The sequence below is a fragment of the Crinia signifera genome, chromosome 2 (genome assembly GCF_055691185.1).
Source record: "Crinia signifera chromosome 2, ASM5569118v1, whole genome shotgun sequence".
Classification (NCBI taxonomy): domain Eukaryota; kingdom Metazoa; phylum Chordata; class Amphibia; order Anura; family Myobatrachidae; genus Crinia; species Crinia signifera.
In genome coordinates this window covers 358,691,911-358,808,468 of record NC_139218.1, presented here as the reverse complement: position 1 = coordinate 358,808,468, position 116,558 = coordinate 358,691,911, and the positions used below count along the sequence as shown (strand labels likewise).

Here is a 116,558-nt window from a genome sequence, read left to right as displayed (position 1 = left end):
TATCCAGGTTTTGGTAAATCTCCCCCCTTGACTCACATCAAGGGTGCATATGACTGGCACTTCTGGGGAACGCAGTTGCAAAGCCAGTGAACCTTCACTGTTAAAAATGTACTATCCTCCCTGATACCAGCATTTCTCTGCACATGTGTCTCAGCCTCAAGTGAAGTCTGTATAGCTGATTGCAAGAAATCATTTAAATTGGTGTTAAGGTTCAGTAGCAGATCTTAAACTTTTACTGAAACTTAAATAGCAAAGTCCTGTTAATTAGTAATAGAATATACAGACAATATCTTTTTTGAGATTGAACATCAAGCAATGTTAATTATGGTATTAAGTCAAGCATACATACAAGCAATCTTACTTAAAAGTTATGTTGTGATTGGTATTTAATCTTTAATCTTTTGTTTGGAACTAATGGTTTATACATTAAAAAAACGAAAAAAGAAGATAAAATGTTATGTTTAAAGAGAACGAAAGATAAAAAAGATCTGGGTGTTATCTTTTCACTTTATCACTGTAATTAAAGTAGGTCATTATTCAAATTTTTTTAAAGTGTAATGTCATGCGTCTTTCTTGCATCGGCCTGTCTTGACATAGCGTGTCACTGTGACTCAAATGACAAGTGGATACAGATTTCATTTACCGACATGAGGACTAATGGAATTTGATACAATGTGACAGCAGGTGGAGTGATACAGTGCCCCTGTGTATCGTCTAATACAGAAGAGAGGGGTGGAGTGATACAGCTCTTTGTGATTTGTCAGAGAAAGAGTGCGCAGATGCCCCTCGTACCTGGAGAAACTTGGGTGGTATGTCACATGACGAAGAAGTTGAGAGTCTCCTCATGCAGAATCAGTAAAGGCTAGGTCAGTGCAGAGCCAACATGGCTAAACCATACTTGGCTACCCTCCCGGAATGGCCGGGAGGGTCCCTCAAATCTGGTCCCCCTCCCGACCCCCCGGGAAGGTGGGCAAGTCTCCCGCATTGTGGGCACAGCCCCTGCTCCCCCCTTCCCTGCGGTATAAATTTCTGAATTTCACGGGTCCGCAGGGAGGGGGCGGGGCTAAATGATGCGATCGCGTAATTTTGCTTCATCATTTTGCCCCTCCCCACATCCACGGACCAGCAAACTAATGTGGCTGGGGGCGGGGCTTAGTGACATCAGCCTCGCCCGCCCCCAAAACGGAGCCTCGCCCAGCCCCCCTTTCACTCCTCTCCGGGCTCCTCCTGGAGAGGAGTTTTCAAAAGTAGGCAGGTATGGGCTGAACTAAATAGGACACTGGATGCCCTGTAACAGAGGAAAGAGGGGGGAAGCCCTAAGGAGGACATTTATCAAATAGTGGAGAAAGATCAAGTAGGGGTAGGGTCGGATAAAGTACAAAACCAATCGTCTATGATTTTTCTAGCACCGCCTATAAAATAGCACAAGCTAATTGGTTGGTACTTTTATCTATCTATACAGTGTAGGAGGCACCATAAAAGACCCACATGTCTGAAGTGAAGTGCTGCAGTGCTGTCATATAGATGCACAGAAGAAATCCGAGTCAAATCAAGCAAAATTTCGTAGCTTCATCTGTGTCGGAACTCGGATTAAAATCGAAATTGGGTTTTGGATTGCTTCTAAGGCCCTCCCTTGTGGCTTCAGGTGCTATTTCACACAGGAGAGAATGGTCAAAATTGACTGGTAATTAATGTTAATGACTGTAGGAACACAATAGGTCAGTGGTTTTAATACTGTTTTTCAACCATGGAGCCCTAGAGTATCTGCATAGTCATCAATGCACATCTATGATAAAAGTTTTTCATTGATACATTTTGGGGGAAAAAAATATTAAATAAATTGTGGCTACCCGTAGCACTTAGGTCCAGTTTTGCTGCTTGTCCACATGTTTTATGGTTGGCAGCTACTAGCACTGGTTTTGCCTATCATTTTGAACATAAATAATTTCATGTGGTCTTGGAGCACCAACCGGAGGCATCCCTGCAAGACCCTCACTGCACTCCAAGATACCCAGGCAAACAATTTGGGAACCAATGCAATAGGCTCAAATTACATGATTTTAGCAGGGTTTAGCAGGGTTGTTTTTATCAATTTTAAATAAATCCAAAACCAAATCCGACGAAAACACTTGAGAGTGATTTTGCCAAAAACAAAACATAAAATAAAGCACTGAATGCAGTTTTGGCAAATCCAAAATCAAACCACAAGGGTCTGTGTACAGCTCTACAGGCAAGATTAGATAACCAAGTTACACAAGAAGAGAAAACTAGCTATTATATCAGTATTTATCAGTGTCAATGCAACTTTTTTTTTTACAGAGGTTGGAAATTCCTTACAGAGGTTGAAAGTTCTGCTTAATGCCCTATTCCACAAAATGACAATTTTAGCCTGCATTTGTGAATTAGCATTTTTTTTGTCATTTATAGCAATTAGTTAGAGTTTGGTTCACAATATTCAGATTGTTCTGTTGTGCAGTGTGATTCTAGGAGGAATACTTCAGGACAAACTGCATTATTACATTTTCTGTTGTCTATTTCCAACGTCACTCTTTGTTACTAAATATTTAATTTAAAAAAAAAAAAAAAATTTTGTTGCAACACCTGTCACCTGTCCTACAACCACACACTTTTTTTTAATTCTGCAGGTATGTGGATGGCGAAGGTTGCATCATTACCTTCCGACTATTAGTGGAAGTGTTTGCTATACAGAAAGTGCTTCTGCAGCCATTGTTCACCATGGCTGCATTTAGCAAAGACACACTTCTGCAGTTCTCCAGAATCCTGTGGTGATTTTTAAAAAGACCACTTTACATGTACATTTTATAAAACAAATAATGTACTCCTTGGATGTTTTGACCTACCTTTGAATATATGGTACGAATATAACAATGAAATTGATGGGAAAAGGACCTTCATGTCCTCACCACTTCTACCAAATTTGATAAATTTCTGGTCAAATATACTTGCTGCCGTTAAGTGGAGAGTGATAAACAACCAGCAAATCAGCTCTTATCTGTCATTTTTCAAACTCAGCCTGTAACATGGAAGGTAGGAGCTGATTGGCTGACTGTTTATCACTCTCTATTTTATTGCTGTTTGAAACTTAATACATCTGGCCCTCAGTCCCAGCTCCTTCCTCAGCAGCACCGGCAGTGTGTGACTGGCTGGCAGTAAGGTTTGAGCTGTGTAGTGCCGGATATATCAGTTATTGTGAATTATTCCTAAACAACAGCACTATATACTATATTAGATTAGGTAACTTATACCCCTTTTACACCAAAAATCCCGGATCCGACCCGGCATTTGGAAGAAGGATCTAAGCCAGGTCGGATCTGGGATTTACTCCATTTACACTGCGGTGCCCACCCACAGTGTAGACGGAGGCGGCGTTTGGAGATGACATAATCTCCAAGTGCCGGGACCGCGGTGATCCCTGCCGGATACACCGATCGCCATGCTGGGGGCAGCCCAGCACCAAGGTAGGCTGCTGGGCTACCCCCAGCCCCCATGCACCCCCCCAGCCGTCGTCCGGGAGATGAATGGATGCCGCACATTGGCATCCATTCACCTCCTCCGCAGAGTATAGCAGACAGCAGTGCAGGCTGTGTGTGCCCCCCCCCCCCCCGTCCAACCTGCGGACGCTGCGGTCCACAGGTCGTACGTCCCCCATTGATGTAAATGGTCTGATGACCCGGCGTACCCATTTACACCGCCCTCTACCCAGGTCCTAGCCATGTTCTACCCAGGTCAGGACCTGGGTAGAAGTCCCGTGTAAAGGGACACTGCGTGACACATTTACACCGCCTCTGACCCGCCGAAGTCCCGGGGTTTTGAGGCGTTGTAAAAGGGGTATAACTTTATTTAACTTCTAATATTTTGTGAGCTACCTTTCATATTCTTATGTCTGTTCATTTTTATGTATATGTTCTTTTATTTTCTTCTGTTTTTTTAAAAATCTATTACTTTTATTTGTATTTTCTTAGAATTAATGCAAAAAGATTCAATGGTGCATTCAAACAAAATACTTGTAACAAAGGTAATGGATTAATAGATAAAAGGATTCCAGCCTTGCGATGATTCTGATTTATCCCCATAAATAGGTAATTATTGTATTTCCCTATATATTTTATCTGCACTATCATACCAACTGAATACTTGATACAATTTATATATAGAAGCAGTCCACCTCATCACTGCTTCATTTAGAGAGTGCACTTAATAAAAACTCCTCAAAGCTGATTGGTGGTAATGAGCAGCTTGTCCACTTCTCCACTTTTTATATAGTTTCATACACATCCTCTTTATTAATAATGGAGGGCTGTATTGGCTTAATAATGGTATCCCTCAAAATATTATTTATCATAATGCCCTGAAGTGTTTACCTTATATAGGAAAAATTGGGTGAAATTTAATAGGATGAGAAATTAAGAAAATGAGAGATTTGGTAAGACATCTCCAGTTTTTTAAAAGCATCAATCATTTACACTGCAAAATCAAACTGGTTTTGCAGTGTAAATGATTGCCGCTTTAAAAAAACTGGAGATGTCTTACCAAATCTATCGCTTTCTGAATCTCTCATCCTATTACATTTCACCCTGTATTTGAATTTGCATAACAAATGTGAGCGGCGGCGGCATTTTTTTGCGGATATTTGGAAAATCTCACACAGAGATGTTGGCACTCGAAGGGTTAATATACATTGAGTTTGTACCAAACGGACTGACCTGACTGACTAGCGGCCGCATCAGGATTATCCTAAATGCTATATGTGTGACTGGCTCCCAATTAAGCGGAAATTCACAGAACTAAAAGAATTTGATTACCGCTATACGTAAAATGTTATTTTTCTAGATCAATGAATAGTTGAAAAAAAAATCTTAAAACATTCCATTCCGTTACTTCCAAGAACTATTTAATAATAGACAGGCCTAGAAGCTCCCCAATAGTGATAACGTCGGTTCTTGCTGAATAGCCAAGAGTGAGTGGAACAGCAGAATGCTGCAACATCATCACAGTGTAAGATTAATAGGAGAGTGACTTATAAAGAAAGTATTTGTATAAGAATGCCAGGACAATATTCCTTCACATGGTAATAATTATTGTCATCTGTAAAAACCCACCGACGATATACACAGGGCTATACTAGGAAAAGTGGGAGACAATCTCTTGAGGATCATCAAAGCATCCAAGTTTATGTCTAGACATTCTCATGTATGTTTCATGCTGAGTGACTAATTCATTAGCAATTCCTCTGTTGACAATGCAACTGCCGAGACCTGACACAATGACAGAAAATGCTGGAATATTTGCAATTGTACATAATTCACTTACACAATAGTCATTTTATTGAGGCATTTTACATATACCAAAGTTAGTGCTTAGAACCGCCTCAAGGCTGATCATAGAAAAATAATCAATTAGAAATGTGCTGTACAAGCCAACAGAGAATTGTGATAAAGTTCATGTTAATTTATAGACCAAGGCTTTTATGTATCATACAACCATCAGGATGACATTACTGTTAGATATCGGGTGTGACCCCGCAGCCGGGACTGCTGTTTAGAACAGCCACGGCAGAACCCTACACTGCCTCTGTTGTACCCCCAGGCTGGGTGACCGACTCCTGCAGATATTCTAGGCTTCGCCTGTAGCCGCCACGTTTGAATGGGCGAGTTAAGCCCACCCAAGCTCCGGTGCAGCCAGGAGTTAAGGAAGGACAAGGAGCCAGGGACCCCCCTAGGCTACGGCCAAGCTGGCTAAGGGTCCTAACTAAAATTAACAAACGGCAGCTTGCCGAACCCTGGCTAACGCAGCTATGCGCCAGCGACCTGGTCGCCACAACCCGCGACACCAGTCGCCCAGGGAACCAAAAGAATAAGATACAATATCGCACAATAGAACAAATGGAACAAGGAATCCCAGATGGGCTGGGAAACGGAGAGGAAGAACCAAGTGGGAGCACAACAGGTACTCCAACCTAAAAGACCTGCCTAACCGGCAGACAAAAAATGGGGAACAAAGCAATAAATAACAACTGAAAAAGACCAGGGGAAACTACCCCAAGTGGGGCAACTGAAGGTACCCGGAGAGCCCGAAGAAACGGTGTCCACGAGGGTAACACTGGGAACAGCTAGGAACAGACCGGTCAGGAGCTGGCAGATAGAACCCAAAGGAAGCTATCACCGGCGAGGACTGCTGGGCTGACTCCCTTGATATGGTAAGCAGGAGCCAATGGAAATGGAGCCCAGTCCCGCCTACACTAATTGCCCCCTCGGACACCTGCGGTCCGTCTCCTATTCAGCCTATTAGAGGCTGTCCTGTCTCTCTGCCCGGCGGCGTCTGCCGTTGCTAAGCAACGGCGCCGCCGCGGGCAGGAAGTCCCCCCGGCGTCCTGCAGCTTCCCAGGTTGCTGTGAGACGCTGGGTTAAAGGGCGGGCGTTGCGTCCTGACGCCGCATCCTCTGGCGTCCCTGGTTGCCTAGCAACCAGACGTCAGACCCGGAAGGACAGGCGGCTGGACGGACGCGCCGCTCTGTCCTTCCCGGAGCGCTCCTGCAGCGCACAACAATTACAGGTTGAGTATCCCTTATCCAAAATGCTCGGGACCAGAAGAATTTTGGATAATGGATTATTCCGTATTTTTAATTTTTTTTATATTTCAATGAGGTATCTGGCATTTATGTTGTACAAACACATCAAACACATGAAATACACACAAATATATTTGAGTTATGCATGAAACAAGGTTTCAAAACATGAAACAAAGTATGTGTATTATCAGGAACTGATCTTGAATGTAAAGCAATAATTTTCTTGCACTGGCATTACTGGGGACATGATATGTAACTGCCACTAAATACAGTATGTATTTAGTGGCAGTTACATATCATGTCCCCAGTAATGCCAGTTACATATCATGTCCCCAGTAGTGCCAGTTACATATCATGTCCCCAGTAGTGCCAGTTACATATCATGTCCCCAGTAGCGCCAGTTACATATCATGTCCCCAGTAGTGCCAGTTACATATCATGTCCCCAGTAGTGCCAGTTACATATCATATCCCCAGTAGTGCCAGTTACATATCATATCCCCAGTAGTGCCAGTTACATATCATGTCCCCAGTAGCGCCAGTTACATATCATTTCCCCAATAGTGCCAGTTACATATCATGTCCCCAGTAGCGCCAGTTACATATCATGTCCCCAATGGTGCCAGTTACATATCATGTCCCCAGTAGTGCCAGTTACATATCATGTCCCCAGTAGTGCCAGTTACATATCATGTCCCAAGTAGTGCCAGTTACATATCATGTCCCCAGTAGTGCCAGTTACATATCATGTCCCCAGAAGTGCCAGTTACATATCATGTCCCCAGTAGTGCCAGTTACATATCATGTCCCCAGTGGTGCCAGTTACATATCATGTCCCCAATGGTGCCAGTTACATATCATGTCCCCAGTAGTGCCAGTTACATATCATGTCCCCAGTAGTGCCAGTTACATATCATGTCCCAAGTAGTGCCAGTTACATATCATGTCCCCAGTAGTGCCAGTTACATATCATGTCCCCAGAAGTGCCAGTTACATATCATGTCCCCAGTAGTGCCAGTTACACATCATGTCCCCAGTAGTGCCAGTTACATATCATGTCCCCAGTAGTGCCTGTTACATATCATGTCCCCAGTAGTGCCAGTTACATATCATGTCCCCAGTAGTGCCAGTTACATATCATGTCCCCAGTAGTGCCAGTTACATATCATGTCCCCAGTAGTGCCAGTTACATATCATGTCCCCATAAGTACCAGTTACATATCATGTCCCCAGTAGTGCCAGTTACATATCATGTCCCCAGTAGTGCCAGTTACATATCATGTCCCCAGTAGTGCCAGTTACATATCATGTCCCCAGTAGTGCCAGTTACATATCATGTCCCCAGTAGTGCCAGTTACATATCATGTCCCCAGTAGTGCCAGTTACATATCATGTCCCCAGTAGTGCCAGTTACATATCATGTCCCCAGTAGTGCCAGTTACATATCATGTCCCCAGTAGTGCCAGTTACATATCATGTCCCCAATATTGCCAGTTATATATCATGTCCCCAGTAGTGCCAGTTACATATCATGTCCCCAGTGGTGCCAGTTACATATCATGTCCCCAATGGTGCCAGTTACATATCATGTCCCCAGTAGTGCCAGTTACATATCATGTCCCCAGTAGTGCCAGTTACATATCATGTCCCAAGTAGTGGCAGTTACATATCATGTCCCCAGTAGTGCCAGTTACATATCATGTCCCCAGAAGTGCCAGTTACATATTATGTCCACAGTAGTGCCAGTTACATATCATGTCCCCAGTAGTGCCAGTTACATATCATGTCTCCTGTAGTGCCAGTTACATATCATGTCCCCAGTAGTGCCAGTTACATATCATGTCTCCTGTAGTGCCAGTTACATATCATGTCCCCAGTAGTGCCAGTTATAGATGTCCCCAATAGTGCCAGTTGCATATCATGTCCCCAGTAGTGCCAGTTATATATCATGTCCCCAGTAGTGGCAGTTACATATTGTGTCCCCAGTAGTGCCAGTTACATATCATGTCCCCAATATTGCCAGTTACATATCATGTCCCCAGTAGTGCCAGTTACATATCATGTCCCCAGTAGTGCCAGTTACATATCATGTCCCCAATATTTCCAGTTATATATCATGTCCCCAGTAGTGCCAGTTACATATCATGTCCCCAGTAGTGCCAGTTACATATCATGTCCCCAATATTGCCAGTTATATATCATGTCCCCAGTAGTGCTGGTACAGATGTACCCAGTTTTGCTTTTAGCAAAAAAAAAATATATTTTTTTCACATTCTGGATACTATGGTTTTCGGAATAATTTGAATAACGGATATTTAGATAAGGGATACTCAACCTGTAGTTCAAAGCTGATTGCATGTAAATTTCAAATGGTCAGTTTTTAACTAAATCGTTCTCGGGGCCCAGATACTTAGATGCACGCATTGCTTATATATATGGTCCAATGGTTGATATTTTTCAATAGGTATGTGTCTAAGTAGCTAAAATGTAGCATAGTGAATGCGTCCAATGGTGCACGCACACGCACACACACACACAGTTGCACTTGCCATTGAAACACACGGTCGCAGGAATGTATTGGAAATGTCTTGGTCATCCCTTTCACCTGACAAGGAGGTGGCTATTCCGGCAAGCAATGATGTATCAACTTGTGGGTTTGTTATGGCAGTGATGTGGGCATACGCAGAACTGTCTGCAAACTTTGGCACTTAGGGCCTGATTCAGATTTGTAAGCAAAGCAGCAACTGGGAAAAGTCTAGAGCAGTGATGGCTAATCTTGACACTCCAGCTGTTGTTGAACTACACATCCCAGCATGCCTTGCTACAGTTTTACTATTTTGCCATGGTAAAACTGATGCTGGGATGTGTAGTTCAACAACAACTGGAGTGTCAAGGTTAGCCATCACTGCTCTAGAGGGTAAAGACCTTAAAAAATTTGCCTGGTCCCCATTGGCCATCTGGATAATCTCATGCTAACACTTTCTTTTTTTAAATAATCATTTTATTTGGATGTCTGGAGTTACAATTGTAGAGGACATTGTAACTTTAATAACAACTTTGTATAATTTGTAGACATAGCATCAATTATAGCAGGGTTGCCGACTTTTACAATCTCCTCTCCGGGAGAACCCCGGAGAGGAGACTGTCTACATCACTTCTGGGGGCGGGGCCTGATGGAGCATCATCAGTCCCTGCCCCCAGTAATGCAAATACCGCAATACGCGGGTCTCCGATGAGGGGGCGGGACCAAAAATGCACAATTTGCATATTTAGCCCCGCCCCCTTCCGACGAAAATGCCGCGGATCGCGGCAATTTAACGCTATGGGCTACGGCCACCACAAGGTAAATGAGGGGGGGGGGAAGGGGACAGCCGGAATCCGGGAGGGTTGCCCCCCTTTCCGGGGGACCGGGAGGGGGACCCGATTTTCGGGATCCTCCCGGCCATTCCGGGAGGGTTGGCAACCCTGAATTATAGGCATGTGGACCCTGGGTCAACAATGTCTAGGTCAGGCATGTCCATACTATGGCCCTCCAGCTGTTGTGAAACTACACATCCCATCATGCCTTGCCATAGTTTTAACATTCCCTAATAGCAAAACTGTGCAAGGCATGATGGGACTGGTAGTTTCACAACAGCTGGAGGGCCATAGTTTGGACATGCCTGGTCTAGGTGGACAGTCCCATCGGACCATTCATAGGTGGGTTGGCACCTATGAATGGTCAACATACCCTAGGTCGACATTGACAGAAGGTGGACACAAGCTTAAGGTCAACATGGACAACCTGAATTAGGTCGACGTGAGTTTTTTTTTTTTTAAATGGTTTTTCATACTTTACTATCCAAGTGGTTATAGAGTGAGAGTAGAATAGATTGCCGAGGGCAGCGAGGCGCCGTGTCTGAACCATGGTGAGCGGACACAGTATACTTAATTGGTGTCAATGTCGACGTAGCATGTCCATGTTGACCTAAAGCATGTGTCGACTGTCTGTAATTGTTGACCTATTCACTGTAGATCGATCGACCTAGTGACTGTTGACGTAGACATGGTCTATTATATATATACTGGAACCAAATTCTATTTGTGGCACTTAAAGTGAAGTCCGGAAGATGAGCAGTTCCAGTCTTCTAACATGATATAGATATCAGAAGACGATGTAAGAACATGAGTTTAAGCCAATGCATATATTCCTGGTAGATAAGTTTGAGGTTGTCGGCTGCAGCCATGCCATTATTCGACACAATAATGTAGTGTCTATGAATGAGTAAAGGTCCATACACACTGGGCGACTATGCCCGGCGTGTATGGACAGCGATGATCGCTATCATCGCTGGGTGGGGGGAAGCGGCTCAGTGCATACACACTGAGCGGCTTTCCCCCCTGCCCGGCACCGTTGGCGTGGGGAGGACTGCTTTGCATGGCGCAGTGCAAAGCCAAACTAGGCTTGGGCCTCTGCAAAGTGCTTGGCAGGAGGTTTGTCCACATTCTTACCATTGATGGCTGCCCTTATTGCCGACCTGTGTAATATCATGCATTCTTTAAAAGAAAGAATGGCCTTGCCCACATAATTCAGTCCGAAAGGGCATTTTGCCAAATATACAGCATAAGAGTTAGATTATGATGACAAAACGCCCTTGTGGACTGAATTATGCTTACACTCGCACGGGTGCCCCTGCCCTGCTGTCCGCTCAGGTGAGATTGGGAATTTGCCCTCCTGGCGTGGCATGTCTGTGCAGCCGCAGCTCCCAATGCTCCTAGTAATGCTCTGCGTGGGAAGGGTGGTGGGCACTGGCGGCTATCAGGGTGCGCCGTGGCTGCCGATGGGGGTGGAATGCTTGGATTGTGGGGCCCTTGGGCAACTGCCCATTTATCCAATGTATTAATATGGCCCTGCATTTACTGCTATTTTGGGTTGCTGCTGTCACCTGGTAGTTTTGGTATTTTGCAAATTAGAGATGATGTAAAACATGTATTAATACAATACAAATAGTCAGACATAACACTGCAGCCATCATAAGGTGACAGTCTGTACACTCCTCGCTTCCGCTCTCATCATGCTCTCTGTGGATTCCTGGTGCATATTTCCGCTGCAGAGCATACAGCAGAGTGGGGTTCCTGCAATAGAATCCACATGTACTGTCTGCTAAACAATTGCCATCTGACAAACTCTGTGACCCTGCCGGAATATCAGATGTATGTGAAGAAACAGACAGGAAGCTGATGAATGTTACAAATGTTTTTTCTTTTCTTTTCTTTTCCTTAAAACCTCCACTTACCGCAGGCTGTGCGGTGTGGGCCCCCCCGGGGGCCCGTGTGCACTCTACACAGTGCCCCCATTTTAAATAGGCCAGTAGCTGTATGTACAGTATGAACAGTATGAACATAGGCAAAATTTACTCCTTTTATACCTACAAGCCAGGTCACAACCGGGATTTTAGACCCGGTGTGCGACCCGGCTTGTGTACCCTTTTACCACCCCTCCCACCCGGCATAATGCTGGGACGGGGCCTAAGAGCATCTGGCATTTCCATTGTGGTGAACAGGACCTGGGTCGCATCGACCCGGGTTACACATTTACACAGCACCACTACGCGGGTCCTTCCCGTGTTCAACCCTGGTCAGGACCCAGGTAGGACACTCCCAGGAATATGGACCCGGGGGGGGGGGGGTTGCATCATTTACCATGACCGCTGATTAGGGTCGACACAGCAATTAAACAGTGTAAAAGGGGTATTATACAAGACATCTGGTCTGGTAATGTGTAATCTCTCTTGTGCTACCCTTTATTGTAGTAGGAAGTGGGGACACGGACTGGATCAAAAAGAATACATTTTCCTAAATTATAGTGGTCCCTGGGGCGGGGCTGTAACCGGCTCCTGCTCCCCCATCTCCTCTTCCACTGAGCTGCAGCCCAGAGGTCCCGGAGCGCATGCTTCTTAAACTCAGGATGACGGCAGCCAATTAAAATGCAGCATCGGCTCAGAGCTCACGTACCAGCAGCCACTCTGATTGGCTGCAGGTATGCGAGCATGATGGCTCAAAAGCTGGATCAGCATTTTAATTGGCTGCCGGCGGCCTGGGTTGAATAAACCTGCGCTCCGGGACCTGCTTTGTTCAGCGCACTGAGAACAGTGTAGCAGAGGCAGTCAGGAGGGGCGGGGGCAAAATGAGCTGCCCGGGCCCTTCCAGAGGCCAGGGCCTGGTACAGCTGTACCCATACCTCCCAACTGTCACGATTACAGCGGGACAGTCCCGATTTTCGGGTCCTGTCCCGCTGTCCCACCCGCGGCAGGCATTGTCCCGCTGCGGGGGGTGGCATTTGGGAGACCCCCCAATCTAATAGAATAGACGCTGTGTGCATGCGCACAGCGTCTATTCTCGTATGAAAATGAGGTCGCGGCTAATTAGCATAAGCCGCATCCTCATTTGCATACGCCCTGCCCCTTTTCGGGCGCTCGCGTGTCCCTATTTCTTCAGCACACAAGTTGGGAGGTATGTGTACCCACAGCACCCCCCTATTGGCGGCCCTGTGTATAGGACACCAGAAAGATAGAGCAGAAGGGTCGTCTCCCAGTGAAGCGCTGCAGTTTTGCAGTTCAAGGTAAGATTCCCCCAGACCTTCCCTGTGTTCCTCACTGTGATTTCTTAGAAGAAATGTGTTCTAAGGCATGTAACCCCATATGTGCAAATATAAATGGCTATCATTTACAGATAATACACAAAACACACATTTATAGAATTGTGAGAATTAATATTTATAGAATTGTAAAGAGGTAAACGGTAATGGCGCCCTTTAAAAGCAATTACAAATTGCTCATGTAATCAAATGGGTAAAATTAAATACACACAATCAAAAGAGTAAGAATTGGGCGACAACCGCTGTGCAGTGGGAAATTCCTGCTGCAGTGGGATATGTACATTACCATCCCTCTTTTATCAAAAATGCTGGTGGCTGCAGGGTGTTTTCACTGGCCACTGCCGATCGCGTGTGCGCACCATGTGTTCAGCATCTACAGTGACATATACATGTGTTTGAGTGTATATACAAATTAACAGACAATCATGGGCATTCCTTTATTGATTGATATCTCTATGAGCTAATGGAGGTGCTATGTTGTACAGTGGTGTAAGTTTGTCCATGTCACCCCGAGGCAAGATAAAAGTTGGTGCCCCCCATAGATAGCTAGCTAGAGAGAGGGAGAATGATAAAATGAGAAGGGTGTCAGAGAGAAAGAAAGAATGTCAGGGGGAGAGGGGTGCATCAGGGAAAGTGAGGAAATTAGAGGAGAGAGCAAGAGTGTCAGGAATAGAGAGGGTGTCAGGGATAGAGAGAAGGGGGTGAGAGGATTTAAGGGTAAGAGAGAGAGGTGTCATGTACAAAGAGAGAGGGGAGGTCATGCAGAGAGTGAGAGTGGTGTCAGGTCGAGCGAGGGATGGGGTGAGAGGGGAGTTAGGCAGAGAGAGAGAGGGGGGGTCAGGCAAAGAGATGGGTGACAGTGGGGTCAGGCAGAGAAAGAGGGGGGTCAGGCAGAGAGAGATGGGTGACAGTGGGGCCTGGCAAAGAGGGATTGGGTGGGAGGGGGGTTAGGCAGTGAGATAGAGAGGGGGGTCATGCAAAGAGAGATGGGTGACAGTGGGGCCTGGCAGAGGGGGATTGGGTGGGTTAGGCAGAGAGAGAGAGAGGGGGCATGCAAAGAGAGATGGGTGACAGTGGGGTCAATCAGAGAGAGAGAGGGGTCAGACAAATGGATGGGTGACAGTGAGGTCAAGCAGTGAGAGAGAGAGGGGATTCGGGCAAAGAGAAATGGGTGACAGTGGGGCCTGGAAGAGAGGGATTAGGTTGGAGGGGGGTTAGGGAGAGAGAGGGGGGGGGGCAGACAAAGAGAGATGGGTGACAGTGGGGCCTGGGGTGGAGGAGAGAGACAGAGAGAGACAAACAGACAGAGAGAGTCAGGTAAAGGTACCTTCTCCATTCTCCTGACGGTGGTGCATGTTTCTGGGTTCAGCCCTCAGGTCCTAAATCAGTCCTGCTTAGATCTGGGCTGCGATAGTGGCCTCAGCAGGCCTTGAGCAGCGGCTGCAGCATGGCGCTTTCCGGTGGTAGCAGATTAGCTGCTGCGGAGGGGGGGGGGGGGGGGCGGCACGGATATTTGCACACATTGGATGGCAGTGTTGGGGGAAGGCATCGTGGGGATGCTTCTCCCTGGGGGCCCTCAATCGCTGCAGGTGATGGGAGGCGGGGCTGACACCCGGCAGCTGACGCACACGCACACACGGCACGGTTGCTGGACCTGTCTGCTGCTCAGTGCTGAGCAGAATCTGCTGCGCTGAGGCCAGGACGGATTTATATTTCTTTGGGGAGGAGGACGGGGGACGCCGCTACATGTGCCAGGGAGCACCTCTAAAATAGGAACACCGGAGGCAATGGAGCCAGTGCCCCCTTTAAGGCTGGCGCCCGGCGGCAGATGACTCCATTGCCTCCGGGAGTTCCCGCCACTGATGTTGTAGATAAATGTTAAAATTCAGCACCTGTGCTCCAGGTGCTGTTCGTGTTTCATTGGTTGCATGAGAGTTTGCTAACTTAAGCTTTCAGTAATAAATGTATGCAAAGAGTAGTAATGAGAGTCCATGGCTGAGTATCATCCGCATACAGATGATACTGAAATCCAAAAGAGTTGATTAGTTTGCCAAGAGATGAGGTATAGATTGAGAAAAGCAAAGGACCTAAACCTGAACCCTGAGGTACTCCAACTGAAAGAGGTAGCGAAGAGGAGGTGGAATCAGAGAAACAAACACTAAAGGAGCGGTTAGATAGGTAGGATGAGAACCAAGAGAGGGCTGTGTCTTTAAGAACTAGAGATTGCAGTGTTTGTATGAGAAGTGTGTGATCCACAGTGTCAAATGCAGCAGAAAGATCTAGAAGAATAAGTAGTGAGTAATGGACTTTAGACTTAGCAGTTACCAGATCATTCCCCACTTTAGTCAGTGCTGTCTTAGTGGAGTGTTGGGCGCGAAAGCCTGACTGAAGCGGGTCCAAAAAGTTATTTATGTACAGTTTCTTATATAGCGCAGCAGATTCCGTTGCGCTTTACAATAGTAGACAGTGATAAAACAAACTGGGGGGTAGATTTATTAATGGACGATAAGGGGCATATGCGCTATCTCCATGCGCTAAAGCAGGGGATAGCGCTTCCCCTAATCTATGACACCTGCCGAGCGGGTGTCTTTCGTGCGGCGGTGCGGGGCAGGAGGCATAGCGCAGCTACGATATTTCGTGCTGCGCGCCTGCCTCCTGCCCAATTTATGAACGGTCAGCATCGCCTACAGCAGGGACAGCGCTGTCCCTGCTGCTGGCTCTGAGCTGCGCTGGGATCTCGCGTGAGTAGCGAGATCCCGCGCATGCGCAGTGAGCCAGCCGGGGGAGAAGCAGGCAGCGCGTCAGTGTTAACTGACGCGCTGTCAGCTGGAGGGGACATCGCCGGAGGGGGGAGTTAGCGCTCCCCCGCTTCGGCCGGCAAGATGTTGATACATCTTGTCGGTGTCCCCTCCTGCTTCGCTTAGCCCCCGGCAAGGGGGCTGGTTGGTGCTGGCTGGTGACAGGTGCGATCCTCGGCCATCCCCCTGCACATCCCGCAGGAAGAAGGAGAGTGGGCAGTGAGAGAGGGAGCAGCGAGAGGAAGCAGGGAGAGAGGGAGCAGGGAGAGGAAGCAGTGAGAGAGGGAGCAGGGAGAGGGAGCAGTGAGAGGGAGCAGGGAGAGAGGGAGCAGGGAGAGAGGGAGCAGGGAGAGGGAGCAGTGAGAGAGGGAGAAGGGAGAGGGAGCAGTGAGAGAGGGAGCAGTGAGAGAGGGAGCAGTTGGAGAGGGAGCAGTGAGAGAGGGAGCAGAGAGAGGGAGCAGTGGGAGAGGGAGCAGTGATAGGGAGCAGAGAGAGGGAGCAGTGAGAGAGGGAGCAGTGAAAGAGGGAGCAGTGAGAGAGGGATCAGTGAAAGGAAGCAAGGATAGGGAGCAGAGAGAGGGAGCAGTGAGAGAGGGAGAGGGAGCAGTGAGAGAGGGAGAGGGAGCAGTGAGAGAGGGAGAGGGAGCAGTGAGAGAGGGAGCAGTGACTGCTTCTGCAGCTGCCTCTCTCCCCTACCTCCAAATCCATCTTGCTGCAGATTTTGGGGCAACATTGCAGACACAGATCAGGGTGGATTCTGCTCATGTGTGGATCTTAAAACATTGGAGAAGTGCTTAAAGATGAATTAATATACATCTCTGAATCACGTCCAGAGTGATATTGCTTAAAGATGAATTAATATACATCTCTGAATCACGTCCAGAGTGATATTGTACATTTTACAGTTTCCCTCCAGCAGCACAATCATGTTTTTTTACAATCACAGATTTGGTCTGAGAAGCTGGATTTCCCCCTTGCTCTGTATCACCACCATAGGGAACGGGTCAAACATAGGTGTTCGCAAGTAACCCATGACAATTCATAATTGTGTTGTTTTCCACAAAATATTTTCTTTTAATGATGTTAGAGAACACGAACATAGATCGCCAGTCTTATCAGGAAGCCTCTAATAGTTTTCCCATTAAAAACTGTCATTACTCTACCAACTTGAGTAAATGAGGAGAGATTAGGAAAACTTCAAACTGCAAAGGGCTTTGTGTTGGTGCCAAGTGTCTGATGATTACATGCGAGTGTGCCAAATGAATGTATACAGTGTAATTTACACTGATTGTGGATACGTGTGCTTGAAATGCACTCCAAGACAAAGTGCCAAGGTTTATATCAGACACATTTTGTTTCTGGGCTACAGTGTATCAGTAAAATAAAAAGAAATATGGCTGCCCTCAGTATTACTTAAAGCAGGCATGTCCAAAGTCAGGCCCGAGGGCCAAATGCGTGCTGTCATTTCAAGCGGCCCGCAGCCTCCAACTGGAAGCGGGCAGAGCATCAGATGTGGGAAGCACAGCACAGGACACTAGAGGTGGGGCCCCGGCGAGCGCATCTTTACCTTGCTGTCTGCTGCAGTGAGGAGGTGCCGGCAACCACAGTCAGATGTGTTTGGCGTCCTACCGCTGCTGCAATCATATATCAGCCTAATCCACAATCATAGTGACAGCAGAGTTTGGGGAGGGGGCAGCAAGGGGGAAGCTTGCCCCCGTAACATGCAGAGCGGAGGAGGGCAGCAGTGGGAGCCCAACCATCTCCTGTCTTTGCAGTGCCTGCTTTGCCTCTCCGTCCTCTGGCTCACACAAGGGGCAGGGAAAAATACAGAGAAAGGAGGGGGCAGGCAGGGGGACATATAGTCATTGGGAGCAGAGTGGGGGACATACAGTAAAGGAGGCAGTGATGGCCATTCAGAGAAGGGGGAGCAGGGCTGGGGACATAGAGTGAATGGGGGCAGAGTGGGGTACATAGTGAATGGGGGTCATACAGTGAAGGAGGGTTAGGCTTGGGGACATACAATGAATGGAGGCAATGATGGACATTAAGAGAAGAAGGGCAGGCTGGGGGGACAGAGTGAATGGGTGCAGAGTGGGGAACATACAGTGAATGGGGGACATACAGTAAAGGAGGGGCAGGCTGGGGGGGCATACAGTGAATGGGGGCAGGCTGGGGGACATAGAGTGAATGGGGGCAGAGTGGAGGACCATTCTGATGTGATTAATGATTCAAAGAATGTCAGGCTGAATGGTGGGCCCCCACACATTTACACTTCACCAAATCTGGCCCTTGTCGCAAAAAGTTTGGACACCCCTGACTTAAAGTATACAGGGGGATATTAAGAAGGGAGACAGGCTTGTATGCAGTCTTCATCTGCAAACCCCCCCCCTCCCAAACTTAGATATATCTCAGTTATTTTGCAATCATGGGGTGGGACTCTGCCTGCTGGGTAGCCTTGGGCTGCCAGTACACATTATGACACACCGTGTCCCCAGTTCACATTATGCCACATTACAGTGCACTCTTTTCAAAGTAATGTCCTGTGACAACCGGTTTGACCTAAGTTCCTGAAGGTACGCACTAGCAAAAAGGAGTATATTCTTGTGTGAAGGGGAGTGGTCTCAAAGCAAGGGGTGCGGCTTCCATTTTCATCACTGAGGGTCTGGGGATACTCACATGCCCACAGAGATTGACTGGCTGCACTGGTGCCTCCATGACTGTTACAGTAGCAGAATGCTTAAAGTAATGTTAAAGTGCAACACCCGGCTATTGTCCCTTAGGAGAAGGTGGTATTTGGGTGTTAACCTTTGGAAGGTGACACCTGGGAATATCCCGCACCCCCTAATGATGCCACTGCCTTATCATACTGTGCCAAATTAGAGTGCCCTCCAGTTCAAATTATGCCACAATACAGAGCCCATTTACCATATCACATATCCCACAACTCTCACTGAAAAATGTAATATTACATAATTCAGCCTGGGCAATGGAACAGATCCATTTAATGTTAATTAGTGGGCACATAAGGGAAATTGGTATGCAACCTTATAACCTGGGTCCAGGCCCTGCTAACGCTCTGCGCCCTATAACAATGGCATCCCTTGCACCCACTTTAGTTAAGCCCATGGTTCAGACTAAATAACACTGCTGCACCAAGTCTTAGAGACATACAGTAGTTATTAAACTAAGCATGATTGTGGTATATCCTTGGAAAATACCCATTTCCTGGGCAAATATTGAATATCCTCGGGATTTAAGAAGGGTGGATCGCAGCCATTATTATGACAGAACATTGAGCCTGTTGGATGAATGCCACAACTCTGGTAATTAAAAGTGTGTATTTAAGCTTAACAAATTCAGTACTGAGTTGTCAATCATGGTTAGTATTTTCTCTTTGAAGTAGTCCCCAACTGTTCTACTACCCATGGTGTGCTCAGCGTTATGTAATCTTTTGTGGAAACCTGTTTTCATTTTGATTTTGGAATATATACAGGTTGTCAGTTGTGAATATGCCACCAATCTGTATGTGAATGGGACAATATTGATGCCATTATTCTGACATGATTGCAATGATACAGTAGTTAAAGCAATTAATAATCTCTTATATATTTGGCTACATCTGTCACTCAAAGTGTGTCTGAAGCCATACCTCCCAACTGTCCCGATTACCGTGGGAAAGTCCCGATATTTGGGGACGTTCCCGCGTCCCGCCCGGGGCCGCCATTGTCCCGCGGTAGGGGGGGACAGTTGGGAGCCCCCCCAGCTTGCCGAGAATAGACGCTGTGCGCACGCGCATAGCGTCTATTCAGCGACGACGAGCGGCGAAAACGGGGGCGTGGCCGGATTTTGCGTCACCCCGTGAGGCCACGCCCCCTTTTCTCGAACGTCCCGACCGCGCGAACGTCCCGACCTCCCAACTTCAAAAGTTGGGAGGTATGCTGAAGCTGTAACGCTGGGTGGAGCCTCTGACTCACATGACTGACTCACATGACAGAGAACCAGCCCAGTGAGCCCACAGTGCCAGAGCAGACACCCTCTGCCTCTCCATGTCCACAGCAAAGACACAGCTACTCACCAGACACACCAGGTGAGCGCCCCACACCTCCATACCTCCCAACATGACCCTCTCCAGGAGGGACAGAATGCTTTGTTTGTGGACTTCCATCTTAATATATGATTGTCATCACCTGTTTTAAACAGGGTAATTGATAAGAAAGGTGTTTAAGCACAGGTGATGGTAATCCATAAATTAAGAAGAAAGTCCAGAAACAGAGCAATGTATCCCTCCTGGAGAGGGTCATGTTGGGAGGTATGCACCACCCCCCCCCCCCCCCATTCACGGCAACCCCACGATTAAATGGCACATGTAAAACACTGACATGGCTATGGTCGACAATGAAAATGGTTGACATGAGTTTTTGAAGATTTATTTTTCACTTTTTCAATGTTTTCATATTCATTCTCATGTGTCGACATGAACACCAATGAAGTGCCACACTTATGTCAACATTTACATGTGTTGACCTTTCTATGTTGATTTTTTTCTTGTGGCGATTCGCGGCACCCCCCGGCGACCCCCCTCCCGCGATTCGCAGCACACCCCCTGCAATTCGCGGCCACTCCCGCGATTTGTGGCCCCACCCCGCGACCCCCCCTCCCACGATTTGCGCCAACCCCCCGGGCCCCCCCTCCCGCGGTTCGCGGTACCCCCCACCCCCCGCGACTGCCCCTACCGCGATTCCCCCCCTGACCCCCCCTCCTGTCATTGCGGCAAACCCCCCCACGACTCACCCTCCCACGATTCACTGCAACCCCCCGCGTCCCCCCTCCCACGATTCGCGCCACCCACACCCCCCCGCGACCCCCCCTCCCGCAATTCACGGCATCCACCCACGACTCCTCCTCCCTTGATTCGCGGACACCCCTCACCTCCTCCCTCCCCCCACCCCCGCTCGCGATTTACGGCAACCCCAGGATTAAATGTTGACATGGACACCAATGAAGTGCCACACTTATGTCAACATTTACATGTGTTGACCTTTCTGTGTTGATTTTTTCTTGTAGCAATTTTTTTCCAGTGACAATTATGTGCACGTCAACCTACACATCATCAACCAATTCTTTGTATAATATATAACACCTGTTCTGTTTTACTGTAGGTGTTTTAAGTCAGATCTTTTACTGCTACTATTACTGTTTATGTAAATGCATTCTGAATGACAGCAACATCCTACCATCCTTCTACAAGAATATATAACCAACTAGGTGATTCATCGCGCCCCGTGCCCCCCTCTCCCGCAATTCACGGACCCCCGCGCACCCCCCTCCCACGATTCACGCCCCCTCCCACGATTCACGTCATCCCCCGCACACCCCCCCTCCCGCAATTTGCAACCCCCCCTCCCGCAATTCACGCCCCCTCCCACGCTTTGCAGACCCCCGCCCTCTCCCGCGATTCGCGGACACCTGCGCCCCCTCCCTCCCTTGATTCACTGTACCCCCCGCGCCCCTCCCACAATTCACGGCACCCCTAAGCCCCTCTTTAGTCCCCCGTATACTCACACACCCCTATCACTACCCAGCTTCCTGCTCTCCTGAACCGTAACTTCCATCACTGGGGAGTCGCTGACGCTGTTTTGCCCACATGCCCCTATCATGCCTCATAGCCCAGCCTCCTGCTCTCATGTACCCTAACTCCCACCCAGTAGGAGGAGACACTGACTCAGGGCCACCATCCTGTACTGCCACGCTGGACCCTCACCCACTGGCAGAAGCTGCACAGTATCTCCCACCCTCCTCTTTAGTCCCCCTTATGCCCACACACCCCTATCACTACCCAGCCTCCTGTTTTCCTGTGTTGTGACCTCCGCCAGTGGGGAGCCGCTGACTCAAAAACACCCTACTATACTATTGCACACACACACCTAAACAACATGCACACACAGTCCCCCCCCCACACCCACAAATGTCACTGTACCTTCCACACTATCAATGTACATCTTACTCTGTAACCGCTTTTTAATTAAACAAAACAATACACACCTCTCCCACATCATATGCTCTCTATTTAACACATTTCACCTATAACTCAAGTTACTTGCAATACAGGCATCTTTCATACAATTCTAACCATCTTTCTCATATACAAATGTTCACAAATTAAGGGGCGCAGCCCCTTACGACGGTGTGAAGAGCGCCCGTAGGCTGCGATGAATCACCTAGTATAGCTATAAACATGCTCATCCTGCTTAAAATTAAAGAGAGATATAGTGGCCGGAGATACAGTAAAAGCCAATCAGCTCTTAATTACCACTTAACAGCTGGTTGGTACTTTGGGTCCAAAAGTCTGAATTCGGACGTTGGCCGATGTTTGGCTACTGTACATGTGCATTGGCTTCAATGCACATGCACGATGCCCGGCTGCAATTGGCTTCGGCATGTATCTTTATTTGCAAGCTGATCTCAGGGTGAGTGACATGGGGTGGGGGTTCTTATGTAGTATCTGGGCGTCCGAGTTAGAAATCGGATCGGATCGGATCGCATCGCATGCGACCAAATCGTATGCGATGCGATGGTCAAGATTTTTCCATAGGATTCAATGTTAAAATGGTCTGAGTCCATTTTAACATAGAATTCAATGGGAAAAAGGGGTCCTTTTCCTTTCCCCACTATCCAAGTGGGCATGGAGTTGGATATAAACCTGTGGCGAGCGTAGCGAGCCACCGAGCCCGAAGCGTGGCGAGCGGACACAGAATACTTTTTAAGAAATATGCGGCCCCTCGCCACGCTTCGGGCTCGGTGGCTCGCTGCGCTCGCCACACTATATAAAATCAACTCTATGCCCACTTGGATAGTGGGGAAATGAACAGGACCTTCTTAACATTGAATCCTATGCAAAATCGCATCGCATCGCATCGCATCTGATTGTATGCCTTAAGGTAAGGCATACAATCACAAAATCGGCAGCCCAGATACTACATAAGTACCGGGGTGGGCGTGCGGGGGTGACATGGGGTGCCCGCAGTGGCGTAACTATTAAATTTTCACACCCCCCCCGCCGCAAATTCGGGCAGCGCTCTTCCCCCCTTTAGATCTGCACTATATAGTCTATGCAGCCAAGACTTTCTGCTTGCGATAAATAAATGTGCATCGGGATTGCATCGGGATTGCATCGGGATCGCAAGGGAAAAAACCTGTGCGATCTGCATGCGATCCCGATGATATTTTGACTATCTAGTCAAAACTCATGCAGATTGTACGCGTGTGTACACACCAGTATTAAGGTTGCCAGGTTCAAAAGGTCGAAATGACAATGGTCAAAGTAACAGGACTTTGTGGGGTTTTCACTTTTTTCCCAACTGTTGCTTTATTTACTATCCCCATAAACTATTATTGGGAATAGTAACCTATGGTGGGTGCAGCGGTAGGTGAGTGAGCCACCTTGCCTAAAGTGTAGTGAGCGAAGCGAGCCTGCAGGAGTGCACGTTGGCACTAATTGTGCTCATATATGAAGAAACATAAAATAATTACACCCTAAAAAACCTTTAAAAAACCTGTCGACCATTTTCATGTTCCACGCTATTGACTTACTTACCTCTCATCACTGTCTACCTTTTACCTGTTTTGACCCTGTCGATCTAGTGCATGTCGACTATAAGGGGTCAGAAGAATGACTAGACATGAACCTGGGGACAGGAACAAGAGGGTTATGGAAATCTACAAAGTACGTTAATGGAGAATAATATGAAAAATGGGTACCGGATGATATCCTGACAGTCAGGATTCCGATGGTTGGAACACCGACATCAGAATCCCGACTGTTAAATGCCCGCCAGCTGGGATCCTGACTTACAGGGGCTATTCTCCCTTGTAGGGGTCCACAACCCCCATGGAGGGAGAATAGAACCTATGACGAGTGCAGTGAGCCACCGAGCCAGCAGCCTGGTGAGCGCAGCGCCACCTGCAAGGGGCCCTGATCTATCTATCTATCTATCACGTGTGTGTCAATTATTCTTGAAGTAATACTGTATGCAGAGCTCATATTTACCATACCCAAAGATATATATAGATATATATATATATATATGTGTGTGTGTGTGTGAAGGGGACACAACCTCTCCCATGGGGAAACACACAGCTGCAGAGCTAATTGCAGGAGCCCAGCCTCCAGTCACTTCAGAAATGCCAGAACAGTGAGTGCCTTATTCCAAAATCCAGAACAACCGAGTGGGTTGAACTTGAAACTTGGTCCTATGCCCTACCTCCTCTGGGCCATCAGCACCTCATCATCGTCATCAGCAGTCCTCATCACCTTCCTCAGTCTCTCAACACTATCGTTGTTCACAAATTTCCTTCTTCAGTCCCTCATCTCAGCCCTCAATATCCTGAGTCACAGCCACCATCACCATACTCAACCATAACTTTACTCAATCACAGCACCTTCCTCAGCCACAACCCAATCGCCTTATTTACCACAGCCTCCATAACCAACCTCAGCCACATTATCCACCACCATCCTCAGCCACAGCACCTTCCTCTGCCACAGCCCCCATTATCTTCCTCAGCCACAGCTCTTATCAGCTTCCTCAGCTACAGCCCCATCACCATCCTCAGCCAAAGTCCACATGAACCTTTCTCAGACCCCAGCCCCATCACTCTCCTCAGCCCCCAGTCTCATAACTTTCCATCACAGCCTGCCTCAACACAGATGAGACAATGTGTTTGGCGATGTGACCTGTGACATCACTCCACCATGCCACCAAATGTAGGTGCACGCTCAGTCCGGGCTGCATCTGGGGCTCAGTGCTGTCTGGGCCAGGCAACAAGGGAGCTGTGCCACAGGTAAGGGTCCTAGCAGCAGACCATGGTGCCATCTGAAGTTTTCACCACCACCATAACTGTGTTTTCACCACCTGGAGCTCCTGCTCCACCATAACTGTGTTTTATGTGGAGCTTGTGCTCCACCATAAATGTGTAGTTATGGTGGAGCACAAGCTCCAGGCTGTGGCCCGGAGCTCGTGCTCCACCATAACTGAACCCCTGCCCATGTTATAGGAATAGTTGTTTATTTTCCTTATATTGTTTCATAAGTTTTACTGTTCTATTAACATTTGTCACATATCGACAGAAACCCCTGTTTTCAGTTGCGTATAAAGGAGATGAAGCTGTGCCAGCTGTTTCCAATTTTCTGGTATTTAATACCAAGCAGCAAGAGAGGGGAATCCAATCTTCCATAACGTAATGCAGTAAAGCTGCTTCTTGTGCCGCGATGATTCGGCTTCTGCTCAGTGGGATGAATGGAAGCTGCTTTCCCATCAATAAGAAGATAAGTTTGGAGAATGTTAATAGAGTCCATGTTATGGCTTGCAATGGAGTGTTTGCATGAAAGGAAATAAATAGCCTCTCACAATGCAGACATAAAGCAGAGCTGATTCATGATGACAGCACTGAGGAAACCCCATAGCAGCCAGGATAAGCAGGAACCAAAGCCTGTGGATGCTTTAGGAAGTAGCCAGGGAGTCATTAGATAGATGTGGCCTCTACCTATGGGTAAGATACACGCAAGGGCGTAACTACCATAGGTGCAAGGGGTGCAGCTGCTATGGGGCCCAGAGCTGAAGGGGGCCCATCTTTGCTGTCTAAGTAATATGTTTTACATACATTTATCACTATCAGTTGCTAAATAGGGGGCCCTTACAAACTTTTGCTATGGGGCCCACGAATATCTAGGTACGCCTCTGGATACACGTGTAACAAGCATATTTTCCAACTTTTAACTTCTATGCTCCAGGAGAAGCCCGGAGAGGAGACAAGATACCAGCAGGTCAGGGGGACGGGGCGGACATCACCAGGGGGGGGGGGGGGGGGGGGCGTTCCAGGAGGGTAGGCATGCCTGAACAAGTAACATTCAATTCTAATAGGCATTGGTCTATTCAGGGGCGTTTAAGAGAGGATAGGACCGGCGTGCAGCCTCCGCTGTGGGCCCCCTGCTCTATGACAGGGAGTAGACTCTGGCATTAAGCCAGAGGGGAGGAGTGAGACAGTGGGGGGAGGGAGCGAGAAAGTGGCCCTTATTCTGGTCCGTTCGCAAGGACCAGAATCTTGGTCATCGATGGTGGGCGTATGCGCATACGCAGGATTATTTATGTGCATGTGCATAGGCTAGATGTGTGCGTCCATGACGTACAGAATGTTTTGCACCCCATATGCGGAGCGGGGGACGGGGAGGGGCATGGGAACACCCAGCACTTCATGGGTGTTCCCATGACAATGATGGGAGTTCTCATGCTAATGGGTCAATGATGCGGATGTGGGGGGCGGGAGACAGTGTACCTGAGCTATGTGTGCTGGGGGAGGGAGGAAATGTACCTGTGCAATGTGTGCTGAGGAGAGAGACACTGTACCTGTGCAATGTGTGCTGGGGGAGGGGAAAGACAGTGCACCTGTGCCAGAGCTGGATTAAGCCTTTGGGGGGCCCGGGGCACTTTAGAAAGGGGGGCCCCCTCCTACTGTCATTACTGGCCGTAAAATGCACGGGAGAATATTACACTGGTCAAAACTCAGAGTAAAAGCAGAATAAACTTGGTCAATGGTCAACTGCAGGGGGGGGGGGATTAATATAGGTATATATATATATCTATATATATAATATATATAGATATATATACTGCATGAAAAGCCTGTGTTTGTCCCTCTGTACCTTACTCTGTAGGAGCCCTGACAGGCTCAGCGCTGCTTTTGATTAAAAACCCTCCCATGACAAGGCAGCTGCTGCTGCTATCCTTCATGGGCCTGAGAAGCATATGATGAGCCACACCAAGCAGAGCTCAGCACAAGCCTCTCAGCCTCTGACCTCTTGTGCAAAGTCTTATGGGACTTAGTCAACTCCCAGTAATGCATTGCACACTTGTGCAGGCAGTGTGCCTTGACTCCTGATGCTCAGCACCATTAATCATTGTCACATTGGCAGATAGGTGAAGCTGCTGCACTACTCAACTCCCATGTACAAAACCATTAGCTAAAAAAAAAATGCATGCCAACCACAGGGGGCCCCTAGATAGAGGAGGGCCCAGGGGTACTGACCCCCTGTGCCCCCATTATAATCCAGCCCTGACCTGTGCAATGTGTGCTGAGGGAGGGGAAAGACAGTGCACCTGACCAATGTGTGCTGGGAGGAGACAGTGTACCTGAGTAATGTGTGCTGGGGGAGGGAGACAATGTACCTGTGCAATGTTTGCTGAGGAGAGAGACACTGTACCTGTGCAATGTGTGCTGGGGGAGGGGAAAGACAATGCACCTGACCAATGTGTGCTGGGGGGAGACAGTGTACCTGAGTAATGTGTGCTGGGGGAGGGAGACAATGTACCTGTGCAATGTGTGCTGGGGGAGGGGAAAGACAATGCACCTGACCAATGTGTGCTGGGGGGAGACAGTGTACCTGAGTAATGTGTACTGGGGAGGAGACAGTGTACCTGTGCAATGTGTGCTGGGGGAGGGAGACAATGTACCTGTGCAATGTGTGCTGGGGGAGACAGTGTACCTGTGCAATCTGTGTTGGGGGAGCCCGGGGAGGGAGACAATGTTCCTGTGCAATGTGTGCTGGGGTAGGGGATAGACAGTGCACCTGAACAATGTGTGCTGGGGGGGGAGGCAGTGTACCATACTTGCTTACCCTCCCAGAATGGGAGGCTCACGAAAATTGGGTCCTCATCCTGCTCCCCTGACATGTACTATCTGGTCTCCTGTTTGGGCTTCCCTTACCCTAGCACCGGCCCTGGCTGGAAAAAAACTGGATTAGGCAGGATTGCTGGCAATTTACTTCTTCCTCTGTAACCTTAGCTGTGACCATGTGGGGTGAAGGTGGCACTGCCATTTATTTAGCCTCTGGGCATCTGGTATTAACTTATGCCCCTGAATCAGAGTCTGCATATTGCGTGCTATGGCCTACATAAACCATTACTATGATATAATCTCTAACTGAGTTTTTGTATTAGCTACTGTATTGTACATGAAATGAGTTCCTAATATTAACAGATTGCTCGCAAATCTAAGTCTGGACTCCACACAAATCTAAGTCGTGACTGTCCTAGACTTTCGGTGTCCAGGTCCAAGAATGGGGCATACTGTGACATCAGCCGCTGGTCCCTGGAAGGCAGATGCCCCTCCTGCATTTGCATAGGGATGTCCAGCGTTTTCCGGGGCACACACACCCTTTCTGTGTGTACACCCATGTGAACGTCCCCTGCACGCCTCCATCCCACCCCTGTGCGAGCACCACGGCAACAGCAGCCCTGCACATGCACATATGTGAATATGCACATGCGCAGCGCAAAAACATTGGTCCCCAATGCAAACAGGCCAGGGGAACAAGTGAATCAGAATGACCCCCTAAGAGCAATCACATGCTATGGCCTGAAATTCTGCGGTCACAGGGCCAGATGTATCAAACTCAAATAGTGATAAAATGGAGAGTGATCAATAGCTATCCAATCAGCTCCTATCTGCCATGCCACAGGCAGGGTTTGAAAAATGACAGGTAAGAGCTGATTGGCTGATTGTTAATCACTCTCCACTTTATCATTTTTGAAGCTTGATACATCTGGCCCACAGGGCTTCTTATTCTGGTTCACTCGCAAAGGCAAAATCCTTCTCAAATGGACAAAACCATGTGCACTGCAGGTGGGGCAGATATAACATGTGCAGAGAGAATTAGATGTGGGTGGGGTTTTATTTCAAAGTGAGATCTATAGTGCAGTGTAAAAATAAAGTAGTCAGTATTTCCCCTGCACAGAAACAAAATAACCTACCCAAATCTAATTCTCTCTGCACAAGTTACATCTGCCCCACCTGCAGTGCACATGGTTTTGTCCATTTGAGAAAGAATGTGCCTTTGCGAGTGAACCAGAATAAGGGCCACAGTCCACTACAAGCTGCAAAAACGGAGTTTAAATTTCTATTAGTGTTCTATTAAAATTCCTTGGATGCTTTAACAAAAATAACATACTTTCGGTCCGGTTCTCATGATGCAAACTTCTGCGGCTTGAGACGTGACCAGATGCATTTACTTAACATTTTTCCTGCTCCTAAAAATAGGGGAGAATGTACAGTAGACCGAAATCACTAAACAAGTCTAAAACCTATTTATAAATGCAAAAAACATTCCCTATTTTTAAATGTATCTCTTACAAATCCATGTATGAGACACCGATCTATAAATGTTCTAGGGATGAATAAGTATTTTACACTGACTGAAAAATCATTCGATGATCGCTCACCATCAAATGATTCCCCCCCCCCCCCTTCGCTAGTAAATTCAGTCTAGAATGACTTTTATTATGGCCGCAATTAATTGAAGTCTAGTTAAATATTGCAACCTAAAAAAAAAAGATCAGTCGCTGTGAGCGGTGCTGGCATATTTAACGGATCTCTCACAGCAAGGTTGGCACTCAAAGGATTAAAATCCAAATTTCAGGATTTAGATTCCAAAATTGAATTACATGATTTTAGCTGATTTTATCAATGATTATCGCTTTTTTTTAAAATAAATTTTTAACCAAACCAAAACACTTGAGTAGTTTTGCCAAGACCAAAACACGATGATGAATTAGAAACCAAACCAAAAAATGGGGGTCCGCTCGCTACTCCAGAGATGCTGCAAACTGTAGGTTCGCTGATTGTTCTGAATTGTCTGAATCATCCGCAATCTCAAATTTTCTAAGTTCTAGTGTAGACTATTTTGAATAACTGCAGTTTCTATTTAAACGCTAGACACCAAATGCAATAGGGTATGAGAATCAGAAAGTGAGAGATTTTGGGAGAGTTTCCCATTTATTTATTTTTTAAAGCTGCAAATGTTTCCAAAGCTAGTCTTCTACCTTGTGATTTCCTCTGTGTTTGTGTGAGAGAGAAAGAGATGTAGTTTCACTTGCTGCCAACAGATGGCAGTATTTTGGAGACCTATAAATGGACACTATACATATATAGATGATGGTAAGCACCTTTGCCCATTGTTTTATGAACGACTAGAAAATAAATAAAATGGGATCAAATACATTAAAGGTGTTATTTTCAAAGATATAATTCATATAATCTAACAACATTATCACTGGCCTATTTTAATGGGTGCAGTGTGTGAGTTGCACACGGGCCCCTGTGGTGAAGGGCGGCTCACCCTGCATCCTCTGCACCAATTTTTTTTGAGCGGCTTTCAGCTCAATGCCACCCAGTGTGTATGGCCCGGCGAAGAGTGGTGAGCACTGCTGCGTGCTCTCGCAACATCGCCGGGAAAGCCGCTCATCTGCTGGTAATACCAGCAGATGAGCGGCTTTGAGGACGGCTTTGCATAGCTCTGTGTCGGCGCTGGGCAGGTGGAAAGCCGTTCAGTGTGTATGCACTGAGCGGCTTTCCCCGGCGGTGATTGTCATCATCGCTGTCCATACACGCAGGGCATAGTCGCCCAGTGTGTATGGACCTTTACTCTCCAGAGTCCAACGTCGGCAACAACAGTGCTACAGAAATCACCAGGAAAATGGCGCAACAGACATTTGACCAGCGTTCACAGTAGATTCTGGGACAGCACTAGGGTCCACTAGTTACCCTAGTGCCCAGAGTCTACCGCGCTGCCCGCTAAAGAGGAGGGGACCAGACAGAGTCTGTACACGAGCAACCTATTTATGCAACATGAAACTAGAATTAGGAGGAAATGCCATTGTCTACTCATTAAACTGACAACGGTGATTCCCACGTGAAAAAAAAATCTATTCGTGGGACCTTAGTCTAAAATCATAAAGGAGGAAACTGCTTTGCGGGTTCCCAACCAGAAGTTTTTTGGTGTCATATTGTTGTCTCTCTGTATGTTGTGTTGTTACTATTCCTGTTGTTTTGTTTAAGAAACCTATTGTATAAAGAATAATGGAAAATACAAGAGTACAGCAGGAAAGCGGTTCACAACTTTTAATAACAATCATCACAATTTAATCTTTCAAAGAAATCCAAGTTACACAACCAAGTAATATATCAAAACCAGACACGTGCAAAAATAGGAATATTCTATAAACCGTTAATACAATTTTCAATATTTATTAAAATATGAAAATATATACAATATATATATATATATAGAATATGTTATCACAGAATAACAATAAATTGTTACATATGTTGTATTGCAATAAGAAGACCCTGAAATAAGTACACTCAACAAATAACAATGTTAATGTATATATCTTTAGACTGTTATCACTATAAATAAGCATTTTCTGACATTTGACATTAAATAAGTTATATATTGTTTTATGAGTTGATGTGGAATGAATATAAACAACTGCATTAACTTAATAGATAATTTCCTTCCAGTTCACAGTGTAAGGTTCACGGGTCATTCATGATGCATTGGATTTTTTTTTTTTTTTTTCATTTTTGGTATTTTATGTGAATTGAATCCACTTCTGCAAAATATACTTAATTTCAAGTATTTAGAGCACACTGGGCCAATATTAGGCAATATAAATATAGCTGAAATCTGATTGATTCATTTGAATAGCTCTTTATGGCTTCAACTTTTTTATTTTTTTATTTTGTGAATTAGGCCCATGCACAGATTTTTGATGTCTTCAATTATAATTGAAATACAAAAATATTGAACTACTAGTGGCATTTTTAGGCTTTAATTTGTGTATCAAACCAACATCCAAATTACAAAAAGCGACGTGACATAGGGCCAGATTCGGTAAACCAAAAACCACGTAATTCACGGAATAAACAATGTTGTCATGCAAGTGGCACAAATACATTTATATTTTTTCTCTGCAGGGTAAATACTGTCAGCTTTTGCATCTAGCCAACTGATGCTAAACAGCTTTATTTTTATACTGCAACTTATATTTCATTTTGAACACACCCCACCCAAATCTAAGTCTCTCTGCGTATGTTGCCCCACATGTAGTGTAACATAGTTATGCCCATTTGTGTGCTTTTTTGCTTTGCTATTATCAGAATCTCTAACATGCTTTAGCATCCATCCATCATGTCATCGTGCTGACATTTTTGGATTTCTAAAACAGCTCTATGTTGTGTTATTTACAATAAGGCACTTCCATTTATTTCACAAAAACTTTTTATATTTTCTCACGTACTGTTAATCCCATACTCCTTACCGTATCCATATATTTTATTATAGTGAATAAAACATAATGCGTTTCCAGAAAACTTTTTACACAATTTCTGGACGTCCCCTTTTTTTTATACAAAAAAATCCTTTGATGTTAGTGGTAGAAGCTTTGTAAACCGGTGAACTGATTGGCTATACAACAGGGTCTTTCTGTTACAACACAAAGCAAGGTTACACGTGCACCATATTCATGTTTGTAGCATATTCTTCATGTTTCTAGACCTTGATAAGTAGTTTAGTTTATTAAATTGGAAAAACCTTAAAGTCATCACCTCACGAGTCTACAGCTTTCAGTAGAATTCCATCTTGTGTGTCTACACAGTTTCTGTTTTTTGTCAATCCCTTTCTTCCTGTCCCCTTTCCACAGATATTCTATTTAAGGACTTGTTTACTTTGGATCACTGCCTTAACTAAATCAATCTGAAAACAAGCTACGTATGGTGTATTTATAGATTTCCCCATGGTTCAGTCAGCCTAAAAGTCATAGCACACTGGAAGGAGATGCCTCACATTACAAAATCACTTCATGGTATACTGGTATCAGTATACTGTTATCACCATCCCTCCCAATCATCTAGACATCATTAATGCATCAATACAAATATAATATGGAGTTGGGGGTAATGGGCTACACTAACACGCATGGACCGAAGTTCAGGCCAGTGCATTTTGATGCTGATTCTCTTCTTGCCAGAAAGTTTCTTATTGGCCATGCAAAGTTTATCCTGATTTGATTATAATGGTCTGATTGGCCATGTACAGGTCCTGATAATCTGATTGATATTGTGAAGGTTCGGATTGTCCATGTGAAGGTTCTTATTGTCTGATTGGTAGTATGAACATTCTAAGAGAATGATAGGCCACTGGAATGGACGAATGGCCTGTTTGAAATGGTCTTTGAAGCCATATGAATGGTTTTATTTTGATTGGTTGTGTGAACATTGTAAAATCATCTGATTTGCTGTGGGAAGGTTCTACTGCTCTAAATAAGCCCCGATGGCAGATTTTTAAAACTGCTTGACTATAGTTGGGATTGCATCCTGGCCACTTAGACTGAGGATTTGTGCCAATGTAGACCTAGAAAGGCTACATTGGTTCTAGGACTGCTTCAAAAAGCAAGCAACCAGGTAAAACAAGACTTATTTGTTGATCTTATGTGACAAATCCCATTTAAATACTGTATGTAGGAGGTATGCTGAAAGGTGACCGGGTCTTGTATTGTACCAGTGGAGTTATACTATAAATGAAATATTAAAGTCAGAGATAAAACTCCCTGATATTAAATTCTGGGCAATCAGCAGCACCAGTGACAGAGAATCCTAGCGCCCATGCAGCAGTAGAGGCTATATACCCATAGCCTAGAATATGAAAAAAATGAGCAAATGTTGCAGTATCCATCGTTCAAGCCAAGGTGAACTAGAGATGCTAGATCTGGCTTAATGACTTCACTGGGGTCCTTTTTGGGTTTATTTCACACATAGGGGGGTATTCAATCCTGGATTACGACTGTCTGAACATTGCTACAGTTGGAATCCTGGCCCATTTTTGCCTCCTCAATAGTATATCAACAGGCTGAATTCAACGTTCCGCCTGTCCACTGTCAAAAAGGGGGGCGTGTCAGCAAAAACGGACATTTTCGACAAAACAGATCCGTTTTGTCGAATTCCGCCTTCAATGCTATCGGAAATGACAGCATTAAATAGTTGTCCACCGCTATTTCCCCTGTCGGAAATAGCGACGAGGACTGAATACTGCCCATTGTCTTCAGTGCGTTTGTCACTACATTCCTTTAAATTATTTATTTTTCACTCAAATTTATATTAACACATTAGAAGATAAAGTATGTACAATTGTTCAACAATTACAAAAGTATATATATTTTAAATATTCGTTGGCTTTTTACAGTATAATAATAATGCAAGCTTTTAGTAATTGACGCAAAAAAAACGTTTTATGTACATATATAAACAATCTTACCTATCTAAAACTACATGCTTTATGGGGACGTTTGTTTATAAAAACTGTTTAAAAGATAATTTCATATGATCGCCAATGTAATCCAAAACTACCTTGCAACATCACCATTTATAATTTTTTAAGAAGCTTTAGTAAACAGACCTCCTCCCACTTCACTTTGGAAAGGGGACAGGATATGGAAGAGTTCCCTGCATTCCCAAGAGTCAGGAAGGGCTCCCTAAAATATAGGATGCACATTCTGGCAGAGTAAGCAAGTAACAGCCAGCAATTTTGTGGGCTGAGACTAACCAGTCACCATGCTCCAGGCAGTGATGTCACTATTTTCTAGCATACTGATAGGCTGATGACTGGTTCGGCCTACAAAATGGCTGTCTCCTCCATTTTGACAGTTCCACCTTCTTTATGAATCTTTTCCATCTAGAGTCTTCAAAATATTTTTCAAACTTTTCAGACAAATTATTTCTAGAAAAAATTGCAAATATTTTATTGTAAAATACATAGCTTAGTCTACTAAATATACATTATACCCATTACAGAGGATGGGTGAGAAATAAGATGCATATTTTATATCCCAAGACTAAATATAGAAAATGTTACCTGCTAATTACTAGTTATAATGAACATGTTTTCAGAATTGAATGAATGACTTGCACTATTGAAAGGTTTTCACATTTTTAGTTGGAAAATCTCAGTGGATAAGGACTACTCGGTAAGACTGAAGACATGTTCATTTTAACTAACCAGACCACAAAACAAAAAATTCTAGAGCACCTCAAAAGGCTCTGGAAAACAACCAGAAGCACTGCACCATCTATTGTCCTCATTCATGACAGAGTAACTCAGGTGCAGCGCAAAAAAAATTTCTGTGATGTTATGCGCCTCAGTTTTTTCTGCATCTAGATTTGGCATCAATTTGCAGAACAAGATGGCAGCATTCCAGGAGCAGCAGAAGTTTGCACCAGCCAATGAGAAGAGTAGATTTGTGAATCAGTTCAAAAATTTGATTGTATTTTACAAAAGGAGAAAGTGGTGGTAAAGTTGCATTGCGCCAGATTAGAGCAGGTTGATTGGGTGTCGTCTTGCATGTATAAAAGCACTCCAAACATTGCAAAGAAAAAAAGCTTTGTATCCCCCCCTGTATTTATTGGTGAATGAAAGTCCATTTATCAATGCATGTATTCCCAATATCAGATCTGGATGGAGGTTTATGCAATCAACCCGGTGCCCTACTACGCAATATCCTATTTCTAATTGTAAAGATCTATTTTTGAAATAGATTTGATAGTGAAAGCACTTACATCTCAAACAGCTAGCAGGGTACTTAGTATATGCGTCATATTAATTTAATAGGAACTTGCATTAAAAAGAAAGATGAAAAAAGCCTTCATTAAACCCCAATCATTTAAAGTCCACAGTCAATGTTCGACAGGGGTTTGCCTAGCTCGGCGCCCCTCCTGTATACAAGTTGCCGCAAAGATTTCTATGTGATCTGTGAGCACTAAATAGAGACACTGTCATGTGTAAGCTCTAATACAGGGGTGGCCAAACCTGTCCTCAAGATCTACCAACGGTGCATGTTTTCCAGGCAACCTGTGGATCTATAGTAGGAATGACTACAGCTGTGCACCAGCTAGGTAACCTGGAAAATGTGGACCGTTGGTAGATCTCGAGGACCGGTTTAGCCACCCCTGCTCTAATAGATATATTACTGACGAAAGTATCACTCATTTATACACTCGCATCAAGAAAATGCTTTTTTATTTTTGAAATGAATGAATGCAGCCTGGACTGCACGTCATAGACCAACACCTGCTGCCTGATATTGCTGTTGCTGGTTAGAAATACCAAAACACCAATGAATAATAGATATACTCTACACCATCCTAACTGTATTTATAATCATCCCCTGAACAAAGGGTTCCAAGTGTCCAAAAATCCTGCAATGGTTTCTATTCATTCACTTTCCCGTCCCTCACCCTACAGAAAAAATCCTGGCGCATGCCATAGCTGGATGCCAGGCAGTCCCTGGCGGGTCCTCTCTGCCCTAACACTAAGTATAGCAGCTCAATTTATAAGGTGCGTTATAGCTGCCAAGGAAAAGAATAAATGTTAACTCGCATGGAAACCAAGTTTATCTTTTTTTTTTTAAGTTAATCTTATTTAAAAATTTTATATTTAATATCGGTTCAACATTCATCTTTCATTAGTTTTGTACTTCACCTTAACTTTGCTCATTCTTAGTTAAGAGTTTAAAGCAAATATTGCGATTTTTTACAAACCTGATAGTTGGACCCCAAACCTGAGCGTTGGACTCCAAGTTGTCCAAATAGGGCTTTAGATTTCGTCTTATCTTGTATAAATTATGTGTGTGTCCAGACATGACACATACTTTATCATAAAAAAAATAGCTTTACCCTTTAAACAAATGTCCCGAAAGGTCTGATCTAAACTAGACGCAAAGTACTAGATTCATTAAAACACTACGTTTCTCTCAGTGCTAGATTAATGTTGGAGCACATGTGTAGATCAATCTTTGTAATGTTATCTTCCATCTTTGGACTGGTTTATCTTGGGAAGATTAGCGGCTTCCATAAGAGCAGAGAAGTGTTCGAATGTAGCTCGCACTGGCTGATCGCCACTACTTCATCCGCAGCCAACCCTCCAATCCTTCAAGGAAGTGTATTCAGTACCTTTGATTTTGAATTACAATCTCTGATAATGCTGGAGTCAATTTATTGTGTTACGCTACTTTCTGTTGCACAATTTCTTCTTCTCTGTTTAGAGGTCCGTGAAAGATCTGATTTTGTACTGCAGCGCTCCCGGTTGAACGTAATTTCTTTGCTTTTAGAAACGATGTCTCCAGTGTAGGTGTTCGTCGCTCTACACTCGTAGATCCCGGAATCGGCCCGTGTGGCATTCTGGATAACCGCTGTCAGGATGGTGGAGTAGTCTGTCGTGATTGCATTTCTCTGTTTGCTGATGCTGTGGTTAATTGTTCGATTTACGACTCTCCTGCGTAGAATCCAGCTAATGTTTGTGTAAAGGAATTTGTTAACGGAACAAGTTAATGTCATGTTTTCACCTTCCTTTGGCACCTTGTCCATGTCTATGTGAAATCCATTTGGTACATCTGTAAGGAGCACAAAGCAAGTTGACATTTCAATGTTTTTTCACATTTCCATCTTCATTTTACGTACATTGTAAAAGAAACGATAAGATCAAATGATAAAGCATTTTTTGTTTCAATGATTATACTTTAAAGAGCATAACATAATGGCGAAGAATGGGTACAATAATAGTCCACTGTAATTTATCTTTAACTTGTTGGCTTGTTCATACTCTCCTGCAATATTTAATAAATGTATTTATTTCCCAGCAGTACTGGCTGGTAGCGGACAGGGCACTGTTGCGGCCTTCTGCACAGATGGCAAGTGCTTGCACAATGGAACTTTGACCCTGGATTTGGGCTACCACTTCCTCTATCGTGCAAATATTTGAATACTAAAGTAAAATTGTTTTTGCAACAATTATATTTTTTTAATATTATTATTCAAATGATCATTTTAGGTCTCTTTGCTAAGCTTTGAAGAGAGATAAAGTGGACAGAGATAACGTACCAGCCAACCAGCTTCTGTTATTTTTCAAGTACAGCCTGTAATATGACAGTTTCATGACTGGTACTCCATCCACTTCATCTCTCTCCAGTGGCGTAGCTACATATGTGGCAGACATCGCTGCGACTTGGGGAGTGGCGTCAGCGGTTCTGTGGTGGACACCGCTCGCTGAACTGAAAGGCAACCCAGGCAGCAGTGAGCGCTGAGCTGGTCCCGCCCTATACATATCTAATGAGCGGGGACCCAGTGCAGTGCGGGTCCCCTTCCCATGCATACGTAAAAAGTGGGTCTTGCTCATTACATATGCATGGGGCGGGGACACGCTCATTCAATATGCACTGCACTGGGTCACCACTCATTAGATATGCACGGAGCAGGACAAGCTCTGTGCTCACTGCTGCCTGGGTCAACTGTCAGCTCAGCCAATGGCGCCCGTAGTCCATCACCTCACCCCTTTTTGGGCAGGAGGTAGAAAAATTTCTAGCTACGTCACTGTCTCTCTCCAAGGCTTAATTCATAGACCCCAAAAGCTTACTGCTCTCACCACCACCCACACACCTCTGGTGAAAGTGTGGTGGTGGCATCTTGGTGATCAGGATCCTCTTCAGGAGCATCTTTGGTCCCAGGGGTGCATTGCAGTCACTTGCGCTATGCATCCCTGGTACCGGAGATGCTGCTGAATAGGATCCTGAAGGCGAGGAAGTCGGGGGATGAGGTAAGTATGAAAAAAGGGGCGGGGAGACCCCTACCCCCAAAAGAAATGATGAAAAACCACGGTTTTCGGAATATTTAAGTTTTTGGAATACACAGATAAGGGAGACACAACCTATACCCTCGAGATTTTGGATTTTATTAAGATGGAAGTTTGATTAAATATGTGATGTTACCCATAGAAACCAATCAGATCCTATCTATTATCTTAAGACAACACGAAGGAAGCAACTGGGAATGAATAAGACATAACATATTCTGGTATAGTAAGAGTATTAATTGTACATGGCCTTTCATCTGCTGGAACTGAGGTAGAAGTTTTTCTGGATTCAAAGTCAAAGAACGTTTTTTTTTTTTTTTAAACCCCATTGCTCTGGCTTATTACACCTAAAGCCAGACATCAATGTGATGCTTAGCTGCACGGCTGCAATGATGCATAATAGTTTTATTTACTTAAGTGATTTGAAACTTCCTGTGGAAATAGCTCCCAGGTTTCCTGATGGAAGATGCTGTTTAATCTTTGCCAAGCACCACCAGGAATCTCAAAATAAAATGTAGTCTAGTGACATTGGGAAGCCAAGGAGATAAGGGCGTGCTGTTCCTGTTTCACTCTAGGTAATTGCAAACACACCCGCAACCCTGCTGTGTGCCAGCACATACACAAGAATGGAGATCTTGCAGGTTACTTTAGTTTGATGTACTTGGACGGCCGTTCCTTCTGAAAGACTTTAGACAGTGAACAATTCAGGCGTGTTTTAAATGCCTATCCTATTGTGAGTCTTGACTTGTTCTACAGTCTAACTCTAAATAGACGCCTTCACGGCCACCTACAAAGACACGTCCTGGAGCACACGCTGGGGTAGAGCGAGGCAGTCAAAACATCAATATCCAGCGGAAAGCAGCGATTTTAAGTCAAAAGAACGACCCTCCACTACTGGAATTAAGTAGAAAAACAGCAATGTGCGAGACGTGATGATTAACTCTTCCATTGCCGAAATGCATTGCCCCACACCGCACATTTGAAAACCATTTTGAACATTTCAAGTTCTCCATAAGCGGTAAAGTGTTACATGACTAGGAGGACAGATAAATTTTCAGAATTTTGAACATTTTAGTTTTGAAAAAACATAAACTCTATATAGAAAATCTAAAAAATTCCAAAGATGAAACACAGGGGGTTCATGGTAAACCAGCGTTGTGCCCTTAGCATTTTGTGATCCTATGACTGATGGAAGGCAATCTTACCAGTTACATAGAAGCGTATTTCCCTTCTCTCGCTTCCTATTCTATTGGAGGCAACACAAGTATAAATGCCGGATGTTGAGGAATCTTCTATAACAAGTATCCCCACAGTCTGAAACAGAAAATGTTTATTAGTCCCCAAAAGTGTACCCCAATATGAAACATTATAGTATAACATTTTTAGGGTGTTTTTTTTTTTACTGGGTTTAGAAGTGGGTAAGGATGGAAGAGTTGTATCTAGTCATCAGAATGCTTACAGCAGTACAGAGTATTTCATGAGATGAATGCATAATTAACTTTCTTTTTATTATGTTTAAGCATACTATATTAATAATATTAATAATAAAAATAAACAGTGGTAGTAATAATAATAATAATATATACAAATATAACCATAATTTTCATTAACAGCTATTCATATAGCGCACACATATTCCACTGTGCTTTACAGTGAATACTTCAGTCTTTCACATCATACTGGTATCATATTCTTTGTTATATGGATACACAGGACACCAGGGTTCATTTATACTGTCAGAAGACAATTACAGTAACCGACCAATATATTTTTGGAAAACTCAAAGGAAAACCTGGGACCGGAGATGCCGCTGAACAGGATCCCAGAGCAGGGGCGTAACTATAGCACCGCAGCCCCCGCCACCGCGGGGGGGCGCTGTGCATGTGGGGGCGCCGGGGGCTGCGGTGCTATAGTTACCCCCCCCCCCAATCCCCCGCAGACTTACGTATCTTGCTGGTCCCGGCGGCTCCGTTCTTCTGATGAGGACCACAACAAAATGGCCGCCCCCATATAGCAAACAGTTCTCTGAAACTGTCTGCTGTACGGGGGCGGCCATTTTGTGGTGGTCCTCAGCAGAAGAAAGGAGCCGCCGGGACCAGCGCGATAGGTAAGACTGCGGGGGAGGGGGTTAGCATAGGCGGCAGGGCGACGGGGTGGGGGTGCTTGACGGGGCGGCGGCGGGGGGTGGGTATGGGCGCCCCCCCCCCCTAACGGCGGGGGGGCGCCCAAAACGTAGCTACGCCACTGTCCCAGAGGTCGCCATGGACATCAAGGAACGAGGTAAGTATGAAACAATGGGCGGGTGGGAACAAACCAAAAAACCCAAAATATTCTGAAAAACCACGGTTTGGGGGATATTTCGGTTTTTGGAATACACGGATAAGGGAGATCCGACCTGTATCTTAATTATAATAAGAAGAAGAACAAAAACTGGCCTTCTGCCTGTATATGGCCCAATACAATAATACTATGTGGCATTTAGTGTATTTCCAAACATTTTAACATGAATATCATTTATAGCTTCACATTTTGACCCTTAAGACCTGTAAACTTTGCAGATGTGGAAGTGGAAACACATATGTTCATCCTATGAATTGCAGACAATTCACTTCTCGTCACGTATACACCAGGCACAAAAATAGCTTGTGTTATAAGTAAGACGATTAATACAAGTTTGAGACGTGACAATAAAAATGTTTTGGGTCAGGGAAGTGAGTCATTAAAGAAAAGTGGAAGTTGATATTTTATGAGTGCGCACCAGCCCTTATGTCATTGACTGTTTCAATTATGCAAATGTGCATCACTGCGCACCCAGAAACTGCGCAGCGGATATCTTGCTGGGACACGATATTTGCTATTACTGTATGGGCTCCACTGGTTATAACAGAACACACTTCCTGTGCTTTAACGTACACCAATGCAACATTGAAGGTTCCACAGTAAACAACAAAAAGGTCAAAAATTCAAAGTGCAAACTAATAAATAAATAAACCTTCTGTTATCAACATCCACAAGGAAAACACTTTAACATAGAGGATGTTACACTTAACTGATAATGTACGTGAAGGTTTGAAGTGTCTCCTTCACAAATATCCACTGCAGGTTAAACTTAAGGCTTCTTTAGAAAATAAGCACATTGCAGTATTAACCGCTTGAGTGGTATGCCCGGAAATTTCTCGGGCCCAGCTGCGCTGCCGCAGCGGACTGTCCCAGAAAATTTCTGGGCATACCACAAATATGAAATAGGTGCGCGCCAGTGGTGTCCAGGTGTGCACCACTGGCGCAGCACCTCTAGAGCCCCCCCTCCCCAATCACCCCCCCAACGCTCCATCACCTGTGCTCCGGTGATCACACGCCGGAGCTCTTCTAACACCGCTCCCCCCGCCACTTCTGCCTGCCGCCATACTTTTAGTAGCAGTGACGTCGGCGGCAGGCTCGGGGATGTTCGGGGCGGCTCGGGGGAACTCGGGAGCGCTCAGGCACCCGAGTCCTCCAGAGCCGCCGCGAACATCCCCCAGCCTGCCGCCGCTGTCACTGCTCAATGTGACAGAGGCAGCGGGGACACTAGCGGTGGCAGGGAAGCTCCGGCGTACTAACACCGGAGCAGAGGTGAGGGAGGGGGGGCTTCCCACTGTGATTGGTTTTGCTGGGGCAGGAAAAACCTGCCCTGATAGGTTTGTCCTGCCCCATCAAAACCTACCACTCAAGGGGTTAAAGCAGAGGTTCCCAATCTTTTTCGAATCACCGCACCGTAGAGTATCAGAATTTTTTCACGGCGCCCCTACAGCAATTTTTTTTTAAATTAGATTGGGTTTATATGTGATTCTTAGGGTCAGTTATGTGGTAAAGGTCAGAAATTGCTTCTGTTTGTACACATGTTGTGATTTGCAGCCACCAGCACTGGTTTTTCTCATAAATAATGAACTATTAATGATGTGAGTTGGTCCTGGACCACCAACCCAGGGCACCCCTGCATGTGTCCCGAGGCACCCCAGGGAGCCACGGCACACAGTTTGGGAACCACTGGGTTAAAGGATGAAACCACAATATTGCAATGCAGAGATAAGTATAGGGATCTACTTCTCTGAGGTCAACTTATACCAAGCATTTCCAAACTATGGCCCCCCCAGCTGTTGAGAAACTACAAGTCCCATCATGCCTTGCTACAGTTTTTCTATTAGGGAATGCTAAAACTATGGCAAGGCATGCTGGGATGTGTAGTTTCACCACAGCTGGAGGGCCACAGTTTGGACATCCCTGACTTATACCCTTATAGCAAGAAAGAGAAAGTTACTGTCCTGGACAGCTTTATTCTTACACTGCAATGGAGCATCTATGCGCACAGCATCTATTTACTGAAGAGAAGGACACGGGGCATGTCCAGCAGCACCTAGTGTGCTGGCCATGCCCCACAATGGGGAAAACAGAGGTGTGGCCGCACAGGAAGTGCCGTGATCATGAGCCAAGCCCCCTAGCTATGAGGCCACACCTCTAATTTCAGGTGCATGCATTTGTCTCAAGAGAACAAGTTGGGAGGTATGCAGACACCTTCTTGCTGCACTCGTGATGCCAGCACTGTGTCTGAGCTCGCAGCCTGGGATCAACATATAGAAAACATTAGTGATGTTTCCCGCAGATAGCCAGCTGAGTAAGCCTCAGCTTATTAAGACTGTCCGTCGCCGGATGCCTTGTCAGGCCAGGAAGTATGCAGTGAATGATTAACCAATAGGCTGATTAGACTACAGTCTAGGGTGTCAGGGCTGCGGGGGTGGGGGCTTGCAGGTGACAGTAAAGGAATAAAATGAAGGCCTAATTTATTCCATACTTGTTAGCTATCACCCATCCTGATGTACTGAGGGGGGATAAAGTTCTTAAGGTGACTGCCAGATGGCTGTGCCAATGTAACTTACTGATGGAACCATTACTTTATGTACATTGGCCCTTATTCAGATCTGATCGCAGTAAAAAGTTGTTCTCTAAATGGGCAAAACCATGTGCACCGCAGGTGGGGCAGATGTAACATGTTCAGAGAGAGTTAGATTTGGGTGGAGTGTGTTGAAACTGAAATCTAAATTGCAGTGTAAAAATAATGCAACCAGTATTTACCCTGCACAAAAACAAAATAACTCACCCTAATCTAACTCTATCTATACATGTTACATCTGCCCCACCCGCAGTGCACATGGTTTTGCCCATTTTGAGAACAAACTTGTACTGCAATCAGATCTGAATAAGGGCCATTGTGCTACAACTCCAGCTTGGCAGCCTAAAGCTGAGGTCTATTTCACATGCTACAAGCATTAGATCCTACATGCCAGTTGTATAACCTTCGTTACATGCATATGGGCAGTAAGACTGGCGAGTCCCTGAGTGCACATACACGTTTGTTTAGTAGCATTACATGTGTATTAGCCTGGGCACCTGAAACCTTTTATCAGGCCCTGGAAGTACGCACCCAAAGACTCAGAACCTCTCCTGGAAGACCGGGTGACATGCTCCGTTGCCACCCCTGCAACCACACTGCCCCCTGCGAACACCTTTGCTTGTCAATCAGACAGCGACAGAAGGGGGACTGCATGTGATCATTTAGGGTGACATTCAGGAATCTGCGCAGTCATGTCAGTCAGCGGGTACTGCTGAATCAGGCCCTAAACATGCATTTGTTACATATGCCTGGTAATATATTACAAAATCTATATGACATGCCAAAAGTCTGATGGACAGTGGTGGCACAGATGGGCTATATTAGGCGTCAGAAGAGCACAAGACTTTGGGCTGGTCCCTGCTGAAAACCTTGGAGCCAGGCCCATGTAAGGCAATTCTTGGGTTCACAGGTTGTTGTTTTTTTTATGTGGGCATCATGAGTTTCATGCAAGGATGGTCAGCCCCCTCAGGTGGCCATGCTTGCCAACCTCATATCATTAGGTACCACCCCCATCGAGGCTAAATGCTGCAAATTGTGGGTCAATGGGGAAAGGAAGGGGCTTATTCAATGCAATTTGGTTCATTTTTGCCCCATCAATTACATATTGACCTATGATTGCTGGCATTATTTCCTCATCTTTCCCACTCCACTAAGAAGTCTTAGTGTCTCCCGAACCTTCCATGAGAGTAGCTAAGTATGCCTCCAGCTCTCATGGTAGGTGTCTTCAGATTGAACTTAGTCCTCAAACAAAGCATCAACAGAGTAAAACCGTTTCAGGAGCACGTAATCCAGTAAAACTTTGCGGGCTGATTTTAACACCCAATGCCAATGTTCACGTAAATTGGCCTGTTTAGTGCAACTGCACATACTGTATGTCTAAACCCTAAAAAGTCCCAAAGTGCATTTGTCCCATGGTGTCCTTGTAAAGGAGGACTCTCACCATTTATACTGAACTTGCTTAGTTTCAACCTCTATAGTCAGTGAGTCTCTGTGCCACTCATGTGCATTTGTTGTAATATTCCGACCAATTAGGAAATGATTCAATACACACAATTCTGCCAATGACAATGACAATTAGCGCCTACACAGCGTTGGTCTGAGTAGTATGTCTGTGATTATTGATGGCATACACAAACATAAGTAGACTTTATTGTTTACACATAATATTTAAGCATTGTTACCTTGTTTTTTCCTCAATGATATGAGTTACGTTCTGTGATACTGTAAATCCTATTACTGTGGCTGCTACTATTTTTCCCCACGATTACTGGAACAGAATGGGCTGGGTGGAAATCACATCTGTGCAAGACAAAGGAGGCAATATATTACGTATACAGTGAAATGATGACTGCATGCAAGAAATACGTACAAGACGGGGCGGCACTATGGTATGATCTGTGAGCACTTTGGTAAGTAGCAGATCCCATCCCTGCGGTACGTAGAGTACTACTAGATCCGCTTATTGCTCCTGCAGTTGGGTTTCATTATTTTGCCCCTTGTGCGGGTTCCTTTTGGTTATGTCCATGCAAATCAAGCCTATAATGTCAGTGCTATGGAGGTCTGATTTATGACTTTGGTAGCCTTGGTACTCAGATAGATGAATTCATGTACAGATGGATCCAATGTGATCTCGTTCACCAGCACACCAGCAATACATTCGTGGAGGCTGGTGTGCAGCAAACGATGATGCATGAGCATATTATAAGCTCCGGCGTCCATTGCTGTGAATGGGGCGCGGCGAGAGCTGGATTTATTAGAGTGGCTCCATCTGAAAGCAAGTTGCCAAAATGTATGCATACGGACAATTATCATTTAAATAAATTGGTCATTAACCAACAGTTAATAACTACAACGAACTCAGTGGCCCTTGGTTAATAATGAAAGAGAACTCAGTGGCCCCTTGCTTGCACAAAAGCCATCAGTAGGAAGTAATGGAATTAGTAGAAGTGGAAGCTATGGAAATTCCCATATTGATTCCACTGGTATTCAGGTGGAAACACAATGAAGTTACTAGGAAGGGCTAGGTTGAGTCTACTTTCACGTAATAATGGAACTACTGTCCTTTCCAACATTGGCACATCAAATCATTCTACAGTCTATTTTTTATAAGTCTTCTGCAGATCTCACCAGTATCCCATAAAAGGTTGGGTACAAAATCCCAGCAGTCGGGACCAGATGGCTAGAATCCCGAAGGATCCTGGAAACTCTCTGTACCTACCTCCTGGATCCGTCTGGATTCTGACTGTCAGGATCCTACTGTTGACACCCCCCCCCCCCCACACCCCCTGTAATATGTACAACGTTCGGCCTCTAAAACCTTTATTAATCACCATGCCAGATGCCTTCTACAATGAAGTATAGCATGAATCCAGATAAATTGTCGGAACTGATGGACTGTTCACAGGAAATGGAGTAATTGAGTAATTGCTTAGTCCATTTCGTGTGAACAGATTGTAAGTGCCACCAATTTCTCTCTCTCTCTCTCTCTCTCTCTCTCTCTCTCTCTCTCTCTCTCTCTCTCTCTCTCTCTCTCTCTCTCTCTCTCTCTCTCTCTCTCTCTCTCTCTCCATATACATATATATACATATACATATATATATCTATATATGTTATATATATATATATATATACACACTATTTCACTTTATTAAGTAAGAAGTTGCAGCCGCGACTACGTGCAGCCCTGAATCTGACATTCTAGTCTAGCGAAATGTAGACTACTTTCATGAGAGTGATAAAATCACTTCCATAATTACATTCCCCCCACGATTGTAGGACGCAGGGAGAACCAAGCCAATTCCTTCCGTGACTGAAACTCTATTTTGGTTTTAGTACTTTCAAGTAGGAAGGGGGGTGTTGGGTTTTTAGACTATTTATCCTTGACTTCACAACAGCCTGGCCTTGACCATACTCTTGTGTTTTTCTTTCTGTTTGCTATGAATGGGGAGACCTAGACTTTAGCAGAAGTCATCATGTCTATTTTAATACCATAGCTAGAAGAGGAGGTGAGGAGGAGGAGACGGACATAAATCTGGCAGCGCACAGTAGCAGGAAGCCGAAAACCCCTGCAATTATTTTTTTTTTTCAAAGTTCTTAGAGCAATTCTCCACTTCCACCAGGAATTCACATGTTAACTCTTTGATGCCGGACTCCACTGACTCTTGAACCTTTGCGTTTCACCCTGAACATTATAACTATTAATTAGCGGTTTAGTTGCTAGACTGTGCTAGGCATGCACACATCTGAATCACCTGGGCCGGCGCTAAAGGCCCTTTTTCCTGGTTTCTTCCTCGCTGCAGGGGTTAAGGCGAGAGTGCAGGAGATGGGGGGACACAGCGCGACCCCTTAAGAATACATAGAGGTTTTAAGGAAGTAAATTGTGCCATGTTTGAAGATGTAAAGATAACAGCAGTGCTGGGAACGGTCTTGTATAGGGGAGGAAGCCAAACAAGAAGAGGAAAGCAGCGTACGCTCCTGATTTCGCACAGGAAGCTGAGAACACCTCCTGCCAAAGGGAGATAAGACGGCTCCCATGGCCTATTCTGGACTGGGCCACGGTTATCAACCTTAAATGCTGTAAACCTGTCTTCAAGCTCTCAAAGTTCTCAGCCATTTTTTTTTCTTAAAAATCCTCACTCAGCTGCCATTTCTAGACAGCAAGCCAAGCACAATAGATGGGTATAATTATAACAGCTGAAGGGAAAACGTTTTCCGGGGACAAGCGTGTTCTACATGACATTTGTATACAGTACTCGTGCAGTGTTATGAATGAGCCTCCCGACCCGGCTATGGGGAGTCATAAACACTCACACAGTACTGAGCACGCTCATTGTGTTTCCTTCCATGCCTCTGCTCTGTTACTAGACCGGGTTTGCAGCCTTTTCACTTAGATTTGGGGGAAGAATGCGATATTAAAAAAGCAACACATACGCCATTTAAAATAAATTTGTGCTCACAGATCTTTAAAGGGATTAGATTGGTGCGACTTGCTTGGTCAAGCAGGTACTAGCGGCCGTATACCACGGCCAAGGAGGCAGGTTCTGTCTGTGAACCTTCAGAGGACATTGGCAAGTATTCAATGCGGCCGGCGAGGGGGTTAAACAGCAAGGATTGCAGAAAACCAGAGATCCTCTCTGTTTAACCCCCTCGCCAGCCGCTCGCCCTATTCAACATTCTGGGGAATCCTCGCCGTCACAGGATGACGAGGATTCCCCAAAACAGCGAGACCCGCGGCTAATGCAGAAAACTAGCTGTATTTAGCCGCGAGTCTCGCTGCTTCTGGAGCCGCATACACCAATTTCCCCTCGCTCAAAAAACGGAGCGAGGGGGAATTGGCGTATGAGGGGGGGTGCGTTGAATACTGACAGGGTGAGTGGTGACAGCAAGCAGGAAGCCCTGCTCGCTGTCGCCGTTCGCCCACAGCATTAAATACCTGCCATTGTGTGAACAATTAATGTATATGTTCTGAGTCTCTGAAGACAGCATAGATATTCCCAAAAATATATTTTTTTAAATGATAAAATATGGAAAACTTTGAACAGGTCGTTTACTGCTTAGTTATTGCATTAGATGTATCCAACTCATAAGTGGTTTAACTATAGAAAAAGTTTGGTGCCGTGTGAACACGTCATTTATACAAAATACAGCAACTTACGAGCTAAGAAAAAAATGACCGTGAAAAAACAAAATCAGGCTTCTCCTAATTAGAGTTGAGTAAGTAATAGTTAGATGAAGCCTGATGATGTTTATGGTAGAAATACTTTCCTAGCTCACGCGGAATGTTTTCCCTGTAGATGTGCTAGAGAGAAGTTTCAGCACCTTAGACAGCCACCTGCCTGCACTGACGTGCAATAGCCCATTTCCTAACACACCACATCCCAGGCAGAATAGTCTCCCTGCCTTGCGCAATAGCTGGTTCGCTTACAGAACAGTTGAAATTGTGGAATTAATAAAATATGCAGTAGACAGTGAAGGCACACGTTACACTGAGAGGGTTGTCCTGATTAATTTGCAGCAAGGCTGCGTTCGCATGGGGACCAAAGTTTTTGTACTGCACATGTGCATACACAGGGTGCATGCACCCACGGGGAACAGACTGCACCCAGGACAGTGGGTCGGGGCGGAGAGGGCGGGCTCATTAGCATATGGGAACACCCAGCGTTTCATGGGCATTCCCATGAGAACGCTGGCCATTCTAATGCTAATGAGGCTATGACACGGGGGGCGGCAGCTGACATCACCGGATGTCAGCTGCCCACTCATTTCCTTCCCAGCGTGCAGGCATATGTAAGTGATTTGAGAGTCACTTTTATATTACACCTTCCACAACTACTACTACTACTACTGGGCATTTGCGGTCTGCTGACCACAGACATGCGTGTATGGAGAGTGCCAGAGAGGGATCCTATGGAACCCTATCCTGGTACATTTTGTGATCTAGATCCTTTGGCTACAATGGGAAGCGCCATATTTAGAAGGTTATCTACCAGGGCCAAGCTCTGAAATTCATCACGTTCTGGCACTTGGTAAATTTGGCTAGGAAGCCTATGGGGGCCTGTTTTCGTGAGTGCAAGCACGAGACCCCCCCCCCCCCCCAAAAAATAAAAAATAAAAAATAATGTGGGTTAGGTGAAATCAGGGAGAAACTCTTCAGGGAGTCAGGGAGATTGCTGCTATTTCAGGGAGTCTCCTACAGAATGCACTATGAAGTATGAACAACTGTCTTTCCTACAGAGCTTGATAGTCCTTTGAAAGACTTTAAGACACAGAATAATGTATTGCATTATTTAGACAATAAATAAGAATCTGGGCTTTTGATTTAATAAAAAAGCTTTTTTGTGTGTTCCATGCAGAGCCAGAAGAAGGGAGCCAGAAAAAGAGCCACATTTGGGCAAGACTACTGCACATTCAAGAGCTCTCACACATGGGGATATTCAATGAACATACCTATTCAATGTGGCTGTTTCCTTCCATTGTTTTTTGCCTATGCAGGTTCGACTTTGTTAAAAAGTTGAATCTGCATCGGCCGACAATAGATAAAAACGGCTGCACTTTTGACTAAAACATGTGGCTCGGCAAGTATTTAGCCAAGCCACGTGTTTTCTGACCGCAATGATTTTTCCGACAGTCGGAAAATTGGCAATAGGATTGAATAGGTCAAATGTAAATTCGACCAAAAATCTGCAAATACTGTCCCAAAAATCATTCAATGCCATTGTAACTATTGGAAAATTGCATTACAGAGATTGTAGTGCAGACGATGACTGCCATGTAAAGAGGTCATTGCTTTTTAGATGTTGTTATCGATTAATATTTAGATGTAAGCTAAAAGTTTACAGCAGATAGCAAATTTAACAGCATTCAAACTGAATTATGGGATTTCCCCCGTCATCTTTTTATATTTTTATTACTTGCGGACAATAGCTTTGAGTCTCAAAATACTTTTAGTGCTGTTCTAATAACAAATTCAACCAAAGGTGGTTTAAGAGAGCAGCAGGCAGGCTCTGTGCACGCCCCCTTTTCTATGGCAACACAGCAAATCCCAGATGAATGCAAGAGTCTACCTCGCATGTCCAGATCTCCGGTAAAATGGAATCCAATGATCTTTCTATTGCACATGCACAAATCACTTTTTAAATGCCCACCGTGCCACTTTTCCTGTCAATTCTGCTGTTCTGCTGCACTGACTGATGTGGGAATCCAGAGAGGTAAGTATAATTACAGATAGAGCCATCCTCATCTAGGGGGAGATTCTCTAAGCTAAAAATGCGGTAAAAACCCCGTTATCGGGGTTCTTACCACATTTTGGGATGCTGTAAGCATCCCCCTCCGGGTTACCGTGGCGGGGGGCATCGCCAGAAAAATCTGGCGATGCCCCATAGAAGCCAATGGGCTTCTACCGCATCCCACCGCCGCCCCGCAACGACCCCCCGCCGCCCCGCATGGACCCCCGCCACCCCGCATCTCCCCCTCACCTGTGTCCGGGCAGCACAGAGCTGTGCTGCCCGGACCTGTGACCTCCTCCCTGCCCTGATCCTCTTCCGGGTGCAGGGAGGAGGAGAGCCCGGCGCAGCAGCGCCGGGTGTGTGAGGGAGGGGGGAGCCGCCGGGACCTGCTGGGACCCGGCGACTCTCACCGCAAAGGACAGCTCTTAACGCAAGAGCTGTCCTTTGCTATAATTATAGCATATGTTAGAACATATGCGATAATTATAAATGCGAAGAGAGGCGAAGGGGGGCGGAGATTCTTAGAGAATCTCCCCCCTAGCCCTTTAGTAGGATTAAGTGAGCCCGAGCTGTCAAACTTAATCCTATGCTAATCCCCTACTGTATTGTTCTACGTATTGTATTACAGCTGAGAACAATAGGCCTTGGCTCAACATGGCTATCCAGAGAAGGCTAGCTGAAGAAGACTCCATCTGTAAATACCCTGCACTCGTTATAGGCACGACAATGAGACAAGTGCATGTGGTGGGTGACAGTAAGTGGTTTGCAGTGGTAATAGACACAATAGTTTAAAAGTAGCATATACTGTAGGCATAGTATACTTACTTTGCTTTGGAGTGCATACATGGCTGCCAGTTCCAGGTTATGTTAGGTGATGGAACACCATAGATTGTACAGGTAAGAGTTTGCCTGCTGCCCACTGGATATGGCTGTGGTTCTTGGATTAATATTGATTTCTCATAAATCTTGGGCTTTACTGTAAAACAGAGGTAGCAATAGATTCATCAACAGATCAATGGCAACTCTGAGTACAGTAATTGTATAGCAAACAGTACATAGAACGTGGGAATAACAGTACACACACCATTAACTATTAGAGTCATTGATAGATTTGCCTTGAGCTTCCATTGTTTTAGTCGCAAAACCACTGTGTATGTTCCTGCATCTTCTTCTGCAACATCCTTAATAGTAAGGATATTGTTGTGTATTATGTACCGTGCACATTTGTCTGCTGCCAACAAGTTATTCTTCCACCTGCGACAAGAAGAGAACACATTATGAATACACATTCCTTATCATCGCCTCGTTTTAGTTACACTGGGGCAGATGTATTAAGCCTTAACAAGAGATAAATGCATGGGTGATAAAGAGAGATAAACGTCCAGCCAATCACCTGCTAACTGCCATGTTACAGGCTGTGTTTGAAAAAAGTCAGTAAGGAGCTGATTGGCTGGACGTTTATCTCTCTTTATCACCCTTGCATTTATCTCTTGTTAAGGCTTAATACATCTGCCCCTATATGTGTTATCTTGCCAAAGGTGCTTAAGTATCTTGCACAAATTAAACTATTTTGACATACAGTAAGGTTAGGTTCAATAACGTGGTAAATTTCAGCACAGGGAAAAGGGAGCTAGCCTTGGGCTGGTAAATTACATCCTTGCGCAATAATAATAATAATAAATGCTGCTATGCATTAACCCATATGATCTGGAATTACTGCCTCACAGCACTGAGGTCATGGGTTCAATTCCCACCATGGTTCTAACTGTGCGGAGTTTGTATATTCTCCCCGTACTTGCGTGGGTTTACTAAGGGTTCTCCAGTTTCCTCCCACAATAAAAAATATACTGGTAGGCTAATTGGCTCCTAACAAATGAACTCTAGAATGTCTGTGTGTGCATGTACATGTGGTAGGCAATATAGATTGTAAGCTCCACTCGGGCAGGGACTGATGTGAATGTTCAACTAGTCTCTGTAAAGCACCGAGGAATATGTGTGCGCTATAGAATGACTGGCAATAAAAAAATAATAATTGAATTGCCCCCCTGATCAATTAGGGCGGGTTAATTAATTGTGACTAATTGAATTTGGCCTATTGAGTCCTTATCTTTTCATGAGTCCAAAGTGCTCAAAACCTGTTCAAAATAACAGCAAACCGTCTCTGAGTCTATTCAGTGAAATGCAAGCACCCACATTGCCCACAATAGTGTTCACTCTTTATAGAAAATGAAAAGTTTAAATTCGCAAAATATGTTTCACTTTCGGACATACATTCGTCTCTTGTTGCACAAAAGTCACCTGTCTGAGTACAGCTAAGGCCCATGGCAATCTTCCCCATGTCCAGCCAAATGGCAGTAGACCTGCAAAAGTGACTGTGGGTGGCATGCATGGTACTGTATGCGCATATCACAAGTTCACGTCAGTTGTTTAAAAAACACATATCGCATTTTTCTCTACTGAATTGTGAAAAATACTTTGCTTAATTAAAAAAAAAAAAAGTTAATCCAGAAAGGCATCTTTCATTCTTCGCATTGAACTCTTAGTATGTATATAAAAATAACCAGGGATATTTTTAGAGCATGGAATTCAGAACATTTGTAAAATAAATCCCTTTCCTTATTAACATGACCCTTACATTCGTTGCATGGGAAATATCTCATGGCTATAAATATGGGAATAAAAGTTAAGAAGTCTATTTTCTTTTGTGACATCTATAAATAACACATCGTACCCCTCTGGAGACGCAGCGTGAAGTCTTATTTACTAGCACAAAGTGAACTGTTCTACAAAGAATTTTCTATGTAGTTACTTGAAACATGCACTGTCCCAGTCCCTAAAATAAAAGTGAATTGGCAGCCATTTTCTTTCTGATTGCTGACTTCAGTTGATGTATGACGTTCTTGCCTGTATTACATAACGAGGTAGAAATACACAAACATCTATCAAATTCAACAATTTCTCAATTCTAGATTTGTTGATATAGCAAATCTAGTCAACTGCCACATTAGTCTCAGAGTGGAAGCCCTTCATGTTGCCTAAAATGTTTAATGGTTTTTATTATTTTTATGTTATATTATACATGTCGGACATTATCTGCTATCTAGTTTACTTAAAGGGTTGTACAATTTTAGTGACCATTACCCAAGTTTAGGTGTGGGGGAAGATTTATCAATATTTGGAGATAGATGCAGTGGGTAAGAGATAAAGGGTGTGATGCCGACATGTTCGCACAGAGAGGGGCATGGCACATGGAGATGCCCAGTGTTTCCTGGGTGTGTACACAAAAACAGTGGGTGCACCCAGAAAAACGCTGGGTGTCCCCATGCAAATGCAGACAGGTCGAAGCATTTACTGGACGGCTGGCTAACGTCACATGATGTCCACTGCCGTCCCCTATTCGGCCATATCCGCGGCAGATAAATGTCAGATCAGACTGTTGGTGACTATCAAATGATTTTTTTTGCCATCCATTCGCATGCCAGAGCAGACATTAACACGGCGGTGGGGGCGGGTGTTCGTTCACCCAGCGGGCGTTGAATTTCACTGCTTACCGAGCCAAGCTGAATCACCCCGAAAGTACTGCCCAATCAGCACCTAAATTACATTTTACAGACTGTGTTTGAAAAATGACAGGAGCTAATTGATTGGTACATAATTTCTCTCCAAGCTCTGATAAATCTGCCTCCCAATCAGGTTTCGCTTTGGCAGTTGGTTTTCTAAAGATTCCAACTATTAGCAGGAAATCAGAGCAGTGTAGAGCACAGTCATCCTATCATGAGCTGCACATGGTTGAGAAGTAATAATGGCAATGGTTGAAATTCCAGGAGACCACCAAAATAATGTGACCATGGGGGTATGGCATTCGCACAATGGGGGAAAAAGTTCAGTTAAAGCCCACATTCACCTTAAAAAGACCAATGACCTACCAAACGGTCTGTAGATTGCAATGTATGCCTATGAGGTAAGGTAAGACAACCCAACATGGCTCATAGAGGCTCAATAATCAAAGAGATGATTTCCAGTAGAACAAAGGTAGACAGTGTTTCTGGAAGAAGATTTAAGCATATGGTCCAGCAAGGAACCAGGGGGGAGGTCTACGAAGCAGGGAAAAGAGTTGAGAAGTGAGCCAGCGGTGAAGCTCCCTATGGCAACCAATCAGCTGCTACCTATAATTTTATAGAATGCACTTGATAGATGTTGCCTCAATGCTGATTGGCTAAATCATGAAACAGTGGTTAGTAGCTAGTTATCCTACAATAGACATCAGGCTGGTCACGAGAAAGACCTTGATATAAAGCCATCAGCATCCCTTGTATTTCAATTATGTAAAAGACAGGAAAACCACCATTAATAGTTTAGAACAAATACTACCATGTGAACTGAAATACCTTCACTGCTACAGAACCTTGTGGGAAATAGGGTCCATGACCTTACAGTGAGATCAACAATTAATTGTCTTCCCATACTATTTTGGGAACTGAAAGTATGGCTGCTATTCCCCTTTACTTTTCCTAATTAGCACTGTCACGCAAACCTTTGTTTCAGGTTTAATACATTAAACTGGCTGCAACGCTGTTATACTTCAGATCAGGTTCTTTGATAGCATTGTTTATTATAGGTGTTTTGCGTCTGAATATTTAATCTTAGAATATTATATGCTCTTGCCAAGAACTGACTACAATAGTTAATTTAGGTAAATCAGAATCGCTGCACAATGCTGGTGACGAAGATGACAAGGAACAGAGTGATCTAAAAATAAATGCTAATTATCACTAGTCCTTTATTTAATGGCCAGTAGCCGACTCTTTATATAATATTATGGTGCTATTTAGTAACATGTACCTACCTGAAATACACTCGCAATGACAGAGGTATACAATATCATTGAAGGCGTTTTTGAAGCCATCTAGACAGGTTCCCACAAAACCTTGCCAGAACCTTCTTTGGTATAGTGGAGGTCAAATTTTTTCATTTAACCATCCTTCTGGCCAGTCATTTGCAGGGATTGTTGGGATATGCTGGATTTCTTATAATAAGGTAAGCTAATACAACAGCATTCTATAGAATAATAACATGTGATACCTTATACCCGTTATCACTCCAAGCTGCTCTACCTGAACCATGTCTGGCCAGAAGAATAGTTAGATGAGGGCACATCTGTACTGCTGCACTCCTGGATGAGATTCATCTTGGAATATATGCACAAGATAAGACCCAGATTGAGTAAACGCCTCCTCTTCCTCTTCACTTTATGTAGTGGTAAAAGTAACGAAACAACTAAACACTGTAAATTAAGTTTTCCAGTCTGGCTTTATCCTTCTTGCCTGCATGGACATTTCAAGCGCTCTTATATCTCAATGTTACACTGTAATGTTCTATATGTTTGAGGAAAACAGTCTTAGGTTGGGAAACCTTTTTTATAATTATATAAGACGCAATACATGGTCTTGCTAAGGACAGATAGAACTTGTATGCTGTATTAACTGCACATATGGCCAGGACATGTGTAAGGCTTCTCAGCACCCTAGGCAAAACTTCAATCTACTGCAGGCCCCCCCCCCCCCTCACCACCACCACCACCATCATCCCCACCACCACCACCACCAAAACCCACTTTTCAGCCCCTCAAGTGAAAGTGTGGAATTAGTGACTTAGAAGTTCCACAGCCAACACATACATTCAGTCTTCCTCATAGACATACTTCATTTTGTAATAGGCAGACTTGGTCCCCCCCCCCCCCCTCCAGATCCCAGTACCCTAGGCAGCTCTCTAATGGTAGTTCAGTACTTTAACCACTAGGACTATCCTAACAACTGTCACCTCAGGGTACACTATATGCATTACTTTTGTTGTCTGACCAAGGCCTCCTATGCCTGGGCTGAGTGTCTGTGAACGTGCCTTTCTGTAGACACTATGTGTAACGCAGGTGCCACATCATATTTCTTAAAAAACTTGACAGATGTATCAACTTTACAGGTGCCCTAGGCTAATACACATGTACCGTAGTTGCCAAAATTGTGGAAACCTTTTTGAAAAGGTGTTTTGAGGTTTGATGGCTCATAACACCACTTTTTTTAAAAAGTAATACCATACAAATATATATGAATAGAACGATAACTTCAAATCAACAAAGTTGCAGCAAGCATGGAATAAATTAGGCCTTCATTTTATTTCTTGGCTGTCACCTGCAAGGCTTCCAGTCCAATCCCGGTGCCCTAGGCCACAGCCTAATTATCCTATCTGTTAATCAGTCGGCCCAATGTCTTATATAGAAGATCACAGGTGGATATACTGTTGTCTATGCACTCAATGTCAATGTCTTTGTCTCTCGGTACAAATAAAGCTATGCTTAAAAGTAGTAAATAAAAAAGTAGATCCAATTCACAAGAACGTCTAGAAAAAATGTCATTGTGTCAACAGAAATAAGTGACTTGGCAAAGCAACCATAAAAAATAGTTGAATCAGCAGGTTGTAGAGAAAAAATAACGTCTGGCAATGCCTGCGAAAGGACATGACTCACTGGAGGAATGGAAGGAGGAAAGCCTAGTCTCTTACTAGTACAGGGAAATGCTAGTGATATTTCACACCACACGGTCCTATGAAAAGATTTCTAAGAAAATCCCTCCTCACTACTTGACCTATGTGCTAAGTGCAGCAATATAATTGAATGTTAATGAAAGAGGTACAAAACTGGAAGATGGGCAGCAACGATCGTAAGGAGGGAAAAAAACAACACACAACATAACAGGTGTAATAAAATACATGTAATATAACACGTATAATGTCACATTAAGCTCACCACGTAATCTCCGGAGTAGGAAATGCTCTCACTTTTACTGCAATCCGATAAGACTTCTGGCCGACTACAGCTTCTAATACACCCGTCTTCCGAGGTTTAACAATAATGAATGGCTGAGCTATATATGAAAAGAGAGAAAAGGGGTCATTGACATTTCAGGAAATGTTAAATACACTGATAGAGAACGCATGTACATACACAAACACACCATACTTGCCTACCCTCCTGGAATGGCCGGGAGTCTCCCAAAATCGGGTCCCCCTCCTGGCCCCCAGGGAAGGTGGGCAAGTCTCCTGCATTCCCCCCAGAGCCCCGCTCCCACCCGGAGCTGGTGAAAGAAGTGCTGGAAATCGCAGGTCCGGGGCGGTACTAAAATGACACAAGTTGCGTCATTTTGTGTTATTTTAGCCCCGCCCACTACTCGCAGACCCACAAATCGCGGCATTTGTGTGGATTGGGGGCGGGGCCTTGAGACGTCATCCTTGTCCCCGCCCCCCGACCTGCACATTTAGTTGTCCTCTCTTCTCCCGGAGAGGCACTTTAAAAGTCGGCAAGTATGAAACACACATACACACGCACACATAAAAGGCCATCAAGATTGGCCTACAGTAGATCAGGGGTTACCAATCTTTTTTGAATCACGGCACCCTAGGGTATCAAAATTTTTTCATGGCACCCTAGGCCAAAAGAAAAATGTAGAAAAAATATAAAATTAAGTAGATTGCGGATATATGTTATACTTAAGTTCAGTTATGCGGTAAAGGACAGGATTTGCTTCTGTTTGTACACTACACATCTTTTAAAATTGGCAGCCACCAGTACTGGTTGTGTCCATAAATAATTGACCATAAATAATGTGAGTTGGTCCTGGACTACCAACCCGTGGCACCCCTGCAAGTGTCCCAAGGCACCCCAGGGAGCCATGGCACACAGTTTTGGAAGCACTGGCCTAGATACTAAAATAGTAAGTGTTTGGTCCCCTACAACACTCACTTCACCAGCGGGGACGATATTTCCATAACCGTTGACCTTGGTAACCTGATTGGCCCCTACAACGAGCCTGAGCAATTAGTACCCAACCCCTCCCCAGCCCGGCACCTCTAAATACCGACTTATTTAATCTTTACCAAAAAGTAAGATACAATCCCTGAGCAGTGCTAATGTTTTACTAAGATGAATTCAAAAAGTCAATGGAAAGTGTGGTCTAGTTATACAAGTAGTATAGATAGTGACTAGCTGACTCTGGGAGAGATGTAGTAAGCCTTGGAGAGTGATAAAGTGGAGCGAGATAAATGACAGGACAATCAACTCCTAACTATCACGTTTGATGCTGTATTTGAAAAATGGCATGTAGGAGCTGATTGGTTGGTACTTTAGCTCTCTTTACTTTATCACTCTACAAGTTCATCAGCCACCCAGCTACAAAAGGGATACGGTCGTATTGTCAACCAGACTTAGGTCGACAGTCTTTAGGTCTACATCGTTGGGTCGACAGGCAACTAGGTCGACAGGGTTCTAGGTCAACAGGTGTCTAGGTCAACATGGGACTAGGTCAACATGGTTTTAGGTCGACAAATGCGTTAATTCGACATGGGTTAGGTCGACAGGTCGTGAGGACGACATGGGTATTTTCACTGTTTTTTGAGCCGACAGGCGGTATTTCATGCCCTACCATCCACTAGGGCGTTGTGGGAAAATAAAATAGTGTGCCGAGCACAGCGAGGCACCGTGCCCAAAGCATAGCGAGCGAAGCGAGGGGCTGCGGTTGACTTCCAACTGTGTCCATGTCAACTGTGTCGACATTCGGGTCAAAAAACCCATGTCGACCTTGTGACCTGTCGACCTAGACACCTGTTGACCTTCACCCACGTCGACCTAGAATCCCGTCGACCGTGCTGCCTGTCGCCCCAACAATGTCGGCCTACAGCGGTGGACCCAATGCATATCGACCTAAACGGTGTCAACCTAATGATAGTATAACTTTGAAACATCGGGAGGCCGCCGTTGTCAGTTTGACCATGGTGATGGTGACTGATGGGATATCCTGTAAAATAGTATAGGGAAAATACATAACAAGCCTTACCGTGAATACGAAGTGTAGTAGTGTTTGTTAAGTTTGATGGGCCGTTCCTGGCCGTGCAGGTGTACAACCCTTGGTCGATATTCTGTAGCTCTTGGATCACCAGCGTACTGTGCACCACAGCCCTCGAGTTGGTAATAAATATTCGTTTCATTATGGAAGCAATTTTGCCAAATTTCTAGAGCAAAAAGTATTTTACGGTTATCAAAGGGTGCACAAAATGGCCGTCTGTTATACCATAGCTTATTATACTACAAGTGGGCAAAGAGACACTTTCATTTTGTCATAACCCTAAGTAATTCATTCATGTATTAAAAACCACACATATCCTTAGCCGCAATTTCAATGCAAATGACCAAAAACTTAAAGCATGGCATAGGGAGGTCAATCCCAGGTCATTTTTTCAATCCAGGTTATTGAAAGACTGACATTCCCGGGATCCTGGGATTGGCCTCCTGATAGGCCCAATCCTGCATTTTTTACCTCTCTGGCCAAGTGAGTGAGCAGGAGTATGGAGACACTGCCAGCAGCAGGGCTCTGTACATGGCAGCGGGTGGGTGAAGAGGCGGGGAATCAAGCAAAGTGATTAAGGCAGGCACGCTCGGCGGGCTGGGAAAGAGGCGGGGAGCCAGCGAGGTGACTGCCGCGTGCCGGGGAGTAGGTGGGGGAGCAGTCGAGGTGACTGCGGTGTGCCAGGGAGGAGGTGGGGGAGCAGGCGAGGTGACTGCGGCGGGCACGCTCGTTGGGCTGGGTAGGAGGCGGGGGAGCAGGTGAGGTGACTGCAGCAGGCTGGGGAGGAGGCTGCTTACTCCAGAGTCCGGGCAGACGTGGCAGCATGGAACCCCAGTGTGGCTGCGCAGCGTGATCTCTAACATCACTCTGCACAGCCACAACCTTGTTGCCAGGAAACGCCTGAGCTGAGCACTGCTTGCGCTTAGTGCTGCATCGGAGAAGGGGACGAAATGCACATGCGCATTTTGAACCCATAATCCTGATATTGGAGCCTCCAATCCTGGGATTCAAATCCTGGCCAAAAATGTCTTAAATCACAGGATCCCACCGATCCCAATGCCGGGATTGGCATCCCTAATGGCATATTATATTCTAGAGTCTGAACTACAACCATTGTGAGGAATGCGCTTACTACAGGGGCCTGTAACAGCATTCCATCCTTCTGAGGTGCCTCAATTCTGGGCATGCACAGGAGTCAGTGCATTCCCAGGACAGCATTGCAGATACCATGAGAGTGTGAATATGGGATATTACAATGATTAATGGCCAACCATGTGGCCAGCTGGTGTCTGTCTGGTGATCATCATTCCGTCATGATTGTGGGCCTATTTTTCTGTGAAGGCCTGGATCTGCAGCTCCGCCCCATTGTTAATCCGGCCCGTATATCGTGTGCAACCGAGGGAGAGCGCAGATTGAGCATACGCACTGCCTGATCCTCCCAAATCGGAATGACATGTCAGGCTTTGAACACTCCAGTGTGTACTCGGCTTAACCCCCAAAAGGGCTACTCAAGTGCACATTACCATTTCAACAATACATTTAAAAGAGTCACATCCAGTATCCGTAATGAATTGTCATTATTTGCTGTATACAAGTGTAACACACTGCAACAAACACATCTCACAATAAAGCAGGGGAGATGGGAGCGACAGGTTATACAGTACATGCAAAATCATTATTTTATTATACTACTGTGATTGTTATTGTATATCTGTTCTTTATTTTACACCTATACCAATAGCACTTGCTTTACACAGAATGCTAGATGTTTGTTCACTGTGTAAGAGAAATGATGTGGACTAACCTGTCCGGTGCAGAGCTGATGGATCACGTCACCCATGAGGCACTGGCTAATAGGATTAGGTGACTGCTCTGCACGCACTGGCAAGGGGTGCCTTACTGTCTGGCAAGCTTGGACTAACTGCTGAGAGGGAATGTTCCATGAAAGGCCCTTAATGTCCCTAGACTGGTCATGGCTGCTCTACAAGGCTCCTATCACATCATTAAATTCAATCACATTGTTAACCCCAGTGACAACAGCCATATAATACACCAGGAACCTTTATACAAAGGGCAGTATTCAATGACCATAATCGCGGTGTGCAACAAATCCTGTTTAGGATTCACTGCACAGTCGCGGTGTTCTGAAAGGCTGGAGCCCTCGCTGCCACATTATTCAATGCCGCAGGGGCTCGCTGCCCCTGATGGCGAATGTTAACCCCTGCGGCGGACACCGCAGGGAGCCGGGGGATGGCGGCAGGCAGGGAGATGGAAGTCTCCCTGCCTGCCCCAGAATGTATGTGGGGGGTAGGAGAGCTCCCCGGGACCCAGACAGCACAAGCTGCCCCCCGGGAGAGCCAGCAGGGGACCAGGTATGCACTGCTTCCGATCGTGCATATGTAATGATCGGGAGCAGTGAATATATGAATATGTAATGAGCGCTCTCAGCTCCCGGCCCCCTGCTGGCTGGGTCTGATTTTTTTACACCAAATTTAAAACACTGTTTTAAAAGCTCACATTCCACTTCACCATGAAAAGATGGCGATTACTACACGGTGCCACACGGCGAAAATCACTTAGAAAGCAATTCGCCATCTTCTCATTGAATACACTCACGGCGAATCACATGGAAAAACCCATTGAAAAACCACAGCGAGTTGCGGAGAGTATCAGACAGCGAATTGTCCGTCATTCACTGTTCGCCGTCGGCGAAAAGTGCACGTTGAATAGGGTGATTCACTTTCTGACACAAAAAAAATCACCTTCCAAAGTGAAAATAGCACAAATTTGCCATGGAACATGGCGAATTGGCCTCATTGAATACTGCCCAAACAGTGGCTATAATTATGCTGCATTATGGAGCATAGGAATAAGGATCTCCTTACCAGTCCAGGGTAGGTCCATTGTACCTCAGCTCTTGAATTCAGGGCAGTCTTAACAGTGCAATTAATGGACAACATACTCCCACGCAGCTGGCTGATGGTGCTGGAAACATTAAGCTGGACACTGTGGATTGTGTTGACTGGAGACAATGATCTGCGCATTAGTGGTATATAACGGTGGGGACAATAACACCATAACAATGCAATATCACAGCATCCGCTGCACATGGTTACTCACTGTGTTTGATGATTAAATATCTGGTAGAATGCACAATTCCATTCAGCGTAGCCTCGCAGCTTAACAGCCCAATGAACTTGTTGGTTGGTTTTCGGACTGTGAAACCTTTTTTACTATTCCACACAACGTTCTTGTCACCAGGTTTGGAAAGTACGTTTTTGATCTAACGGAGGAAAAGGAGAACGGGTTATAGGAACAAGAATGTGCATAAGATATCGGAAGAATGTTGGAATAAAAAATATAGACGTTAACTTCCATGGATGGGGCATACTAGTTACCAATGTCTAATTTGGCCATTTCTGGGTCAAAACCAAACGGTCAACATGCACGAAGTTGACTCTGGAAAAAGGCAGACACAAAAGGTGAAGAGGTCAACCCCCCAAAAATCATGTGGACCTTTTTTATGTGATGACTATAGCCATGTCAAGCTTCTGCATATGTCAACCTATTGATTGTAATTCCTAGACATTGTATTAAGCAACAGGATACCAACTTGCATTATCTACATCTGCAGAGGGCCGTATTCAATGCCGAAAACAAGTGACCCTCGCTGTTTAACCCCTGCACCAGCCGTATTCAACATTCCGGGGGAACCCTCGCTGTCAGAGGATGGCGAGGATTCCCCCACACAGCGAGGCTTGCGGCTAATGCAGGGGGACTGCTGCATTTAGCCGCGACGCTGTTTTAGCACACACATACCTCCCAACTGTACCGTTTACGGCGGGAACGTCCAGTTTTTATGGGACGTTCCCACGGCACCCACCGGGGCCATCAGTGTCCCGAGGCAGGGTGGGCAGTTGGGAGTCCCCTCTGTCAACCGCTGGTCAGTGGGGAATGGACGCTGTGCGCATGCCCGCAGGCAGAGGGGCAGCAGCGGCACAAGTGATGCGTTTTAAAGGTCACGTCCCCTTGCTGCGAGGTCACGTCCCCAAAATTTCGGCCCCGCTGGACCACCAATGAAAGTTAGAGGGTATGCACACGCCGTTTCCCTAACACTACAAAAACCTAGCGAGGGGGAAAAGGTGTGTGCAGGGGGTCAGTTGAATACTAATATAATACAAAAGTCATTGAATACACCCCAGAGTGTTGTCTTTAGCAACAAAGGTGAACAGGAACCTTGACCAATCACTGTCAGCCGATTCCACGTAGGAAAATGAAGAGTGACCCACTTTTATTTTAAACTCAAAGCAGCTTTCTATGGTGCCTAAAAGTTCAGCAGACACGGAGAAATGACATTTCTTTAACGTCAAGTATGTAGAAAGCACTAGACTTCCTATACCTATAAATACACACAGCAGTACTATGGGAACCAAGGGTTGTCTCGGTATCCAATCTTTATAACAATTAGGTTCTCCATGCAAACAATGACTTGTATACTACTAATGGAATAACAAATACTATACTTAGAGCTACTGGTTATATATAGAATCTTGCATTTCTACATTCTGGATCAGCTTTAATCATCTGCAAATCAAGGACACTGTGGGGAAATGGGTATCCAGACTTTAGGTTGATAGTCATTAGGTCAATAGGTCAACATTTATGGCCAACATGCATTAAGTTGACATGGTCCAAAGGTTGAGATGATAACTGCTGACACACATATGGTCGACATGAGTTTATCACCATTTATCTGTAACTTTTTCATTCTTTACCATCCACGTTTACTACAATTACAAATGGAACGGGTGAAGCAAGTCATGTGATGGGACACGGTACACTAATTGGGAGTCCATGTGGTACAAGATAAAAATTCACACCCCAAAAACTTTTAATAAAACTCATGTCCACCTTTTCATGTGTTAACCATTTTCATGGGGACTTTTTTCTTGTGTGAGGCTTTTTTTCCCCATGTGAACCATGTGCATGGTGACCTTGGTCAGCCTAGACACTGTCAACCGAAGGAACCAAACCCGAAGAAATGCGGTAGGGCTCTACATAAACGTCTATGTGACTAGAACGAAATAACGATGTATAAAACTTATTTTAAATCCGATTACCGTGGAAGCAAATCTAGGGCAATGTCAATCAAATTGGAGTAGCAGTTAATACTCAACTATATCTTGTTCTGCAGATGAAGGAAGACTCTATTTGGCAATAGACTGTGAGGTACAGTAAATATAAAATTGCACTATTCAATAACATCACTTCATATGAAAATATTGGTCTCCAAATCGTAGATTTCATTTACCAAATGGTAAATATAACACTGAGACATACATTTTAACATTGGGTAAGGTCACATTTAAATGAGTTGTTTCTTGTACATATTCTACTGGGATATCTGTTAACTAAGGACCTAATTCAGTTAGCAAGGCTATCATTTTTGCAAGTGGACAAAACTATGCTGCGCTGCAGGTGGGGCGGCAGATGTAACATGTGCAGAGAGAGTTAGATGTAGGTGGGAGGTGTTCAAACTGAAATCTATATTGCAGTTTAAGAATAAAGCAGCAAAATCGAATCACCCCCCCCCCCCCCCCCCCCCCCCCCGTTTGCAGTTAAAAGACAGTCTAGACTGACTAATATCTTGGCTGGAGATGGACGAATTCGGGGCGGGTGCTGACGTCATGTAATGTTAGCCGCCCGCCCCCGAGCATACATTGATATACCTGGCTTTGCAGGGGAATAGACAGCGTTTTTATGGGCTCACCCATATCCCCTTCTTGAATAGCAATTGATAGGATTTGCATTGCAAACTGTTAATCTCGTACAAATTGCAAACTTTTAATCTCGTACAAATTGAGAAAGCATTTAAAAAGGTTTATGTTTGTAGTTAAGTTTTTTTTTATTGAATTGTCCACATCAACCAATCAGCAAGTAGCTATTACTTTATAGAATGTACTTCATAAATGATAGATACAATCTGGTTGGTTGCTGTAGGCAATTTCTCTCCTCGTCCTTGGTAGGATGTTTTCTCCTTCTTCCCTTGTAAGAGATAAGAATACCTGTAACATGGCTGGAAATGTAGGCAATGTAAGGGAGTAAATAGTAAATAGAGGGAAGCTTATTTAACTTAAATGCTGTAATTTGGTATTTATAATTTTAATTGTGGTATTTTACATTTTTAAAACAATAAAAAAAAAAATCCTGTATGGCGTAAAATAGTATTTGCTATTTAAATAATGTGCACATTTATAGTTTGCTGTGACAGACCTATTTCAGAATATGGGACAGATGCACTAAGCTTCAAAAAGTAATAAAATGGAGAGTGATAAACAACCAACCAATCAGCTCCTGCCTGACATTTTTCAAACCCAGCCTGTAACATGGCAGGTAGGAGCTGATTGGCTGGCATGTTAATCACCCTCCATTTTAACACTTTTGAAGCTTAGTGCATCTGGTCCTATATGTTGATGGCATGGGTAGCATTAGCCATAAGAGTGCGTCCATTTTATTTTGTCTTCTATCACCTTCTGCTGCCATTTTGCGCTGCTAATTTGTAAATCCCAAAGCTTTAAAGAAAAACAGAGATTACCCAGGTACCAAAGAACCTTCAGCTCTATTATTGAACAAAAAGGTAGTATTCATAGGCTTGCCTACCCTCCCGGAATGGCTGGCAGCCTCCCAAAAATCAGGTCTATCAGGAAGGTGGGCAAGTCTCCCACTTGCTGGCCAGAGCCACTGCACCCCCCATCCCCGCTGATCCTATTACCGGTGTTTACCGCAAATCTAGGGTCCGCAGAGAGGGGCTAAAATGACGCGGTAGCTGCATGTCGTGTCATTTAAGCCCCGCCCCCTCTCCACGGCCCGGGAATCACTGAGTTTTGTGGCATGGGGGGCGGGTCCAAGGGATGTCACCCTTGTCCCCGCCCCCTCTGCCGAGTTGCCTCTCCGGGCTTCTCCCAGAGAGGTGAAAAGAAAAGTAGTCAAGTATGATTCATGTTCAAAAGACAATTAACATACGAAGTAATCAGGAATCGGAGATAAGATATGACTTGTTTCCATTACTTACAGTACCTCTTTTAAAGTGACAGTGATATTTGGTGATGTGACCCGACAAGGGATGACCAGCTTATCGCCCTCTGTTATTGTAATCATTTTGGGTTCCTCGTTATGCGTTTCCACAAACGCACTGTTCTCCTCTGGAAAAAAAAAAAAAAAATAACTGTCAACTTTTCATTTGGCTACATATTTATGAGCCTTATCCAGCATAGATCGCTAATTAGAGAATTCACAAAATGAGCGATTATCGAATGTGTACAGTACGCATTGCACATGTGGGAGGGGGTTTACAGACTGATGCGTATGGATTGTAAACGCAATGGAGCCACAGTTTGACTGACAGAAAGCCGGCATTTGGGGTGGAAACCTGCACTTTTCTGGGTGCGGTTTATGAGGAGGGACTGTGATGTCAGCACTGACCACTGCCCGCCTCTCTCAGTCTCAGATTAGTACCAGGCTCCAGCCTACTCACATTTGCAAATATGGCAACTGTTTTAAAAATTTTGGGGAATTGCGAATGGATTTACTAAGAGATTGTGGCCAGCGATCCATTCGCAATTGAAATGCAATTTTGCAAGGGGAGTTTTTTCTGTCTGGCCGGGGCTTTCATCTCACAGTCTAGTGCAAATTCTCTGATAAGCTAACCATGATGAATGAGGCCCTATATGTGTTTTAGAGAACCAGTATTATTGTAAGCACAACAATGCAACATGCTGTTTAGTTTTGACCAGTAAAACAGTGCATTAATCTGTGTCCACGTGAATCGGTTCCATACTACCAATACAGTGCTATGTACAACATTCACCTGCAGCAGTATTTATTTTATTACTGTAACCCACATCACATGTGTATAACATACAATTATATGCTGAGAAAACACAATATAGTAAAGTAGACGTAAGATAGAACATTCGCTGCATTTGCATTGTGACAGGAAGAAATGAGTGAGGACATTAAACGCTATTGGACAGCGTTAAGCTAAAGTCAATCAGTCCAACTCTAAGGAACCTTTACTCTAGGGGAGAATAATGCCGCTGTTATCTGATTGGTAAATGAGTAAGTGTGACGAGCACACACCCACTCAGAAGCAGAAGTGATTGGTGGATAATATCAGCACATCCAAACGATAGAACAAAGACAGGAAACTGCCCTGTAACATGAGAGAGGAAGCTCAGACATACTGTAAACTATTCTATTTTGGTGAAAATTATTTTAAAAATACCTTTTTTTAAAAGGGTCCTTTAAGAAGCAGCTTTTACATGGTGCTATTCGATTGGATTTTTCCTCACACAGGTTTATTTATTTATCATACTGTACATAAGGCCTTATTTCTGGTTGCTTCGCAACCGCCCTGTGTCTACACCGATGGTCGCGCTGTGTGCATGCACATTTCTGCGCATGTGCACGCACCCAGGACAGCAGGCGGGGGGCGTAGAGGGGCAGGGGCGCCGGCCAGGCCCATTAGCATATGGGAATGCCCAGCATTTCATGGGCGTTCCCATGAGAACTCTGGGTGTTCTCATGCTAATAGGGCTGTGATTGATATGTGGGGGGCGGGCAGCTGACATGTCAGCTGCCCACCCACTTCCCACCGAGTCTACGCATATGCAAAGTTGCTCAGAGCAACCTTATTTATGCGTGCACCCACTACATCTTTCGATGGTCGGCCACCATTGAAAGATGTGGGCGCCCCCCCCCCCCCCCCCCCCACCAGAATAATCCCCATACTGTATATTACATTATCTCAATACTTTTCTGGTTCACTCCTTCTGGTTCACTCCTTCTGGCAAATTGCTTCTTAGATGGACAAAACCATGTGCACTGCAGGGGGGCGGATGTAAAATGTGCAGAGAGAATTAGATTTGGGTGAGTTATTTTGTTTCTCTGCAGGGTAAATACTGGCTGCTTTATTTTTACACTGCAATATAGATCTCACTTTGAAGTAAAACCCCACCCAAATCTAACTCTCTCTGCACAAGTAACATCTACCCCACCTGCAGAGCAGCATAGTAAAGTAATTTATCCCATGGACTGTCTCTGGCAGCCATTTTATTGGAGCATCACTGAGGTGTCTAACTATGGGCCTGACAGATTTAGAATTCAGTGATGGATGCTTTAATTACAGCATACTTACCTATTTGTTTGGTCTCCTCTCCGGGAGTTCATGTGGATAAATGGAGGGAGGCTGATATAATTCCAACCAGGCACCGCCATCACTGACATTTGTCTCTACACTAAGGGGGATTCTGGGGAGGATGCAGTAGATTTGCCCAGCTCTCTGGGGGGGCCAGGAGTGCCACCAGATTTTTGGAAGCCCCTGGCCATTCTGGGAGGGTAGGCAAGTATGAACTTCAGCTGCTGCATCTTTGTATGTAGCAGCTGTGCTAAAATGTACAAATGCAGCAGGAGGTGCCTGTAGTACAAAAGCCCCTAATACATGCTTTTGTGGTCTGCTGCGGCATTCTAGAATGCAGCCACTGGCTTCAACACACCAAGAAGTCGGGGGCACAGGGTGGTGGTGGTGGTGGGGATCAGGATCCAGACTGCACTCACTTGTACTGTATTTTTATACATAGGTTATACATTATACATGTATACTATACATCTGCATTCTACATTATACTTATGTTATATTACTCTGCACAGGACTATGGTGTATTTTCTATAGTGCATTGCTGCCATTCATTTGGTACATTTTCATGCATGGTCTAATAGTATACTGTATATTTACACAGGGTTGGCCACACCACCTCTGGAGGCTGGCCACATGGGTGCCGGACGCGGTCCCGATAGCCGGGATCCCGGCAGTCATTTACCCGACGTCCGACTGTCAAAACGCTGACAGGCGGGTGCCCGACGGCCACCCACTATTTTCCCTCGTGGGGGTCCACGACCCCCATAGAGGGAGAATAGAATAGGTGCCTCGCGTAGCGAGCCACCGTGCCCGCAGTGTGGCAAGCGCAGTGAGCCTGGAAGGGGCTTTTTTGCGCTCGCCATGCTGTCTGAGTACGGGCAGTTGGGATCCTGACGTCGGGCTAATGACTGGCGGGATCCCGACTGTCGGAGCCCCATACCACACCTGGCCACATCCCTATCACTGCATTCCCCGTGTTCCCTTCATGGCCCAGTCCAACAGTGCTAACACCCCCGTTTTCTGTAATAATTCATATTACTTTCCTTGTGCCATTTGGGGTACTGTAAGTGACATCGCTGCCTCAGATCTGCCCATGCACAGACCACCAACCCAGGCAAATGTTGGTACTATTATGTACTTGAGTGCACGACTCATCCTCTGAGAACACAACAGTCTAATCCATAGACTACTTTGCAGGGAATTCAAGGTCATACCTACTGTAAAATGAATAATTAGTGGAATGCAAGACGGTACTTCCTCATCTTTTGCGGCCACCGCTACACCAGTTACATTAGCTGTTACTTAACCACTACATAAGGATTTTCGGCAAGGACGTACCCCACCCTCCTGTTTCCATGCCACCATCTATTACCTTTACTAAAGTTGTGGCAAGTGAAGTGGAGCGAGCCACCGAGCCTGAAGCGTGGCGAGCGAACAGTGGTGTTACGTAAGTTCCATAGCGTAAGGTGGCTGCAAAGATGAGGAAGTTCCTGCAAGACACAGTCACTATCATCTATATATATGTCAAGTGTCCGTGAGTCTCCGAAACACTGCCATCTGCTGTCAGAGAGTGAAACTACATCTCTTTCTCACACATGCACAAACACAGAAGGTAGCAGACTAGCTTTCGAAGCGGGCTTACTAGTATCTATATAGTCACCATATAGTAACATAGTTACTGTATCTATATTTTCAAAATACATCCAGAATCATCTGGTGCCAGTGGCAACTTCCTCTTATTTTAAGGAAAGTTGAAAGACTTGTGTAACTGGAAAACAAACTTGTTGTTTCCAGGGTTGGTAGATGTGTGAGGAGGTCAATAGTTCCATACTTTTAATCATCTGTAGAACTGATTATTTCTGCTCCCCAAGGGACATATTCATTCATGTCATGAAATTAAAACAACAATTCCAAACTTTACAAGTGTTATAGAGCAATTTCCTATTTTCCTGTATTCTGCCACAGATAACGCTAGAAGGTGTATAGGGAGCTGCGATCTACAGACATCATGTCACCACTGGCTGCTGCCAGCTCTTTCACTGGCCGCCCAGCCTGGAACGCAATGCTCTGAGGCTTTGCTGTCACAGATGACCGCTATGAGAAAATATTCATTACACTAATTTATATAATGTCAATTTCAGCCTTTTTCGAGCATGTCAGAAGAAAAAATGGAGACAAGGTTCCAACCAATCCGCTACTAACTGTCATTTAGGCTGTGTTCTAAAAATGAGAGGGACTGAGTATCTCCATCCACTTTATCTCTCTCCAAGGTTTGATAAATCTATCCCTTTGCCTTACAAAACTAAAACCTCCGAGAAAGATCTCTATGTAGACCATAAATTGGAAATAATGTCCCCTTAAAGGTTGTGTGACTAGTATGGTAAAGAGAAGGGATGTGCTAGCCCCAAAATGCAGTCACAACTCCAAAAAGTTTCAGTTTGACCATATTTTCCATATGTAGAAAATTTTCTGGTGTTTGTTCCCATAGGCAACGCCATCTATACATGTCATTGCTTAAGAGAAGCCCACCACATAATTCCATGAGAGGGATCCAGTAGGATCCCTCCCAGCACCCTTGCGACTCAAACATGTGCTAGCCGACAGACAACAAGAGCAGTTTTATAATCAATTGTTCATGTATACAGCATTATTAAAAGCCCTCATGTTTGAAATATATATAAATTGTGTTTAAAATGAGATGATTCATACAAATTCAGCCAAAGATGTGGTCAGTTTGCTCATCCCCAATTCACTGTGGATTTAGACATTTTGAGAACATAGTCAGTGGAAGCTCCACTGCAAGCTTCAGCCCATAAAACAGAATGTATCTGTGTATCATATTTTATCATTTTTCTAAAAATAATTTCAGAATATGTATATTAGAGTAGTATAATTAATTTCACGACTGTGTAATCATGACAATGTCATGGTCACCCATCAAATATATATATATGGTTGCAAACAATCCTCATTAGACATGTGCACAACCCCCGTGTCTTGGTTCAAATTCATCCTTGTGTTTTGGTTCGGTTTTGGATCCCTTTAAAATAGCTAAACATTGATTAAATAGCTGAAATCATGTCATTTTGACCTCTATATATATATATATATATATATATATATATATATATATACTAAAACCAGAGTTTGCTTTTAAAATCCGATTCCCGAACAGACAACAGATCCTTTGCATGTATCAGGCACTCAACCCGATAACAGCGGGTATTGGAGGGAAAGGATGCCGGCATTGTGGCTAATAGAATAGCCGCCGGTGAATCTATTAGCAGCAATAAAATACAGCTGCAAATAGGATACCCAGGGCAGGGCTGCCACTAGGAATTTTGGGGCCGGGACTGACCCCTCCCCTCCCCATCTCCCCTCCCTTGACTCACCACCCAACTTCTCGAGTCCCTCATCCCCAGCAGGCAGGTCCCGAAGCATAGGGTTCTTCAATGCAGGACGCCAACGGCCAATTAAAATGCAGCACCGGCTGGAGAGCCAATCATGGCTCAAAAGGTGGTGCAGCATTTTAATTGGCCACCGGCATCCACTGAAGAAGCCTGTGCTTTGGAACCTGCACTGAACGCAGAGCAGGAGCACAGCGGAGGCAGTCGGGGGGGTTGTCTTGGGCAAAAGGAGCTGCCTGGGTCCAGAGGCCGGAGCTCGGGACAGCTGTACCCACAGAACTGCCCTTTTGGCGGCCCTGAGTATACCCCTAAGGATCACACAGGGTTGAGTTTACCAAACAGATGGGCCAAGTGGTTCTTATCTGCTTTTAAAGTCTATGTTTCTATAAGAAAATATTCATATAAAGACAATTTCAGCAATTCCGTGACTGGCAGTAAAAGATCCTATTTTGTGTCAAGTTACAATCTTGTAATGCTTCTTCTAATTAAGTTTATAATTTCCTTTCAATACAAAACACAGCCAGCAGACCTTGAGATACATCATTAACACAGGAACTCTTGGCGCCACGGAGCATGAAGAGGTGAAGAATCTGCATCCTTCCACTGAAACTGTCCAAAGCCAAATTTTTTTCCCAGGAAAATGTTTTATCCAGTCTAACAGCACCGAAGTCCATCACACTCTGCACACGAAGTTAGCAGATATAAGCCGTTTGGATAACTCTTGACACACTTATCCTCCCCAGATTGTTACTTCCTAGTCCAAAGAGACTATCAATAGAGTTGTCTGGCCCACAGGAAGGTAGAAGTTCCAGAGGATGAAACATTGGTACAAAAGTTCAGCCAAGGACTTTAATGTAGCCATCAACAGGCAAACAAGCAAACAGATCTGAGAAGGACAGGCACCCAAGATGAAAAATGTTGGAAAAAAACATGTTGGTCACACAGCAACCAACGATGGCAGGAAACCATCAAGCCACCTAGTTATACGCCATTTATGACCGCAGACCAGCAATTGCTTTTTTCTTTTTTTTTGTAGACAACAATGGTTGAGAGTCATCCCTAATAATATCAGAATTTGTCAAAACATACATGATATAGCAATACATAGTAAAAAGCCTCTCAGGCATTCCACTGAAAGCTGGTAAAAACCGACTTATGAAGCAATTCTAAACTATTACAAAATTGCATATAAAAAGGATTTACAATTTATCGTTATTATCCAATCTTTTTGGAGATATCACTAGATTTTAGCCTGACATACTGTATCAATTAATATTAAAAAATAGAACAGTATAAACAATGACGCTCCCATATGTACCATCAGTGATAATATAAATAAACCAAGTAGATATTCAATAAAATGCAAGACTGTACCATGGTTTTAGCTCTCTCGTTAAAAGCCTGGAGTTATTCAATTACTGCCTGTGGTAAGCCCCAAGCACTATGCAAAACATAATTCCACATTAATTGCAACCTCAGGCGTAACTATAGCACCGCAGCCCCCGTGACCGCGGGGGGGCGCTATGCATGTGCGGGCGCCGGGGGCTGCAGTGCTATAGTTACGTTACACCACGCCGCCCGCCACACCATCCCCAGTCTTTAACTGTGCAGGTGGGGGGGGACGCTGCGAGGCGGCTGGGGGGACGGACGCTGCGGGGGACACAGCTGCGGCAATTACTTACAGCTGAGCCGGGCAGGGGGAGCCGGGAGCTGTCTGTACTGAAGAAGAAAAAAAAAGCCCATACAATGAATGGGCAGCCTGTGATTGGCTGCTGAGCGCTCTCTCAGCCAATTGCTGACTGGCTGAGAGAGTGCTCAGCCAATCACAGGCTGCCCATTCATGGTATGGGCTTTTTTTTTTTCCTTCCGTACTGACAGTGACAGCTCCCGGCTCCCCCTGCCCGGCTCAGCTGTAAGTAATTGCCGCCTCTGTGTCCCCCGCAGCGTCCGTCCCCCCCACCTGCATTGACGGCTACCTGGGGGAGCGGTGGGTGAGTGGCTGGGCGCCCTCCCTTTAACGGCGGGGGGGGGGCGCCCAAAATTTAGTTACGCCACTGGTCATTAACATATGCCAGAAGACAATTCACCAGGTACAGTATTGTGGGCCCATATTAGCCTATCCAGCACTTGAGTAAATAGTGTGTGCTAACAAGAACATGCCTGTAATACAGTACATAACTTTGATTATTTTGATTCCTATCAATTTAAAAACAATACTTATAATATCCAGAGTAAGAGTACACTAGTAATATTTGGGCAGATTTCACTCAATCCCAACGGATCGGGCCGAGAAATCGGCCCAAATTGGATGTATGTGACATCCCATCCAACCCAATGCGCGGTCCAGTGCGCATCGAGTTGGACCCTACAGATTGAATATGCTGCAGGTTCAATCTATCGGACCGGACCCATCGGCTGCACATCATGGGTACTTTTTAGCACCCATGATGTATTTGGTCTGATCGATAGGTGAGTGCCAACGGTGAGCACAGCTGGCACACACCTATAATCATAGGTGGGCAGGGGTAGACAGTGGTGGGTACCACTGGGCGGGCAGTGGAGGGTGCCTGGCAGCAGCGGTGCGGGGTCTGGGCACCTGGCAGCGGCAGTACCAGGTTGGCTGAAAGAATTCTCTTTTGAAAATATTTTTTTAAATTTTGCTGCCGCTTCCTGCCCAGACACCCGGCATCTGCAGCTACCAGCTGCCTGGCACCTGCCGCTGCCCTCCCCGCAAATAACCGCTACCTGGCTCTCCTGTTCCCGGCCGCTGCTGAAGATCCCCGGGAGTATAAATGGCACATCAGGTGCCGAATCGTAAGTGAGCCTCCCGGGGAGCTGCAGGGGGAGCTCAAGGGCAAGTAGGTGCCCCTCAGTACCTCCTAAGACAAACCTTCTAAAGAGGACAAGGGTAGTTTCCCATAGCAACAAATGAGCATGTATCTTAACTCATTTATCAACTACAGTACATTCTATAAAATGACAACTAAAAACATATTAATTGCTATGGTCAACTTCCCCACCTGTCCTCTAGAAGGTTTGATTCATCATCTCCCACTACTCCTAGGTGGAAGTCTGGGCTGACTGGTGGAAAATCTGGCAATGACAGTCACTTTTGTTTTTAAAAGCTAATAAATTAAGCCACAAAAGTGAAATAGTTCAACTTACCTGTAATAAATATATAGATAGTAGTTGTTAGTTCCTTGGATGAGGTAAAATATTCGTACTGGCAAGTATAAGATCCAGTGTCCGTGAGCTGAGCTTTGTGTATCGTTAGATTTCTTTGGCAGGTGGATTTGGGTCTTCCCTCACACGAGTTCTCTGTAATCTGGAGCCTGTCACTGTCTATCCCTGAGGCAGCCGGTAGTTCCCAGGAAAGTTTTAGGTCTCCTCTGTAAAACATGGACATACAAGAGTGTTGGATAAAAACACAAATTATGATACTGTGTTATGAATTAGACATATACCATACCTTCCAACATTTTCAATATGAGTATTGGGATGCTTGTGCAGCAGAAAATGGGGAGTGGTCTATGTGAAAGAGGGTATGGCCTCTTGGGGATGCCACAGCTGCAAGTCACGCCCCCATTTTCCATCACTATGGGGGCATGGGCAGCACTGGGTAAGCTGCTGGCCATGCCTCCATCCCCTCTGCTACACTGAATACAGACTCTGCACATGTGAACAGCGGCTATTCCTTGCTGCCCCCTACCGTGGGATACTGCTGGCCCAGGGTGGGACACTCCTAAAAATAATGAAACTGTCCCGTGAAAATCAGGACAGTTGGGTGGTATGCATATACTTTTACAGATAATCATTTTGTTAATGTTAATTGTATGTTCATCACACTGTTTTTGTGGATTTTCCCCCCGCAGTCCAAAAACATATGATGTGGTAGAGACTTCTACTGTAAGATCCAGTGGGGCAGGGACTGATGCAAATCCTTAAACATTCTCTGTAAATGTGCTGCATAACATTCAGTTCTATACAGTATATACAAATATTACCTATAAGGAAATATATACAGAATAAATTAAACAGTTTAATTGGTGAAATGTGTAAAATGTTTCTTACCTGCATGCAAGGTGAATGGGCTGGCCTGCTTGTACTACTACCTCTTTCGCTTTTATATTTAGAACAGGTGCTTTTAACTTAGAGCCGGAACTGTGACCTGTGAAATAAGAGAAATAATATCGATCAATGCAATACAATATATACACATAATAATGACTTCATGATTTTTCCTAAATGATGACATTGGTTGGATTATCTAGCACAAATTGAGCTCACATTGAGAAATGGACATTGGGGGTCACTAACGGTGTGCAGACTCACTACAGAACAAACACTCATGGTGTGCGTTTGTGTCAGCTGTGCGGAAACTTTTTGGGTACTTGTGTATTATAATGGCGCCGGATTTCATCCAAATCGCATCCGATATCGCATCCGATTTATCGACCTATTTGCGGCCGATTTTCTGCCGATTTTTGGCCGATTTGATCTGCGATGCGATTTTGCGTCCGATTTGCGTCCGATTTTCGGCTGATTTTTTGCCGATTTTCGGCCATTTCCTGATGATTTGCATGTTATTCCTTCCTTGCACACCCCCAGGTACTATGTGATGGTATGCGATGTGATTTTCGGGAAAATGCCCCTGATTGTACAATTAAATATCGCATAGCAACGCATGCCAGCAAGTGGCATGCGATGCGATGTGATTTGCAATGTTAAATGCACCCCACTATCAATGCCAACCCGAAGCATGGCAAGCACAGCGAGCCCGCGAGGGGCGGCGGTACGCGTCCTCCGACCTTTTCATACCCCCACTATCCACGTCGGCGTGGAGTTGATTTTAGATAGTGTGGCGAGCGCAGTGAGCCACCGAGCCCGAAGCGTGGCGAGCGCAGCGAGCCCCGCGTGGGGACGTGGATTACTTTACATGTATTCCGCGTGCGCTCACCACGCTTCGGGCTCGGTGTCTCGCTGCGCTCGCCACACTATCTAAAATCAACTCCACGCCGACGTGGATAGTGGGGGTATGAAAAGGTCGGAGGACGCGTAGCGCCGCCCCTCGCGGGCTCGCTATGCTCGCCACGCTTCGGGTTGGCGTTGATAGTGGGGGTGGCGTTAACAATGGCGGTGCATTTAACATTGTAAGCACCCATCAGGGTGATTGTACAATTACAAATCGAATCGCTTCACATGCATCGCATGGCATGCATCACATGCCACTATATTGCATGCGATGCACTACGATGGAAATCGGGGGTGTGCAAGGTGTGCAATAATGGAACAGCATGCAAATTGGCCGGATTTGATTTTTCCATGCGATTTGCGGCCGATTTTCGGCCGATTTCGTGGGCGACGTGATAATACACAAGTACCACTTTTTGCACTTTGTATCCTTTTTTTGGACACTGATGACCATACAGATCTTTGCACATGTTAGGATTTCCAGAGGGACGATAAATAGCTCATCACCTGACTTTGCACCTTTTCATGTTGGGAGCATCGGATCATGCACAGCTGCAATCATGGCTCCAGCCCTGTGCAAGATCCAGCAAATTTTTGAGAAGCTTGGTCTATAGGACGTTACTCAAAGTTGGATGCAATACTCATCTAAGCACTAACATAAAATGCGCTTGCATAATATAAGTATATATCAAACTAAATGTAACTTTGTAAAGTCCACACAAATAAACGAGATGTAGTCAGGATCCCGGTAGTCACAATCCTGACAGCAGAATCCTGGCAGTCAAAATGCTGATGCATCCCAATGGTGAATATCGGAGTTTGGGTTAGCATTAGAGTTAGGGTTACGCACTACTGGGAGGGTTATGAATAGACAGCGGGAGGGGACAGTTAGGGTTAGGTTGAGCGATGGGCTGGGTTGGGTTAGGGGCAGGGCTATTGTTAAAATACTCACAAGGATTCATTGCCATTCTGATTGTCGGGATTCTGGCCACCAGCATTTCATCATACGGTTTACCCAACCCCAAATGAACATATCAGCAGCCTTTCCCTTCCCAGACAGATAATTGTTCTTTACCCTATTATATCACAGCCACATTATACTACATTTAAATAATTGGTAACGGACAGACACAATTTAAAAAAAAAGTGGTGAGAAAGGAAAGCTTCAACTGTCGTTTGTATGAGGTCCTTTATATTGTTTTAGGACATTACGCTAGCATTACAAGCCAGTTGGGGAGTCATGGTTGTACACTGGCCCTTATTCAGATCTGATCGCAGTACAAATTTGTTCTCAAAATGCCAAAACCATGCTACACCGCAGGTGGGGCAGATGTATCATGTGCAGAGAGAGCGTTACATTTGGGTGGGGTGTGTTGAAACTGAAATCTCAATTGCAGTGTAGAAATAATGCAGCCAGAATTTACCCTGCACAGAAACAAAACAAATCATCCAAATCTAACTCTCTATACATGTTACATCTGCCCCACCTGCAGTGCATATGGTTTTGGCATTTTGAGAACAAATTTGTACTGCGATCAGATCTGAATAAGGGCCACTGTGCAGAACAGGAGAAGTGATACTGCAAATTCCATGACATACCGGCATCAAATATTAGTACGTTTCAGATCAGCACATAAGTGTTATTAGGATACGGTTGTTATAAATTGCTACCGATTTATGTAGCACTGAATAATCTTGAAATGGCTCACAAACATTAGTAAACCAACCTGATACACAAGGTGTTGGACATCGCAGAACCACGGTGGTTAGCATTACTTTCAAACCTGCTGCTTACATTCCTACTATAGATCCACAGGTTGCCTGACACACATGAACTGTTGGTAGATCTTGAGGACAGGTTCGGCCACCCCTGTTCTAGAGGATAATTGATAGAATCTGATTGGTTGCCCAAAGCAACTTCCCATCTGAAATAGATCTCCCATCTTAGTAAATTCCCCCCTATGTGTGTTGAGTGTCTATGTTCTCTCTGGGTTTGTGCGAGGTTGAGCATTGTGTTACAGTTTCCTTCTACATGCCAAAAATAAAGCATAATGAGAGGTTAATTGACTACTGACTAAAGTGCATATTAGTGTGCATGTATAAAGGTGGCCATACTCTACTGCCAGAAATCACAGCAATGTATGGCCATCTGATCCCCCTTGGACCGCTCAGGAAGCATTGTTATGTATCACATGCAACCCTGTTACCCACTGCCGGGAGGGGGTCCGAGATGGAGGTCGGAGGTGCAGGCAGGTCCAACCTCTGACTCCGATCTGATGCGCACAGGATTTCTTGTTGGTGTTGTTGAAATCGAATTGGCCCAAATCGCATAACAGTATGGGGGCCTTAAGTCAGGGAAATTGGAATAAGTTCTAATGAGGCCAGGATTTATGTAGAGGAGACTGTTCTGTGTACCACCAGTGGTGTATGTAGGTGCCATGGTGCCCGGAGCAAGGGCCTAACATTATAACACACTGTAATGCCCATTGCACATTTTAGCGAACTTTGTAATACCATTACACATAAAGCCACATGCCGTAATGCCAATTACACCTAAAGGCCACACATGATGCCCATTACATACTCTATAACAAACTGTAATGCCCATTACATACTATGTAACAAACCATAATGCCCATTACACATTTGACACATAAGTGCCACTTACTTTCATGCTTGATGCCAGGGGCTTCATGCTCGATGCAAAGGGGCTTCATGCTCATTGACAAGGGGGACTTAAATTGCTTGTTGCCAAGGGGGACTTAAATTGCTCGTTGCTAAGGGGCATGCTCCCCCGCCCGCCCAGCTGTCCCGCTGTGCCCGGCTGAGCCAGAGCTCAAGTCTCCCGCTGGACCGCTAGCCAATAGGCGCTCGCAGTTCAGTAGCCAATGCTGCTTCTGATTGGCTGCTGGACCGCAAGCGCCTATTTGCTAGCGGTCCAGTGAGGGACTCCGTCTCCAGCTGGGCACAGCGGGTAACGGGGAGCCGGCGAGCAGGGTGGGGGAACCGGCGGCAGAGTGCACGGCTCCGGCGCCCTGTGATATTTCAGCACCCGGAGCTCGTGCTCCCCGGCTCCGCCCTAGCTACGCCGCTGTGTATCACACAGCAGTATTTAAGATCTAATTTATGAAAAATTATTGGAGTGAGCAGTAGGACTTAGATTAACAATGGAAAGGATAGGCCAACAGTTCCAGCCCTCCATGCAAAAATAGGCCAATCATGATGGCAGTATGATGATGATCAGCCATGGTCAGCCTTAGCCATAAACCATAGGTATTCATTTTACTATTTAACTATACGTTATTTTTATACTTTTATGTATTTGCTATCACCCGGCCATGTGCAGGCAAATAATTTTGACTAGCCGCCGTACAGTGTATTTCTCGGTACGCATCCCCAGCAGGCTATTTCTGGTGGCTACATCTTGATATTGACTAAGCCAAATCACTTAGCCAAAATCTCCCAGCCCTTTATCCCCATTATGTAGCGGTCTGCTAATACAATTGGAAAAGTAAGAAATCAGAGATATATTCATTCAAATGGGATCATCTGTGCCATTTCCCTGCATTGGTAATAACAAGGTACAGTGGGGCAAATGTATCCGTCCTGGTAAAGTGATAAAGTTGCGATAAAGTGGTGATAAAGTGGTGATCACGCACCAGTCAATCAACTACTAACTGACATTTTTCAAACACAGCAGGTGTGTTAAAGCAGTAACAAAGTGGAAGGTTTGATTGGCTGGTGCGTTATCACCTTTCACTTCATTACCGCTTTATCATCCCCTTATTACTTTACCAGGATTAATACATCTGCCTCAGTGATCCCTATGGCTACATGCATTTTAAAATAAGGTTTATTGTGGCCGCTTATAATGGAACCACTTGTGAGTAGAGTAGAACACAATACATAAACAAGACGTGTTTTCATTAACAAATAGATTTAAACGGCTTGCAGAGTTGGACCCAAGATCTTGAGTCCGGCCTGGCTGTCCAGTAATTTCACACTAAACCCAGGTCGCCCATTATATAGAGGGAGACCCGGATTTATTTAACCCTTCTTATGTCCCGCAACGAATTACCGAATTGGTCAACCTGAGTTATTAGGTGTGGTGCTCTCACACCGCACCTCAACCCGGCAGCAACCCAGCAATTACCCTGGTAATTTTTGCAATCTAAAAAGGAGTAAAAGGAACAATGCTCATATAGACAAGTACAATTCCATTTAACACCACATTTATTACTGTTGCTTTCACAATCTCCCTGAATGCTACTTCAAAATGACACATACACGCACGCAATATCTGGCCCTGGTTGGACTATTTTAAAGAAATGTCATTGCAGCATCCAAAGTACCGCAGGTAATTGCCGGCTCTGGAGGTATTCAATTGACATTGAATACATAGCGCACCTGTCCCCACACTCGGACTGTTAAAATACTCAAAATCAGGTCGGACACAGGAAAAAAGAAAAAAGATTCCGTTGTTTACGCGTAATCACTGGGTTTCCTATCATGATCCCTGAAAAGGCTACTTAATTGAATAGCCTCTCCCTATAATGCTGGGATTTTGGATGCCAATTAACTGTAAGTTGTAGCTTTTCAAAGCAACTGCATACTAGCGGCTCTCAGTGGTGCATGCAAGGGGTGTTTCTGAGTACCCAAACCCCCCCCCCCTAAGGGCTCTGGCCACACTATTTAAGAGGGCAATAATATATAATGCTAAACACATCTGGTTTTCAATGTAACTTTATTGCCCTTTGAAACCCAGTGGAAATAACCGCTGACAAGCAGCAGCTTTTGGAAAGCCGGCACTTCATAATTATAGCCCTGCTGCAGGCATCTACTGTACTCTAGTTACGCTGGACACTGCAAATAGTTTCAGCAATCACTGGTATGGCATATATTTCTGCAACACTTTCCAAAAGCTCACTGGCAAAACACATTTTAAAACAGTTGTAGCTATTTGTAAGAAACCTAATGCAAAGACAAACATTGCAGTGGGCACAAATAGAATGCAGGGTACTGAACACTTTAATCTCATCCCAGTTTCTCGCACTTCCTCTCCCCCCTAACCCACACACCTGCAGCATACCTCCCAACTTTAGTGCTGCATACCTCCCAACTTTAGCGCAGCATACCTCCCAGTCCCATCTTTAGTGCAGCAAGAAGCGGGAAGTGCCTCCTTGGGTACATGGCCTCATGACCAGGAGGCGTGACCTATGCTTGTGGGGCTCCACTAGACTATGCCCCCAGCACTGTGTTACCTGCTGGCCATGCCCCTAGCCTCTCTGCTGCACTGAATAGACACTGTGCTCAGCAGCCCCCCCCCCCCCCCCCATCGGGGGACACTGCCGGCCTCGAGCGGGACGTGAGACCGTCCCAAAAAAAGTGCTGCGAAAAGCAGGACAGTTGGAAGGTATCCCTACAGCAGCCTGGTTGTCCTGACCACTGTGCTATATGTATTGTATTTTGTCTCCTGAGTCCATCCCATTCTGGAATTTGTATATCTATCGGCACTCAATCAGAATCTACATCTTATTTAGCACCTTCTTGAAGATAATAGATAGAATCTGATTGGTTGTCCATAGCAACATCCCATCTGAAATAGAAATCTTAGTAAATAAATTCCTGTGTGTAGATCAGGGTTTCCCGGAGAGGAGACTGTCAGCAGCACTTCGGGGGTGCAGGGCGGGGCCTGATGTAGACATCATTGAGCCCCGCCTCCAGTACTGAAAATCCCTCAATTTGCAGGTCTTCAGGAAGGGGCAGGTCTAAATGATGCAATTTGAATCTTTAGCCCCGCCCCTCCCCTTGAAAAGCCGTGAACCGCAGGAAATTAACGCTGCCAAAGAGGATATGGGGGCGGCACCGGTTACCAGGAGAGTTGCCCACCTTTCCAGGGGGCCGGGAGGTGGACCCAATTTTTGGGAGCTTCCCGGCCATTCCGGGAGGGTAGGCCACCCTGGTGCACATCATCTATTTACCGCTGATCTGCTATGCGGTGAGTGACAGGGTGCTTCCCAAGTATACTTTTATTTTAGAAATACTGCACAATTGTGCGCCCCCAATCTCTTTATCATTTTACAGTATGGGTAGTTGGAAGAGCCCACAAAAGGAGTGCTGTTCAGGCCGATTGTCATGATCTCTGGGACATTATTTATCAACATGTATAGATAACTGTACAACATAGGATAGGATAATTCTCTTTGATATATATATATATATATATATATATATATATATATATATATATATATATCATCTATATATAGGTCTAGTGTCTGGTTGTGTGCCTCTGAAACACTGCTCTCTGTTGACAGCGAGTGAAACTGTCTTTCGCTCTCACACATACACAAACACAGAGGCAATCACAAGGTAGCATACTAGCTTTCGAAGCATTTGCTTCGAGCAGGGTTACTCGTATATATATATTGGACGTTGCTGATTCCCACTTTGCTACTATATTGCAGATCCCGATTTTGAAGAGCCACCTTTTTAGTATATCCACAGAAGCTGTTTTCAAGTGTGAATACAGTCCCATTTTTACCATCCTGCCTTATTATTATTGTTAACATCTGGAAGATACTGAGGTATTCGTGTGACCCCTAGGGGCTTTTATACAGACCGCCCTGAAGTATCAATTTGTTCGAATCTTACCCTTATCATACGGCAATTGCCGACTTACATCTTCTTCAAGACTCTCTATACCTAGAAGGGGCCAAATTGTCTCATCATGTATGGATCAGTAACCTCCAAACTCATTTTTACTACTAACTAAAGATTGTGATTTCTGCCATAAAATCGACATTTACCATTTGGTTTGAAAAATTTGATCTATCTTCATTTATTCTCTTTGTGTTTATCTTAAAAAAAACCCTGATGAAGTCTTTCTAAAGGCGAAACGCGTTGGATTGTCATCGTCTTCAAAAGAATTAAGATACCACACTATTTTACAACTTTTTAAATAAAATTTGTTAAATTTCAGAAACGTCAATATGTTGTCTTATACTTGAAATATCTGTTTATTACACATAAGGTGGTGGAAACCTTTGGCGCTCTCTATCCATCTTGCTATCCATACCTCTTTGTCTCCCACTAACAGGGGGGTCTTTTTAGAGTAGCAGCCTCCTTTGAGTCATTCCTGGTTGTATATATATATATATATCTGTTTATGAACATAATACAAAATACTATAATACTGTAACATAAGCACTGTACAAGAGTTTATATCCATGTAATGTGTAATTCATTGCAGTATAGAAACCAGCAAGTAATCCTAGCAGCGTTTTGCATGCAGACATACGTATTACATATAATCCAGCTGACAGATGAGATTGACTCCTATCATGTGTATCAGGGGTGCACAAATATACATAATTAGTAATTAGAACAGAGATTAGCAGGGAAAGAGTTCAGCGTGCTATGCAGGCTTGTCGAGATCAAAGCAGTTGGAAATCCTAATACTCACCAAATGAAAACAACATCGGTGGATTTGCTGAGTCTGGCATGGAACAGTGCACACATGAATGCAGCGCAACATCTGGAACACTGAACTGCCGTGAGCTGAAAGCTGGTGCCAGAAAGAGCCAGCAGCACACCGCCGGTCACAAGGTGACGAGCTGGGGAAATGCATTTTCATTTCCACAATGTAGCACAATTACGGTGCACAGATTTACTGCTTGTTACTGAATATTGTTGGTAAAGTTCAGGGATGTAAGCTCTCCCCAGCTTGTTGGCTCTGTCGTTCCATTGAATCAGTTTAGGGGGGAAATAATTTCTTAATTTCATTAATTTTTGTACTCCTAAACTGATAGTCTGCAAACACATATGTGTTAAGCATTCTGCAGGAGACTCCCTGAAATAGCAGCAATCTCCCTATATCCCTCATTAGTAGAGACAGGATTATATGCATTTGCATATTTGCATATGCATTTGCATATTTTGCCCATTCTAACTGGTTATTAAATATTTTACCTAAAATCTAGTGATGGTGCATATTTTAGGTCCCGCCTTCTTCCCACCCGTGAGTCACAGCACTGCTTTGCCCTGCTGCTGCTGGCCAGGTAGTGGTAGTGTGCAGGCTGGGGCAATATGTGCACAGTGTGGGGAACCTTGGATGTACGCTATGTTTGACACTGCTCTAGGCTGCCAATCCATGTTGATAAAAGTCAGTCGGGCGGATGCCATTACGAAGCTCCTGAACCTTTGCCTGCCCCTGGCCTGGGACTTTACACCAAGAGACAGACTTCTGCAGCAGAGGAGGCGGGTGGAAGGGTTGTGACATCACGCGGCGCGGAGGAAATGCCGTGTCACAGTGAGTATGCGGCGCAGGGAGGAAGCCTTCCACTGCACCGCCCTCACACGCTATGCTGACATTTGATCCATCTGTGCTGAGATGAGGGTCCGAGTAGTTGATGCAAGAAGAGCTTTAGACGCTGCAGTCTGCTGTAGCAGCCACGGAGAAAAAAATCCTCTGTACAGCACTAGACATCTGCGGATGCAATGGGCCTATTTTTGAGGTTTATTTGCAACAAATTGAATGCTGATTTTTAAATAAATAAGTTAAAAATTACTTTTTTTATTATCTAATGTAGCATATTTTAACGCTTTTCATGCATATTTTAAGTATTTTTCATGCATATTTGCATGCATATTTCAAGCTTTTTATGTTGCATATAATCCTGTCTCTACTCATTAGTCTAGCAATCTCCCTCATTTCACCTATCCCACATTATACTGTTACATTTTGGGGGAATAAAGGAATGAGAGATAGATACATTTACATAGACTCATCAGCACCATTTCCCAGCACTTTACCAATATCTTACTAATTGCTTTGGGGCTCATCTACATTTGGATATAAGTCATTTTAAAAGATTCCCCTCAGCTGTAGCAGTACACACCAACACTTCTTGGTGCCACGTTCACAATCTCTTATCACAATCTCTCCATATATAGAACAAGACACGCCCTTTGGGTGGAGCATGACACACCCCTTCAGTGGGGCGCTGTGCAAAACTCTACTACCAACTATAATCTCCCTGAAACTAGTTTTCAAAAGTAGGCAAGTATGTTATGGGGCAGATGTACTAAGCCTTGCAGAGTGATAAAGTGGGACAGAGTTGGCCCTAACCAATTTGCAAGATTTTGGCTGGTGTTGCCTAGCACCACCGCCAGTTCCACCTCTGACTCAAGATCCCTCTTCCAGCACAGCACCCATTGCCCAGTAGCACAGCAGCAGCCATCACCCCTTACCCACAGAAATCCTCATCCACAGATATGTAACTAAATATTTTGGTGCTCTGTGCCAGCAAGACCCCCATTTTTTAAAATAGAGACAGAAAGCAGTGTGCTGGGAAGGGGCGTGACTACACAATAGTACCAAATCAAATTACATCACACAACAGTGCATCCTTATTCACATTACATCACATGATATTGTCCCTTATTCATGTTATGCCACCAGTAGTCACTCTTTACCTTATACACATTATGCCTGTCTCAGCCCTGCTGTTGCCCACTGTCAAGGGGAGCAAGGCCTAGTCCTGGAATGCATGTCCCTACGCAATCCAAATACCTTTCACAATGTGCGGACAAATCCTGTTTAGGATTCGCTGCACACATTCACCGCCATTCTCCGGGCTGGTGCCATGCGATACTATGCAATATTTCATTGTATAAGCACTCCTGTGCAGTTAACATGGACAGTGAAATTTACGCAGAATAGCACACAAAGCTATTTGCATAGTGGGCGCCTTGCTAGGAAACAAGTACCTATTGTAGGACTGCACACATTGCAAAACAAGGCACAATAAAGGAAAGCCCTGCACATTCCAAAGCAACATATTCCCTAAACAAATGTACTGTATGTACAGAGAGAGCGAGAAGCTTCCAGGGATATGTTTATAAGTGAATAAGCCACAAAATGCACTACATGGAAGAATGACGGTAAGCATTCCAAAAATAGCAAAGGATGTTTAAATCCAAAAGTGACAAGTAACATGTCACAGGCAGGAGATGAAAGGAGGTCAGAAGGACTAAAGTAGTATTTTATTATCTACATTTATTTGTGGTTACTCTTACTCTGTTTGTTCTTGACATGCACATATACAAAATGGGAATCCTACTCATGTACTAAATTGAACTTGAGTCAACATTGTTACCAGATTTCAAAGTGTAGATTCCAGATTACAAATGGCATTGTAGCCTGTGCACTGTCACATACTAGTTACATCATGGTTGTCATTCCACCATTACTCTAGTCCAGGGGTCCTCAAACTATTTTGCTCTGGGACTCCATCAGAAAATAAAAATAATTATGGGACCCCATCAGACAATAAAAAGAATTACAGGACCCCAGCAAGTTACTGCAGAAGGTCATCACATCACATGTGTAGTCAGCAGTCAGCACATACATGGCAGCATTGTGGAGGCACAGAGTGATGGGAGGAGTCTAAAATAACAGACTCCTTGAATCACTGACTGAGATGAAAAAAGTCATCAACCTGATGGTCAGCAACATGGAGTCGCGACCCCACAATGAGAAGGTCGGGACCCACTTTGGGTCAGGACCCACAGTTTGAGAACCACTGCTCTAGTCTCTTAAGGTGCATACACATGGGGAGATTTTGGCTATGTGCAATGTTGACTTTGCAATTTCCCTTGAACTCCCTACAGCCCAGAACCATACAATATTAACTATATTTGCTTGAGATTTAGACTATGGCAGATTTTGATTATACTAGAACACTAGACTGTATACAATATAGTCAAAATTGGCTTTCCTGCAGAGTCTACAGTCCACGGGGGGATTGGCATCCCAAGATGTATACACACTGTGCGATTTGTGATAACTTTAATTCTGAATTTAACTATAAAGTTGAAATCGAAAGCTCAAATCTCAAATTTACCCCTAAAGGTGCAAACACACCTTTAGGGGTTAATTTATCAAACTTTCTAAAAATGAATGTTTTTAACATTCGGTCTATCATTTGCACCCATTAAAACTATAGACGGAATCCAATTGGTTGTTATGGGCAACATCACTTCTTTTCATTTTTAAAAGCTTTGGTAAATTGACTTGCTCCCGCATTATCGCCAGCTGCTGCAGCTTATCTGCTGGTATATCAGCAGATGAGCAATGGGCTGGACGGTTTTCCCTAGCGTCTTGCTATGAAAAGTCATCCACCCCCGGGAAAACAGCTCAGAAGGGCAAATATCGCTCAGTGTGTATGCACTGACCAATTGTCAGCCCAGCATTTTCCCCCATCATCGTTGTCCATACACGCTGGGCAAAATGACCTAGTGTGTATGGACCGTAAATTGCTCAGAACACATCTCTTGCTCAAATATCCCTGTGTGTATGCCCATTACTGTGTCTCATCAAATACCTATTTGTATCAGGTCAGTGCATAAATATCCAGAATATAATTGGCTCCTGCACAGTACAATGTAAAATTGATACTCTAGAACATGGGTCTTCAAACCCCTCCAGATGTTGTGAAACTACAAATCCCAGCATGCCTTGCCACAGTTTTGCTATAAGGGAGTGTTGAAACTGTGGCAAGGCATGCTGGGATTTGTAGTTTAACAACATCTGGAGGGCCAAAGACCCATGCTCTAGAACAACAGACAATTTGTATGGAAGGAGTCTTGGCATAACTGGTCACTTTTTGCCTATTTTGGACAATCTGTTTGGAAGGCAGAATCCAGGCAGTTGTAATACCCACGAAACACACTAACATTGCTCAATGGTGGGAATCTGTACTACAAACCATAGCCATTCAATGAATTGGTTATTATCTTTTACAAGCAAAGACCGGAAGTGGGCAACAGACGACCCGTCATCTGTGGCCCCTCAGTCCTGTGCAATGAGAGACTTATTTCCAGCATGCCGGTACCTATGCTCTCCATTCTCTCTCTGCAGGATGCCAGCTCCAGATTAAAGGTAGGTACACTGGCTAAGGCTCACTAATTAGCTAGCATGTTAGGTATGTGCGGAGATCTGCATTGTGGGGGTGATTCTTGACCAGCAAATTCGGGGGCAAAATCATTCAATGGACGTTGACCATCGAATGATGGACGCCGACCTCTCTGGTGTCGTAGATCTGCGGGTCCCTGTGCGGGAAGCAGGCGGGCAGTTGACATCCACTGACATCAGCTGCCCGTCCCCCGCACCTATTTCACTGGTGAATTTCCATGGGAGCGCCCAGAGTTTTTATAGGAACGCCCATGAAACGCTGGGTTTTCCCATAGGCATGGCCACGGACCGCCGCCCCACGCCCCTCACCCGCACTACTGTGTGCGAGCAATGTGGCTGCACATGCCCATAAAATGTATGCGTATGCACAGTCATTAAACATCCAACTAAAATAAGGGCCAGTATGTAGACAGGACTGTGTGGCATGTGCGGAGGACTGTGTGGCATGTGCGGAGGACTGTGTGGCATGTGCGGAGGACTGTGTGGCATGTGCGGAGGACGGTGTGGCATGTGCGGAGGACGGTGTGGCATGTGCGGAGGACTGTGTGGCATGTGCTGAGGACAGTATGGCATGTGCGGAGGACTGTGTGGCATGTGCGGAGGACTGTGTGGCATGTGCGGAGGACGGTGTGGCATGTGCGGAGGACTGTGTGGCATGTGCGGAGGACTGTGTGGCATGTGCGGAGGGCTGCATGGTATTTGCATATGTCTGTATGGCATGGGTAAGTGTCTGCAGGGCATGTGCGAAGGACTGAAGTACATAGGGATAAAGTGGAGATAAAGTGGATGGTGATAACGCACCAGCCAATCAACTCCTAACTCCTTCAAAGCCAGCTGATTGGCTGGTGCGTTATCACCTGACAATTCGTCGCCACTTTATCACTTTACCAGGCTTAATACATCTGCCCTGTTGTGTGTATGGAGGATGGAACATGGTTCATTGTATGACAAGTTGTCAAGTACTGAGTTCTGTTTTAATAATTATTACAACGATTTTTATTATTATTATATTTATTATCATCATCATCATTATCAATGTCATTGTATCTCCTTTCCATCCTGTCTGCCCATAATTCTCTGCCCCTTCAGGTAGTGATGGTTAGTGCCTGCTCAGAGCTTAACTATGGCATATAACAAGAAGAACTGGGTTCTATGGAATAACCCTTTTCAAATCGCATTCATAGCACGGGGTATTGCCAGGTTGTTGCCTGGTCGACCAGGGCCAAGGTGTAGTGTGAAAGCACCAAACTGTATAACCAGGGTCGACCAACCTGGCAATCCAACCTGGGTTATAAGAAGGGTAAACCCGGGTAGCCATGTATATAATGGGTGACCGTAGTTTAGTGTAAAAGGGTCGGACCCGGGATCAAAATTCTGGGTCGGACCATCTGGAAGTGATATAACTCATACATTGTAATTATTACATATGCCATCACTATGAAGCACTGGGGCTCTGTGTAGATTGCATTATTACATAGAACCCTCTGTGTATGAAAATTCTGACTCAACAAGCATTAATCTAAATAAACTCTTCCAGACTATTGGACAGCTTGTGCAGCCTGCAGATCTCATTGTTTCTAGTAATGTGAATGATGAGGCCTGTGACTGACCAGATATAGATAATCATTTGCTATCCAATAATTGCGGCACTACATTTTTTTGGGCATGCCCACTGTTTTTCTGGGCATCCCCATGCGTCAGCCCCCCTGTCCGCCCCCCTGCCCGCCCCAATGTCTGCAAACGCCTCGGCGACTGTGATAGTCACCAAAGGCGTTTGCACAGGGGAGGCTGCACATGCGTATAATCTCACATACGCAATCCCCAAACCATTGAAACGGGACCGCATTCACTTAAATGGGAATGAACGTTAGGGGCCAATTTATCACCATCTACATAGACAAAAGGTTGACATGGTTTTGGTCAACACACAAAAAGGTTGAGACAAGCTTTTAGGTGTGACACATGCATTTGCTGGTGTGAATTTGTAGATTTCATGACACCATGCTCCGTGCAAGCTACAGGGCCTCAAGCCGCTACTGCTGCCCTTGTCACACTTTAATGTTCCCAATCAGAGTGGATGGTAAAATATAAAAAAGTCCTACAAATACCAAAAAAAAAAACTCATGTTAATTTGTCTAAGTTGACCTTGTGCATAGTGGCCATATGGTGTAGATCTTTTGGCTGTCGACCTGGACACTGGATACCATAGCAAAGTAAACTGTTTCAATGAAGAAGGGTTTATCACAGTGGTTCTCAACCTCGGTCCTGAGGGACCCCCAACAGTGCACGTTATGCAGGTCTCCTCACAGATACACAGGTAAAATAATTAGCTCCACCTGTGATCTTTTAAAATGTGCCAGTGAGTAATTAGTGCACCTGTGTATCTGTGAGGTGACCTGGAAAACATGCACTGTTGGGGGTCCCTGAGGACCGAGGTTGAGACCCACAGGTTTATCACACTCTAAACAATAAAATACTTGTGTCTCTCATGGGCCTGAGGTCCAGCATCTACTGCCTGAAATTCCCAATGTCTATAGCCTCCACCTATTCCAGGATGTTTCTCATGGCAGTCCTGTGCTCATAGTTGCCTACCCTCCTGCATTCTGCAGCAGACTCCCTGAAATAGCAGCAATCTCCCTCTCTCCCTCATTAGCCTAGCAATCTCCCTCATTTCACCTAGCCCACAATAGACTGTTACATTTTGGGGGAAAAAGGATTACTAACTGCTTTGGGGCTCATCTACATTTGGATATAAATCATTTAAAAAGATTCCTATCAGATGTAGCAGCGCACCCCCACGCTTCTAGGTGCCATATTCACAATCTCTTTGCACAATCTCTCCATATATGGAACTAGACACGCCCTTTGGGTGTAGCATGACACGCCCCCTCAATGAGGCACTGTGCAAAACTCTATTACCAACTATATTCTCTCTGAAACTCGTTTTCAAAAGTAGGCAAGTATGCCTGTGTTGGAGGACCAATGAGAAGCCACAATTTAGACATTACAGCATCTGGACCTACAGTACTGTTCCCACCTTCTTCAGCCATTTTTAAGAGGTGAATAAAAATCACCATCATGATTTCAGGTGGTAGTGCAACTTTAAGAATATGGATATCATAGTTTAAGATTATGTTTTGTAAAAGGGATACATGGAATTGATCAGTTATACTATTGTGTCCTGTGTTGTACTATCCTGATATGACATAGACAAAACTTGTAATATGCAAAATAAACAATAACAATTACAGTTATGACTGATGTAACATAGGGCAAAGATCTAACGTCTCATCATATTTAATTTCTTATATGGTCATCCTAGAAACATGAACACTCATTTGACATACACTTGCATGGCTAAGGACAGTAAAGGATAATTTATCATCAATTACTTTAAGATGTTTATTCTATTTTTTTAGAATAACTATTTGGGTGAAATGGACTACAGTATCAAAGCCGTATAACTTAGACAATACAGAAGAGAAACTCCTCCACACTGTAATAGACTGATGTGGTTCACTAATGGTGCAGGATAAGACAGCTTGTAAGATATTTTAATAAATAGTTAAAACAAATATCTCCATATCGCTGGCACACTGTATACCTGTAACACCGGTCAACGAGCATATAACCCCATGGCAACGAGCATGTAACTCCCTGGCAACGAGCAAGAAACCCGTGGCAATACATAAGAAACACATGGCAACAAACATGCTACTCCCTGGCAACAGGCAAAAAACCCCAGACAAGGGTGTCGCCAGAAACATTTTAGGCAGGGGGAGGGAAAAATTTCTATTCACACCACTGTCAAAAAGCATATGTGTAAAGCACATATGTTGGGTTAATATATAAAATGTGTAAAGCACATATGTATGTAATAGTAATATTAATCATTTTATTTATATAGGGCTTTAGTCCAATTGGACTCAAGGCCCTTTACAGAAACCAAGCACATAATCCATAGCTGAGGCAGACATTTTGAGTGCACATCAGTTGCAAGGATGATACAAGGTGGGCAGCCATCTTGGATGCACTGCATAGGTTATGCTGTGTCATGACTAATTTCTACTTTTACAGGCACATTCTTGGTTATTTTTATTTTTCTACTTTAATATCATAGTTGATTTGAATATTGTAGTGCATAAGCATTGTGTTTGAAATAAATAACTACGGTATCTCTATTCTCTTTTATGATCCACTATTACTTTTGTGCTGTATAATTCGTGTAGGCTCGTGGCAAGAAGACGTTTCCATCTAGCACAGTGTTGTTCACTGAAGGTGTGAAAAGTTCGTTTAATGACACATTGAAAGGGAAATGGTGTTTCCTTGTCGCATGAGACGTACAATCTCTGAAAGGCCTGTATGCCAGGATTCTTCAGCCGAGGCATCCTGTGTGACAGGGAAACAGTGTTTCCCATTGAAAAGACTGTCATTGTTCAGGCTTCATAACTGTGATTTCAGTTTACAAACATCTGCAGATTCGGAGATTCCATATCTCAAGAGTAATTATATACATGACTATTGTGAAATTCACACCTAATGTAATTGAGGGGTAGATGTACGAAGCCGTTATAAGGCAGAATGAGCCAGAGGAGAAGTGGTCCATGGCAACCAATCAGCTGCTCTGTATAATTTAATATTATGCAAATGATAAATGTTACTTCGGTGCTGATTGGTTGCCATGGGCCTCTTCTCCTCTGGCTCACTTCTTCTCCGTTATCACTGCTTCATACATCTGCCCTCTGTACCAAAGCAGTAAGTAAGATATACTTATTCCATGAAAAGATACAGGCACCTTTCATGGCTTGCTCTTGTATTGTGTTTTACAAGTTGTTCCAAATAAGTGGCACGGAAACCTTATTTAAAAATGCATGTAGCTATGGGCAAGGGCGTAACTACCATAGGCGCAGGGGGTGCAGCTGCTATGGGGCCCAGAGCTGAAAGGGGCCCACTTTGCCTGTCAAGGTATCATGTGCTGTATACATTTTTCAGAATTAGATGATAAATAGGGGCCCTTACAATCCTTTGCTATGGGGCCCACATGTATCTAGTTACGCCACTGGCTATGGGGATCATTGGGACAGATGTATTAAGCCTGGTGAAGTGATAAAGTGGAAGGTGTAAAAGCACAAGCCAAGTTACAGGCTGGGTTTGAACAATGGCAGTTAGGGGCTGATTGACTGGCGCATTATCACCTTCCAATTTATCACTTCACCGGGCTTAAAAAATTGTCCCTATTGTGCAGTATAACCAATAATGTCACTTGAATGCAATCCCCCCTCCCCCTAGAATGCAACAGCTACATAATGGGGGAAAAGTGAAATCAGGGAGATTTATAGACTGTTCAGGGAGTCAGGGAGACTGTTACTATTTCAGGGAGTCTCCCTAAACAACCATGGAGATTTCACAAGTATACATAAATGAGTAAATAAAGTAATAATAAGTATTAATTATTATAATTGCTGTGACCACTCATTTCTGGGTAAGTGAATAATGATTTAATTATAGTTCGTCTTTCTGTTTAATATGTTGTTCTGCTTTTCATTTCCATATTCTACCATATTTCTTGGCACTACCTGAATTACACATATTATATCAACTCCTACTCTCTCTTGTGGGATTTCTGTCAAATTCTGTGAACAACTCATCTTCAACTCTTCCCAATATTCTGAATTTATTTCATTCAGAACTTTGTCACAATAGCTCACCCATATAACAATATTTTTAACAAGGGGCTTAAAGATTGCCCACATAAATGACATCGCCTGTAGCCAAATTTACCCATTCCTAAAGCTGGCCATACATCTACAGATCGATTGTCAGATCTGGCTGGTTGGAACAAAATCCTGGTAATGGATGAGAGCAAATGACAGTTGACCATTTGCTTTGAAATGCTGGAAAATTGCCAAACTGCCATTCAGATATTACCAGGTTTTTGTTCCAACCATCCCAATCTGACAATCGATCTGTAGATGTATGGCCAGCTTTAGAGATGATGTATCAGGGCAATTTCAGAAGAAGATACTGGAGCCAGGACATTACATCTGCTAAGACTCTATCCCAGCCATGGATGGAGATAGCTATTACTGTACTCCATGGATTTACATAGAAGATTCAATTCCAGATGGGTGTTCCAGCAAGACAGAAGGAGTCAGGCAATCTAAAGCTTCCCTGATCAGAAAAGCATAGGTATGTGTAATGCTCTGTAAACAAAGATTGATAGACCATCACAGATATCTCTGATATTGGTAGTGGTACCAACCTGTCAATAAACCTGATACTCTAAGAAGCATTAACCCGTAATGGCAATTTTTAGAGGATTTACCACAATATTTACCTGCACAAAAAAGGCCTCAGGGACACAAAAGTAATGAGGTCTGTCATCTATGATACATTAGTAGAAAGTGTATATATGTGGTATATTCAATGGTGTTTGGCGAGCTGTGATGGCGAGCAGTGCCGATAGCTCGCCATCACAGATTGCGGGTCAGTATTCAACTGACCACCCTGTACTCACAGTTTCCACATCGATTGGTTTTGCGTGGCTGAACGCAGCGGCCCCGCTTCATTAGCGTCGAATCTCACCGTTCGGGGGATTCCTCACCATCCTCTGACGGCGAGGAGTCCCCTGGAACGTTGAATAGGGCAAGCGGCCGGCGCAGTGGGTTAAACGGCGAGGATAGCTTGTTTTTGGTTATCCTCACTGAAAACAAGTCACCCTTGCCGCAGACACCCCCTCACCAGCGGCACTGAATACCTATGATGCCCTTGGATTTGTTGAGGCAAGGACAATAGTGCACCTTTATTAAACCATGTGTAATGTTAAATTACCCTAATATTCTATATAACAGCAGCAGGGTTTTCTAGATCACAAAGAGCAACTGAAGTGGTACTACATTGACCAATATCATTAGTGAGATTCTTTCTCTTTTTTTTTAATTATAAATCTTGCCATATTTCAGGGTTGCCAACCCTCCCAGAATTACCGTAAGTCTCCCGAAAATCGGGTCCCCCTCCCGGCCCTCCGGAAGGGTGGGCAACCCTCCCGGACCCCACTGAGCCCCCTGATCGCGGCATTTAAATGCCGCAATCCACGGGTCTCAGAAGAGGGGGCAGAGCTAAAACGGCAAACTCGTGTCATTTTAACCCCACCCCCTCCATGGAGATCAGTGATTTCGACTATTTCCCGCAATGGGGGCGGGGCTTAATGACGTCACAGTTAAGCCCCGCCCCCCAAACGGGTAATGAAAGTCTCCTCTCCGGGCTTCTCCCGGAGAGGAGCATTTGAATGTCGGCAACCCTGCCATATTTCCATGGTTTATTTTAGAGATGTGCAGTTTGGTTTCCTGAAAAAGGAAAACATTCCAGTTCGGAATCACTTTTGGGATCCGATTGCAAGGGAGTCCCGGATTGGGTCAGTTCAGAACTCGGAATTCAAGGACAGGTTAAAATTTCTTGATTGTAGCTGTTTTGTTGATTCTTTATCATTTTTTTGTTAAACAATTTTTATTGATTTTAAAAGAATCCAAAAACGAACCAAAAACATTTTGTTTTTGGTTCGTTTTTGGATTCTTTTAAAAGAGTGTACAAACCAAAACACTCAAGGTAGTTTTGCCCAAACCAAGATATGATGATAAATTAGAGCGAGAGGTGGATTTAGATCTCATGGGGCCCTAGGCAAGATACCGCTTTGGGGCCCTCCTCCCTCAAACAATCCATAGCACTATATTTTTGCTGCTGATTGCGGACGGCATCTATAGAGTATCTTGGCGCATGCACATTTACAGATAAATGCTCAGATGCGTGAACATCAGCATTGTGTACAAATCTCAACCAGGCTGTAGGGCCCTTATTCAAATCTGGTCACGGTACAAATTTGGGCAAAACCGTGTGCACTGCAGGTGGGGCAGATGTAACATGTATAGAGAGAGTTAGATTTGTATGAATTATTTTGTTTCTGTGCAGGGTAAATACTTGCTGCATTATTTTTACACTGCAATTTAGATTTCAGTATCAAAACACCCCACCCAAATGTAACTCTCTCTGCACATGTTACATCTGCCCCATCCGCAGTGCACATGGTTTTGCCCATTTTGAGAGCAAATTTGTACTGCGATCAGATCTGAATAAGGGCCAAGGTCGTTTGGAAGTAGCTTAATACCTGTGTCACATTTACAGTATACTGTATGTATGTATGTATGTACATATGTGTGTGTGTGTGTGTTTGACATATCCCTACAATTCCCTGGATGTTGGGTTGGTTGTAGGGAACAAGTAGAGGATTTACCCATAGTAACCTAGTAGGTATTATTTATCATTTTAGCCCCGCCCCCTCTCCACGAACCCAAGATTTGCCCCCAGCGGGCAGGGGGGGTGGCGGGGGCTATTACAAGAAAGTGGGAGACTTGCCCACCTTTCCGGGGGGCCGTGAGGCAGACCTGATTTTCAGGACGCTCCCGGCCATTCCGGGAGGGTAGGCAAGCCTGATGATAGGTAGAATTTGTTGCTATGGGCACCTGCCTTCTTAAGAAGGTTTGATACATCTGCTCCTTGGCCTAAAGCTTACCCTATCAGGAAACAATGTGATTAAGTAACTTGATAAAACCTAAAACCAAGTAAAAAAAAAAAAAGCCTTAAGGTTGTAGACAGAAATGGTGTATTGGTGGTTCCGATGAAAATAGGTGGGAAGTGCGGCTTCCTGGCTCCCCTCACCCAAGGATGGTGAGCTTCAGACACAAGATAAAAGGAGACAAGTCTGAGTATCATGGAGTGTTAGAGGAAATTAAAGTGGAAACATGTATTGGCCAAAGAGCCATGCACTCAGGTAAGAGGAAGCAGAAGATCTATTTATAGGTGTGGAGTTGGGAAGAACACAGCCAAGGATATGGGAAAGTCACTTCCTTTGATATCAGGAAAAAGCCTATTTAAAGTAATTAGGAAAACATGGATGTCCATTTGCGTAGAAGTGTCAGGAATAGAGGAATAGTTGGGACAGGCTGTGATATGAGAGAGCTGGAAACAGGCGAGTGGCAGGAGGAAGAGGCGTGGCTGCAGGAAGGGGCGTGGCAGGAGGAAGAGGCTTGTCATGACTCACTGGTGGGAAGTGTGTACAAATCTGCCAGTATAATGTGCCAATGTATGTAATAAATGTCTGCAACTACAGCAAATATAAAATGTGTTAGTTGTATCATACCTAGGGTCAAATGTATAAAGCATCAAAAAGTGATAAAGTGGAGAGTGTCTGCTTTCGTAAATTATACCACTATCTTGTATTTTTTGTTGGATACACTCTAGATAAATGTATCTAATATTATCAGCAATGCAAAAATGTTTCCTCTTCCAAAACTGAACTCATATATGTGTTGCCACAGGCACAGCATCTGGTGATCTCTGCAAGCTAGGAATCTGCTGCATGAAAAGCCAATTACTATTTAAATGGGACCTGCTGAGATATGCCGCCTTATGTTATTATATGCACAATTAGATTTTTATTTTGTTTTTCATTTTTACTTTGAAATATAAAAACTGTTTTATTAAAAACAGTACATGGAGCAGTCACCATATAGAGATACTATGAGCCTATACATGGGGAGATTTTACTGAGTGATCTGAGCGATGCTAGATCGCTCAGCAAGATTGCACAGTACACAGCACTGCACAGCGATGTGGCAGCGATGTGTGTGCTGAGTGGTCTGTCAGGGCCAGTGTTATCCAGTGAGAACAGTGGTCCTGACCGGTGATGTAACTAGATTTATCCATACCTCCCAACTGTCCCGTGTTCCGTGAGAATGTCCTGGTTTTTGGGGAAGTTCCTGCAGCCCTCCAAGGACCAGCAGTGTCCCACGGCAGGGGGGTAGGGGCATATGGGAGTCCACCTGTAGCACGTGTATGTGCACAGCGTCTATTCATGACCCACAGAGGTAAAAATGGGGGCATGACCTCGTGGGAGTGTCGCAAGTGTAGGCCATGCCCCTTTAGCTAGACCATGCCCCCAAAATGCCTCAAAGTTGGGAGGTATGATTTATCCAGCATGCTGGATATTAATTACCGGGCTATCGCTATGGCTCCTATATGTGGAGCAATGTAGGGGCATTTTATAAGCGATCTTGGTCCTTATTCAAATCTGAGCGCAGTACAAATTTGTCCTCATAATGGGCAAAACCATGTGCACTGCAGCTGGGGCAGATGTAACTTGTGCAGAATTTGCTGCCCTACATAAGAATCTGTAAATAAATAAATAATTTACTGAACAACTGCAGGTTTCCTTTAATTTACGGATTGGGTCTGTGGGGGCGACATGCTCAAATGTACAAATTGACACCCAAACAAAGTGAAAAACTCATGTCGACGTTTTCATATGTTGATCATTTCTGTGTCAACCTTTTTCCCATGTCAGCTTTGTGCATGTTGACCTTTTGGATCGCCCTAGGCACTGTCCAGCTAATTACTATTGACCCTATGATCCACACTCTTAATTACCCCATAAGATGATATGAACAGAATGAGAACGTGCATGTGTTTATTTGTGCAGTGTCACTGCAGCACACACAGCACTACAGGGGGGTGAGCTCATGGGCTGGGCACATAGACACTTCCAGCTCATTGAACTGCATGCACTTATTCAATGGAATGAACCCCACTGATCCCTTTGACTGAAGAAACTGTAACACGTCCAAGGGTGCGAGACTGTGGGTGAGATGTACTAAGCTTGAAAAGTGATAAATGGAAAGTGATAAACAGCCAGGCAATCAGCTCCTACCTGCCATGTCACAGGCTGGGTTTGAAAAATGACAGGTAGGAGCTGATTGGTTGGTTGTTTATCACTCTCCATTTGATCACTCTTTAAGCTTAGTACATCTGACATGATACGTAACCTCTATGGCCCTTATTCTGGTTGGTGCGGTAATATCCGCGTGCGTTCGTGCCGCCGATGTTTTGTGTCTGCGCATGTGCAGAGGCGTCTCTGCGCATGTGCGAGCGGGGCGTACGGCAAAATCCTGCATGAAATGTGAACACTCCGAACAGGGGGTGGAGAGGGGCGTGAAGGGCTATTTGGGCTCATTACCATATGCATACGCCCTGCGTTTCATGGGCGTTCCCATGCAAACGCTGGGCGTACGTATGGTAATGCAGCCGTGACGCACGTATAGGGGGCGGACATATGACATCGCCGGATGTCAGCTGCCCGCCCAGATCCCTGCTTTTGCACGGAAAAATGTCCGTGTGGTCTGAGGTTGCGGGAGCTGGTGGACCACTCGGTCCTGCATTTGATGGTCTGCGACCATCGAATGATGGGGGAGGTTCCCTGAGATGGAGGAGGCGTATTCCATGAAAAATACACGTGCGGTCCGTTCAGCCAGCGTACGGACGGAGTTGGCGATCCGTATGGAAGGCGGGGTTTCGCACGCACGGTCCTGGCCGCATATTCGGATCCGGCCGCACCGATCAGAATAAGGCCCTATGTCCCTTGTCTTCACCAGTTTCTGTACTTTGGGGGTTATTCTGGTTGATTGCGAGTCCACCAAACCCTGCCTTGTGAATGGTGGTCTGGCCACCACCCATTCGCAAGGGCGATTCCCTAGCAGGCTACCTAGTGGTATCCACCCACATCACTTGATGGTCAACAACCATCAAATGATAGCGAAGGTGCACGCATATAAAAGTGACTCTGATGTCAGCTGGCCGCCCCCGTACCCGCGGAACACCCATGAAACGCTGGGCATTCCCATATGCAAAAGTCCCTGTCTGCCACCCCATGCCCCTCCACTACTATATTTGAACATTCACATCATTCCCTGCCCCAGTGGAGCTTACAATCTATATTCCCTACCACATGCACACACACACATTCACTCATGGGTTCATTTTGTTGTTGGGAGCCAATTAACCTACCAGTATATTTTTGGATTGTGGGAGGAAACCGGAGTACCTTCCAGATAGTGCCATGGTGGGAATAGAACCCATGACTTTAGCACTGTGAGGCAGGAATGCTAACCATTACACGGTCCGTACTGCCCTACTGGACAGTGATTTGGTAACGGCATTGCATCCTTCTGAATAAAAACTTCCAGATGAGGCCCTAAGCAACATACTTGTTTTAGCCTTCTGGCCATTTTTTTAAAACAATAAATAAGTAAAAATGGGTCTGGGAAATCTGCACCCACAGTGTTCACTGGGCCGTAAGTTGAGCAATGAATGGTCCCATTGGCATAAGTTCGTTCCAGTTGCCCGTAGGCAAGATATATATTGGTGCCCCCCTACACACATACAACCCTATATAACCATGTAGAAAATATATATTTCTGTTTAGATAGATAGATAGATAGATATTTCAGAACTCAGCCACAGAAGCAATATCGTTGGCTTTTAAATAATTGATTTAAACTTCCAGGGGGGAGAGGTGCCCCCTTGGGAGCAGGAGCCCGGTGGCAGATGACTCCATTGTCTCCCAGAGTTCTGCCTCTGAATGGTCCAGCTATACTTCCAAATTTAGGTGTCTGGAGGTCACAGTGATCTTTCAGTCCCCACACGTAGGGGCAAAGCTCGGTGAAGTGATAAAGTGTCTGGTTTTTATCACCTGCCAATCATTTCCTAACTGTGAAGTTACAGGCCTGATTTAAAAAATGACAGTTAGGAGCTGATTGGCCGGTGATAAAAACCAAACACTTTATCACTTCACCGAGCTTAATAAATCTACCCCTTAGTTCTGAAAGCACCCTTACAGTTCAGGTTTTAAGAATATCAATGCTTAAACAAAGATGTTTATTAGTACCTCGATATGCTTCAATCCTGGATTAACAGGATGTCTTAAGAGCTGGTTTGGAAACCCTAGAGCAGGCATGTCCAAACTGTGGCCCTCCAGCTGTTGTGAAACTACACATCCCAGAATGCCTTGCCATAGTTTTAGCATTCCCTAATAGCAAAACTGTGGCAAGGCATGATGGGACTTGTAGTTTTACAACAGCTGGAGGGCCATAGTTTGGCCATGCCTGCTCTAGAGTAATCCTTAAGCTGTTTACACACGGGGCGATAGGGGCTGAAATCGCTGGGAATATGGTCGCTGGCGACCATATTGCCAGTGATGGGAGTGTGCCCCGGTGATAAATTGCCGGGTGCGCGCTCCCGTTTTCAGCCCCGTTCTAATCGCTGGTCTAATCGCTGGCTTGCTCCTGCGACCAGCTGATTACCTCTGTGGCAACGCCGGCAGAGGTTCCCTTTCATCAGCGACCATCTCTGGTCGCTGATGAAAAGGAGAAACTAAGCAATATATCTCCCCCGTGTGTACGCACCTTCAGTAATAGACAGCATCTCCTGGTCATTGGGTGGGGCAGACTAATGAAATGTGCATTCTAGCCTAACAATTGTCATGTCAAATAAGTGTTCTTACTACAGCACTACTTTACTTAATGTCTACTTCAACTACTTTAACCAGTTCCTCTAGGCAGCCAGCGCAAAATAAACCCAAATAGCCACCATTTTCCATACATTGTGGTATCTGAGGGCCTGTTTGAAACTGGGAAATAAACTACCCAGGAGCACAGGTCATTGTCACCAACGTAATACACGATTCACATTTAAATGCACCTATGTCAATATACTGTACGAACATCTGAAGACCAGCATTTCCAAAACCCCAGACATCACATCCCGGTCACTGACTACAGTAGACATTTGTTTCAAATCAATCTTTACCACCCAGAAAGATGCTAATTTATAGCGTTCCCTTCAGCAAAGAAGACACAAACTGGGATTAATTCATTATCCTTGGTACAGAGTAAGGTGTGAACTTTTCCCCAGGTGTCACAAATGAATGAGAATCCGCTGCTTATTGATCTTTTGAAACAATTGAAGCGTGTCATGAGTTTACTTCTCTTGTGATGATGGACATATTGTTGCATCATTAATGCACCTTTCATTACAATGGGATGCGGTCATTTGGTCTACACAGCATTATGGTCGACAGTCATCAGGTCGACATGGAAAAGGTCTACAGTACATGGGAAAAGGTCGACAAGGTTCTAGTTCGAAAGGTCATTAGTTCGACAGGTCGTTAGTTCGACGGGTCATTAGTTCGACAGTGTCTAGGTCGACAGTCAATAGGTCGACATGGAGTTTTCCACTGTTTTTTGAGCCAACATGTGCCGACAGGCGGTATTTCATGCCCTACCATCCACTAGGGCGCGGTGGGAGAATATAATAGTGTGCCCGACAAATCGCAAGCGCAGCGAGCGATGCGGGAGGATGCGGTGCACTTTAAACTGTGTCCATGTCGACTGTGTTGACATTCAGGACAAAAAATGTGAAAAACCCCATGTCGGCCTTTTGACTGTCGACCTAGACATTGTTGAACTAATGACCTGTCGAACTAACGACCTTTCGACCTATAACCATGTCAACCTTTTTCGATGTCGACCTAGACCCATGTCCACCTTTTCCCATGTCGACCTAATGACTGTCGACCATCATGCTGTAGACCAAATGATCCCAACCCATTACAAAATAAATAGATAGATAGATAGATAGATAGATAGATAGATCTTAAGGAAGTGTATGTGGTTTTTAATCTGCAAATCTAAACCATTATTGGAGGGGGGGGATTCAATTGAGCATGAAGTGCTCCCAGCAACACCACAGTGCCCAGTAGTGCATATATTTTACAGTAATGCCGGTATTGCAAGTTTTGGAGTGTGAGCCAATACTTGCAATGTAATTGGATGTGATTTGTCATTCCAGTAGGTGAAGGCAGTTTTTCATTTGTTAAATCGTATCCAAGAATCAAAGAATTTTCCCCGAGTGCTATTGGAGGAATTCCACTTTAAATATTAAATACTTTCCTTTGCTTTATCATTATCAGCTTGGTGTTAGCTTCCAAAATGCACATCAGCTGTGTCTTTCACCCGGGTTATTTCTGATAAAAATTGATGTGAAAATGTTTTACATATGGTAATCAGTGATGTAACTCTTTTATCAAATACAGTTAGCCCTTGGCTCCAGAAAGATTTACTTACTTATTTTGGCTGGTTACCCGTTACCAGCAGATTTTTTTTAAGGCTATATTTTAGTTTTTAAGCTTTTTATGCTACTACAAAGCGATGCGTGCTTGTTTGGCGTTAGCTGTGCATGACAATTAGCTACAGTACTCATTAGGTAGGTAATTAGTCCAGGGGAAGGTTCCAGACCATGCTATTCTGGCAAAAGTGTTCTCTACTTCATCTGTTAAAGCAGGGATGGGGAACTACACATCCCAGCATGCTCCGCAACAGTTTTAGATTGCCAAATAGCAAAACTGTAGCAGGGCATGCTGGTATATGTAGTTCAACAACAGCTGGAGCGCCGAAGGTTCCCCATCACTGTGTTAAAGAAATAAACCCTTCTAAGTGCTCCCTAGGATGAACCATGAAACATACATTATTGGGTATGGGTAAAAACCGGACCCAGACAAATCCCCGGACCACCGGACCGGACAGCAAAATCTTCAGTCTGGAGCTTGTAGTGTCTGGTCCAGGGGGTGTCCCATCCTGGGGGTGTCCTGTCTTGGGGAGGGCTGCCTGTCACAGCTCACCAGGGAGAGGAGTAGGGGGAGAATAAAGCTTTCCTGTATGGTCCGGGCATGTAGTAAAAACCGGAATGGTCCGGACCACACAGAGAGGATGTAATCTCCCCTTCCCCATGTCCTCGGTGAAAGCTATCACAGGCATCCCCCAGGACGGTACACCCCCTGGACAGGACACCCCCGGACACTACAATCTCCGGACTGAAGATTTTGATGTCCGGTCCGGGGTCTTGTCCGGGTCCGGGTTTTTACATAGTCCCTACATTATTTGCTGTCCATTATGTTTCCCATGAAAACCACCCAGGGTCGACACAAATGCTTTGGAATTGACCCTTAATTGTGCCATTTTGGCTGTCCCCATCTTCGCACTGCAAAACCAGGGCATGATCCCAGGTCATTCAGCACCACCATTTTGCATTTTATTTCACAGCTAGAAGTCCTTATTTGTAGACCTGTGTCTTGTAATATCTGTGACCTGGAGAAGCCACATCCTCTCTGTGGATTTTGTGTAAGTAAAGCAAGTGAAATTATGACCAAGGAAGGATTTATGCTCTATCTCTGGCTTGCTTTGAAGACCCTGATCTGCTTCCCTGTTTATCTCTCTCCTGTGAGTTCTCCGCTTCTCCTGACCCGTTAGAACCCAATCACATTATTTCTTTCATCCTAAACCTTTTTCTTAGTCAAATATTCATGTTTACACACATGTTCTTTGGCTTTTGACTTCTAGCACAGTTTAGCTCCTAGAAACTCTCATGTAATCCAATAATTAAAAGCTTCCACTCTTTTAAATATATTTTTGTTTTCAAAAGTACATAAAGTTTCCAGTCACTCTCTTCTACATAAATCCACCATCCCTGCACTTTCTCCTCCAAACAGCTGTGATCATTTCATTCACAAAATGAGTCCAACATAATCAGTAATACAAAAATACAATGTACTGTATTAGTTAACAAGAGCACATGTGGCAACAGTCACACTCTGACATTACAAAGTAACCTGTACACCAGTGCTGTCAAACTCATGGACCTCCAGCTGTTGTGGAACTACACGTCCCAGCATGCCCTGCCACAGTTTTAGCAATCCATTATATCAAATCTGTGACAGGGCATGCTGGGAAGTGTAGTTCCACAACAACGGGAGGGTTATGAGTTTAACACCACTACTGTACACTGATAGCACTTCTGCCTCTAGTCAGACAATTCTTGATCTTAATCTACATCAGTGATGGCTAACCTTGACACTCCAGCTGTTGTTGAACTACGCATCCCAGCATGCCCTGCTACAGTTTTACTATTTGGCTATGCTAAAACTGATGCAGGGCATGCTGGGATGTGTAGTTCAACAACAGCTGATCTACATCTTGACAGTGACACATTTCTGCTCTCCAAGTGAACACTAGAATCAATACATGCTGTTTCTGTTCCTGCGTACCCAGGTAGCAAGTGAAATATACACACACAAATAAATTGGTCAATATTCAAATATCCTTTGGATTGCAGTATAGATCATGACGCTGTTCTGAGAATTCTCATATGAAACTTCTAATTATACTCTCCACATCTGTCTTGCTCCCAAGCTTTTTTGGAAACTGGAATCCCAAACATAAGCCATAAGGATTTGTACTACATCCACTGGCAGGTCATGCTGTGACTTGTAGTTCCAACACAGCTGGAAGGACATGCTGTGACTTCTAGTTCCACAACAGTTACCACAGCATGCAAAATGACTTGTAGGTCCGAAACAGATGGTTGGGCATGCTGAAACTTGTAGTCCTACATCTGATGCCAAGTCTAGCATTGCATTGTAGCCACTGTACATGGCAGCTGTAGAACCACAAGATACCCCATATCAGCCATAAAGGCAGAACAACATTAACAGACTCGTAGATCAATATACAGAACTGAAATAAAAAGTGTAATGTAACTCATTTTATGAATTTTTTTTTTTAGTTTATAGCCAAAGAATCCTGTTTGCTGCAAAATTACTTTTCTAACTAGTCAGAAATGAACCACCAGAGAGAGAGAGAGATTGGTACAGAGCAAAGCACCTACCTGTCAGCATCAGACATCCAAACAGCAGGCACAGCATTGCCACAGTGGCACAGCCTAACATCTCTATCTGCCAATCCTAGCTCTGCTCTAGATCCCAGAAACTGATGTGGTGGAGGCTCCAGTCAGAGTGTGCCCTCTCTGGTACCCAGGCTGTGAGAGATGAAAGTGTATCCTGTACCACCAGGGAACTGCCGGCTCCTCTCTCCTCACCAGTCACCCACAGAATGGCTTGTGCAGACCAGTGTATCCTCAGCTGCTGCAGAGTGGGAAGGAATATCCTGGAGGACAGGGACAAAAGTGCTGGAACCCCTGGGACACATCCATTCATTATGCACAGCCAAATTCTCACACCCCTGATATAACCTCTTGTAACTGATGGCATCTGGGGCCACCCCCTGCCCCTGACATCACTAAGCCCCTGGTATAAAGGCAGCTCGCCCTCTCAGTAACCCACCACATGCAGCCACTAACTGGTCACAGCTGCTGGAACCACGCTTCCCAAGCAGCTATGCACCCCCACAGCCCTGACTGATCTCTACCAGAATTGTTTAATTTACACTTGATGAGGGTCACACACACCAAACAGACCTTATACAATAATTCTCCATTGCCCTGCAGGCACATAAATCTGCATTCTTCTTGCTGAGCACTGCAGGATACTGGTCTGTACTGCAGACCTCACTGCATGTATAGCCTGGGTGCTAATGTCATTCTCTTATATTATAATATGGTTTACGTATTTCATATGAAAATAAACAATCTTGAAATTGATAGATAAAATTTTATTGGTTGCTATGGGCAACATCAATGCTTTTTATTTGTAGAAGCTTTAGTGTATATATATATATATATATATATATATATATATCTGCCACCCTAATAATTGCTTCAGTGTCCTGTCCCCTGTTGGAGTTGTCTTTATTTATTATGTACTTTTACTAAATTGCCTTGTGCTGTAATTTTTTTTTTCTGTTCTTTTATGTATTGCCAGGCGCTGCAGAACCCTTGTGGCGCCATCAAAAATAAACAGTAATAACAATAATAATTTGCCCCATATAGTTTCTTATATACGTTCATTGATCAGAATCAAGGGTTAAAATTGCTATATACAACAGATGTATGTTTACTGTATATGTTCAAGTGTTATCTACCAAATATTGAGGTTATTCAAACCTGATCGCATCTCTGCTAACTTGCAGAGCCCTGCAATAGGATAGCCATCGTTCCTCCAGAGTAAAATCCTATGCAAGGCTACGAATGGCTTGTGGAAATATCGCAGATCGGTGATTAGCTACAAATACATTCGCAACTCACTCACCGTCAAATGATTTCCCAATGTGTGCGTAGCCCAGGACCTACTCGGTGGCTGTGATAGAAACAGACTGATCAGGGCCGGAGCTGACGTCACGCACTCTCCCTGGAAACACCTGGGCACGCCTATGTTTTCCCTGACACTCCCAGTAAACGGACTGGTACCACCCACAAACAGCAGCTTCCTGTCAATCAACTTGTGAATGGCTTGCAATTAAAAGTCAATGGATTTTATCGCTGGATGGCATCACGCATGTGCACTACAATCCATACACATGTGCCGTTGATCGATAATCAGCCGGCCTGCAAATTTGCAGCCCAGCCATCAAGTTTGAATAACCCCTCTTGGTTTGGGTATTGTCGTATAAGTGTAACAATCAGGCAAACACACAGAAATATACAATAGCAAGATTTTATTGTGCAACAAAAAAAAAAATGTTTTAAGATCAATACGAGTTTTGCAATGCCTAGCTATCTCCTATGTTATGTGCACGGATACCAATTCTCCCCCATGTATGAAGGAGGAGAGGCGAGTGACATAACAGGGCCACTACGCGCACATGTCATTATCAGCACTATATCACTATATCCAATGCACATGGTATCCTGCACTGAGGTGCACTGTAACAATGTGTGTTTGCTGGTGTAGTGTGGTTTAACTTTGTGTGTGTGTGTGTTTGTGTGTGTGTGTGCCAGTGCAGTGTGGCGCTACCCTGTTTGCAGCTGCAGTGGAATGTGTACAAATGGCACTATGTGGTGTAATGTGAATAATGGACACTACTGTGTGGTGTAATTTGTATTGGTACTATGTGTACACACCCCTTCCCAATGAAGCCACGCCCCTATTTTTTGCACATGCCTGCGGCGCGCACTGTCCCTCATTCAATATTTGTCTGTGTGTGTGTGTGTGTGTGTTTGGGGGGGGGGGGGGGGCACCAATTTCCTTTCTGGCACACGGTGACAAAATGTCTAGTTACAGCACTGGTCGCTGCAGCAGCTGCCAGGCTCCTAGCTGCATGGTAGGTATTTCAATAGCAGCAGATAATAGCGAGATCTCCTGCATGCTTAGTAAGCTGTCTGGGCAGTGAGACACACCGCCATGTCGACTTTTTCAATGTCGACCTTACCCATGTCGACCTAATGACCCTGTCGACCTTACCAATGTCGACCTAATGATCCTGTTGACCTTACCCATGTCGACCTAATGACCCTGTCAACCTAGTGTCATGTCGGCCTTCCTGCATGTCAACCTTAACTCATGTCGACCTAAATGCATGCCGACCTAATGGTGTAGACCTAATGCTTGTCGACAATCATGTTGGTGACCCAATGACCGTATCCCGAATTAATATAGCACCCTTCTCCAAATGAGCATCTATAGGTGACAGAAGGAAGATGCACCCAGTAGGAACATACGGAGGCAATGAGGCATAAATGATCTGACTTTGCCTCCTCCTGCAGCCACTCACACTGCAAGACAGGAAAGGGGTTAATTACATAGGAACTGAGCATCAGCTTCCAATTTCCATGCATTTCATTCTGACTATATGACTAAAACAATAGCTAATAAATGTACATATATATAGCCCTTGGTTGGCCACACCTAACTATCTGCACCGTTTTATTTTTAGTGCCAGCTAATCGCTGATTTTACTGCCCCACGGGGCCCTGGGCAACAGTCACTTCTGAAGGTCTTTAAGTCTCCTTTTCCCGGTGCACATTAGTAATAAAACGGGAAGAGCACGATCCAAGTTAATTTCTAGCCCAGAAAGGAAATGCTGTTTCCTGTATTGTACAAATCTGGTGCCAACAAGACGGACACAGGATCCTATTGTCCTGCTAACAATTCCATGGTGGGGAGAGATCCCTGAGAAAATTCACCTTCCTCCAGCACAGGCTTCAGATGCCCACAGAGAGGGGGACATGTATGACACCTTGTGCCTGACACAAAATAGAGGCATGCTGGGGAAGGGGGTACAATCGTTCCTTTATAACCATTTAAGACTTTATTCAAATCAAAATATGATTTATTTTAAAAAAATGCTCCCCCCCAAGCATAAGCAGCTCATTAAGTTGGTCTTGGTCCCAAAAATACACAGGACAAAAGTCTGGAGGTCCCACATATTTTGGCACCAGCACCGGGCTCCAACAGCCAGTGGTGTCACGCCACAGCCGGGGAACACTTTTTTATATAAGGTCCCCCCAGCCGAACCATGATCGCCCTGGCTGATCAGCCCTGGACAGGGTACCTGGGAGAGTGGGGACCCTCCCAATAAAGGGTTCTCTCCCTCCCAGGCTTCACCCTTCCAGGGCTGAAGCCCGGGGCTGTCCAAGCCAGGCTGTGGATGGTGGACTGATGCTTTTGTGTAAAAAAAAAAAAAATACATTGGTTTTCACAGTTGAACTACAAGTCCCAGCAGGCCTCCCCTGCATGCTGAGACTTGGCAAACCACAAGTCCCAGTATGCTAAGCATTAATGGGCCTGCTGGTTCTTGTAGTTCTATTGTGAGAACATTTTAGAAAAATTTTGGAACCAGTACCAGTCCAAGAGCCCGGTGCTGGTTTGCTGGTTTCTAAAATATGGGGGATCCCCATGATTCCCCCCCCCCCCCCCCCCCCTGTGTTTGGGGAACCAGGGCCAGCTCAATGAGCCCAGTTCTTGTTATAATCGGTAAGGGGAACCCCACGCCATTTAAAAAAATATATATATTTAAACTTTACACTTTTTTCGACAAAACCATGCACTGATTATATTATATTTATATGTCATACTTTGAGGCACCCCTGGAATTATACGGCACATATGGCAACACCCCTGGACTGATACGGAACCCATGGCTGCACCCCTGGAATTATATGGCACACATCGCAGAACCGCTGGAATTCTATGGCACACATTGCAGCACCAGTGGAATTATACGGTACACATGGCGGCACCTCTGGGCTGATGCAGCACCCCTGCACACATGGCAGCATCTCTGGAAGACTGATATGGCACACATGGTGGCACCCCATGAATTATATGGCACACATTATACAGAAGGGATACGGTCGTTTTATCGAATGACATTAGGTCGAATGTCATTTGGTCGACCCCACTAGGTCGAATGTGTAAAAAGGTCGACATGGGTTTATGTCGAACTTCCGACTATGTCGACTGCCATTAGGTCAACTGGGGTTAGGTCGAATTGCTCTTTTTGTTTTTTTTGGTGCCGACATGTGCCGACAGGCGGTGGTTCATGCCCTACCATCCACTAGGGCGTGGAGGAGGTTATTAAAGCTGTGGCGAGCGAAGCATTGCGAGCGAAGCGAGCGATGCGAGGGTCCGATTCACTATGTCAACAGTGTCCATGTCGACACTGTTGACATTTCGGCCAAAAAAAACCCAAAAAGAGCAATTCGACCTAACCCCAGTCGACCTAATGGCAGTCGACATAGTCGGAAGTTCGACATAAACCCATGTCGACCTTTTTACACATTCGACCTAGTGGGGTCGACCAAATGACATTCGACCTAATGTCATTCGATAAAACGAACCGTATCCATACAGAATTATACGGCACCCCTGAACTGATACAGACTGATACTTGCAGTAAAAGAAAAATCACTTATTTTTCTTTTAATAAAAATTGGGCAGCTCCCCTGGATTGATAAGGCACACATGGTGGCATCCTTAGAATTATATGGCACAAATGGCGGAACTGCTGGGCTGATGCAGCACCCCTGGACTGATACCACACACATGACAGCACCACTGGACTGATACTGCCCACATGGCAGCACCCCTGGAATTATATAGCAGACATGGCGGACCCCTGGACTGATACGGCAAACTTAACAGCAAGCTTGAAATAAAATAAAATACATTTTATTTTAATAAAAAAAGGGCTGCTCCACTGGACTGATAAGTCACACATGGTGGCACGAAGAAACAACAATTAAGTCTAGGGCACTGGAGCGGGTGGTGTTTCAGACACTAATATGTATATCAGAGGCTACTAAGTGGAGGTATGCCGGCCTCCATAATTAGTCTAAAAACAACACAATCCAAGTGGCGCTTAATAATACATTGAACAAATGTTAAATAAATTTAAAACACAATTAAATTAGACACATAACCTCCAGGGGTTAAAATCAATATAACACCATCAACACATAGTCAGACTGCTCAGAATCATAAAAAAAATGTTAATATGTTAGTAAAAGAACGTTGTACATAAAAAAAAGATAGCACTTTAGTAGGGCGTAAATTGTAAGGATGATTAGCAGATAATGGGAATTGTACGGCACACATGGCGGCACCGCAGGGCTGATTCTTCACCCCCGAACTGATACCGCACACATGGCAGCACCTCTGGACTGATACAGCACACTTAACAGCACCCTTGCTGTAAATGATAAATAAAAAATTATAAAAAAAAGGGCAACTGAAATGATACGCAACACATGGCGGTACCCCTGGAATTATATGGCACACATGGTGGTACCCCTGGAATTATACGGCACACATGGCGGCACTCCTGGACTGATACAGCACACACGGCGGATTCCCTGGAATTATACGGCACACATGGCGGAACCTCTGGAGCTGGACTTATACTACACACTTAACAGCACCTTTCTAGGAAAAAAAAAAGGGTACTTATGTAATATCTGGACTCCCGTTTTTCTTATGAGACCGCGTCCCCTCGCGGGGCTCGCTGCGCTCACCACGCTTCGGGCACGGTGGCTCGCTGCGCTCGCCACACTATATAAAATCAACTCCATGCGTAGTTGGATAGTAGGGGTATGAAAAAATGGGGTGCATTTAACATGGGAGCCCAGATAATACATAAGTACCAAAAAAAGTTTTTCTTTTAATGAAAAGGACAGCTCCCAACTAATATAACACACACGGCAGCACCCCTGGACTGATAAGTAAGTGTTTTCCAGGTCACCTGTGGATATTTAAAATGTGACAGTTGGTGATACACAGTGCTCCTGCCAGGTGACCTGGAAACAGTGACCTGTGTGGGGTCCCAAGAACCGAGTTTGTGAGACACTAATCTAGTATATATATAATAAAATGATAGTTAAAAGGTTGATATGGACAACACCACTTGTCCTTTCTAGAAGGTTTGATAACTCTCCCTCTTTGCCTCCGGTTAATGTGGGTCACATAGTGATATGAGTTACACACATTCATCGAGTAGCAGGGGAGGTCTCTGCAGTTCTCGTTACAGCACTGACTCATACCCGTGGGACTACTCAGCCCAATTGGGCAGAGGACCGTATTCTGAGCTCTTATTGGAGAAGCTCAGGTCATATGACTCTCAGCCCTCTGGAAATCAGAACATCAGCCAAACTCACTTCTGTTCTAGGCTGGGTAACAATGAAAGTGTACGTGAGGGATGTGAGAGGCAAGATGTGTCACACATTGAAAACCTGTGCTATATATATCCTTCATTGGAAGTCTAATATTAAGTCTTATATTATACTGGTGGCTCTATGTATAAGTGATATAAATGCTACTGAGAGAAATGCACTACATAAATAATAATAATCAGTAATATTATTAGTATCTCTGAGATCGGAACCCATCCAATCTTCATGATCCGAGACGGGTTATGAGCTCAGCACGGATTTTCCCGACAGAGACGAATCCCAGAAGGAGAATAAATGTCATAAACCAGCTGTCGGAATATCGCAGGTTTTGAATCCTATATAAATCCCCGCCGATCAGTGCCATCTTCACTCCAGCATAGGAGAGGGAGCCAGATGGACCTCTGTCTGTCTGTGGGTGGTGGCATCGGGTGGGTCTGCTGTCATACTCCAGGGTGCCCAATCTTCTCTGCTCTAGTTGTCATATCAAAGTATAGTAGTGCTGCCCTGTGCTGCTGTATATTGATCCAGTAGTGCTGCCCTATATACGTCCAGTAGTGCTGCCCTGTACTGCTGTATATTAATGCAGTAATTCCATAAAATATGGAGAAGATGATGTTCATCAAAATGAATTATAAAATCCTCCAGGAAGAACAGCAATTGCCTCCAGAAACTACAGAGGGACCTGTGATCAGGGCTGGTAACAAAAATCTTGGGGCCCGGTACACTGATATCTCTGGTGCCCCCAACCACACACACTGATTTTTTTTTTTGGTACTTCTTTACTTTCACGGCGCCAGCATGGCGCCGCGCGTACTTCCGGGTTACGCTCGCCACTAACTAAGTAAAATAAACTAAGTTAACGCCATGCCAACATGGATAGTTCATACCTCCACTATCCATGTTGGCATGGAGTTGATTTTAATTAGCGTGGCGAGCGTAGCGAGCCACCGAGCCCGCAGCGTGGGCGAGCGAAGCGAGCCCCGCAAGGGGACTCTGACGCGCGGCGCCATGCTGGCGCCGTGAAAGTACAGAAGTACCTTTTTTTTTTTACATTGCATATTGAATGTATTTTTTCTTATTATTAATATTCACTATGCAATGTACTTGGAGAGGGCGCAGCATTTTGTGCTGTTCAGTTCATAGTATTGGAAGATGTCGTTCAACTCATAAGTATGAGTAGCCAGTCAGTTGACTAGACCGAGGGGGGTAACAGGATTGGGTTCCAAGTAAGTTCCCTTCCAGGAACCCAGGTGTGGGCAGGCAGCTGGTGCCTTTAAAACCATTGCTAGGGCTGCAGCCCCTGATCCCTCAGAGCCCTGGGGCCTATCACAAGGTTGGGACCCGGTACGAGTGTCCCCTTTGACCCCCCCGTCGCCTGCCCTGCCTGTGATGGTGGATTCCAGCAGGGACACATTAATACTCTGTGAGAATGAGAATGTACACACTGAAGGAGGTGAGGAATCAGAAAATGAGGAGGACATCTTGCCTCTGTAGAGCCGATTTGTGCAAGGAGAGCTAGATTAATTGCTTATTTTTTTGTGAGGGCCCAAACTAACCAATCATTTCAGCCAGAGTCGTGTGGCAGAACCTGTCACTGAAATGATTGGTTTGTTAAAGTGTGCATGTCCTATTTATACAACATAAGGGAAGGTGGGAGATTCCAAGGACAGTTCCATCTTGCACCTCTTTTCTTTGCATTATGTGCTCTTTGGGGCCTCATTTTTAAAACTGCCATCCTGTCTTGAGCCGCCCATTTGTGCCGCTTAGCTTAGTCATCCAGCTACATTGGTGCAATTTTAACAATGGATCGCTTTGTGCAGATGGCGCCTTGGACACTTAGACTGCTGGACGGTTACCACCAGGACCCAGTAAGCTTCTGGTTAGTGTCATTTAAATTTTCAGTGGGACAGAGATATAAGGTGAAAAACCTACGTGGAACTACAAGTACAATAGTGCCTGTACAGATCCAACAAGACCTATAGCATGGGTCTTCAAACTGTGGCCCTCCAGATGTTGTGAAACTACATGTCCCAGCATGCATTGCCACATTTTTTCCTATGAGAGCATGCCAAAACTGACAGGGCATGCTGGGACATGTAGTTCTACAACATCTGGAGGGCCACAAGTTGAAGACATGTGACCTATGGGGTGCAATATAAGTGGCGTTATTTACCATTTTGAAACAAAAAAATTTAAGCATGAACACAGTTACTTTAATGGATACAAATGAACCCACTGAGAAGTGCATATAATCTGTTCTTTGAAGAAACCCAGATCTTTATGCATTTATGATTCTGGACACTGCTAATAAGATGTTTACATAAATGGACAATGCTCAAGGGTACAACAATTTGCATTAGATGTGTTTTATTAAGGCTATTGATATCAAATGTATTGGGTTAAAACAGGTTCAGTGTTGTGAAGGAACAAAAACTGCATTGAAATACCGTTTAAAGACATGGGGTGTGAAAGGGGTTTTAGCTGGCAGACCCGTGTTTAGGAACGTTTTAAAATACCTGGTCAAAACCAGTTTTGTGGTCTGAAAGCAGCATTGGTGATACAGAGGGCAGCTGCTGGTGACCTGGAAAACGTGCACTGTGTGGGGGTCCCGAGGACCGAGGTTGATAACCACTGATCTAGAGGTATATGTAATACCCTGCAAACTACATGGGTCGGCAGGTTTCCAATGAATCTGCCCCATGTTTTTAATTAGTAAACCCCCCTAGTCCAAGTGTAAATTACAACTATCATCAATACGATTTAAAATGGCTCAATAATTATATATTGTAATATTTATAGCTAGTATGGTTATTTTTCCTGTAATAGGCCAAATCACGCCATATGTAGTGCATAACTTACATAACTGTATGTGGATGTTCTTCTACCTTCCCCTCCCCTCAGTCTCCTATTTCCCTGTTACCCTTCATCCTTCCTATTCCCATAAAAACAATCAAGAACAAACAGTAGACTTCAAAGTATTAGACCAGTTTCATGCCCAGCTCTCAGAGGTCCTCAGCGATAAGGAGATATGGGAAAAGCTGGTACCACAATGTCATGCACTAATAATAGTGCTCCCATGCATGCCTGATTTTCTGGGACAGTCCTGGCATTTCACATTGAAAGTCATAAACGTGCTTGTTATGTTTGTTTCGTA

At 44.7% G+C, this 116,558-nt stretch overlaps 1 protein-coding gene across 1 annotated transcript; it reads right to left on the bottom strand.

The window, feature by feature from the left end:
* Window positions 1-31,127: 31,127 nt before the first annotated feature.
* Window positions 31,128-107,067, bottom strand: FLT1 (fms related receptor tyrosine kinase 1). The gene is given in 13 exon segments (XM_083169861.1): window positions 31,128-37,298; window positions 39,739-39,847; window positions 45,140-45,257; window positions 51,509-51,659; window positions 51,768-51,937; window positions 57,483-57,600; window positions 59,566-59,740; window positions 62,460-62,596; window positions 62,695-62,857; window positions 66,652-66,776; window positions 75,343-75,566; window positions 76,249-76,345; window positions 106,730-107,067. Coding segments are annotated over 13 exon segments (2,046 nt in total). The 5' UTR covers window positions 106,791-107,067; the 3' UTR covers window positions 31,128-36,900.
* Window positions 107,068-116,558: the final 9,491 nt, after the last annotated feature.